This window comes from Neovison vison, chromosome 13, assembly GCF_020171115.1.
Source record: "Neovison vison isolate M4711 chromosome 13, ASM_NN_V1, whole genome shotgun sequence".
Taxonomy (NCBI): Eukaryota; Metazoa; Chordata; class Mammalia; order Carnivora; family Mustelidae; genus Neogale; species Neogale vison.
The window spans coordinates 116786955-116927100 of record NC_058103.1 but is presented as its reverse complement, the minus strand read 5'-3'; the positions used below and the strand labels follow the sequence as shown (position 1 = coordinate 116927100).

Here is a 140146-nt window from a genome sequence, read left to right as displayed (position 1 = left end):
GGCCAAAATTAACAAAACAGGAAACAACATGTGTTGGAGAGGATGTGGAGAAAGGGGAACCCTCTTACACTATTGGTGGGAATGCAAGTTGGTGCAGCCTCTTTGGAGAACAGTGTGGAGATTCCTCAAGAAATTAAAAATAGAGCTTCCCTACTAGCTTTTTTTAAACCGAGATAAAATTGACATAAAACGTTATATGAGTTTCAGTGCACAACATGAGTCAATGCTTATAGACGTTGCAAAATGGTCACCACAGTAAGTCTAGTTAACATCCACCACCATACATAGTTACAATTTTTTTCTTGTGATGAGAACTTTTAAGATCTGTTTTAGCAACTTTTCCTTCCTTCCTTCCTTCCTTCCTTCCTTCCTTCCTTCCTCCTTCCCTTCCTTCTTTCTTTCTAAGATTTGATTTATTTATTTGAAAGAGAGAGAGCACAAGCAGGAGAGGTTCAGACAGAGGGAGAGGGAGAAGCAGGCTCCCTGCAGAGCAGGGACTCCAACGCAGGGCTCGATCCCAGAACCCTGGTATCATGACCAGAGCCAAAGGCAGATGCTTAACCAACCGAGCCACCCAGGCGCCCCTGTTTTTGCAACTTTCAAATATATAATACAGTATAGATAATTATGGTCATCATGCTGTATATTATATCCCAGTGATTTTATCTATTTTAATAGATGGAAGTTTGTACTTCTTAACCCCTTTCATCCATTTCACTCTCCACCCCCCCACTCCCTCTGGAAACCATCAATCTGTCCCCTTTATCTATGAGCTCAGTTTGTTTGATTGTTGGATTTATTTATTTACTTTTTGTCTTAGATTCCACATACAGATGAGATCTGTCAGACTTATTTTACTTAGCATATGCCCTCAAGACTCATCCATATTGTCACAAATGGCAAGAGTCCCTTCTTTCTTATGGCTGAATGATATTCCTGTGTGTGTGTGTGTGTGTGTGTGTGTGTGTCATGTTTTCTTTATCCATTCTTCGTTGATGGACACTTAGGTTGCTTCCGTATCTTGGCTACTGTGAATAATGTTGCAACGGACATGAGGACGCATACATCTTTTCAAGTTAGTGTTTTTGTTTTTGTTGGAAAAATACCTAGAAGAGGAATTGCTGGGTCATATAGGAATTCTATTTTTATTTTTTTGAGGAATCTCCATACTGTTTTCCATAATGGCCTTACCAGTTTACATTCCCACCAACTACACAGTGTGTGCTTTTTTCCCACATGCTCATCAGCATTTCTTATTTCTTCTCCTTTTGATAAAAGCCATTCTGACAGGTGCAAGGTGATATCTCACTGTGTTTTGACTTGCATTTCCCTGATCAGAGATGCTGAGCCTCTTTTCAATATATTTTGGCCATCTGTACATCCTCTTTGGAAAAATGTCTATTTAGACCTTCTGTCCATTTTTACTGTTTCCTTCTATTTTTTGCTATTGAGTTATATGAATTCTTTATATATTTTGGATAGTAACCACTTAACAGATAGATATATGATTTGTAAATATTTTTTTTCAGTAGGCTGCACTTTCATTTTGTTGATTACTTATTTTTGCCGTTCAGAGGATTTTTAGTTTGATGTAGTTCCACTTGCTTATTTTCGGTTCTCTTGCCTTTGCTTTTGAGAACCCAAAATATCATCTCCAAGACCAATGTCACAGAACTAAGGAAAACATAGGAGCCTATGTTTTCTTCTAGGAGTTTTAGGGTTTCGGGTCTTATGTTCAAATCTTTGGTCTAATTTGGTTCAGTTTATTTTTGTATACGGGTTAAGATACTGTTCAGTTTCATTCTTTCGCATTAGTCTGTCCAGTTTTCCCAGCCCCATTTATTGAAGAGACGGTCCTTTCCCCATTGTATGTTCTTGGCTCCTTTGTCTTAAATTAATTGACCATATATGCATGCATTTCTTTCTTTTTAAAAAAGATTTTATTTTATTTATTTTTTAAAAAGATTTTATTTATTTATTTATTTGACAGAAAGAGAGAGAGATCACAAGTAGGAAGAGAGGCAGGCAGAGAGAGAGGGAGAAGCAGGCTCCCCGCTGAGCAGAGAGCCCGATGCAAAGCTCGATCCCAGGACCCTGAGATCACAACCTGAGCTAAAGGCAGATGCTTAACCCACTGAGCCACCCAGGTGTCCTCTCTAAGATTATATTTTTAAGTAATCTCTAAATCCAGTGTGGGGCTTAAACTTCCAACCCTGAGATCAAGAATCACATAGTCTAGGGGCGCCTGGGTGGCTCAGTTGGTTGGACGACTGCCTTCGGCTCGGGTCATGATCCTGGAGTCCCGGGATTGAGTCCCATATCGGGCTCCCAGCTCCGTGGGGAGTCTGCTTCTCCCTCTGACCTTCTCCTCGCTCATGTTCTCTCTCACTGTCTCTCTCTCTCAAATAAATAAATAAAATCTTAAAAAAAAAAAAAAGAATCACATAGGCTAGTGACTGAGCCACCCAGGTGCCCTTCATTGGTTTATTTCTGGGCTCTGTATTCTGTTCCATTTATCTACAGGTCCGTTTTATTTTATTTTATTTATTTTTTAATCATTTTTTTTAAAGATTTCATTTATTTATTCAACAGAGAGAGAGACAGTACAAGCAGGGGGAGTGGCAGGCAGAAGGAGAAGGAGAAGCAGGCTCCCCACCAATCAGGGAGCCCGATGGGGGGCAGTTGTCCGAGGACCCTGGGATCATGACCTGAGCTGAAGGCAAACCACTAATCAACCGACCCACCCAGGCACCCTGTGTGTAAATTTTAATGCAAATACCATACTGTTTTGATTACTATAGCTTTGTAGTGTAGTTTAAAATCAGACAGCATATTAGGTTACATGTTTCTAGGAACTTACCCATTTCTTCCAGGTTCTCTGATTTGTTCGCATATAACTGTTCATAGTTGTCTCTTATGACCCTTTGTATTTCTGTTGTATCAGTTCTAAGTCTCCTCTGATTTTACTGATTTGAGTCTCTTTTTATTCTTGGTGATTCTAGCTAAAAGTTTGTCAGTTTTATGTAGCTTTTCTTTTCTTTCTTTCTCTTTTTTTGAAAAACAAACAAACAAACAAACAAAGAAAAAAGTGAGTGGACAGTCTTCTTTGTAGTACTTACCACAATTACTAATTTTCTGTATTTTCTTAACTTGTATATCGTGTATGTGCATCTGTGTAGTGGTGTGTGTAGATTTCTTTCACTTCGTCTTTGGTGCACCAATCATAGATTTTTTTAAAAGATTTTATTTATTTATTTGACAGACAGAAATCACAAGCAGGCAGATAGGCAGGCAGAGAGAGAGGAGGAAGCAGGCTCCCTGCTGAGCAGAGAACCAGATGCAGTGCGGGTTCGATCCCAGGACCCTGGGATCATGACCTGAGCCGAAGGCAGAGGCTTAACCCACTGAGCCCTCCAGGCGCCCCTCATAGATTTTTTTTTTTTTAAAGATTGTATTTACTTATTTGACAGAGACATTGAGAGAGACAGAGAGCACAAGTTGGGGGAATGGCAAAGGGAGAGGAGAAGCAGGGTTCCTGTTGAGCAGGGAGCTAGGTGCAGGGCTGGATCCCAGGACCCTGGGATCATAACCGGAGCCGAAGTCAGATGCTTAATGACTGAGCCACTCAGGCATCAGTCATCACTCTTTTATTCATTTTTGAATTGTTTGTTTTCTTGTTGATTTGTAGGATTTACTTGTATATTCTGGATATCAATCCCTTATCAGATATATGATTTGCAAATATTTTCTCCTATTCTGTGGCTTATGTTTTCAATCTTTTGATAGTGCCCTTTGATGAGACCTGGGCCTTTTGCAGATAACCCAAGCACTTCCTGGGAGCTTCCGCTCCCCTGGCTGTGCATGAACAAATCAAGGTCTTGTGAGAAGTCAGATGTTTTGAAAATGGAACACGAGGGATTCCCATTCAGCCATCTGGGTTTGGCCATAAGTGTGGGTCACTTCCTTCATATTCCCTACAAGTGTTCAAAGACTTGGGTCAAACAGGAAAGGAGAGAAGAGAGAGCAGTGAACAATGTACCCATCAGTGACTGAGGAAACAAACCTGGGCCTTCTCTTAGGACTCAAGAAACCAGGGTTTACTGATACATGCTACAACATGGATGAACCTTGAAAACATTACACTAAGTGAAGAAACCACTAACAAAAGACCATTTCTTGTATAATTATGTTTGTATGACATGTCCAAAGTAGGCAAATCTATAGAGACAGAAAGTAGTTTTGTAGTTGTCTAGAACTAGTGGGATATGGAACTGGGTTAAGGGGAAATAGGGAGTGATTGCTCACTGGTATGAGCTTTCTTTTCCAGTGGATGAGAAGGTTCTTAAATTGATTATGGTACGGTAGTACAACTCTGTTTTGATATTGTGATTTATAAGAAATATATATTCGGTCGTTCAGATGACCAAACATACATTTTTCATATATATTTGGTCTTTGCCCACAGATCCTGGCTCCTGGCTCCCCTAACCCTTGGAATTTCCTAGGTGTTGAAAATGATGAGGGGATCTTTTGTTATATTAATGAAGGTAATGTTTGGATTGTACTCAGGGGCAGGAGCAGGTTGCCAGGACATCCAACCATGTGATTAGAGTGTTGGGTCAGTCCTATTCCCTAACCTTCAGGGAGGCGAAAAGGGCTGGAGGATCAGTCAGCCAATGGCCAAAGCCTTAGTCAGTCCTGAGTATGCAATGACGCCGCCATCAAATCCCAAAAGGACTGGGATCAAGAGCTTCAGGTGGGTGAACATACAGAAAAGGGGGAGAGTGGGGTGCTTGGAGAGGGCACGGAGGTCCTCTTTTCCCAGACCTCGCCCTGTGTATCTCCTCATTTGGCAATTGATTCATATCTTTTGTCATATCCTTTAATAAACTGGTAAACCTGAGTGTTTCCTTGAGTTTCGTGAGCCACTCTAACAAATTAAAGAACCTAAGGAGGAGGTTGTTGGAACCTCCAATCTGAAATTGGTTGATCAGAAGCACAGGTAACAGCCTGGGGCTTGTGACTGGCAACTGATGTCAGGGGTGACGGGCAATCTTGTAGGACTGAGTTCTTAACCTGTGACGTGTCATACTATATCTGGGTAGGTAGTGTCAGAATTGAGTTGAATTCTTGGACACCCTGTTGGGGTCTGAGAATTGCTTGGTGGTGTGTGTGTGTGTGTGTGTGTGTGTGTGTGTGTATCTCCCCCTGATGTTGAAACGGGGTCCAGGAATGCCCAAAGATCTGTGCATATACTAAAAGCCATTGGAAGGTGAATTGTATGGTTGTGTATTATACCTCCATAAAGCTTTTATTTAAGAAAAAGGAAAAAAAATAAGGGTTGAGGCCCCATAGATGATCCTTACCCCTCCCCCTGCCTTGGCATGCTGGTGCCTTCTTCACTTGGTGGAGAAGCGTGGCCGTGCCTGGACATGCTCACAGTGGGGGTGCTTCATGGTCAGCCCATAGATAGGGGTTAGGTCTACTTTCACACCGGCTGGCACACTGAACTCCAGCCGCTGCAGCAAGATAGCTAGGAAGAGGAAGATCTCCGACTTGGCCATGACCTCTCCTATGCACCGGCGCTTGCCCATGCCGAAGAGTATCACCTTCTCACTCAAGGTCTTATTGATTGCAGTGCCATCAGCGGTAAGGAATCTCTCTGGTCGGAACTTGGATGGATCTCCCCACACCTTTCTGCAAGAGGAACAGAGGAGATGGAATTTCTGGCTGGGGTGGGGGGACACCCTGGGAAGAAAAGCCTGGGGGGAGACTTCTGTGGGTGGCACAAGTGTTAGACTAGATTGAGAGTACTGAGAAGAGAATGGAGAGGAACCAAACTGTACTTTCATGCTTATTTCTTTTACAACGCTCTCTCTAAAACGATTGGTCTTGCAAATGGTGCTTTATCATATCTATTTGTTATTTTAAAGAAATAACACTTCAACTAAAAGAAATTAAAAGAAGGAAAACATGTCCAGCCTACTCAATATAAAGGGGAATCAGCAGTACAACCTGGTTTATGCTTTATTGTTTTCGAGTCATTGTTGACAGCATCCCTTTTCACACTCAGAAGTGCCTCAGTTTGGATGGTAAATTATATGGTCCCCCTACCTACAGGCAGAGTGGGATTTTCCAAAGAGAGGTCCCTGGGCCATTGACATCACAATTGCCTGAGGGATTCCAGTTTGCTTACCAAAGTGGAATCTTGGGGAATGAGGTCCCCTAATCTAACCAACCTTCTGGTCATTTCCTGTGTACAATGTTTGAAAAACACGGACCTATGTTTAAGTACTTACAACAGAGTCTGTATGGCAATTGAGGCCCCATTCCTTTATTTATACCCAGTTCCTAGGGGGACAAAGAGCCTTCCTGTCTGCTGAATCTCATGGAGTTTTCAGTGGGGGAGGTATACTCACGGGTCATGATTGACCTGCCACTGGTTTACAAAGACACAGCGTTCTTTAGGGATGTAGAAGCCTTTCAGTATCGTGTCCCTTGTTGTGCTGAGGAGGGAAGAGGTCTCTGTCAGGATCAGGGCAGGAACACTGGGGCATGTCTCTGGAACCTACTTCTTCTACTAACCGCTCTCCCCAACGCCAATAACTTGTCCACCACAGTCTCCACACTGGGAGGAAGTATCAGGAGCAGAGGAGGGTGAAACTGTCCTCCCCTTCCCTCAGCTCCTGTTCTTCAACTTCAGCAAGTGTCTACAAATTTTCGTTTGTGTCCAGCTGTGCTCTTGGCCATACTTTGGAGCCAAGAAACAGGCAGCCTGGGCTAGCCCTGGGGAGTTCCCACCCGGGCTGAGGAGTCGGGCCTTTTAGTCTGGGAATAACTAGACCAATGTTTGGGTAGAAGTAAATGTTCACTAACTCTCTTGACATTGTTAAAATCCCAGGACACGATCAAGGACAAATGACTGGAAGTCCTACAGTCTATCAGAGAGTGAAGCTGTGCCAGCTGGATGAGTCAAGAAAGCCTGCCAGTGAAGGGCAAGTTTGTGTCAGGATTGACCTTGGGTGAGGATGGGATTCTGGTAGCAGAAGAGGTTAGGAGGCATTCCAGGCAGAAGGTCCAGCATAAGTAAAATTGGAGGTTGACTGTGTCTTGCCAGCCAGGTCCACTGAGGCCAGTATGGCTGGGTTGAGAGTACTTGCAGGGAGGGAATGTGTGCAGAGGTGAAGGAGAACTGAGGTCAGGAGTGTGACTCTCTCCTGACAGCTGGGTGGTTTGATCATGGTTGGACTGCTTAGGGACAGCCTAGAGGCTGAGGGTCTGGTGACACGGCCAGAACGGAGGCCAAGGTCTGAGCCAGGGCCAGGGCTAAGAAGATGGGAGGAAGAAACATGGCGAGGACTATAATGGTGGTAGGGCAGGATAAGCTGGCCTTACCTGTGGGGGATGGTAAAGGGGACGAAGGAGGTGTGTCGGAAGAGCTCCAGGATGAAGGCCTCCAGGTAGGGCAGCTGGAGTCTGTCGGAGAGCCGGGGTTGCCGGGCCCTGCCAATCACTCTGTCTGTGGAACACAGACCAGACAAGGCTTAGGGATGTCCTGACTGCCTCCATGGCGTCAAAGTCCCCTATTACGTGGTACTATGCCTGTTTTATATGTGAGGCCCGCTAACGACCCTGCCTCTAGCACGTTCAAGGCAAGGGTGGGCACCACTGTATGTCCAGGCGTGACTCATAGTAGGCACAAAACAACTACATGTACATGGGAAAAATGACCTGGGGATCCCAAGACTTCTCTTAGCTCATGCATCTCAACCACATACCCAACTCTTCCTGGATCTTTCTCTGTATCTCAGGGTTTGTCACAAGATACATGATGCTCCAGGAGATGGCCGTTGTGATGGTGTCAAATCCTGGCCAGCATGGCACAAGGTGAGGAAGGGAAGAAGACAAGAACAAGAAACCAGCATTTACTAAGCATCCAGAACTTACACACCAGCTGTGGGTTTCTCTGCCCCCTTCCCCCTACATTCTCCAACCCCCATGAGTTTCTTGAGGGTAGAGACCCGGTCTCCTCAACACTAATTTGAATCACTAGTTTCAAGATTAGCTGCTGGCATTACAGGGATCTAGACTTACAGGATAAGAACCCTTTATTGTTGAGGTGGGGAAACTGAGGCCCAGAGGCAGAGAGGGGTTTAGCTGAATTTCCACTGGGAGTTTTTGGGCCCACCTGGACTCGGACCCGGAATATGGGCCAGGGGTCTGTATCCCACACCACCTGCTGTGTGGTTAGCCAATGATCGGATGGACTCAGGGGCCTGGCAAGTCTGTGTGTGGACAGTGGGTACTGGTGGATAGAAAAGGTATGGGTCTGGTTCCTACCGGCCCCAAAAATGTCGTTGATAATGTTGACGATCTTCTCATGGGGGATGTGACCAGCACTAGTTCTGGAGCCCTTCTCATTGTGCTTCAGGAGGGCGCCTGTGATGTCCTGAATGTTGCTCTGTGGGGACACAAGCTTGGGGCATCCTGGCACTTCCAGGTTGGACCTTGCCCTTCCCCCCATGGCTCTCCTACGGGGCCTCCAGGCAGTTAGCTGGGGTTCCAGGGGTAGCTGGTAGCAGCCCTGGGTGCCCTTCCTCCCAATAACCCCGGGGTCAAATTTCAAAGGAGGGCTTTGTAGGGGAGTACTGGGAAGCCAGTGCCACCTGAGCTGCGGATTAGCTTCTGTTTGGGTTCAGATTCCTGCAGAACAAGAGCCTTCTCCTGATAATAGCCCCCCACATTGCAGGTCTCTGCCAGGGCCTCATTCACAGGCAAATATCTTTGGGGCTTTGAACAATCCTGAGAGGGAGGCAGTTGGATGAGGAAATGGAGGCCCCAGAGGGAGAGGCATTGGTCCCAGGTCAAGCAGCTGATCCAATGCATTCCAGAGCCTTCCTGGGCCTTGGTAGCTCCTCAGCTGTGTGCGTACCTGGAGGCTGGGTGAGAGGGGCCACCCCCAGGCCCTGCAGGGTGCCCCCTCACCACCAACACCCTGGGCTCACCTCGTCAAAGTCCTGGTAGTGCTCCTGGACAATATTCTGCAGGAACCGAAAGAACTTCTGGTTGAAGGCCTTGAATTTCTGCAGGGAAGGGTTCGGCAGATACCGGAGAATGGGGAAGAAGTCCACAGGGTTCCCAGAGGAGGCCGTCTCCACAAAGTCATTGGTGCTGCTTATAAGGCTGAGCATCTCCTCACTGCTCTGAGGGAAGCGCTTCCCAAAGCACATGGCACCAATGACACTGGCCACGGAGAAGAGCACCTCGTTGTAGGGGTCAAAGCGCCCCGCCTCTGCCATCCGCTGCTGCAGCCTGCCGAGGAGGGCCTCTGCCTCCTTGCTCACGTGCTCTTCCAGGTAGCAGGTGCACAAGGAAGCCGGGTCTGACGCGATGGAGAAGCTCTTCAGGGCGTTCTGGGCCAGGCGCCTGCGCGCAGCCCACACTGGTCCAGAGTCTGGGTTGAAGGTCATGCTTTGGCCATCAGTAACCAGAGTGAAGCTGTAGAGGTCAGGCCGGCCCTTGAAATCATCCCCCTGTTGCACTAGGGCCTGCCGGATGGTGTCCAGGCCGCTGAGCACCAGCACGGGTGTGGAGCCAATGTGGATTTGCAGCACATCCCCGTATTGCTGGCTCAGCCTCGTCAGCGCCAGGTGTGGGGTCTTCCCCAAGGTCAGCACGTTCCCCAGCAAGGGCCATCCCCATGGCCCTGGGGGACTCTTCAGGCCTTTGGGAACCCGAGGCTGCCAGGCCCTGGCCACCCAGAGTACCAGGCAGAAGACGGCGGAGACCAGGAGCAGCTCTGTAGCTATCGGGGACCAGGCCATCTGTGCTCACTGCTGGAGAAGACGGAGGAGCCAGGCTGAATGTCAAGATGGAGCCTTTCATTCCTTCCTTCATTCACTTGCTCAAGCAATAAGCACTGACATATGTTTGGTGCTTGGCTCCCAGATGGACACCAGAAAGGCTAGGTGACACCCACCATGGGTCCTGTGTCATAGAAGCTCACCCTGAGAGCATTGCAGAATCTGAGGCTTGGAAAAGAATCTCGAAATGCCCAACCTGAGTGTCTGCACTTTGAGTCCTGACCCTCCCCTCTGCCCATCACTGCTGTCTCCAATTCTGAGGCTGGAGGGGAGGCAAATGACACTTCAAAACAGAGACGCACCCTTGCCAGCCCCCAGCTCAGGCTTATCCTGGGTATTATGCCAAAGGGTCCCTGCCAAGGCTGGCTTCCTGCCAATACCTCCTCCTACTCAGGGAACAGGTTGCTACGCCCACCCAGCAACACCAAGGAGGCGAAGGTCCCACCCAGGGCTGATACAAATGACTGGTGATGGCCCCTCTCCCAAGGCCTTCGTTATGACATCCAAGAAGAGCCTCTCCTCCCTAGCTCCTCACAGTCTTAGAGGCTGAGGTTGGGCTGCAGCCAGAGGCATGGCTGCCTTCGTGCCGGGTGGAGACCCTTCCCCATCTCTCCATTTGAGTCACACTAAGGGTTCTTAGAGATGCCCTGTCCAAGCTGCCAACTGAAAAATGGAGAAACAGGTCTGGAGCTGGGCAGGAAGGACTAGAACTCAGACCTCCTACACCTAACCCAGGGTCCCTTCATTCCTCCATCCCCACTGGGCCCCAGGATATACTGGGGAGGGGGGAGGTCCCGGGGACTGGAAAATGAGCCCAAGAAAGGTACCTGTAGAGGCAGGTGCTTGAGATGAGCAGGGTTGTGGAGGCTGGTACAGAGCTTCAGGCTTCGGGGGAGGGGACCTTTTATAAATACCACCCTCTGTCAGATTGGCCTGGCCACCCTGGTCACCTGATATGAAAGTCACCAAATGAAACTGGAAGGGTCAGCCCTTGGCCTTGGGCCATGATCCCTCAGCTCCGCCTACTACCCAGGGCCCAGGGCAGCCCTTCAGTGAGAATTGCTATGTCCCTAGAGAGGAATGCCCAGCTCTTTTCAGGGTCCAAGATCAATAGACATTTCTCTCTAGGGCAGGCAGGGTGCCAGGAGCAAAAGTCTCCTGGGTTGTTCCAGGCTCCTTTTCCACTGTCCCCATGAGGAGAGACCCTGTCCCTGAGCCCTCGGAACAGGCCGGTCCCCTCCTCTCAGGAACGGTGCTCTGTAGGAACCCTCTGGCCACCTGCAAAACCAGGTAGGGAACGGGCATGCTTCGGACACCTCTGAATTTCAGCCCAAGTCCTTAATCTGAAAACAAGAGATGAAAAGTACCCTGCATTCTAGGGTGACCCCCTCAGCCCTCCTTCCTCTTGGTAAGATAGGAAAAGAAACTTAAAATCAAATGAAGAGGGCGCCTGGGTGGCTCAGTTGGTTAACCCACTGCCTATGGCTCAGGTCATGATCCCAGAGTCTTGGGATTGAGTCCTGGGAGTTTGCTTCTCCCTCTGACCCTCTCCCCTCTCATGCTCTCTCTTACTCCCTTTCTCTCAAATAACTAAAATCTTAAAAAAAATCAAATGAAGAATATCCATGCTGTGGTCTGTTCCTCATGACAACTGACTTAGATTCTTCAAAACAGTCACTGTCATTAAAAAATAAAAAGTCCTTGGAGCCTGGTGGCTCAGTTGGTTGGGCGTCTGCCTTCAGCTTAAGTTGTGATCTCGGAGTCCCAGGATCGAGTCCCATGACAGAGCTCCCTGCTCCATGGGGAGCCTGCTTCTCCCTCTGACCCTCCCCCCTTTCGTGTTCTCTCTCTCTCTCTCAAATAAATAAATAAATAAATAAATAAGAAAATCTTAATAAATAAATAAAAAGTAAACAAATAAACAAATAAAAAAAGTCCCTTTCTACAATGAAGAGCCTAGAGACAGAACAACCAAATGCTATATGTAAAATTTTGCTAGACCCTAGACTTTAAGAAAAAATGTTTTAAAGCTGCAAAAGACAATTTTGCTAGACCCTAGACTTCAAGAAAAAAATGTTTTAAAGCTGCAAAAGACATTTTGGCACTTGAACATGGGCAGGGGATTAGAAAATATTATGGAATTAATTAATTAATTAATTTCCTTTAAAAAAAAGATTTAATTTATTTATGTGAGAGAGAGAGAAAGAGAGAGCATGTGCGCAACTGGGGAGAGGGGTAGAGGGAGAGGGAGGAGCAACGACTGAGGGGGGAGAGTTCCATCCCAGGACCTTGGGATCATGACCTGAGCCAAAAGGCAGACACCTAACAGGCTGAGCTACCCAGGCTGTCCTCATGTGAATTTTCTTAGGTGTGAACATAGCATTGCTGTTATGTGGGAGGATGTTGTAGGAAATCTTAGGAGATCAATGTTGTAACATGTAGGGGTAAAGTGTCATGATTTTTGTAATTTACTTTTTTTTCTTTTTTTCTTTATTTATCTGTCAGAGAGAGAGAAAGAGAGGGCACATGACATGGGGAGTGGCAGACAGAGGGAGAAGCAGGCTCCCCACTGAGCAGAGAGCCCACTGCGGGGCTCAATCCCAGGACCCTGGGATCATGACCCAAGCGGAAGGCAGAGACTTAACCGCTGAGCCACCCAGGCATCCCTCTGCAACTTACCTTTAAGCTATTCTGTTTAAAGATGAAATCAGAGAGGAAGACCAACCATAAGAGACTCTTTTTTTTTAAATTAAAGATTTTATTTATTTATTTGACAGACAGACATCACAAGTAGGCAGAGAAGCAGGCAGAGAGAGAGAGGGAAGCAGGCTCCCCGCTGAGCAGAAAGCCCGATGCAGGGCTCGATGCAGGGCTCGATGCGGGGCTCGATCCCAGGATCCTGGGATCATGACCTGAGCTGAAGGCAGAGGCTTAACCCACTGAGCCACCCAGGCGCCCCAAGAGACTCTTAATCATAGGAGACAAACTGGGGGTTGCTGGAGGGGAGGGGGGTGAAGGGGTGGGGGTAACTGGGTGACGGGCATTAAGGAGGGCACATCATGTAATGAGCACTTGGTGTTATATAAGACTGATGAATCACTGAACTCCACCTCTGAAACTAATAGTACACTGTATGTTAATTAATTGAATTTGAATTAAAAATAAATGATTCTGTTTAAAAGTGTATATCCATGTGCGTATGTATAGAGAGAGGAGAGAGAGTAGATACGGCAAATGTCAGCTGTCAAGGTCCTAGGGGAAGGTACACCAGCCAGCGTTCAGTGAAAGTAAAGGAGCTTTAAGGTAGCAAGAGGACTGTTGCTTGGTAAGGAGTTCCATGGTGATTCTCTCTCCTCCCCTGATGAAGGCAGGAGGAACTGTCCATCTCAAGGAGCCAAGTGAGGAGAGGCCAGGAGACCCTATAGCTCTGAGAGGAGGATACCTGCAAAAGGGGAGAATGGTCTCCCCCTCCCAGTCAGGAGTCCAGGTGGGTTGGAGAAGGGGGAGGGGAACTGTTCATTTGCATAAATTTGCATACCCATCACCTACTTTATAGAGCTTGATAGTCATGGGCCCATTGTTTTCAGAGCTTTACAGGTATGATCAAAAAACCTTCTCAGTAATCCTGTAGAATGGAAATTACTACTTTTTTGATATTACAACGGGGCAATAGAAACTCAGAGAAGTTGTGTAGTTTGTTCTAGGTTCCAGATCCCTGTGTTAGAGCTGAGACCCAGACCTTCAGAAGACTACTCTGGACCAGTGCTCTATGCCCCGGTTTGAAAAGCACCCCTGGACTGTGGGGAGGGGCTGACAAGATATGAGTCTCCTGAGAGCCAGGTAGACCAGGTAGGGATAGGACCTAGGACCTCGCTGCAGAGGAGAGGAGATGCCTTCCGGAGTGAGCTGGGGGGAGGGGGCGGGCAAGATGTCAGCCAGGGTCCATCAGGGGACTCTGTGATGTGGAGGACAGCTGGGACTCTAAGACACTTGATGAAAAGCTGTCAGTGGAACATCTGCTACGTAAAGTCATCCTTAACCCAGAGAGAAGATACACAAGGTCAGCCAAATAAAAAGAGATTGGCTTTTCCTTCAGCACCCTCCCCGTTCACTCTCCCTTATGGAGAGGCCAGCAAGGTGGCAGGGGCAGTGAAAGGAAGGAGTACAGAAACAGAGCCAATTCCTCCCCTTCCTATGGAGTCTGGTTGGGTCCGCAGGAGGCTGGGAATGCACCCTAAATTGGATACGAGCAGCCAATTTTGATTTCGATTGGCCTGGGCTCTCTAATTCCGGAAAATGAGAAAGCTGTGGGGTCAAACTGGGCTGAGGTCAAGGGGCAAGGTTGGGAAGTCTGATAGATCTGCAGAGCATGTTTGAAGACCTTGGCTGAGAGAAAGGACAACTATTTCCTGTTTCCAGTAGAGATGCTACTGGGTTCAGCTCTCACAATAAAATGATTGAGGTCGGAGGCTAGGCTAAGCTTTGTTTACAGAAAACGATTTCTCTCTTTCTGTCTGTGTCTCTCTCCCCCAACCTCCTTCCCGCCCTGCCTCCCCCCTTCCTCACCCTCGTCTCTACCTCTGTCTCTTACTCTCTCTCTCTCTCTCTTGCTCTCATTCTTCAATGAACTGAAGTCCTACTTTATTCAGATCTCCTTGGCTTTTGCCTGATGTCTTCTTCAGGATCCCATCAAGAAACACACCACAATATAATGAGTGGTCATGTCTCTTTAAGCTCCCCTTGGCTGTGACATGTCTCAGACTATCTTTGTTTTTGATGACCTTGACAGTTTTCAAGAGTACCTGTCAAGTGTTCTGTAGAATGCCCAGTACAGAATTTGTCTGTTTCTTTCATGATAAAGGTTATTGGGTTATTGGTAGGAAGACCAAGAAATAAAGTGCCATCTTAGTCACATCATGTCAAGGCTGTATATTGTCAGCCTGACTCAGGATGGGTGATGTTGGCCTTGGTCAGCTGGCTGAAGTAGTATTTGTCAAGTTTCTGCATGGGGAGTCACTCCTTCCTCCCCTTTCCTTACTGTGCTCTTTGGAAGCAAGTTGCTGTGAGCAGTCCACACCTATGGAGTGGGGACCCCCAAGGAGGGGGGACTGCTTCCCCTCCTTGAGGATGGAGTATCTATATAAAATATTTGAACTTGTGCATGACAGACTATCTTTATTTTTAATAAAAATATTTAAACTTTTGGGGCACCTGGATGACTCAGATGGTTGAACATCTGCCTTCAGCTCAGGTCATGATCCCAGGGTCCTGGGATCTACCATGTTGGGCTCCCTGCTCAGCAGGGAGTCTGCTTCTCCCTCTCCCTCTCCCTCTGCCTGCCACTCCCCTGCTTGTGCTCTCTCTCTCAAATGAACAAATAAAATCTTTAAACATAAATAAAGAAATAAAACTAATAGATTTAAAAAAAATAAAAATAAAAATCTTAAAACTTTTAATTAAGTTATAAGATCTATTCAGAAAAGTGCAGCTATCATGCACAGCTCGATGAATTTTTACAGATTTAACAAAGCCACATACCTAGCCCTCAGATCAAAACACAGAACATTACCTACACCCTAAACCCTCCCCAAGTGTAACCACAACCTCAATTTCTAATAGTGTAGATGAGTTGTGTCTGTTTCTGGTCTTTAAAGTTTTTTTTATTTATTTATTTGACAGAGCGAGATCACAAGCAGGCAGAGAGGCAGGCAGAGAGAGAGGAGGAAGCAGGCTCCCTGCTGAGCAGAGAGCCCGATGTGGGCCTCGATCCCAGGACCCTGAGATCATGACCTGAGCCGAAGGCAGCGGCTTAACCACTGAGCCACCCAGGCGCCCTGTTTCTGGTCTTTATATAAATGAAATCATGCTGTGTGTACTCTTTTTTTGGTCAAGGAATTTTTTTTTTTTTTTTAAGATTTTACTCACTTTTTTGTTAGAGAGAGAGAGAGAGCCCAAGCAGGGGAGTGGCAGGTAGAGGGAGAAGCAGACTCCCCATGAAGCAAGGACCTCACTGCATTCCCTCCCAGGACCCTGGGATCATGACCGGAGCCAAAGGTAGATGCTCAACCACTGAGCCACTCAGGTGTCCTGGTCATGGAATATTTTTTTAATTAATAGATTTTTAAAGAAGATTTTATTTATTTATTTGAGAGAAGGAAAGAGAGACTGAGACAGATTGAGCATACAGCGGAGGGGCAGAGGGAGAGGGAGAAACAGGCTCCCTGCTGAGCAGATGCAAGGCTCTATCCCAGGACCCCAAGGTCATGACCTGAGCTGAAGTCAGATGCTTAACCAACTGAGCCACCCAGGCACCCCTTCCACATCTATTTGTATGTATTTCTGCTATGTATAGACCCATGAGTAGGCATTCTAGATCAGAGGCTAGACACATATCCAGTGCTAGTAGATTCTACCATAAGATTTTTCAGCGTTCTTGAACCATAGATACACTCACATATGAGGGTCTACGCCTCCCATGCTCACTACCATGGAATATAAATATTTGTATGTATGTATATATACATATATATATTTAAGATTTTATTTATTCATGATGGAGAGAGACAGCAAGAGAGTGAACACAGGACAGGGGAGCTGGAGAGGGAGAAGCAGGCTTCCCACTGAGCAGGGAGCCCAATGCGGGGCTCGATCCCAAGATGCCGGGATCATGACCTGAGCTTAACAACTGAGCCACCCAGGCGCCTTACCATGGAATATTTTTAATATTTTTCATTTTATCCATTCTGGAATTTGTATTGACTACTTTCCTTTTTAAAATCCCTCAATGCTTCCCATAGATTTCAGGATAAAAACCAAACTCCTTTGCTTAGCACCCAAAGGCTTCAGCAGTAGCTCTTGCTCCCCTCTCTGGCTCTGTTTGCCCCTGTGACCCCCCGCACCACCCCCCATCGTCTTCTCCATATGTTGATCCCTTTGCTTGAAACTCAGTCCCCCACCGAGCATTCTCTGGCCTGTCATTCTATACCCTGCTCAACTGCCACCACATGGCTCCTCTGAATATCCACAGACTCCACACTTCCCTCCTTGACAGCACTCTCATGCTGCCTCCCCCTTTGGACTGTGAGCTTAAAGGTCAAGATAGCCTCAAGATAGCCTCTGCTTCTCTTCTTATCTCCAGTTCCTAGCACTGGAACTGGCACACAGCATGAATTCAGAACAAGATTTGTTGAATAAGTTAGCGTGCCCAAGTAAGAATGCTCACCGGCACAAGAGCTTTGTGAAGACTCTGCTTTGGACATTTCCTACGTCAGTTTTATGAAACTTGCAATAGTCCTTACGGTTAAAACTGATTGAGCACTTGCTGTGCCCTAAGCTCTGTGCTGCGTGCTTACGGTGGGCTGTCTCTGTTCTAGCTTTGTAGCAATCCTATCCTGAGGAGAGGATCCCAGGGGAAACAAGCAGGGTGTGGCCAAGGTTAAGGTGAGCGGAAGAGTAAAGGGCACTCCTGGGTCACTCCAAGAATTTATTCAGTGCATACCCCTTGTCGGCTGCTGTTCAGCCCTCGGTAATCGATAGCCCCTTTTCTGTTCCTTGTGGGGTGAGTCCTTTGTGCCTCTCATCACTCCAGTCTCTCTTCTGCCATGGCTCTGCCACAGGGAGCTTCAGTTTTGGGTTGGTCCATTGTCTAACCCAAACTTCAGCCAGGACTGTGGGCTCCTCGACAGCAGAGCATTTGTCTCTGTGCCCAGACCTGGCAGAGAAGGAGGACCTTGGTGGACACAGGTGATTAAATCATTAAATCTAGGGGATCTTGAATCTACGAGATATGGACCTGGAGCATCAGTCCTGGACATCCATCTTATCACCTGTTGCATGTGTCCACCCCGAGACTCCCCTCTCACAGCATCCTCGTCGTGCCCAAATGAAGCATGTCACTTCCCTGCACACACACTTTCCCTCTGATCGTCACCCCAGCCAGAAACCTGGGAATCCTGGAAGTCTCTTTCTTTCTTTCTTTCTTTTTTTTAAAAGACTTTATTTATTTATTTGACAGAGAGAGATCTCAAGTAGATGGAGAGGCAGGCAGAGAGAGAGAGAGGGAAGCAGGCTCCCCCCTGAGCAGAGAGCCCGACATGGGACTTGATCCCAGGACGAGATCATGACCTGAGCCGAAGGCAGCGGCTCAACCCACTGAGCCACCCAGGCACCCCTGGAAGTCTCTTTCTATCATTCACCACCAGCAGCCTTCTCAGGATTCTATGGTTTAAATACCTCTTGGGTCTCACTCCTCTTCATTGCTGTGGCACGGTCTATGGAAGGCTGTCAGAAATGCTTCCCACCTGGACTTTGGCAGGAACCTCCTACTTGATCTCACCACCTGCAGGCCAGTGTTATCTGATAGAGCTTTCTGGGGGGCTAGGAATGTTTTCTGTCTGTGCCATCTGATAGTGTAGTCACAAGCCACCTGCCGCTATTGAACACGTGAAATGTGGTTAGTGCAATTGAGAGCCTAAATTTGAATTCCAGTTAAATTTTCTGAAATATTTTATTTATTTATTTGACAGAGAAAGAGAGAGAGAGAGAGCACAAGCAGGAAGCCTGGTGTGGGACTTGATCCCATGACCCTGGGATTATGACCTGAGCCGAAGGCAGAGGCCTAACCCAGAGCCGCCCAGGAGCCCCCAGAATTAATTTTAAATTGAAGTAGTCACACGTGGCTCCTGGCTGCCCTGTTGACCAGTGCAGTACTTGGCTCCCTCTCCAGCCCACCCCTCCAGTCCCTGCTCCATCCACACTGCCACCGACCTGAACTTGCAGAACTGAACATCTGAGCACATCCTGGGGCACCTGGGTGCCTCAGTCAGTTCAGCGTCCACTTTTGGCTCAGGGCATGGTCTCAGGGTCCTGGGGATCTGGCCCGCATCAGGCTCTCAGCTCAGTAGGAGGTCTGCTTCTCCTTCTGGGCTCTCCCTCTCTTTCTCTCTCTCAAATAAATAAACAAAATAATTTTTAAAAATATTTTATTTATTTATTTGACACAGAGAGAGAGATCACAAGTAGGCAGAGCAGCACACAGAGAGAGAGAGTGAGGGGGAAGCAGACTCCCTGCCGAGCAGAGATCCTGATGTGGGGCTCGATCCCAGGACCCTGGGATCATGACCTGAGTTGAAGGCAGAGGCTTAACCCACTGAGCCGCCCAGACACCCCAACAAAATAATTTTTTTTTTTTAAAGATTTTATTTATTTATTTGAGAGAGAGAGACAGTGAGAGAGAGCATGAGCGAGGAGAAGGTCAGAGAGCGAAGCCGACTCCCCATGGAGCTGGGAGCCTGATGTGGGACTCGATCCCGGGACTCCAGGATCACGCCCTGAGCCGAAGGCAGTCGTCCAACCAACTGAGCCACCCAGGCGTCCCAACAAAATAATTTTTTAAAAAATCTGAGCGTGTCCTGGGGCGCCTGGGTGGCTCAGTGGGTTAAGCCGCTGCCTTCGGCTCAGGTCATGATCTCAGGGTCCTGGGACCGAGTCCCGCATCGGGCTCTCTGCTCGGCAGGGAGCCTGCTTCTTCCTCTCTCTCTTTCTGTCTGCCTCTCTGCCTACTTGTGATCTCTCTCTGTCATATAAATAAATAAAATCTTTAAAAAAAAAAATCTGAGCGTGTCCTATCCCTACTTCAAGTCCTCCAGCAATTTCCTAAAGCATTTGAAACAAAGTTCCAACTCAGTTCAGCATGGAAGCCAGTTCCTGCTCCCTTCTCTCCACATTTCCTGCCAGCCCCTCCCTCTCACACAGCTTTCCCACCAGTCAAAGGAAGCAGCTTCTCATTCCTCCAGCCAGCTTTCACATATGCTGTTCCCTCTGCCTGGAACACCCTACCCTTCTCCCAACCTTCTTCCCCAGCCAAAAAACACCCTCCAGGAAATGTACTGCTTTCAGATTAGGAAAGCTAACTTATATTGTGGTATTGGGATGCGTTAATGACAAAGGATTCCTACCTCTCCAGGAGAGCAAATCCTCCCACACTCAGCCCCGAGTTTGAGGCACCCCGAGCCCTTACTCTGGTTCAGATCCTCCGCTTTGGGGGCATGGCTCTCCCGTGGTACCAACACACCAGCGTCATATTGCTTGGTTTCCTACACCCTCTCTAGACTGGACAACTTGAGGCAAACGGTATTCTCATTCACTCAGTTTTGAGTGCCGTGCCTGTCACTAGCAGATGTTCAGCCATATTCTCTGAGCAAAGATTGTGATGCCAGTCACTGCTTTAGGAGAAAACTTACAGCAGTGAACAAGATAGGCCCTGCCTTCAGGGAGGAGACTGACAACAAGCAGGCAAACAGATGAATGAGATCATTGCTGTCTTACTGAAACTCCTCCTTGTCCTCCAGATCCAACCCCCTTTTTCTCTGTGTACCGAGAGACTGACCTCTGCAGACTGTATCAGTGGGCTCCCCCATCTTCTGGCTCCTTGTTGGGTTGCATCAATGGGGGCACAAACATGAGACACGAAGGTGGGAAGAGAATGAGACTGGGGTACTTTTTCTCCACGGGTCCCAGCAAAGTCACTATGGTAGGCCACAGCTCCTGCCAGGCAGTCCTCCTCTCCTTAGTCTCTCTCTGGGTCTGGGAAACCTCCTTCTTCTTGTAAGTTCCGGCCTAAGAGAGTGAGGACTTCTCTCTGTTACTAATTGTATGGTACCACACTATCCTGTGTTGGTTTCCCCAAACCCTGCCCACACCTTTGTAAATCATCCTTATTAAACTCTCCCCAATGACCCAGTTTGAATGGATCCTGTTTCTTGCGAGGACGCTGAATGATCAGTGGATTCTTTGCAAATCTGTGGTATACCATCCTTGGAAAACTCAGCTTTTTGCCCCAACCTGGTTCCCTCTGATCACAAGATAGCTGCTGCAGTTCCAGTCATCACATTCAGACATGACAAGGGCCAGAGGGATGAGACTGCACCTCTTGCCATGTATCCATTTTCAGAGTGAAGAAGCCTTTCCCAAAAGCTGTCCCAGTTGACCCTGGCTTTCAGAATAGCTTGCCTTGAAGCATTTTTTCATTAAGGGACTTCCCCTGTCCTTCCTATGGCTTTCAGTAAATGACCAAAAATGTGTTCCAGAAAGTATTTGGTCCCAGCTGTAGTCAAATTGGTCTTAGTAAGCAAACAAAAAAACTTTGTCAGCCAAATGTTCTTGGATGTGCTCTCACTGTCTCTGCCAAGGAGATGGTCTCTTTCAGACCTATCGGGGACAGCCTGGCTGCCCCACCAGACACAGACAGGCCACTTGACAAACTTAGGAACTCTATCCCACCTGCCCCACCACTTGCAGACACCCGACGACCATTCCTTATCTTTTAACCTGGAGAATAAAAACTCAAGCAGAATCTCAGTCTCTCTCCACCATACTGCTAGCTCTTGGCTTCTGTTTCCCTGCTGGTCACGAGGCTTTGGTAGGCCTTCTCAGGCTCTTGGGAGCCTCTGTCTTCCAAGCCAGTGGTGCAGACAATGTCTAGGACCCAACACCCTTAGGAAGAGCAGTGCCTTGACTTTCAGTCCCTCCCAGGCTCCTTGGCACCTGCCTCAGTTGGACCTTGTTTCACACACAAAACAACACAAACAGTCCAAAAAACATTCTTCTTTCTTCTTCTTCTTTTTTTTAAATTCTTATTTCTTTCTGAAGGTTTTGATGTGTTGTTATCATTAACTGGGCCTTTTTTTTTTAAAAAAAAGATTTTATTTATTTGAGAGAGAGAGAGATCATGAGCAGGGGGAGAGATAAGAGGAGAAGCAAGCTTCCCGCTTAGTGGGGAGCTCGATGCGGGACTCAGTCCCAGGACCCTGGGATCATGACCTGAGCCAAAGGCAGACACTTAACTGACTGGGCCATCCAGGTGCCCCTTAACCAGTCTTTCTTAACCAGATTCCTATCATGAACCAGATTTCTCCTACATATCATTGGCCAGAATCCTATCATGGATCTGTGTTTAATCCAACCACCAGCAAGGCAACTGAGGCCACAGTGGCTGGTGCAGAGCAGCCAGGACCCACTCCCTCAGGCTGGGGGGTTAGGGTCAGTCTCCTCCAAAGGCACATAGCTCAGGAAAGGAAGGTGGAGGACACTTGCACAAAACAGGGGTGGAGGAGGTGTTAGGAAGAAGAGAACTCAAGGTTGTTGGGGGGAGAATGGCCATCAGGTGCCTACAGGTGGTGGGCAGTTGGGAAAGGGTTCCTCTATTGGTCCAGTGGCCAAACCCTGGCTGGTGGGGCGGCCAGGCTCTGCCCCGATAGGTCGGAATGAGACCACCTCCTTGGCAGAGACAGTGGGAAATCATCCAGCAGCATTTGGCTGACCAGAGCAGAGGACTTGCTTTGATGAGAGGATGAAAACATTCTCTCTCAGCAGATCTCGGTGTTTATATATAAAAGGGCATTTCTTTCTTTCTTTCTTCTTCTTTTTTTTTTTTGATTTGATAGACAGAGATCACAAGTAGGCGGAGAGGCATGCAGAGAGAGAGAGAGGAGGAAACAGGCTGCCCGCTGAGCAGAGAGCCCAATGTGGGGCTGGATCCCAAGACCCTGGGATCATGACCTGAGCCGAAGGCAGAGGTTCAACCCAGGCACCCCTATAAAAGGACATTTCTAACTGGGAATCGGAGCGTTCCCCTGAGCATGCCCAGCACCCTCTTTAGCAGGTCAAACATTTCCCTGCGAGGCTGTTTTCACAATTCCCTGGCTTGGTAAACATTCCTCCAATAGTAAAGGCAACTGCCAACCTGAGTGGAATTAGTCGAATTGGGACATATACTATGGGTCTAAATTAATCCTATCTGTTGCTATTGAAGGAAGAAGAGACAAAGGAAAAAGAAGGTCTGCCTTCGTCTCCATTGCCACTCTCCCTCCCTCCCTAGCTTTCTCTGTGCAGTTTCCCAGGTCTGCCCCTTCCCAGCCATTCCCCACCTATCAAAACATGGAGGTCTCTCGTCCCAATCCTGCAGCACTCCCTCTGTTGAGGGCCACCCCAGAGCCGGCCCTCTGCCAATTATTGTAGGGGACCCAATTGTGGCCCCATTGAAAGGAAGCAGGAGACTTTGAAACAGAAAGAAAGTGAGAACTTCTGGTGACCATAACCATGTGGTTAGCCATGTGGTCTTGTCCAGATGCTGGCCTTGAAGAGAAATGAAGGAGACCTAAGGTAGGATGTCTGATCTGGGCCAGGCTGAGATGAGCTTCTGAAGGTAGGATGGTGCCTGATGTCCTGTCTGCTGGGAACAGAATGATTGACAATCTCTTAAAGAAAGGATCTGGGGTGGGAAGATCCATTTAGCTGACCACCTTGGACTTGGTGCCCTGCCTACAAAGACCCAGAATCTCACTAGGCCTCTGCTATTGAAAACTAGATGTGTTTTCCCATTTGGGGGTGTCACATTTCCTTATGTAACAAATATGCATTTACCATCCACAATGTGCCGGTTTGCTATTGATGAAGCATTGATCAAAACAGACAAGAGGGGTGCCAGAGTGGCTCCATCAGTTAAGAGTCCTACTCTTGATTTTGGCTCAGGTCATGATCTCAGGATTGTGGGATCAAGGCCCTGCACTGGGCTCTGCGCTCAGCCTGGAGTCTGCTTATCCCTCTTTCTCAATTTCTGCACCTCTCCCTGTTCTCTCTCTCTCAAATAAACAAATAAACTCTATCTCTCTCTTCTCTCTCTCCCACTCAAATAAATAAATAAAATTATTTAAGTGAGAGAGAGAAGAGACAGAGAGAGCACACAAAAGCCGGGGAAGTGGCAGGCAGAGGGAGGGAGAGAAGCCTGAAGTTTGTAAGTATACAAATTAAAACTCAAGTTGAGAAGAAAGGTAGAGTGGAGTGGGAGTCAGTGTCTAGTCTTACATAGGATGACTAAGGAAGGTGTATTGAGAAGGTGATATATAAGGAAGTAGACAGGAAGATTTGGGGAGAAATTTTCCAGGGGGAGGGGGAACGGCAAGTGCAAAGGCCCTGAGGTAGAGTTTAGAACTCTGGCCCCTTGCTTCCTGGCCAGGACTCTACCCACCACAGTATCAATCCAGCAAAGCCTCAGGGGCCCCAAAATGGACAGACTCAGTCTTTCCCTCTACTCCTGGACAAGAGTCTGGTGCTACTAGGGTTATGGGAGACATTGCACTTCTCATTGCCAACCGTGCCTCAGTGAACAGTCCACAAGAAAAAGGGGCCCCCGAATCACCAGGCAGAGAAGGAGGGAGGCAGGCAGGAGGTCAGAGGTCCTTGATGTGGAGCTAAACAGCCTATCCTGGGTCAAAGTTCGCATGCCTTTGCGTGAGAAGACCTTTGGCTAGGATTCCCTAGCCATCGATCCATTTGCTACCAGGAACATGGGGACAGTGGGGCAGTGGGGATGGGAGAGGGTTCTGGGCTGAGGGTCTTGGCCCAACCAACAGTGTTTGGTCAGCACTGCTGAAGACTGTGGTGGGCAGGAGGCAGATGGAGAGACAGTAAAACCCACAATAAACCCCTCTCCCATGGTGAGGATGGGAAGCACGCCCCAAACACAGCCTGTGCTGAATCTGGAAATGCTCCAGGAGCTGTGAGAAGGCTGACACCTTGGGGTGGGGGCAGGTAATGGGGTTCTACCAGAGGGTAGACTCAGAAGAGTGTAAGGGGGGCATTCCAGGCTTGAGGAGAGGGCATGGCAATGAAGAGGTAGATTTACCTGCTTAACGGATTATTAATACCTTGCAAAGGCTTAGCTTATCAATCTGTTTCCTCCAGGTTGGTGTTTGTTCTGTGTTAGGGCATGGAGGAAGAAATGACAGGTTGGTTTGAGGTCATAGCAAGGGTCAAATGCCCTAAGAGTTACTATGGAGGAGTACTGGAAACATAGATCAGGAGACATTGAACTAGCTGTGGGCAGGACTTGGGGTGGGGTAAGGGTTTCTCAGAAGAAGTGATGTTTTAGCTGAAATTGACTGATTGATTTATTTAAGATTTTATTTATTTGAGAGAGAGAGCACAAACAGGGGTTAGGAGGAAAGAGCGCAAAGGGTGCAGGGGAAGCAGACTCCCCACTGATTAGGGAGCCCGATACCAGGCTCCATCCCAGGACCTCAAGATCATGAACTGAGCCAGAGGCAGACCCTTAACTGACTGAGCCACCCATGTACCCTATTTATTATTTACTATTTTTGTTTATTTCTTTAAAAGATTTTATTTATTTATTTGACAGAGAGAGATACAGTGAGAGAGGGAACACAAGCAGAGGGAGTGGGAGAGGGAGAAGCAAGCTTCCCGCTGAGCAGGGAGCCCAATGCGGGCTCGATCCCAGGACTCTGGGATCATGACCTGAGCCAAAGGCAGATGCTTAACAACTGAGTCACCCAGGCGCGCCCCTATTTATTTTTTTAATGAAGATTTATTTATTTATTTTAGGGAAAGAGAGAGAGGGAGAGAGAGCAAGGGCATGGGCAGTGGGGAACGAGCAGAAGGAGAGAGCGAATCTCAAGCAGACTCTCCACTCCCTCTCATGACCCTGAGATCATGACTTGAGCCGAAAATGAAGAATTGGATGCTTTAACCCACTGAGCCACCCAGGTGTTCCCTAGATGAGATTTAAAATAGGGGAGATTGGGGCACCTGGGTGGCTCAGTGGGTTAAAGCCTTTGCCTTCGGCTCAGGTCATGATCTCAGGATCCTGGGATTGAGCTCCGTATCAAGCTCTCTGCTCAGCAGGGAGCCTGCTTCCTCTTTTCTCTCTCTCTGCCTGCCTCTCTGCCTACTTGTGATCTCTGTCTGTCAAATAATAAATAAAATCTTTAAAATAAAATAAAATAGGGGAGATTAGCAGTAGAGTTGGTGGGGCTCCTTGCTCAGTGGGAAGCCTGCCCTCCACATATGTGCTCTGTCTTTCTAATAAATAAATAAAAAAAAATAATAAAAAGCGTGACACCTTAAGATTTAAAAAAAAAAAAAAGAGGAAGTAGAGGTGGTCAGGCCTGATAGGTTCTGCCAAAGATTCTGGTTTCCATCTAGATGGGAGCCACTCAAGGGGCATGGTTGTGACAGAATGAGAATTTCGCACTTTTGGAAAGACACCTGTGGATGCCACAGGCTTGAGAAGGTATTGGAGGGAGCAACAGGCAAGTGGGAACCAGGTTTGGAGATTATTTTTACTCTAGGGAGCAATGATAGGATCCCAGGAGAGGGTTCCGAAGATTTGCAGTGGGGTTGGACAGCTGTCAGGGTGGGTAACCTATCCTCTGTGATCTTCCTTGCCTCAGACCCCACAATGTGTCCATCTCACACACAGGAGATGTTTCTCAAGGAAGTGCTCTCTGCACCTGGGGATGGGGGCACTCCATGCTAAGAGAAATCCCCAGTCACAAGACCACTGCCATTTCCAGGGCCCCTGGTACTGTTGCTTCCCTCCTCCTCTGCCAATGACTGCCTTTAGGGGCCTTTGAACTTGCTGTCTCTTCTGCTTCCAGATACCTGTGTGCCTGGGGTCTTGATTCCACACTCTTGCCTCTGCTTACTGTCATTTTCTCAGTGAGGCCTTCTCTAACTACTCTATTATTATTATTATTATTTTAAAGTAGGTTCCAGACCCAACATGGGTTTTGAACTCAGAACCTCCAGATCAGGAGTCCCTCCACCAACTGAGCCAGCCAGGCGCCCCTGACCACCCACCCTATTTTGAATTGCAGTTTTCCCCTGGGGTGATTTCTACCCCTTCTCTCCTGTATTTTTCTCTAAAGCATTTTTCACCCTATGACATTCTCTATCGGCACCCCGTCCCCCCCACCCCGTCCCGCCCCCGTCCCGACCGCAGAGTAAGCTCTATGTGAGCGGGAGTAGGGTCAGTTTTGATCACTTGTGGATCCATCGCCAGCATGCAGAACAGTGCCTGCCACATAGTAGGCATTTGTCCAGTGTTTGAGTGGAGTGGTGAAGGGGCGGGATGAACCTCTATTTGCGGTTGGGCCAGCGGATGGCGGTGTCATTCGCTGGGTCGGGAAGCACGGGCGGGTTGGGCGGGTGAAGTGGTTAGTTGGGGACAGGATGAGCAACACACGCAAATGCGACTTTTCCCTCCTGCGCGTTCTACAGCAGGAGGGCTCGGCACCGGCAGCGTCCAAGGCAGCCAGCCAGGCGATCCGTGTGGCGCTGGGGCTGCGTGTCCTGCCACAGGCGTGGACCACAAATATGACACGCGCAGGCTCCTCCTTGCAGGCAAAAGCCTAGCTCCGCACGCAAGCCGGGGCCCTTTGCACTGCCCCCCCACCCCCCACCAATCGCGCACCCGCCAGGCTTCGCGGTTCCTCTCCCTCCACCCTCACCTCCAGGCTCGCCTAGGGACTGGCGCTTTAAGAGCCCCGCCCCCGACTCCCCACCCCCTTCGCGTGACTGTGCCGGGACCCGAGGTGGGGAGTCAGGCAGCTGGGTGGCTGCGCCAGGCTCCAGGGCCTTCTCACGCGACTGCCGGGCACCGCGCGCAGCCCAGGTGGAGCGGGGATGGGCCGCGTGACCTCTGCCCCCTGGAGGGATGTACCAACAAGTGCACGCTAGCCTGGGGAGGCTTTTGCGCTGGGCGTCCCCCTCCTCGGTCCCTGGGCCCCCGCTTCTCCCCGGTCCCAGGGTCCCCCTCTTCTCGGTCCCCTGGGGCTGGCCGCACAGCCCGCTCGATTTCTCCGCCCCTCCACTAAGCTGGCAGCCCCGGAGTCAAAAGGGAACCTCGAAGGCCTGTGGGTCCCCCCTGGAGGTACCCCCAAAGTGGTCCTAGAGCTAGTGAGGGCCAGTGAGCGCTCAGCGAGGCTGAGTGTTTCCATCTATTCCCGCCTATCTACCGCCTATCTATCGGGGAGCTCAGACTTCGGCCAGTCACCCCGGCTCTGGGGGCTCTTGGGGAATGAAGCCAGCCCTTCGGCGCCTCTGGCCTTCCGGCCCCGGTGACCTCAGGGCTGGGGTCGCCGAGCTTCTCACGCGAGCCCGGACTCAGTAACCCGGGGGAAAGAGGTCATCACAAGGCAGCCCCGCCCCGCCTGCCAGGCCCCCGTCAACTAGTAGCAAGAGGGAGGCACTTGCAAGCCCAGTGTCCTAGGGATGCAAAAATTAGGGTGAGGGGTTACCGCACCCGGGTCTGGAGGGCTTCTCATACAGTGTCTTTGGGCGGTGTGGGGACTTCTTCAAATCCCCACCTCAGGTGGGGTCTGCTGTCCATCGGGACCTTGGAACTGGGGTCTCAAGTATCCCCAGCCGTCACCCCTTTTCCTGCTGGCACTTGGATGAGGAGTCCCCATAGTGAGTTCTTACCTGTCCCTGAGTTCCCCCAACCCAGTCTAACCCCCACTTCCCATCTCCGGTTTCTCCCCCATCCCCTCTATCCTAGAGCAACCCCCTCTTCGGTCCGCCCCTCCCTCTGCCTAGCTCCAGGGGGTGTGGCCAAGCGCTCCAGCTGTTTATAAAGGTGGAAGTGCTTTTCACCCTCATCCTGAAGGTGACAGTTCCTAGGAGCCTTCCCTGATCTTCTTTGGGGTCTCAGGCTTAAGAGACCACTCGTCCCAGCTCACTTCAGTACCTCCTCACAGCCGCAGGTGAGTGTTGGGGACTTCTGGCTTGCCCTTTCCCTCCCAACAGTAAGAAAATTTTGATGCCTCTTAGGTTTTCCTAGGTGGCCACTGACCTGGCACCTCAAAAAAGGAGGCTAAGAGCGTCCTTATTGACCAGGCACTCCACCTCCATAGTGGGAATACTGAGGCCAGGGGAAGAACAGGAATTAGCCAAGGTCCCACAGCTAGTGTCAGAATTCTAGATTTTCCATGGGCTCCCTTCAAGGACTCTGGGATTCAGCCTCCAGTTCCATTCCCACTGACTCTCTGAAAGCCTCTGGGCTTCCCCATCAGGGTCACCTGGGAGGCTGGAATACGTATACCATATACACTGCAGGAGGCAAGAATGATGTGTAGCGCCTTGTTCAAGCTGTGTGAGGAGGGGGCTTCTCCCTGGGTGGACAGGTTGGATGGAGGGGGCAGGTTGGGTTCTTACCTGTTGTACCTTGCCTTATCTAAAAGCTACCCCTGGCAGTCTCAACCCTCCCACCCCCAAGGCCTGGCTTGTAAGACCCAAGATGTGCTGGCCAGAACAAGAGAGGCTGCTCTGAACGGGAGTCTTGGGCACTGCCCAGGGCCCCTCCTTATCCCACTAACTGCCTTCTCTGTCCTGTGCTCTGGGGCAGTCTATGGGAGAGCCTATGGAGAGCTAGACTGTCAGTCCCTGAAAACTTACCAGTCACATCTTTCTTGGCCTCTTACTGTCGTGCTAAGGCTGGAGGTCATCTGGGCACCCCATGTGCCGAAGGGAAACCATATCTCCCAAGACCTGTCCCTACATCACTCAAGGAGTCAGGGCTTGAAGGATCTAGCTCCTCCAAGAGGCCTCCCTAGACAGATGGCTGTATAAAGTAGGACCCAGGCAATCTCCCCATCTTGGGAAGTTCTGTGGGGAAACCAGGATTCAGATGGGGAGGCTCCCAGGTCAGATCTAGGTTTTCTGTTCTCTGAGATCTAACTGAGCCTCCTGAATCAAAGATCATATTCCCACCTCCTCCCCAAGTGATATAACTGCCAGAAAGGCAAAATGACAAGTCCAAGGCCCGTGGACTTGGAATGGGGAAACCTGGAGCTCCTCATCTCCAGTCCGGGACACCTGGCAGGAGCCCCAGTCAGAGGCCCATGTCTTGGAGAGAATACTCAATGAATTTGCACACCCTTTTTAGAACAATCCTAGAGAGAAAGTATTGTCTCCACTTCTGTTAAATTTAGATTGATTCCTAATTTCCCGAATTCCAGTCTAGTGTTTTCTTGCAGCCCTTATCTGGTGGGAGTCTTCCATTTATTCTCTGTTCTTTGGTGACTAGGAAATGGGGGAGGCCCAGACCATTCATTCATTTAGAACTGAGCCCAGTGAAAACCCTGGCCTGGATTTCTGTGACCGGGAGCCTCTTGTAGCTTTTCTCTGGTTGCTTTTAAACCCTGGGTCAGTCTGACTGACAGAGCCTCATGAGGCGGAGTAGTGTGGCTTAGGCAGTGGCCTTGGGGTTCCCTGTCACTTCCCTACCCTGTCCCAGGGTCTGGTCTGGCAGGATTCCCTAGACCCTGAGATGGAGATATAGAAAATGGAGAGTTCTAGGAGAGAATGTGACCACTCTTTAAAGGGAGGTAGCTGTGACAGGAGCTTCGGAACTTCCTAGGGAACTTTCCCTAAGAGGTCTGAGTCCCAGCTCTGTCACTGAGTAGTGGGTGACTTTAGTCAAGTCAATAGCCCCTCTGGAGGTCAATGTCCCCAAATGTGAAATGAGCCAAAGGAGCACATGATCCCTAGTTCTCCTGACGTCCTTGTTTCCCCAAGTGAGGTGGATAGTACTCAAGGGGGTTGGTGGTGACATATGTCGATTATGTGTTTGATAAACATTAGGGGGAAAAAATCAAACCTGTACTTTGACACAGGTTTTTTTGTTTGGGATGATGCTATGTGGGTAGATTTAAAGTTGATTATATTTTATTTTTTTAAGATTTTATTTATTTGTTTGACAGACAGAGATCACAAGTAGGCAGAGAGGCAGGCAGAGAGAGAAGGAAGCAGGCTCCCTGCTAAGCAGAGATCGCTGCGATGTGGGGCTCCATCCCAGGACCCTGGGATCATGACCTGAGCTGATCATGACCGGATCCGAAGGCAGAGGCTTTAACCCACTGAGCCACCCTGATGCCCCTAAAGTTAATTTTAGAAAAGCATAAAATAAATGACAGTACAGGTGCTATATGAGAATCACAGACTGATGTGTAGAAAACCCTTTTTTAAAAAATTTATTTTATTTTATTTTATTTCATTTCACTTTAAGGGGGCTCCACGCTGGGCTTGAACTCACAACCCTGAGATCAAGACCTGAGCTGACATCAAGAGTCCGATGCTTAACTGACTGAGCCACCTAGGAGCCCCAAAGAAAAACCTGTTTTAGATAGGTGCAGCAGTGTTCTGGAATTGGGCACTTTGGGATGGGAGTGTGGATCCAACACTGTGTAACCTTGTGCTAGTTACTTAACCTCTCTGAGCCTCACTGTAGTCTACTTTATAGGCTGTGGCCAGGACTGAATGAATGACTGTGAAATTCTTGGCACATGGCGGCATCTCAACAAACAGCTTCTCCCATCTTCTCCTCCCCTTCATGTCCAGATAGCTGTTCTGAATAGGAAAATTTCTCCTTTCTTTGACCAGCGTGCTGACACTTTAGGACACTGGTTCCTCATATCCCCCCATCTGATATCTTGGTCTTTTTTCCCCACCCTGCCTCTCAGCAGTTATCTGGAGAACTCTACACTGATGATGTCCTCTGTGTCCAGACTCTCCATCCCCATCTCGGCCACAGAGTTTCTTCTGGCCTCTGCCGTCTTCTGCCTAGTGCTCTGGGTGGTCAGGGCCTGGCAGCCTCGGGTTCCTAAAGGCCTGAAGAGTCCACCGGGGCCGTGGGGCTGGCCTCTGCTGGGGAACGTGCTGACCTTGGGGAAGACCCCACACCTGGCACTGACGAGGCTGAGCCAGCGGTACGGGGACGTGTTGCAAATCCACATTGGCTCCACACCCGTGCTGGTGCTCAGTGGCCTGGACACCATCCGGCAGGCCCTGGTGCGGCAGGGGGATGATTTCAAGGGCCGGCCTGACCTCTACAGCTTCACTCTGGTTACTGATGGCCAAAGCATGACCTTCAACCCGGACTCTGGACCAGCGTGGGCTGCCCGCAGGCGCCTGGCCCAGAATGCCCTGAAGAGCTTCTCCACCGCATCAGACCCGGCTTCCTCGTGCACCTGCTACCTGGAAGAGCACGTGAGCAAGGAGGCAGAGGCCCTCCTCGGCAGGCTGCAGCAGCGGATGGCAGAGGCTGGGTGCTTTGAACCCTACCGATATGTAGTGGTATCAGTGGCTAATGTCATCTGTGCCATGTGCTTTGGCAAGCGCTATGACCATGATGACCAAGAGCTACTTAGCTTAGTGAACCTGAGTAATGAGTTTGGGGAGGCGGTTGCCTCTGGGAGCCCCATGGACTTCTTCCCCATCCTTCGTTACTTGCCCAACCCCACCCTGGATTCCTTCAAGGACCTGAATAAGAAGTTCTATAACTTCATGCAAAAGCTGGTCAAGGAACACTACAGAACATTTGAGAAGGTACTGGCTGGGGAGAGGCAGGCGACTATGGGGAGCAGTAGGGTTGGGGTCGGAAGGTCAGAGACAACTGGAGGAGTAGGGGGTTTGGCGGGCTCTCAGGGACTTCACCCTGCGATTTTGAGGCGAGTGGTTGAGTGGACTCCATCCTTGGCAGGGAAATAGAACTTTTCCTTAATTGGCTTTTCTATCCTTCCATTAGACAGCAATATTTACTGAATATCCAGTCTGTGCAGGACCCAAGGCCAGTGGTTGTGGGCAACAGAGAGTTAAAAAGCTGGTCTCCTGGCCTCATAGATGACACCTCTGTCTCTGGGGTCCCTTAAATTGGGGCTGCCTGCATTCCAAGGCAGGAGAGAGCCTTAAAGAGGTACGAGAAGCTGGTCTGGCATCCTTGGGGTAGAGGGGTCACCTCTTGAATGAAGGTGCTAGGGATGTGAGGAACCAGTCCTCATGGAAAGGTAGGCCTGGATTTGGGATCTTGTTCACCTGTGGGCCTTCCCTACCCAGGGCCACATTCGGGATATCACAGACAGCCTGATCGAGCACTGCCAGGAGAAGAGGCTAGATGAAAATGCCAACATCCAGCTGTCTGACGAGAAGATCGTTAACGTTGTCTTGGACCTGTTTGGAGCAGGTATGAGCTACCCCTTCGTGCCTTTCCTATGCCCGGCTGCCCAGACCTGCCAACTGCTTGAGCTTTCCCTTTGTTTTCCACGGGGCAGGATTTGACACGGTCACAACTGCCATCTCCTGGAGCCTCCTGTACCTGGTGACGAACCCCAATGTGCAGAAAAAGATCCAGGAGGAGCTGGGTAGGTGGGGGCTTCCTTTAAAGTACTCAAGGCAAAGGCCTGGCCAGGTTCTGGGCAGCCCCTTCATGCACATAGTCCTTTTATTTTATTTTATTGTAAATATTTTATTTATTTGAGACAGTGAGTAGGAGAGGAGAGCACAAGCTGGGGAGGGAAGGGGGAGAAGGAGAGGGAGAAGCGGGCTCCCTGTTAAGCAGGGAGCCCGATGCGGGGCTCAATCCCAGGACCCCAAGATCATGACCTGAGCCGAAAGAAGATGCTTAGCAGACTGAGCCACCCAGGTGCCCCACATGGTCCTTTATGTTCTGCAGACACAGTAATTGGCAGGGCCCGGCAGCCCCGGCTCTCCGACAGGCCCCAGCTGCCCTATATGGAGGCCTTCATCCTGGAGATATTCCGACACGCTTCCTTCGTCCCCTTCACCATCCCTCATAGGTGAGGCTCCATGGATTGACTGCTGTCCCTCCAGTCCATACACCCCATCAGGGCCAGTGGGAGGGAACAGTGTGGGAGGCAAGGGGATGTCCTTGTGGTCCTGAGCCTAACTGGGCTTCCTTCTTCCCTAGCACCACAAGAGACACAAGCCTCAGTGGCTTTTACATCCCCAAGGGACGTTGTGTCTTCGTGAACCAGTGGAAGATCAACCATGACCAGTAAGTTGAGAGGAGGCAAGGGCAACTCTGCCCTCTCCCGAGCTCCAAACCCTGCTGTCTTCGGGCCACTTGGCCATCCCCTACCCTTCCAGGCTGGGGTTCAACCCACTGGATGCTTCTGAGCCCCTGGACTACCACTTTAGCTGCTTCTCTCTGATTACAGGAAGCTCTGGGGTGACCCGTCTAAGTTCCGACCAGAACGATTTCTCAATCTCGATGGCACCATCAATAAGGCACTGAGTGAGAAGGTGATTCTCTTTGGTATGGGCAAGCGGAAGTGCATCGGTGAGACCATTGCCCGCCTGGAGGTCTTTCTCTTCCTGGCCATCCTGCTGCAGCAGGTGGAATTCAGTGTGCCCCAGGGCACAAGGGTGGACATGACCCCCATCTATGGGCTGACCATGAAGCATGCCCGCTGTGAGCACTTCCAAGTGCGGGTGCGCACTTAGGGGACTGAGAGCCCTGCAGCCTAGACTCTGCCTACCTGGCCTGTCTGGGCAGCCAGGACAGGGGGCTGGCCCAGGTCTGGGGGGTTTTCTAAGCCTCAGCTAGAAACCCACAGATACTGGTCTGGCTGGATTTTGCTGTCTGGGCTGCAGGCAAGGCTGAAGGATCGTGCTTGCCCACCAGCCTGGACTTGCTGCTCTGCGTACTGATCATGGACAGTGGGCACAGCAGGAGCCCCAAAGGAGCAGATGGAGCCTTCTGGAATTGTGCTTGATCCAGGAGGCTTGGTTGGTTTGGGAGATCCTAAGCACCTGGAAAGCTTGAGGGAATGCACTAAAAGGCCGTAAACCCAGTGGCTGGCTGGCTTTCTGTGGGGGTGGATTGGCTGGAGAAACAATTAGAGCAGGCCACACCGGGGCCTGTCCAATCCCTCTGACACTTAGGAGCTGTCACTAATGATGGGAAGAAGCATCTTCAGATCTGCCGAGCGATCTGACCACGGGGTTCTGGGCCACTGTGATGCCTTTTGTGTTCTCCGTGCATCAGCAACAGGGCTGCCTCCCAGCCTTGGAAGGCCCCTGTTCCTGTCCAGGAGGGGCTGGGGACTTGGACATGTCTAAGAGGAGTAGAGAGCAGAGGGAGGGCCCAGATTCAGACACCAGAGACCAGTTCTCTATGCCCTATATAAAAATGCCTTTTAAAAATATTTGTATGCAAGAAGCTTTTTATTTGTCTGCATTTATCATACATAAGAGCTTAAGAACAACTTACTGAGTGCAATAGAGAAAAAGTCTAACCCAAGTATCCAGAAATGTGTAAGAAACACCTACCTAAGCTAAATAAAGATATTATCCAGGACTCCTATTGTGGAAATTTTTTGATTCTTGAGTGAATCCATCCCTCCTCTACCTGCCCAGTGTGAGCCCAGTCTCATGGTGGGTTTTACTCGGGGAGGAAGAAAAGGAAGAGGAGGCGGTGAAGAGGTGACGCCATGGCTCTTGGACACTCAGTGTCCAGCTGGGGCCCAGGACTACCGCCTCACTGCCTTCCTCTAACTGATCACACACTGATGAAGTACATTCTCTAGACCAGGCACTGGGGGATACACAGCAAATAAGACACAATCTTGGCCTTCAGAAGTCTCCCAGACTCATTGGAGGAACCAGCTCCTAAACACATCACCCAATTCATTGTGATGAGGGCTACCAAACAGATGCACGGGAGACGAGGCCCTGAGCTGGGGCTGGGTGGCAGGGAGAGAGAGAGAGAGAGAGAGTAAGGGGATGGTGCAGATCTTGGGGATATCAATGCAGATTCTTCCTCAAAGAATGAGAGGCAGGGGACGCCTGGGTGGCTCAGTCTGTTGAGCTTCTGACTCTTGATTTTTGACTCAAGTCATGGTCTCAGGGCTGTGAGATCGAGCCCTGCCTCAGGCTTTGTGCTCAGTGAGGAGTCTGCTTGAGATTTTCTCTCCCTCTCCTTCTGCCCCTCTCCCCTACTCACATTTTCCCTCTCGCTGTCTAAAATAAATAAATAGATCTTAAAAAAAGAAATGAACAATACTAAACTGCAGTGTCTGGGAATACACACTTGGCAACAACTCTGACAATAAGAAGAAGGAAATGATTACTATCAGGATATAGAGAGTGGTCGCTCTGGTGGGGAGGGAGTGTGTTATAATTGAATTGGCCATGTAAGGGACACCTGGGTGGCTCAGTTGGTTAAGCAGCTGCCTTCGGCTCAGGTCATGATCCCAGCGTCCTGGGATCGAGTCCCACATTGGGCTCCTTGCTCAACAGAGAGCCTGCTTCTCCCTCTGCCTGCCACTCTATCTGCCTGTGCTCACTCTCTCTGACAAATAAATAAATAAAATCTTAAAAAAAAAAAAAGAAATGGCCATGTAGATGGCTTCCAGGATGACTGATAAAGTTCCATTTCTTCTTTTTTTCCCAAAGATTTTATTTACTTATTTGACAGAGACACAACAAGAGAGGGAACACAAGCAGGGGGAGCGGGAGACAGAGAAGCAGGCTTCCTGCCAAGCAGGGAGCATGATGTGGGGCTCGATCCCAAGACCCTGGGATCACAACCCGAGCTGAAGGCAGACACTTAACCCACTAAGCCACCCAGACATTCCCCATCTTTTCCTCTTTCAATTATTTCTACTTTTATACCCATGTAGCTGGAAAAGAGACTTAGTATAATTTCAGTATACTTAGTATTATTACTAAGATACTTAGCATTATTATTCTTAAATTTGCCATGACTTGTTTTATGAACTATCATATGACCTATCTTGGAGAATGTTCCTTGTGCACTTGAATAAAATATGTTTTCAGCTGCTATTGGATGGAATCTCCTGTATATCTGTGACAGGTCTATTTGGCATAAAGTATGGTTCAAGTCCAATGTTTCCTTGTTGATTTTCTCTCTGAATGAAATATCTATTGTTGAAAGTGAGATTTTGAAATCCTTCACTATTATAATATTGCTGCCTACTTTTCCCTTCGGATCTGTTAGTATTTGCTTAATATATATTAGATGTTCTGGTGTTGGGTGACATATATATATAAAATATGTATGTTATATATATATATATGATTATTATTTCTTGTTGATGAACTGACTCCTTTAGCATTATACAGTGACCTTCTTTGTCTTTTGTTAGCATTCTTGGCTTGAAGCCTTGTTTTGTCAAAATACAGCTACCTATGCGATCTTTTGGTTTCCACTTGCATTGAGTATCTTTTTCCATCCTTTTCCTTTGAGCCTCGGTGTGTTCCGAAAACTGAAGTGTTTTTTGTTGTTGTTGTTTTGTTCCTTTTTGTTTTTTGTTTGTTTGTTTTTGGGGAGGAAGGGCCCAGCATGAACTTTGTGACCCCAGGAAAGCAGCTGCTAGGGAGCAGCACCTGGAGCCAAATGGGCTTCTGAGGGCAGGTAGGAGACATGGCCTGGCCTGCTGCGCTTGAAGCCCCGTCTGGATCCCAGTGGCGCTCCTTCCTGTTCACGTGACCTTCACCAAGCGTTGTAAACCGTAAAGATCGGTCTGCGTCAGCAGAGGAGCAACAGGAGGCCTCCACAGAAGAGCTCACTAAGTGTCCGACTTCGTAAGCACGAGGCACCCAGCAGCTCAGTTAAGCCTCATCACGGCTGCGCGCGCAGGGACCGTCCTCACCCCCGTATTCCACTCGAGAAAAACGGAGAACCAAAGATGGTAAATACCACGTCCCGCGTGGTCCGTGGGGGCGGGGGCGTCCATACATTATTTCAAATCCTCCTTTACTTCCAGTCGGGGCACGTCGGTAGCGGCACCTGGGAGAAGGTCAGGTCAGGGCTTAGGTTGGAGAACACGGAACAGCTTCATCCCGCCTCCCTCTCTCGGGCTGAAACACTTGTTCTCACCCCCGCGCTCTTTGTCACGCCCCCTGCCAGCTGGGTAGCTCTGAAGGACGCGGCCGGGGCTGCATTTCCCCTCTGGCCTCCTTCACGCGGAGAGGCCGAGAGGGGGGGGAAGCGTGGGGTCGGGGATGAAGGCAGGGTGCGCGCTCCGTGGAGAAGCGACCTTCGTTTCCCAGCTCATGCTTGAGGCTACATGGGCCTAAAGCCTGGAGGCAACAGAGAGGAAGGACCCGTGGGCCCCGGGGAGGTGAGTGGGGCTGACTTTGCCGGGGTGAAGAGGAGATGGTCTGTCGGGAGGCTCAGTGCGGGGGCTCACATCCGGGGGGCTGTCTGCTTCAGCCAGGACTGCTGGGCCGCCGGGGACCTGGGAGGGAAACCGCACAGGAAGGTGGTAGGTGGGGAGCCTAGGCCCGGCTGCGGACCTTCCAGAAGAGACAGTGCTTCACCTTGAGGAATGTGTAGGCGCTTGCTCCGTATGAAACTAGGGAAGGGCATTCCAGGAAGAGGGAACAGCATGCACAAAAGCTGCGGGCCTCAAACCCTGGCTGTGTTTAGGGAGCTGTGTTTCCAGGTGTGGCCGAGGCCTGGAGGGCCCGGGAGTGGGGTAGCTGCAGATGGGCCTGGAAGAGAGGCGGGGCCAGCTTATGGACACCACAGGCCTAGAGCTGGGCCTTTGGGAGTGAAAATGGACAGCAGGGGACTGGCCTGTTGAGGTATGGGCTTTGGAATGCCCTTGTGTCAGAGACTGTGGAGTTGAATGGGAAGGGGGAGATTCTAGAGGGGGTGGGGGGGAGAGGCAGAAGAAGAGCTAGCAGGAGACTGAAATACAGTTTGAACATTTTTTTTTGTTTTATTTTTTAAAAAGATTTTATTTATTTATTTGACAGAGAGATCACAAGTAGGCAGAGAGGCAGGCGTGGGGGGGTTGGGGGGTGGGAAGCAGGCTCCCCGCTGAGCAGAGAGCCAGATGCAGGGCTCCATCCCAGGACCCTGACATTATGCCCTGAGTGGAAGTCAGAGGCTTAACCCACTAAGCCACCCAGACTGCCCACAGTTTGAACATTTAGCCATTTCCTCCTCCCCTACAGGCAGTGTTAGCTGGATCTTGGTTTTTTATCCCTTCAACCACTTTATGTCTTTGGATTGGAGAATTCATTTCATTTACATTTAAAATAATTTTGGGAGTGCCTGGATGGCTCAGTTGGTTGAATGTGCTCTGGTCCTGGTCCCAGAGTCCTGGGATTGACCCCCACATGGGGCTCAGTGGGGAGCCTGCTTCTCCCTCTCCCTCTGCAGCCCCCACTGCTTGTGCTCTCTCTCTCTCTCTGTCAAATGAATAAATAAAATCTTGAAAAGAAAAATAATAAAATAAAATAATTATTGAGGGGTGCCGTGCCTGACTGGCTCAGTTACTAGAGCATGTGACTCTTAATCTCAGGGTGGTGAGTTCAAGTTCCACCTTTGGCATGGAGGCTACTTAAAAATAAAATAAAATATTTAAAATAATTTTTGATAGGTGAGAACTCACTAATGCCATCTTTTTAATTGGTTTACTGGCTATTCTGTAGTTCCCTTGTGTCTTTCTTCCACTTTCTGCCTTCCTTTGTGAATTGATGGTTTTCCATTGTGGTATGCTTTGACTCCCTTCTCTTCGTCTTCTGTGAATCTACTATAGGTTTTTTTTTAAAAAAGATTTTATTTATTTACTTGACAGAAATCACAAGTAGGCAGAGAGGCAGGCAGAGAGAGAGAGAGGAGAAAGCAGGCTCCCTTCTGAGCAGAGAGCCCGATGTGGGGCTCAATCCCAGGACCCTGAGATCATGACCTGAGCCGAAGGCAGCGGCTTTAACCCACTGAGCCACCCAGGCGCCCCTACTGTAGGTTTTTGCTGTGTGGTTACCACGAGGCTTACATAAAACTTCTTCTAGATATAATTGTCTGTTTTACATGGATAGCAATTTAACTTCCAATGGATATATAAACTCCATTCTTTATGCCCTCCTTTTGTTTTTGATGTCACAATTTACATCTCTTTATATTGTATATCCATTAATAAATTATTATAGCTATAGCTATTGTAATCATTTTGGCCTTTAACCTATTTCTTTGTAAAATTCCTGTATAATTAAATGTAATTAGTGTTATATAGGTTTCAGGTGTTCAATATAGTGATTCAAAAGTTTTATACATTACTCAGGGCTCATCACAATAAGTGTCTGTCCTTTAACCTTTATATTAGAGTTAAGTGGTTAACACATCACCACAGAACAGTATTAGAGGGGTGCCTGGGTGGCTCAGTGGGTTAAGCCTCTGCCTTCAGCTCAGGTCATGATCTCAGGGTCCTGGGATCGAGCCCCACATCAAGCCCTGCATCGAGCCCGGAATCGTGCTCTCTGCTCAGTAGTGAGCCTGCTCCCCCCCCACACCTAATTCTCTGCCTGCCTCTTTGCCTACTTGTGATCTCTGTCTGTCAAATAAATGAATAAAATCTTAAAAAAAAAACCAGAACAGTATTAGATTAGATTGTTAGGAAACACGCCCTTTTTTTTTTTTTAAGATTTTACTTATTTATTTGACAGAGAGAGATCAAAAGTAGGCAGAGAGGCAGGCAGAGAGAGAGAGGGAAGTAGGCTCCCTGCTGAGCAGAGAGCCCGATGTGGGCCTCAATCCCAGGACCCTGAGATCATGACCTGAGCCGAAGGCAGCGGCTTAACTCACTGAGCCACCCAGGCACCCCACTTGTTAGGAAAAATCTTTACCTTGTACAGGGTTTAACTTAAAATAGCTGATGAAATCTATGTTACTTAATATGTTCATCAAATTAATTACATTTTAAGATTAGGAGTTAAAACTTTAAGTACTATTGTCATCCAACATTGTGGTATGACTAAATCTTTACATATATTAAAATAATAATGTCAGTTATCAAAAAATTTAAATATGGTAGGGAAAAAGGGACTTATAGGTAAAGGAATATTATAGGGTAGAATATAAATTTGCTCTGGATATGAAGAAACAAATAATATTCTTTGTCCTCTGTACACTCTACTCAGACAATACAATTATATTTTGCCTCACCTATGTACATACTCTCAATTCTCAAAAGTCTCATTTCTGTTTCCCAGCTGCTGTTCCTATACTCCCTAGCTCTTTTATTTATTTTATTTTTTCCTACATCTTTACTTCAGGAAGGATTTAAATTCTTAATGATCATCGTGCTAACTTTTATTATGTTATTGTTTTAAACATTGCTATTATTATTCTGATTAATGAGGGAGCCAAGATAACATATTTCTTGTTCTTGAGGCCAGTCTGTTCCAACAATTTTTTTGACACTGCCTTTCCAAAATTCAAAGTAATGAATTTTAAATTTGTAAGTCTTTGGGATAGTGGTAGATGGTTATACAACCTTGCTAATGTACTTCATGCCATTTCATTGAACCCTTAAACATGGTTACAACAGTAAATTTCATGTTATATGCATTTTACTACAATTTTTAAAAGAACTAGAGTCTTTTGTACCTAAATTGACTTTGAGATTTCCCAGATGGTCAGTGAAGAACCAGAGATTTGCTGCTGCTTCTCATCGAAGGAGGAATAATAGGTTTTATTTGTTACTTTCTAGATTTTATTTAACTGAAAATGTTGGATAATTCTTTTGTTTTCCAAACCCTGGATGAAAATCAATTAAATCTGACACATCAAAAGAGTTCAGTTTTGATATTAATACAAATATGTTTTAGGGACTGTCTTATATGCATTTTAACTTGAGAATAGGCATGCTTGCGTTCACCGACAACTGGAACAGTAACTGCACAAAGACTGATGAGTAACTTTTCTTTCTGGGCTTAAATATCCATTTCAGTTGGGAACAATCAGAAGAAAAAAGTGTGGTGCGTCGCTGGGTGGGACAGTTGGTTAACTGCCTGACTCTTCATTTCGGCTCAGGTCATGATCTTGGGTCCCGAATTAAGCCCCATGTCAGCTCCACACTCAGTGCAGAGTAGCTTAGGATTCTCGGGCCCTCCCCCCGTGCTTTCTCTCCCTCTTTCCCTCTCTCTTTCTAAAATAAATAATCTTTTTAAAAATTTTTATTTATTTATTTATTTGACAGACAGAGATCACAAGTAGGCAGAGAGGCAGGCAGAGAGAGAGGAGGAAGCAGGCTCCCTGCTCAGCAGTGAGCTTGATTCCAGGACCCTGAATTCATGACCCGAGCCAAAGGCAGAGGCTTAACCCACTGAACCACCCAGGTGCCCCTAATACAAATAATCTTTAAAAAAAAAAAAAAAAAAAGGGAAAACTTTGTGGTATAAGAGGCAGACTGAATGTGTATTATTCTCAAGAAAGCTTTCCACTTTCCTCGTTCCAGTATTGTTGATATTAACATAGATCAGAGCCATTCAGTCTTATCATGCTCAAGTAGATTTGTTTTGTTTTGTTTTTTTTAAGATTTTATTTATTCGGGGCGCCTGGGTGGCTCAGAGCGTTAAGCCTCTGCCTTTGGCCCAGGTCATGATCTCAAGGTCCTGAGATCGAGCCCTGGATCGGGCTCTCTGCTCAGCAAGGAACCTGCTTTCCCCCCTTTCTCTGCCTGCCTCTCTGCCTACTTGTGATCTCTGTCAAATAAATAAATAAAATATTTTAAAAAAAGATTTTATTTTTTCATTTGACAGAGACAGAGAGAGAGATCTCAAGCAGGGGAAGCAGTGGGCAGAGGGAGATGGAGAGAGAGAGGGAGAAGAAGATTCCCTGCTTCTGGGGCTAGATCCCAGGATCCTAGGATCATGACCTGAGCCTAAGGCAGACAATGGACTGAGCCAATCTTTTTTTTATCAGTCAGAGAGAAAGAGACCACCAGTAGGGAGAGCAGGGGGAGCAGTAGGCATAGAGAAAGGGAGCCCAAAGCAGGATCATGACCCAAACCAACCACTTGCCTTCTTCCTTACACTACCAAAAGTTATAGATCAGAAATTGAGTTTTCTAGAAGGAACATCAAAAAGCTTCAACAATGAGGGGCACCTGGGTGGCTCAGTGGGTTAAAGCCTCTGCCTTCTGCTCAGGTCATGATCCTGGGGTCCTGGGATCGAGCCCCGCATCGGGCTCTCTGCTCTGCGGGGAGCCTGCTTCCACCCCTCTCTCTCTCTCTGCCTGCCTCTCTGCCTACATGTGATTTCTCTCTCTCTGTCAAATAAATAAAATCTTTAAAAAAAAAAAAAAAAGAAGCTTCAACAATGAACCATTACGGACACTCACCAGACTATACTAAATGACCAGGCCAGGACCTTTCAGACCTTTTTAGTCTAGAAACAGGGTCTTCATGAAAGTAGACAGCTCCACCCCAAGACTTTTCAATCAAGATCAATATCCGAAAATAAGGCTAGGGATTTACCTTTTAATTCTGCTAAAAGATACATTGTTAACAACTTAAACCTTTCTTTAAAAGGTAAATCTTTTTTTTTTTTTTAAAGATTTTATTTATTTATTTGACAGAGAGAGATCACAAGTAGGCAGAGAGGCAGGCAGAGAGAGAGAGAGGGAAGCAGGCTCCCCGCTGAGCAGAGAGCCCGATGTGGGACTCGATCCCAGGACCCTGAGATCATGACCTGAGCCGAAGGCAGCGGCTTAACTCACTGAGCCACCCAGGCGCCCCTAAAAGGTAAATGTTTTGTGGTGCCTGGGTGGCTCAGTTGTTAAGGGTCTGCCCTCAGTTCAGGTCATGATCCCAGGGTCCTACATTGGGCTCCTTGCTCAGAGGGAAGCCTGCTTTTCCCTCTCCTACTCCCCCTGCTTGTGTTCCTTCTCTCGCCATCTGTCCAATAAAGTCTTTAACCAAAAAAATCACAATGAGATTGCTTCACAGTCAATAGAATAACTATCATAATCATCATCTTAAAAAGGAGGATAAAAAGTGTTGTGAGGGTGCGAAAAATTTCAAACCCTTGTATATTGATAATGGGAATACAAAAAAGCAGCTGAAAGATCCTGGAGCTGCACCCAAGAATCAAACAGCACGCCTCCACTGGATGCAAATTGCAAGAGGTTTATTGATTACACAGGCGCCTGCGGACGCATCAGCCTTTGTGGGCTGAGCATGCCGGGCTAAGTTGGGGAGCAGATTATATAGGGCAAGGTTGGGGTGGCGGGAAGTGAGTTTACAGAAGCAGATGCTTGGTTACAGAAATCTGATTGGTTAACCTAAATCAAGCATTGTTAGGCACTGTAACGGTTTGTTCTGGCGGGAAGCGGTGGCGGGAAGCGATCCTACAGAAGCAGATATGCAAGGTTACAGGAGTCTAATTAATCAATTTGATTCAGGCATGATTGGGCGTTGGGGTCAGGGCGTTCTGGCGGTTCCTTGGGACAGCACTCTGGAAAGTTCCGGTACATTTCGTTTCTCATTTGTCTCTCCTTTGACAAACTGGGTGACCACAGACAATGTGTTGCCATCAGGCTATGGGGACAATAGGTTGCTAAAACAAACCTTACCAAGGAGGAAGGGGGTCTTTCAATAGGTTGCTAAAACAAACCTTACCAAGGAGGAAGGGGGTCTTTCACAGCCACTGTGGAAACAGTTCCTCAATAAGTTAAACATAGAATTATCGTATGACCCCGCATTTGCCCTCCTAGATAGATACCCAAAAGAACTGATAACAGGTGTTCGAACAAAAACTTGTACATAAATGTTCATAGCAGCAATATTTATAGTAGCCAAAAGGAAGAAACAGCTCAAATATCTATCCTATGATAAATAGACAAACAAAATGTGGTTTGTTCACGCCGTGGAATATTATTCAGCCATAAAAAGGGATGAAGTGCTGGTACATATTACAACATGGACGAATCTCAAAAACAATATTCTAATGAAAGAAGATACAAAGTCCCTGTATTGTACTAATCCCATTTAAATGAAATATCCAGAGTCAGCAAATCCTTAGAGACAAAAGGCAGATTAGTAATTGACAGGGGTTGTAGGGAGAAAGGAATGGGGAGCGACTGCTTTATGGGCGAGGCTTCCTTTGAGATGATGAAATGTTCTGGAATTAGTGGAGGTGGTTGCACAACATTGTAAATATGCTAAATGTCACTAGTGATAAATTTTATGTCACATGTATTTTACTTAAATTAAAAAAAATGTTCAGGAGTGCCTGGGTGGCTCAGTCAGTTAAGTGTTTGCCTTTGGCTCAGGTTATGATCCCAGGGGCTGGGATCAAGTCCTGTGTAGGGCTCCTGGCTCAGCAGGGAGTCAGCTTTTCCCTCATCCTCTGCCCGTCCCCCTCTGCTCATGCTCTGTCTCTTGCTTTCTCTCATTCTCAAATAAATAAAGATAAAAACTTAAAAAAAATTTTTTAATGTAAAGAAAAAAAAAACCTCATAAGGAGTGGGACCCTTGTAGAATGTTGAAGTAGCTTAGTTTGGGTCTAAGAACCCAAACTTTTTTTTTGGGTTCTTTTCCCGTGTCTGTTAGAGCCATTTAGAATCTCCATTTCTGTTAGAGCCAATCAAAATTTCCTGCATTCACTCAGTGTAAAATCTATCCGACCTGCTCAAGCATTGCTGAGTCTCTCTGAATGAACACAGGGCTCCCTTGCCTGGCAAGTTTAATTCATTCCTATCTTTCAGCTGGTCTTGGTATCTTATGAATAGGGCCAGTCTCAGCTGTGTGATCCTCAGCAAGTGACTTCAGCTCCTTGGGTCCATGTTTTCCTCAACTGTGAAATGGGGTAATACTTCCTACCTACTCTATGTTGTGTACATGTTGCATATGGTAGGATAAAGTTGGTGAGGGCACAGGAGGAAACAGGAATGAGGCTTGGATGGAGGACATTTGTATTCACAGGTGCCAGAGAGGGGGGTCACCACACACCACACAGGGCTACAAGAGAAGGGCCTTGTTACTTGCTTTGGTCAATAGAAGGAATTGCGGGGTGCCTGGGTGGCTCAGTGGGTTAAGCCTCTGCCTTCGGCTCAGGTCATGATCTCAGGGTCCTAGGATCGAGCCCTGTGGCAAGCTCTCTGCTCAGCAGGGAGCCTGCTTCCCCGCCCTCTACCCCCTAACCCTGGTCTCTGCCTACTTGAGATCTCTTTCTGTCAAATAAATAAATAAATAAAATCTTAAAAAAAAAATAGAAGGAATTGCAAGTGCAAGTGATGGTGTGCTAGTTCTGAGCATCCTACTGTCCTTTCTTAGGCTCTGGACACCACCAAGAGCAAACCCAGGCTAGTCTGCTAGAGAATACAAGACTGTGTGGAACAAAGAGCAGTCAAGGCCACCTTCAACCAGACAGACCCTGGCTAGCCTTCCTTGAGCAAGTCCAGCAAAGATCAGCCACTCCTAGCCCAATCAGCAGAACTATCCAACTAATCCATAAACTAATGAGCTAATACATAAACTAATGACTAATAAATCATTGTTATTTTTTAATATTTAATTTATTTGAGACAGAGAGAGAGAGAGAGAGAGAGAGAACATGAGCGGGGGAGGGGCCAGAGGAAGAAGCAGACTCCTCACTGAGCAGGGAACCCTATCCTGGGGCTTGATCCCAAGACCCCAGGATCATGACCTGAGCCGGAGGCAGGCGCTTAACGGACTGAGCCACCCAAGTGCCCCAAATGGTTGTTAATTTTTTTTTTAAAGATTTTATTTATTTATTTGACAGAGAGAAATCACAAGTAGACGGAGAGGCAAGCAGAGAGAGAGAGAGGGAAGCAGGCTCCCCGCTGAGCAGAGAGCCCGATGCGGGACTCGATCCCAGGACCCTGAGATCATGACCTGAGCCGAAGGCAGCGGCTTAACCCACTGAGCCACCCAGGCGCCTGGTTGTTAATTTTAAACCACTAAATTTGGGGGGGGGGGAGTTTGTTACATAGCAATAAATAACTGATACAGTGTATTAATTTGGTTTCCTTGGTTGAACAAAAAGCTTCTTCATGGCAGGCCTTATTTGTTGCCTCCATCCCAGCTTTTAACGCCAGGGATGAGCACAAGGTTGCCATTCCATACATCCTTGTTGATTTCTTCCCTAATAACTTTCTCTGTTGGTTGGGTGAGTTGGAGCCCCTTATTTTGCTTGTCTAGGTTTACTTCTCTCCTGTTTACACCTCTGTCTGCTTTTCCACAGGCTTGGGTCATGACTAAGTAAAGATGTATATTGCCCTGTTGGGGCTTTTTCCCTGAGCATTTCTTTCTTTCTTTCTTTTCTTTTTTTTTTTAGAGAATGGAGAGGGAGCAGAGAGGGGGAGAGAATCTTCAGCAAGCTCCATGGCCAGTGCGCAGGGCCTCTCCGGGGGCCCGATCTCATGACCCTGAGATCATGACCTGAGAGGAAATCAGGAATCTGATGTTTGGTCAACTGAACCACCCAGGTGTGTGAGTTCCTGAGTGATGCAGGAGGGATGTTAGAGTTTAAGCCAATGGCCAAGAAAGAATTCTTGAGACCTCTTTGGTGAAAAAAGGTGGTTTTATTAAAGCATAGGACAGGACCCATGGGCAGAAAGAGGTGCACTGGGGTCATGAGGAATAGCCTATTATATACTTTGAAGTTGGGAGGGGGTTAAGGATAGCTCAAGCCTCCCAGGTATTTTGGAAATAGGTTTTCAGGATCCTGTGGGGCTAGCTATTGTTAGGAAAAGTTCATTTATCACTATTTAGTAAAAACTCAGTCATGAGACCCTTCAGATGTGTATCAGTGGGTCATATGCTTGGAGGACGATTGCCAAAATGCATCTTGGGGGTTGGAGATAAAGGAAATTTCCAAAGGAATTTTTATGTGTTAAGGTAGACTTACAGGATCCTGGGGATTGGGCCTAAGATTGCCTTTTGCCCTTAGCAAAGTATTAACATCAAAACAGCTGAGTTCCTAGAGGAATGTCATTCTACCCATTTCAGGTGGGCTTCAAGTAGTAGGGAAAATTAATAATTTTTCTTCTGCCTTCATTTCCCAAATCACTGAGCAGACAATCTATTAGACTCAGTCTATTTAAGAAAAATGTAGACTCATGAAATAAGCCATGGAATTCTTGGGTTTATCACAAAATTTGTTTAAAGGCTCTTACCCTGCATGTGAAACTATTCGTTGATTTCCCACTTGGCACTTCTCTTAAAGGGGAAATGTCAGTGATCTGAGGATGTGGTACCCAGGTGAGTGGTAGTAGACAATAAGGCATCATGGAGATATACAACCTGTAGTCATCACCCATTTGGGCTGTGGGGAGCACCCAGAGGTGTCTTGAACTCAATTATTCTGCACCACGAGTTTAACCCTTGACGTATGCTGGGGGAGGACAGCTGGCTTCTAGGTCCCCAGGAGCACAATGAAGCTGAAAGGGAGCTCACCGTCTGGGCCATCTGCCAGAATGACCTAGGAGGTTTTTTTCCATGCAACCCCCTCCCTGCTGACCTCTGAACTTCCACTGGGTCCGGCTCTGTACCCGTGTAGTGAGATCTTCTCTCCTGAGTACTTTAATAGCAGGCTTGCAGGTTCCGGTGAGGAGAATTGCAAACCTGTGCACCCCTGCATAGCCCTTAAGGCTTGCCTGGGAATCTGTGAAGGGAAGCAGGCACTCCTGAAACTGTTTAAAACCCTAAGGCCCAAGCAGGAAGTGCTAAGTCAGCAACACCATTTGAAAAGGCCAACCGGGGCGCCTGGGTGGCTCAGTGGGTTAAGCCGCTGCCTTCGGCTCAGGTCATGATCTCAGGGTCCTGGGATCGAGTCCCACATCGGGCTCTCTGCTCAGCAGGGAGCCTGCTTCCCTCTCTCTCTCTCTGCCTGCCTCTCTGCCTACTTGTGATCTCTGTCTGTCAAGTAAACAAACAAAAAATTAAAACAAAAAAAAAAATAAAAAGCCAACCGTAGGGGCGCATGGGGGACTCAGTGGGTTAAGCCTCTGCCTTCAGCTCAGGTCATGATCTCAGGGTCCTGGGATCAAGTCCCACATTGGGCTCTTGGCTCAGCAGGGAGCCTGATTCCCCCTCTCTGCCGGCTTCTCTGCCTGCTTGTGATCTCTGTCAAATAAATTTAAAAAATCTTAAGAAAAGAAAAGGCCAACTGTAGGGGAGCCTGGGTGGCTCAGTAGTTGGGCATCTGCCTTGTGCTCAGGTCATGGTCCTGGGATCCTGGGATTGAGTCCCCCCCCCCACATTGGGCTCCCTGCTCAGCAGGAAGCCTGCTTCTCCCTCTCCCACTCCCCCGCTTGTGTTCCCTCTCTTGCTGTGTGTTTTTATGTCAAATACATAAATAAAATATTAAAAAAAAAAAAGAAAGGCAAACTGTTGCTGGGTCAGTGGACCTCCAAGGATGCAGGAGGACAAGGGGAGGGAGGACAGGAAGCTGAATGGCTGGAGCTGGGAGCCACATCCTGGGTGAGGGGAGTCTGTGGTCTCAGCTGGGACCTTTGTCTGTTCTCTTCCTGGACATCGTTTCCAAGAGAAAACAAACACACCCTCCCCTGTTACCCAGCACAGTTCTACCTTCCCCTGGTTCTTTATGCTCATTATCTATCCCTGCCTTATTGAAAAAATGAAAGCATTCTTTCATTAGACATCGGGAAAGGGGGCGTCTGGGTGGCTCAGTGGGTTACAGCCTTTGCCTTCAGCTCAGGTCATGATCTCAGGGTCCTGGGATGGAGCCCTGCATGGAGCACACACACACACACCCCCCGCCCCCCGTGCGCAGCATTGGGGCTCTCTGCTAAGCAGGGAGCCTGCTTCCCTTCCTCTCTTTCTGCCTACTTGTGATCTTTAAAATAGAAAAGAAAGAAAAAAAAATAGACATCAGGAAAGGAGCTTGACAGAGAAGGCCAAAGAGAAGGTAAGGATCACAGGGTGTGGCGAAGAGGTGTAGTGGTGGTGTAGTTTTGGAATACAGGTGAGGTTTGGTGGGGTGAAGTCTGGAGCTGATGACCAAGAAAGAATTCTTGATCTGTCTTTGGTGCAAAATGGTGGTTTTATGAAAGCACAGGGACGGGACGCGTGGGCAGAAAGAGCTGCTGCCCCAGGGTGGTGAGGGGTGGCTGGTTTTATACTTGGGAATTGGGGGTGGGTAAGGAAAAAGAATTTTCGTATGCTAAAGAGGACCTACCAGATACTGGAGGCCTTGCTATTGGTCAAGCTAAGGTTGTTTTTCCCTCTAGTAAGACATTAACTTTAAGGCAGTTGGGAGCTTCCTGGAGGAATGTCACGCAGGAGTGGGGGAGGGAGGAGGTTGCTGGGTGTCTGCCTGTGCCTTGTCGTCAGTTAGCCTTCTGCTCCCTCCTCCGCCAGATTCCCTCTTGCTGTTAGCAAAGTATTGATATATTTTTTTTTAAAGATTTTATTTATTTATTTGACAGACAGAGATCACAAGTAGGCAGAGAGGCAGGCAGAGAAAGATCGGGAAACAGGCTCCCTGCTCAGCAGAGAGCCCAATGTGGGGCTCGATCCGAGGACCCTGAGATCATGACCTGAGCCGAAGGCAGGGGCTTAAAACCCACTGAGCCACCCAGGCGCCCCTAGCAAAGTATTGATATTAAGGCAGCTGAGTTCATAGAGGAATGTCACTCGGCCTGTTTCAAGGACCTATCAATGGCCCACGGAAAGTAAGGAAATTTAATAGTTTTTCTTCTGCCTTTGTTTTCCACATCACTAAACTACTTACAGCCCGTTGACAAGTCCCTGAGACAGGCAGAGTCTGACCGTCCTCAAGGAATACACAACCACCTTAAGGTATTTATCAATGGGCTGCAAGTTTGTTTGTTTGTTTTTTTTAAGATTTTATTTATTTATTTGACAGAGCGAGATCACAAGTAGGCAGAGAGGCAGACAGAGAGAGAGGGGGAAGCAGGCTCCCTGCTGAGCAGAGAGCCCGATGCTGGGCTCCATCCCAGGACCCTGGGATCATGACTGGAGCCGAAGGCAGAGGCTTTAACCCATTGAGCCACCCAGGTGCCCCTGGGCTGCAAGTTTTTTTTTTTTTTTTTTAAGAACACAATGAATCGCTTTTATTTCGGTATGCATCCACATCTCAGCATTTAGTGGTCCTGAACAGAAAAGTGGAAAAATGCAGCAATTTGCCAGGAAGTCAAGCCCACCAATTTCGGGGATCTGCTGTGCACACTGAGTTCTTTCTTAATCCCTGCTGAGGACCGTGAGAAGCAGCAGCACCAAAACCAAAGTATGCACCGAATTCAAGGTTCTTTTTTGTTCCAGTTGTCAGATTCCAAACTAGACCCCAGTGGATTGTAAGATGACCACATGAGAGCCCTGTTTAAAACTTCTTCAATTTTTGAAAGCAAAAGCAATTACAGGAAAAGAAAACAATTCATTCAGAGGGATCGTGTGTGCTTACAAGTGTCTTCTGTGGCCTTTCTCCAAGTTTAACCACCAAGCACTTTGAGAGCTGGCAGGTCTGAGTACCCCTGGTGACTGTTCTTTTCACTTTATCAAAACCTGAGCTAAAAAACCACATCAGCTGACGACGGCGGCAGCAGAGGGTGGCAGGGCTGAGGCTGCAAGTTTTAAGGAAATTTAATTTTACCTAAACATCTTTAGCCTTTGTTCTCATCTTGGAAGCAGCCAGTCATAAAAGGCTGTGTGATTCCACTAACCTGTCTTGTAAGAGGTGATTCTATGGAAACCCCCCCACCCCTTTTGCATGGCAGCTGTTTCCCCATTTGCCCCTCCCCCAAGTCCCAGGCAAGCTCTAATTTAATTTCTGTCTCTACATTTATCTGTTCTTCTGTTGATGGACATTAGGTTGTTTCCATTATTTTCTAGTGAAAATAATGCTACTATGATCATTTGTGTACAAAATTTTGTTCCAACACATGTTTTCAGTTCTCTGGGCTATATACCCAGAAGTGGAATTGCTGGGTCATGTGGATAGTCTAACTTTTTGAAGAACTGTCAAAGTGTTTTTTCACATTTTTCACAACTATTTTATGTTCCCATCAGCAAGCTTGAGTACTTTCCTCTCCCATTACTCTCAGGGACTTTTAAAGGAGTCTTCTTTAAAACCCTTCTTTAATTTAAGTTAAAGTTAAAGTAGACTTACAGGATCCTGGTTGGGGATAGGGGTTCAGTCAGGCTAGGATTGCCCTTTGCCCTTAGCAAAGGCTTAAGGTGGGGGTAGTTGAGTCCCTAGAGGAGAGTCACTCTGCCTGTTTTAAGGGCTTGTCAGTAGGTAAGGAAATTTAATAATTTTTCTTCTGCTTCTGTTTCCCACATCAACATGACCCAGAAATTGGTGTCCCCTCTTTATTTCTATTCTTTTGTAAAGTTGTCTTGGGCACGGGAGAGCCACCTAAATCACCAGGACAGCTGCTAATCTTAAGATTTCTGTGTGAGTTTCCTCCTCATTGGTCTAATGTGATCCTCTCCACATCCCTGGTGTCACCTCTTCCGGCCACGAGAACTCCACTGTGAGCCGGCTGAAACCCATAACTGACTGAATTGAAACTCAACTAGGCACCCTTTCCAAGGAAGTTGGCTGTGAAGGCTGCATGTGTTGGAATGTCGCTTAGGCCATGATGTAATTCTATCTTTACTGTTTTCTGTCAGTGTCCTGTAACTACTTAAGCTACAAAACTGGATACTTTCCTCTTGAAAAACTTTTTTTTTTTTAAGTTGAAAACCTTTTCTAGTGTTTTCCATGGGTTAAAAACAGCGGGTTCTTTGTGGCCTTCACTAGCCAAGCTGCGATGCAGCCTTCACAGTAAAGCAAACTCGGTCCATACATCAGCACCCATCATAGAATAGAATGCAATGGTTACGGGTGCCTGGGTGACTCAGTTGTTAAGTGTCTGCCTTCGGCTCAGGTCATGATCCTAGAACCGAGGTCCTAGAACTGAGCCCCACATTGGGCTCCCTGCTTGGCGGGAAACCTGCTTCTCCCTCTCCCACTCCCCCCTGCTGTATTCCCTCTCTCACTGCGTCTCTCTGTGTCAAATAAATAAAAATAAAATCTTAGAATGCAGTGGCGAAGCTGGGGAGCAGGCGGGACGGCAGGGGTAGAGGTGGGCAGGCCTTCATCCTACAGGGCGTTTATGGCAGGTGGTGATCACAGCAGTTTCATTTGAGGGATCCCTTGGGTCACTTTGGCACTAGGAATCTCTGACAAATCCTGCATGTGGGACTCCACCCAGGAGTTGGGAATTGGAGGTCAAGGGTCGGGGGATGGGAGTTGGGTCTGAGTGGTGCACATTGGGGGATGGTTTTCTTGGTAATGGACCTTCTCTCATCAGTCCCCAAGGACACTCCACTGGGATGCCTATTTAACCCACTGGAAACAATTCAGATTACAAAATTTAAGAAGGGTACTGCATGGCCTCAGTAGGATCTAGCAGTTAGGTCTCTTCTGCAGGAAACGGGGCAAATAGATGGAGGTAGCCTAGGTCCTTCCAGACCTTTGGGGTTCTAAATCAGGACCCAGACCTAAATACCTCTTGCAGAATGTGTTTGGTCATAACCAGACTAGTAAACTCCTTCCTGATCTAAACAGGCCTCTTCTGAATAAACCCAGATCGGAGGAAACACAGGCCATCCCTGACAAAGGGGATGCTGCCTCTCATTGTTCTCCTGTTAGATGTAGGGCTTCTCTCTCATTCATTTCCCGGGTTAATGGCTATAATTGGAAACAGCTGTCTGTTAGTTTACCCCAGGATGGGGGCTTTAAGGAATATTCCCGGGGCACCTGGGTGGCTCAGTCAGTTAAGCGTCTGCCTTTGGCTCAGGTCATGATCCCAAGGTCCTGGGACTGAGCCCCATGTCAGGCTCTCTGCCTATCAGGGAGCCTGCTTCTCCCTCTACCTCTGCTGCTCCCCCTGTTTGTGCTCTCCCTCTCTCTAATTAATAAAGAAAATCTTTATTTATTTATTTATTTATTTTTTAGATTTTATTTATTTATTTGACAGAGAGAGATCACAAGTAGGCAGAGAGGCAGGCAGAGAGAGAGAGGAGGAAGCAGGCTCCCCACTGAGCAGAGAGCCCCATCCCAGGACCCTGAGATCATGACCTGAGCCGAAGGCAGCGGCTTAACCCACTGAGCCACCCAGGCGCCCCTAAAATCTTTTTTTTTTTTTTAAAGGAATATTTTCAAGCAGCTGTCAAAACCCTTTGTTCTGGAATAATTCTGTGTTCCCCAGCCAGATGTGGACTGCCTATTCCTTCTTTTTGGCAGGAAAATATGGCATCTGCTCCTCTCTTAAGCTGATCGCCTCTAGAACTCGGAACCCTTTCTCTGCCTCTGGCCATACTTTGCCTCTTCAGTCTCCCTTTTCCCTTCTTGTTTCTGCACCGCCTTGGGTGCAGCCTGTCTAAGTGGCTTCTAGACCGTCCTCAGTGTCTTTGCCACCTTTGGCTCCTCCTCCTCCCAGGAGCAGAGAGCATACTCTGGATTTAACACAGCGCACCTCAATTTCTCCACCAGTATCTCAGGTAAAAATTAACAATGGGGAGCAAACTCACGGCTTTTAAAAGCGAATCCAGGTGGAACAGAGTTCGGTATTTAAACTAATTTAAGTTTTTGGTTTAATTAAGGTAGCCCTGTCTTTTAGAGTTATCAGCATTAAATGTGAAACTTTCATTTTACCAAGAATTGAAGGTCAGATAAGCTTGTGTTATCTCTGTTGCAATTTTATTTTTTTAAAGATTTTATTTATTTGAGAGAGACCGAGCTCAAGTAGGCAGAGTGGCAGGCAGAGGGAGAGGAAATGCAGTCTCCCGGGTGAGCAAAGAGCCCGATGGGCTGCTGGAATGGGGGAGTGGTACTTATTACGTCCCACATCGGCAACTGATCAAGGATGGGGTCCTCTTCACCATCCACTCTCTCCTCTCTAAAGTCCTCCGCTCTTCTTTGGGGATAAGCCCAGGGGTGTAGAGGGAAAGCGGGAACTTTTCATCAGGACTGCGCCAGAGAGTGCAGTCCCCCAGCTCTCTGGGCGGGAGAGTGGGGCAGGACCCCAGCTCCAACCAAACCCCTACCCAACAACAGTAGGCGGGGCTCACAGAATGGACGCCCATGCGCAGTTTAGGAAGGCCGCAGCGCCTGCCCTTGCCACGGACTCCCAACCTCTCAAATTTCCCGGGCGCTCCGCCCCCCAACCGCTCGCCCTGTAGTTGCCAAGGCGTCGCGCCGGAAGTGACCTCATGGCGGTGGCGTGGAGACGCGGGGCGCTTCCGGCCGCCGCTGTGGGGGTGGGTTGTGGAGAAGACCCTCAGCCTCCGGGTCTTCTCCTGTTTCGGGGTGGACTTGGCGAGGTGTGCGGAGGAGGCGGCGGCCAGACGGCGTGGAGGTGGGAGCGAGGCGGCGACTGGGCTGTGGGTGCTTGCGGGAGGGGGCTTCCGGGGTTGCTAGGCGGGTTTGCTTTTAGGCTTCGGGGTTCCAGGCCTTGTAGACTTTTATCAAGGCCGGCGCGAGCTGGGGACCGGGTCCTAGGGGTTGCGTCAGGGGGTATGGTTTGAGGTGGGAGACTGAGGGCAGCAGTTCTAAATGAACCGGGAATCGTGTGAATTCACATGAGTGAGGCATGAGCGGCCTAGGCTCTTGGTTTCGCCTCGTTGATGGCCGCTACAGCTCGCCCACTGTTTGCTCCCTGCCTCAATGTCCTTTTGCACAATGGAATAGGGTGGCATGGAAAACCTCGGGTGCCCCAGCCATGACCGATAGCCTGAGGACGGAGGTGAACTCGGGTCTGAAAGGGAAGGTGGTTGAGAAATTAAGGATACCTGCCAGGGCGCAGCTTCTTGATTATTTTCAGCTGTAGGTTTATGTCTGAGCTTCTCCAAGTGTTCTTTGTGTGCTGTTGATTGAATTTATCAGTAGTTGGCTTGTTGAGCGGTTCAAGTGTTGTGGTGTGCAAGGCGTAGCCCTCGCCTGCTTGGCCAGTTTTCAGTGACTCTCCCAATTCCAGAGCTAGGAGAAATCCTTAACAACTCTCCTATGGTTACTGATGAGAAATCAGAATGGTTTTTGTTCTCTTCCCTAGCCAGTTTAAACTGATTTCAGTCTCCTGTCAAATAGAGGTGTTTCTACCACATCAGAACATAAATGACTGTCTCTGAGCAGGTTAGTATTTCAGCTGGAAACCTCAGGTGGATTCTAGGCTTTTTTTTTTTTTTAAATGATGGCAGATTAGGTGTACGGAGTTCAAAATTCCTGTTGGTTTCTCTGTATGAAATGAAGATGGTTACAAACATAACTTTTTGATTACTGAGAATTTCTTTGGTGGAGCTTCCTTGTGGGGGTGGGGCTGTGGGACTAGCAAAGTGTGATTCAAACTTTTTTTGACCTGGGACCCATGGTTAGGTACATTTACATTATGACTTAATGTGCTCCCAGCATAGGCAGAGTACACACACACAGAGCCCAAAAGTTTACCCTTTCTGCATATGATTCCCTTTGACACTTTGTTTCATTAAAAGAAAAAAAGTTGATTGCAACTCACTAAATTGACTATATGTCTGACTGCTAAAGACCCATAGTTTGAAAAACAATGGACTAGAAAATGTTTAAGATATTTGTAACTCCTGAGATGTTGTAATTAACGCAAAGTGGGAAATGTGTCTTTTCCCTGTCCTTTATAGGCAGAGGAGCAAGGGTACTAGAGTTATAAATTCGGTCAGAACAACAGGACAGGACATTCAAATTGGTATCTCAAAGGAATGTAGTGATAGTGTGTCAGAATTTTAGCAAGGCGTTTGGTAAGTCTTTTTATGAGGACCTGGTGGGTGAGATAGGGGAAGTTGCTAGAGTGGGGTAAAATTAGATGGAATCCTGGTTTTGAGCATCAGTGTCTGGAGGGGTTTGATTTATGGATACAACTTACAGTTGGGATTCTGGTGAGTTGAGGCTGCATCACTTTCTTTATATACAGTATGTATTTAAAGCTTTATCTGGAAAGTGTGCTTCTTAGATTTGTTGCCTTTATGAAGTGAAGAGAGAAAATATCATCTGGTTAATCTCAAGATTTGTCCAGTGCAGTTTAATGAAATGGAAGGGTCATATACGTGTGAAAAATTTCAGTTGGGTCCAAAAAATGCAGTTATACCAGTTAATGAAGGTAGAGATGTGACTTAAGGGCTCGAGTAGAGTCTCAGTCATCTAAATCAGTCACATGGTTAGAGCCGACGTGCCCTACAGTAGTAGATAACATTAGGCGAATGTAGAATCTAGAAGAAAGGAAGGTTGACCCCAGCACTGGCTGACTCCGTCCTGGAGTATTGGGTGTATGTCTGGGTACTCTACAAAAATAAATTAACTTGGGGGTAGAAGTTAAAAAGGATTTGGAATTCGTCAAATTTTCAAAAATAATTTTTGTGTGTGTGTGAAGATACGTTGGAGTTGCTTTGGCATGAATGATTCTTTTTCCCTTGTTACTCGGGTCTTAAAACATTTTTTAGTGTTCAGAACATTAGAAAATCTATGTATCTCTTACACGTTAAGTTGGCATTTGAAATTTTTCATCATGAATTTAAGTAGTTTTAATAGTTTAGGATGTAATTTTCGATGTGTAAATATTGACTTTTAAAAAATAAATACAAAGGGCGCCTTGGTGGCTCAGTTGGTTAAGCGTCTGCCTTTTTCTGCCTTCTTCGACTCAGGTCGTGATCCCAGGGTCCTGGGATGGAGCCCTGTATTGGGCTCCCTGCCTCCCTGCTTCTCCCTTTCCCTCTTCTCCTCCCCCTGCTTGTGCTTGTGCCCTCTTTATCTCTGTCAAGTAAAAAATAAAGTCTCTAGATAAAAAAATAAAAAATACAAAGTTATCTAAATACACAATTTGATATTTTTATTTTATTTTTTAAAGTAGCTCCATACCCAGTTGTGGGGCTTGAACTCACAACCCCCAGATCAAGAGCCAGATGCTCTACTGACTGAGTAAGCCAGGAGCCCCTTGATGTTTTAAAAATGTACAAATAACTTTTTTTTTTTAAAGATTTTATTTATTTATTTGACAGAGATCACAAGTAGGCAGAGAGGCAGGCAGAGAGGGAGAGAGGAGGAAGCAAGCTCCCTTTTGAGCAGAGAGCCCGATAGCGGGGTTCGGTCCCAGGACCCTGGGATCATGACCTGAGCCAAAGGCAGAGGCTTTAACCCTCTGAGCCACCCAGGCGCCCCCAAATAACCTTTTCTATATTAAAAAAAACTCTTCTAAGATATGTATAAATGGTGTATTTACTTGAGTTTTGGATATTAAACCAATCTTATGTTCCTGGAATGAACCCCACTTAGTCATGGTGTATATATTTTTTATATGTTGCTGAATTTAGTTTGCTAAAATTTTGTTAAGGATTTTCATGTCTGTGCTCATGAGGGATGTTGAGGTTTTCTTATGATGTCTTTAGCTTTAGTATCAGAGTGATAGTACCTTCATAACAGTGGTGAAATGTTACTTTCTCTTTTTGTTTCCTGAAAGAGTTTGTGTAGCATTTTTTTATTTTTCTATATGTGTGGTAGAATTTACTAGTGGACTCTTCGGGGCCTGGGCTTTTTTTTTTTTTTTTTAAGATTTTATTTATTTGACAGAGCACAAGTAAGCAGAGTGGCAAGCAGAGCAAGAGAGAAAAGCAGGCTGTCTGCCGAGCAGGGTGCCCGATGCAGGGCTTCATCCCAGAACCCTGGAATCGTGACCCCTGAGGTGAAGGCAGCCGCTTAACCAGCTGAGTCACCCAGGTGCCCTTTTAAAAAAAAGATTTTATTTATTTATTTGACAGACAGGGAACACAAGCAGGGGGAGCAGCAGGCAGAGGGAGAGAGAGAAGCAGGCTCCCTGTGGAGCATGGGGCCTGATGTGGGGCCCAATCCTAGGACCGTGGGATCACGATCTGAGCCGAAGGTAGATGCTCAACCAACTGAGCCATTCAGGAGCCCCATTTAAAAAAAGAAAATTAATTAATTAATTTGAGAGAGAGAAAGTAGATGCATAGGGGAAGGGGCCAAGGGAGAGGGAGAGAGAATATCAGTCCGACTCCTCACTGAGCAGAGAGCTGGAAGGGCCCCATCCCTGGACTCTGAAATCATGACTTGAGCTGAAATCAAGAGCCAGAGGCTTAAATGAGCTACCCAGGCGACCCACTTTTTCTTTGTTTTTTTTTTTTTAAGATTTTATTTATTTGGCAGAGAGAACAAGCAGGGGGAGCAGCAGGCAGAGGCTCCCCGCTGAGCGGGGAGCCCAATGCGGGGCTCGATCCCAGGCCCCTGGGATCATGACCTGATCTGCAGACAGACTCTTAACTGACTGAGCCACCCAGGTACCCCCCGCTTCTTTTTTAAGTTCATTTGTTATTTTTTTTTTTTTTAAAGATTTTATTTATTTATTTGACAGAGAGAGATCACAAGTAGGCAGAGAGGCAGGCAGAGAGAGAGAGGAGGAAGCAGGCTCCCTGCTGAGCAGAGAGCCCGATGCGGGACTCGATCCCAGGACCCCGAGATCATGACCCGAGCCGAAGGCAGCGGCTTAACCCACTGAGCCAACCCCTACACCCAGCATGGGGCTCAAGCTCAGGACCTCGAGATCGAGAGTCATATGCTCTACCCACTGACCCAGCCAGGCACCCCGCTAATTAAGTTTCTCTGCTTGATACAGGTCCATCCAGATTTTCTATTCTTGAGTCATTTTTGGTAATTTGTATTATTCTGGGGATTTGTCTGTTTCATAGTTTTCCTTTTTCTTTTCTTTTTTTATTTTTTAAAGATTCATTTATTTTAGAGAGTGTGAGAGTGCAGGAGTGGGAGAGGGAGAGAGAATCTCAAGTGGACTCCACGCTAGCTCACAACCCCAGCCAAAAGGGAGTCCAGGAGTCCAAGGCTTAACCGACTGAGCCATTGAGGCACTCCAAGTGTGGCTGTGTTCTGATTCACCTTAATTGGTAGTGGGGCCTCTTTGGCCCACGGTCTGTAGTTTTCAGACTCATGTCTGAAAACATACTACTTTAGGAGTAATAAATTTAAGGTTAAAATATTTTATTGATAATCCAATTGTGTGGGCTGTTTAGGTTTATAAAAGAGTAGGGAAATTGATTCCCTTGCTTGCATATCTTCGTGTACCCCTAAAGATGTGTGTGTTTCAGTTGAAGATTGGAACTTCATTTCCAAGATGTAGAGAATTTGTTTTTGTAGTTGCATTTTTGTTGTTTTGTTTGGGTGAGAATGGAGGTGGCCCTCATACTATGATTTTCTAGGGCCTTAACTCAAGTCCCTTATCCAGTCAATATTTCCACTAAAAGGAGACATTTGAAATAAAATTTAATAATAGAATATGTTCTATAATATATATATGATATATATCATCTCTGTTCTCAGAACACATCCTTAATGTGGAAAAAGAGGTAGTTTAGCATTTGAACAAATAGTCCATAATACTCTATGACTTCCTGTGTAATATGGCCAGAATAATGGGTACGTTTGTTCCCCACAAAGACAAATACAGAAATGTTTAACTCTTTATTCTTGATAGCCCCCCAAACTGGAAATAACCCAACTGTCTATCAGCAGTAGGATGAGGGGCGCCTGGGTGGCTCAGTGGGTTAAGCCTCTGCCTTTGGCTTGGGTCATGATCTCAGGGTCCTGGGTTTGAGCCCTGCATTGGGTCAGCAGGGAGCCTGCTCCCCCCAGCTCCCTGCCGCCTCCCTCTCTGCCTACATGTGATCTCTCTCTCAAACAAATAAAATCTTAAAAAACAACCAACAACAGTAGGATGGGTTTATACATTGAAGTATAGTTACAGAATACTATGTAGCCATGAGAAAGAATGAACTATTGCTACATGCAACAACAAGGATGAATTTCACAGGTAAATATTGAGCAAAAGAAGCCAAACATTTAATTAATTTATTTATTAAAAGATTTTATTTATTTATTTGACAGAGATCACAAGTAGGCTCAGAGGCAGGTAGACAGAGAAAGGCAGAAGCAGGCTCCCCGTTGAGCAGAGAGCCCGATGTGGGGCTCCATCCCAGGACCCTGTGATCGTGACCCTGAGCCGAAGGCAGAGGCTTTAACCCACTGAGCCACCCAGGTGCCTCTAAGCCAAACATTTTTTTTTTAAGATTTTATTTATTTATCAGAGAGAGGAAGAGAGCGAGCACAGGCAGGCAGAGTGGCAGCAGAGGCAGAGGGAGAAGCAGGCTCCTTGCTGAGCAAGGAGCCCGATGTGTGACTCGATCCCAGGACGCTGGGATCATGACCTGAGCCGAAGGCAGCTGCTTAACCAACTGAGTCACCCAGGTGTCCCGTAAGCCAAACATTTTAAAAGAAAACCTTTATGATCCCATATACGTGAAGTTCAAAAACTGGGATCGAGCCCCGCATCAGGTGCCCTGCTCAGTGGGGAGTCGCTTCTCCCTCTCCACTCCCCCTGCTAGTGTTCTTCCTCTCGCTGTTTCTCTCTCTTGGTCAAATAAATAAAAAAAAAATCTTTTTTTTTTTTTAAGGATTTAATTTATTTGGCGGAGAGAGACACAGCAAGAGAGGGAACACCAGCAGGGGGAGAGGGAGGAGTAGGCTTCCCGCTGAGCATGGAGCGGAATGTGGGACTTGATCCCAGGACCGTGGGATCATGACCTGAACCGAAGGAAAAAGCTTAACGGCTGAGTCATCCAGGCACCCCCAAATAAATAAAATCTTTTTTAAAAAAATTGTCTTTTGATTTAGGTGGTAGTTATATAGGTGAATTAGTATGCAATAATTCATTCATCTGTACGCTTATAATATGTAGACTTTATAGTATACCTTGATGGAAAGGTAGAATGTGAAAGGCATCAAAGGCTGGTCTCCTTGTGGCTCCTAAATCTCCTGCTTCAGCTGTTGCTCTTCTTTTAACATAAAGGTGTTAGCCCTATAATTGATGAAGGCTCTTTCCTTAGTGTGTTCATCTGATTAGGAACCCAGATGGTGACACTTGTTTTAGATTCACGGTTTTCAGTTAATAGAGGAATTTTCTTTCTTTCTTCTTCTTCTTCTTCTTCTTTTTTTTTTTTTTTAGATTTTGTTTATTTATTTGACAGATATCACAAGTAGGCAAAGAAGCAGGCAGGGAGAGGGGAGGAAGCAGGCTCCCTGCTGAGCAGAGAGCCCAATGAGGGGTTCCATCCCAGGACCCTGGGATCATGACCTGAGCTGAAGGCCGAGTCTTTAACCCACTGAGCCACCGAGGCACCTAATAGAGGAATTTTCTTTATAGAATAAACCTTTTTGATGAGTTTTGAATAATGCATTAATGTTGTATTTTACATAGAGGGAAGTTTGTTACATGTTGAGTACTTTTTTTTTTTTTAAAGATTTTATTTATTTATTTGACAGAGATCACAAGTAGGCAGAGAGAGGAAGGTAAGCAGGCTCCCCGCTGAGCAGAGTGCCCAATGCAGGGCTGGTCCTAGGACCCTGGGATCATGACCTGAGCCTGAGCCGAAGGCTGAGGCTTTAACCCACTCAGCCACCCAGGTGCCCTGAGTAGATACTTTTTAAAAAGTTTCTATTGTAGAACTGGCAATCCACATGTTGAAACTATTAAAAATTCTGCTCAGTTATTAACAGTATAAACCTGGACGTACAACATCAGTGTCTTTTTTTAAATAAAGATTTTATTTACTTATTTGACAGAGATCACAAGTAGGCAGAGAGGCAGCCAGAGAGAGAGAGGGGGAAGCAGGCTCCCTGCTCAGCAGAGAGCCCGATGTGGGACTCGATTCCAGGACCCCAAGATCATGACCTAAGCCGAAGGCAGAGGCACAACCCACTGAGCCACCCAGGCACCCAACATCAGTGTCTTTTTAAATTCTAGTTGACATACAATTTTATATTTGTTTCAGGTGTACAGCACCATGATTTGATAATTCTGTACATCACACTATGCACACCATGATAAGTATATGAACCATCTGTCACTGTACACTGTTACAATATTACTATGATTATCCTTGCTTTAAGATTTTATTTATTTGACAGAAAGAGGGAGAAGCAGGCCCCTGTTGAGCAGGGATCCTGATGTGGGGCTCAATCCCAGGACCCTGGGACCATGACCTGAGCCAAAGGCAGACACTTAACTATTGAGCCACCCAGGCGTCCCCATTGTTACAATATTATTGACTATATTTCCTGTGCTATACTTTTCATTCGTTACTTACTTTGTAAGTGGAATTGTGTACCTCTTAATCACCTTCACTTATTTTGCCTATCCCAACTCCTGCCCCTTTGGCAGCCACCAGTTCTCTGATTCTTTTTCTGTTTGTTATTTGTTTTGTTTTTTTAGATTCTACATGCAAGTGAAGTCATATGATACTTGTCTCTATCAGACTTACTTCATTTAGCAGAATAGCCTCTTGTCACAAATGGCAAGTTCACATGCATTTTGACGGCTGAATAATATTCCAGGGTTTGTGGCGTACATTGCATCTTACATCTTCATCTCTCAGTGTGCACTTAGGTTCATTTCCATTTTTTTTTAAAGATTTTATTTATTTATTTGACAGAGAGAGATCACAAGTAGGCAGAGAGGCAGGCAGAGAGAGAGAGGAGGAAGCAGGCTCCCCACTGAGCAGAGAGCCCGACGCGGAACTCGATCCCAGGACCCTGAGATCATGACCCGAGCCGAAGGCAGCTGCTTAACCCACTGAGCCACCCAGGCACCCAGTTCATTTCCATTTCTTGGCTATTGTAAATAATGCTGGAACAAATATAGGGGTGCATGTGTCTTTCCTTTTTTTAAGTATTTTATTTATTTATTTGGCAGACATTGAGAAAGGGAAGACAAGCAGGGGGAGAGGGAGAAGCAGGCTTCCTAATGAACAGGGAGCCTGTAATGGGGCTGGATCCCAGAACCCTGGGATCATGACCTGAGCAGAAGGCAGATGCTTAACAACTGAGCCACCCAGGTACCCCCCCCTTTTTTTTAAGATTTTATTTATGTATTTTGAGAGAGAGCATGAGCAGGGGAGGGTCAGAGGGAGAAGTATGCTTCCTACTGAGCAGGGATCCTGATGTGGGGCTTGATTCTAGGACCTTGGGACTATGACTTGCTCCAGAGACAGATGCTTAGCTGACTGAGACACTCAGGTGCCCTGCGTATATCTTTTTAAGTTAATGTTTTCATTTCTTTGGGTAAGTATCTTGTAGTGGAGTTATTGGATTGTATAGTATTTATTTTTTTTATCTTTTAATATTTTATTTTTGCATGTGCACATGTGTGCGTGTGAAAAGAACAAATGTGTGTGCACATGAGCATTGGAGAGGGGCAGAGGGATAAGCAGACTCCCCGCTGAGCAGGGAGACTCCATGCTAGGACGCCAGCAGTTGCTTAACCAACTGAGTCACCCAGTCACCCCCTGATTGTAGTTTTGATTTGTATTTCCCTTATATTTTGATTAGTGATGTCTCATGTGTTGGCCATCTGTGTCTTCTTTGGAAAAATGTCTGTTCAGGCCCTTTGGTCATCTTGAATCAGATTATTTGTATTTGTTGTGTAAGTTCTTTATAAATTTTGGATATTAAACCTTTATTGGATATATCATGTGCAGTCATATTTTCCCAGTAGTAAGTTGCCTTTTTCTTTTGTTGGTTTCCTTTCCTGTGCAGAAGCTTTTTATTTTGGTTCAACATAAGTGCCTTTTTTTTTTTTTTTAAGAGAGAGAGAGAAAGCACACACATATGCAGGGAGGGGCAGAGGGAGAGGGACAAGCACACTCCTTGCTGAGCATGGAAGATGTCACAGGGCTCCATCCCAGGACTCTAAGATTGTTACCCAGCCAAAGTCACGCTTAACCAGATGAGCTACCTAGGCACCCTTTATCATTAGTCTTGAAGATACATGTTGAATGAGGAAGAAGTAAAAGTCTTTTTCACATCTGATTAATTTCTGGTATTCAAAAAAATTCTTGTTATTATGGCTTTCTTCATCTATCTAATAAAGGCATCAGAGTAGGATTATGATGGAGTATAAGTGATAGGAAGTGAAATTCATACTTTTGTGATATTAAGTAGACAAAGTCTTGTGAGGACATTGGAAATAAGCCTAAAGTGTATTTTTTGCCTTTTACCATCATCAGTGTTGTGGAAATTGTGTTGTATTGGAAATTTACCTGATTTCCTAATTTCTTATATTGTTAATTGTAGCAGCTGAGTTATGGGTATATGGGGCTCATTATGCTATTCTGTCTACATTTGTATATGTTTGAAATTTTTCAAAAAATTTAAAAAAGAGTCTTGTGATTGAGTCTGCTAATGCATTATTTTCTGTTCTGTCAGCGTAGTTTTCTGATACTGCTTAGTTGGATCACTGGAAAACAACCTGAGTTTTCTCTTTAGGTTTTTGTGTTTCTGATGGGTCATACTCTTCCCCTGACAAGAGTGTTTTTTTATTTTTCCTTCATTAGACTCTATATTTTATGTAGGTATGTTTCTTCTTTTTTTATTATTTATTTTTTTTGAGAGAGAGCAAGTGAGCAGGACCAAGGGTGGGTGTGTGGAGACACCACACTGAGCGCAGAGCCCCCATGTGGAGCTCAGTCTCACTACCACAAGATCATGTCCTGAGCCCAAACCCAGAATCAGGAGCTTAACTGACTGACTCAGGCGCCCCTCATGTAGGTATATTTCTGAATTTGGTATTTGAAACCAGCTTGAAATGCTATTTTTTATTTTTCATGGAGAACACTAAGCAATATTTCATTTTGTACTTAATACTGTATATTTATATTCATGTGCTATCTTCTGACTTCCTTCTGTGTGTAGGGCAGTGTTAGATTCCATATCTTATATAGGATTTTGCATAAAGGGTGTTATGATTTTAGAACCATTTCCAAGAAGGGCCACAACATTTAGATATAAATAGATATAAATAGATCTAGATTTTCAGCGATTAACTTCTGTCAGATTTATTATGTGTAATTCAGTCATTGATTAGATAAATATTTTGAGTTTTTTCTCATTGTAAGCACTCTGTTGGCTGAACAAGACTAGGTTTCTTGCCCTCATGAAGCTTACATTTTAGTGGGGTGATAGAACATAAACCAAAAAGATAATTCATTTAGTGATGGATTTTGAGATCATAACCGAAGGTGAGGTGTTGAAGAGCGATGGGGAGTAGTGACATTAGATTAGGGTAGCCAGGGAAGGCCTCTTTGGGGAATGGTGACATTTTAGATATCATAAAGACAAGATAGAATTAGCTTTTCATAGAGTTTTGTTGTAGCGTCTTTTATTCCTTCTTGTCGTTGAGTAGCATTCTGTTGTATAATACCATGACTTGTTTATCTCTTCTCCTTGTTCCCAGTTTTCCTGCTCTTATGAATAAAGCTGCTGCTTACATTTGTGTACAAGTTCTTTTGTGAATATGTTTTCGTTTTTCTTAGGTAAATCCTAGGGATGAAATTTTGGGTCATAAGCATGTGTTCAATATTAAAAGAAACCTCTAAACTCTTTTCCAGAGTTGTATCATTTTACATGGTCAGCAGTGTAAGGGGGGGTTCCGGTTGCTCCACGTCATCACCCATTTGGTGTAACCTACCAGCCCTTTTTAATTTTAAGCCATTGTAGTGGGTGTAAATGGTATCTTACAGTGTTTTTGCCAACTTAATGGTTTTTTATTGTTGTAAAATACATATAAAAGTTACCATTTTGGGGGCACCTGGGTGGCTCAGTGGGTTAAGCCTCTGCTTTCAGCTCAGGTCATGATCTCAGGGTCCTGGGATCGAGCCCCAAGTTGGGCTTCCTGCCCAGTAGGAAGCCTGCTTCTCCCTCTCCCATTCTCCCTCCTTGTGTTCCCTCTCTCGCTGTGTCTCCCTCTGTCAAATACATAAGTAAAATCTTAAAAAAATATGTTACCATTTTTAGGGGCACCTGGGTGGCTCAGTGGGTTAAGCCTCTGCCTTCAGCTCAGGTCATGATCTCAGGGTCCTGGGATCGAGCCCCACATCGGGCTCTCTGCTCAGCAGGGAGCCTGCTTCTCCCTCTGTCTCTGCTTGCCTCTCTGACTACTTGTGATCTCTGTCTGTCAAATAAATAAATACATCTTTAAAAAAAAAAAGTTAACCATTTTTAAGTGTATAGTTCATGGCATTGAGTCCACTCAAGTTGTTGTGCGACCATCACCACCACCCATCTCTAGAGATTTTTCATGCTCTCCCAAACTGAAATTCTGCACCCATTAAACAATAATTTACCATTCCCTGTTCCCGCAGCTGTGGCAGCCACCTTCTACTCTCCGTCTCTGATTGAATAGTCTCTTGTGATAAGTAGTCTCTTGACTATAGGGACCTCATGCAAGTGGAATCATACACAATTTGTATTTTCGTGTCTGACTTATTTCACTTCTCATAATGTCAGGATTCATCTGTGCTGTAACATATGGTCAGAACTCCTTTTTAAGACTGACTGATATTCCACTGTATGTGTTTACCACATTTTGTTTTTCCATTCAACCATCGTGGACATTGGAGTTGTTGCATTGTGTTTTAGTTTGCATTGCCTTGATAATTAATGATGTTGAGCAGCCCTCCCTGTGTTTATTGGTCATTCAGATAACCTCTTTTGCTCATTTTATTTTTTTTAAATTTTTTAAAAGATTTTATTTATTTGACACACAGAGAGGGGTCATGAGTAGGCAGAGATGCACGCAGCGGGGGAGGGGGAAGCAGGCTCCCAAAGGCAGAGAGGCTTAACCCACTGAGCCACCCAGGCGCCCCGGATATAAATCCTTTATCAGATGTATCAATTGTGAATTTTTTCTTCTTGACTTGCTCAACCCATTTTTTCCCCCTCTTGCTTTGGGGTGATAAGAGGGCAGAAGTTTCTTTTTGCTTCTTGAAGTACTTCACTTGGCTGCCTGGGAGGTAGTCTCCATTGAGGTAATTTTGGGATGTGGCTTGGTAATGTGGAATACCTTCCTAAATATTTTATTACATTACTGTTATTTTGTTATTTATTTATTATTTATTTACTTACTTTTTAGTTGGGGGAGAGGGTCTCGCAGTGGGGGGCTCAGTCTTACAACACTGAGATCATGACCAGAGCTGAAATCAAGGGATGCTTAACTGACTGAGTCACCCAGGTGTCCCCTTGATGAGTAAACCTCTAGATTTTGATGAAATCAAATTCATCAGATCTTTTTCTTTTATGATTAGTACTTATTTGTGTTTTCTCTAAGAAAGCTCTCTCCTCTAAGGCCACTGAGATACTCCAATTTTTGTTTTTGTAGTAGCTTTAGTTTTATCTTTTATGTTTAGTTTGTTTCAAATTGATTTTTTGTATCTGGTGTGGGATAGGAATAGGAGGTTATTTTTCCTCATATGTCTAGTTCTAGCACCATTTTATTTTTAAGATTTTTATTTTTTTTGACAGGGAGACCCAGGGAACAGAGAGAGAGGGAATGCAAGTAGGGGGAATGAGAGAGGGGGAAGCAGGCTTCCCTGCTGAGTAAAGATCCCAATGCTGGGCTCGATCCCAGGACTCTGGGATCATGACCTGAGCCAAAGGCAGCCCATCACCACTGAGTCACCCAGGCACCCTTCTCGCACCATTGGTTGAAAAATACTTGGATTTCTTCATTGATTTATCTTGGTGCTTTGATCAGTAGTCCATGTGGGTCTGTGTCTGGATACTCTTCTGGTCCATGGATCTATTTGCTTATCCTTGCACCAACACCATATTGATTTCTTTCTTTTTTAAGATTTTATTTATTTGTTAGGGCGTGGGTCAGGGAGAGGGACAAGCAGACTGTATTGAGCACAGAGCCCAACTTGGGGCTCAACCTCTTGACACAGAGATCCTGACCTCAGCTAAAACCAAGAGTTAGCTGCCCAGCTTACTGAGTCACCCAGGTGCCCCAACACCTCACTGGTTTCTCTAGCTTTATAGTATATCTTGAAATAAGGTGGTATAAAACATCGTCGCCTTGTTTTATATTTTCATGATTATTTTGGCTAGTCTAAGTATTTTGCATTTCCATATACAGTTTATTTTATTTTATTTTTAAAAAGATTTTATTTATTCATTTGACAGAGATACAGCAAGAGAGGGAACACAAGCAGGGGTAGTGGGAGAGGGAGAAGCAGGTTTCTCCCCAAGCAGGAGCCTGATGTGGGGCTCGATCCCAGAACCCTGGGATCATGACCTGAGCCGAAGGCAGAGGCTTAACCCACTGAGCCACCCAGGTGCCCCTCCAGCTGGGATTTTTACTGATATCTGTGTTTGATCCCTAGATCATTTTGGGGAGAATTGACATTATCTCTTCATTTATTTACATCTTTTAATTCTTCTCTGGGGTCTTTTATAGTTTTCATTATAGCGTTCTGCACATTTTTCATTAGATTTATTCCTAAGTACTTGATGTTTTTAAATACTATTATAAATGATATTTTAAAATGTCATTTTCAGGGCATCTCCATGGCTCAGTTGGTTGGCTTTCTGCCTTCAGCTTCTGTCATGGTCCCTGGGTCCTGGGTTTGAATGTTGCATAGGACTTCCTGCTCGGGATCACAACCTGGGCCAAAGGCAACATTGCACTGGGTAGAACATACAGTACAGTGTTGAATAGAAGTGGAAATGGTGAAAGTGGACATCCTTGCCTTGTCTTAGTCTTGTGGAGTAAAGAAGTCATTATTTCACCATTAATATGATGTTAGCTGGAATTGTTTTGTAGATGACACTACCCTCCCCTTTTTGGTATCACAAGTGGATGTTGAATTTTGTCAGATTATCTTTCTGCATTGTGTGTGTGTGTGTGTGTTTTAAAAGAAACATATTTTTTTTTTAAGATTTTATTTATTCACTTGACAGGCAGAGATCACAAGCAGGCAGAGAGGCAGGCAGAGAGAGGAAGGGAAGCAGGCTCCCCACCAAGCAGAGAGCCTGATGTGGGGCTCGATCCCAGGACCCTGAGACTGTGACCTGAGCCGAAGGCAGAGGCTCCAACCCACTGAGCCACCCAGGAGCCCCTGTTTTTTGTTTCTTGTTTTTTGTTTTTAGATTTTATTTGAGCGAGATGGAGAGTGAGAGAGCATAAGCAGAGGGAGTGGCAGAGGGAGAGGGGGAAGCATACTCCTCACTGAGCAGGGAGCCTGATGTGGGGCTCTATCCCAGGACCCTGGGATCATGACCTGAACAAGGCAGATGCTTAACCGACTGAGCCACTCAGGCTCCCCTATTTATTTATTTATTTAAGATTTTATTTTTAAGTAATCTCCGCACCTAATGTGGGGCTTGAACTCAAAACCCTGAGATTGAGAGTTGCATGCTCTACTGACTGAGCCAGCCAGGCACCCGTATGTTTCCGCATTTATTGATTTTATACATGATTTCCTCATTTATTTTGTTAACGTGGTAGAAGACATTGATTTTATGTATTTATTTATTTATTTATTTGACAGAGACACAGTGAGAGAGGGAACACAAGCAGGGGGAGTGAGAGAGGGAGAAGAAGTAGGCTTCCCGCTAAGCAGGGAGTCCAGTGCAGTGCTCAGTCCCAGCACCCTGGGGTCGTAACCTGAGCCAAAGGCGGACGCTTAGCTACCAAGCCACCCAGGCACCTGGCATGGATTTTTTTGGTTAAACTTTTTATTTGAGATACTTGTAGATTTGTATGCACTTGTAAGGAATAATACAGAAAGATTCCATATACCCATCCTAGTTTTTCTCATTGATAACATCTTCAAAAACTGTAATACAGTGTCCCTACCAAGATGCTGACATTGATGTGGTGCAGATACAGAATATTCCCATTACTATAAGGATCCCTGGTGTTGTCCCTTTTATAGCCATCCTCATTTCCCTCCTGCCTCACACCCTTCCTAAACCCTGGGAACCACTCATCTCCATGTCTGTAGTTTGTAGTTTTAAGAATGTCGACATAGATTGAATCCTGCAGAATGTAACTTTTTAACTTTTTCTCCATGGTATGGAGGTACCAGTTTGTTTAACCATTCACCCCATTGAAGGTCATCTGGGTTTCTAGTTTGGGGCTATTTTTGTGAACTTGACTTCCTTTCTCTGGGATAAATGACCAGTAGTGCAGTTGCTCAGTCATGTAATGGTTGCACGTTCATGTTTTTTGTTTTGTTTTGTTTATAGATGGCTGAATTGTTTACCAAAATGGCCACATCATTTTATAGTCTCATCAGCAGTGTTTGAGGAATCCAGTTTTTCCACTTTGTTTCCAGGACTTGGTGGTGTCACTGTTTGTTTATTTTAGCTATTCTGGCGGGTGTGTAGTGATCTCCACGGGAGGAGTTTTAATTTGCCTTTCCCTAATGGTTAATGATGTTGAACATTTTTTCATGTCCTTGCTTGGTGTCTGTTTGTCTTCTTGTGTTTTTTGACCTTTTTAAAAATTGGATTGTTTGGGTTTTTTTAACTACTGGATTTTGAGAGTTCTTTATACTAGATATTCTTTGTCTTTTTTAGATATGTGGTTTGCAAATATTTTTTCTCAGCCTGTAGTTTTTGTTTTTATCTTCCTACCAGGGTCTTTACAGAACAAAAGTTTTTAGTTTACAAGAACTCCAGTTTGTGTTTTTATTGATTATGCTTTTGGTATCTAAGAATCTTTTGCCTCACCCTAGATCTTGAAGGTTTCTCTTATGTTTTCCCTAAAAGTTTTATTGGTTGACATACCAATAGTCTATAATCATTAGTCTATAATCATTTTTAGTAAATGTGTAAATTATGACACTTAAGTCAAAGTTTATTTTTACTGATGAATATCCATTTGCTCCAACACCATTTGTAAAAGCTGTGTCATCTTTGTTGAATTACTTTTGCACTTTGTCAGAGTCAGTTCAGGGTTTTTTTTTGTGTGGGTCTATTTTTGGGTTTTCTCTTCTATTCCATTGATTTATATATCTGTCCTCCTACCTGTACCGTGTAGTCTTGATTACTATAGCTATAAAATAAGTCTTGAAATTGAATAGACTGATTCCTCCCATTTTCTTGTCAGAATTGATTTAGCTATAAAATAGTTGCATAGTTTGTATGATTTGATGTCTAGGTAAATTTTATCTTTACTATTTATTCTTTAAAGCATTTATAAAATTCAGTGTTCTTTTTATTCACTAATATGCATGCTTCTACTAAAAAAAGTAAAATTTTTTTCAATTCCAGTATAGTTAACATACAGGGTTATACTAGTTTGAGGTATACAATACAACATAGTGATTCATCAATTCTATGCATAGAGCTCATCAAGAGGAGTGTACTCTTGATCCTTCACCTGTGTCACCCATCTCCCACCCACTTCCTATTTGGCAACTGTTTGTTCTCTATAGTTAAGAGTCTATTTTTAATCTGATCTCTTCCCCCCCTCCACTCTGCTTTCCTTGTTTGTTTTGTTTTTTAAATTGCATATATGATTGAAATCATATGGTAATTGTCTTTCTCTGACTGGCTTGTCTTTTTTTTTCTTTAAGATTTTATTTATTTATTAGCAAGAGAGAGCAATGGGGTGGGGAGGGCAGAGCGAGAGGGACAAGCAGACTCCCTGCTGAACAAGGAGCCAGACAGGGGCCTCAGTGTCAGAACTTTGGGATCGTGACCTGAGCTGAAGGCAGACTTAAATATCTAAGCCACCCAGGTGCCCCATGACTGGTTTATTTTGTTTAGCATTATACATTCTAGCTCCATCCATGTTGTTGCAAATGGCATGATTTCGGTTTTTTGTGTGTGTGTGGCCAAGTAATATTCTGTGTGTGTGTGTGTGTGTGTGTGTGTGTGTGTAACCCATACCTACTCTTTGAGTAGTGCAATTACTGTATCATAGATAGGTTAGTTCTGTTTTTAATTTTTTGACGAACCTCCGTGCTGTTTTCCACAGTGGCTACACCAGTTTGCATTCCTGTCAAAAGTTTTACTTTATTTTATTTATTTATCTATTTATTTATTTAAAGATTTTATTTATTTATTTAACAGAGAGAAAGTGCACAGCAGGAGAAGCAGTAGGCAGAGGGAGAGGGAGAAGCAAGCTTGTCTAATAGGGGGGCCCATGCAGGTCTTGATCCCAGGACGCCAGGATCATGACCTGAGCTGAAGGCAGACGCTTAATGACTTAGCCACCCAGGTGCCCCAAAGGTTTTATTTTTTATACTTTACTACTTCAGTTAAGGATGTGACAGAATATGCAGTATTTTTTCTTTTTTCCTTTTTTTTTTTTTATAAGATTTATGTGTTAGGGCACCTGGGTCACTCAGTCATTTAAGCATCTGCTTTTGGCTCAGGTCATGATGATCCCAGAACTGGGATCAAGCCCTGTCTCAGGCTCCCTGCTCAGTGGGGAGTCTGCTTCTCCCTCTCCCTCTCCCTCTGCCCTACCCCCCAGTCATGCGTGCGTGTGCGTGCCTCCCCAAATCTTTAAAATAATAAGAAGATTTATGTATTAGCGTGCATGCACACAGAAAGGGGGGCCAGGCGGGGAGAGATAGAGGAGGAAGGAAAGAATCCCAAGCAGACTGAATGCAGGGTCCTATCTCATGACCCTGGGTTCTATCCCACAATCTGAGCCAAAAATCAAGAGTCAGAAGCCTAATGGACTGAGCCCAGGTGCCCCCAGAATATGTATTATTAAGGTTCAGATCCTGACATAATATTTGCTGAATTTAATGAAAGGTTTTTCTGTTTCTCAAGATTTGCATGACTCCGGGGGTTGGGAGAAGGGGGGTAGGGTTATGGACATTGGGGAGGGTATGTGCTTTGGGGTAAATTGGAAGAGGAGATGAACCATGAGAGACTATGGACTCTGAAAAACAATCTGAGGGGTTTGAAGTGGTGGGGGGGTGGGAGGTTGGGGTACCAGGTGGTGGGTATTATAGAGGGCACAGCTTGCATGGAGCACTGGGTGTGGTGAAAAAATAATGAATACTGTTTTTCTGAAAATAAATAAATTGGAAAAAAAAAAAAAAGATTTGCATGACTCCTTCTCTCTACAGTGGTCTTACATCAGAAACATGGCTACAGATTGGCTGGGCAGTATTGTGTCCATCAACTGCGGAGATAGCCTGGGTGTCTATCAGGGAAGAGTGTCAGCCGTGGATCAGATCAGCCAGACCATTTCTCTCACCCGGCCTTTTCACAATGGAGTGAAGTGCCTCGTGCCAGAAGTCACCTTCAGGTGAGTGTCCTGACTGATTTCTTCAAATCTAGTCTGGTGGTCTGTGGAGCTTGAATCTAGGTCTAGTTGCCGACATTCTTCTCTTGGATAGGGCTGCTTTTCAGTAGTGTCTTGTCAGGGGTGAGATTTTGCAGTCTTAACCTTCATAGTCTAGCTGTTGTTTCAGTATAGACTTTGTGTGGTAATTAGCTTTCAGCTACGAATCAGGGTTTGTGAAACCTTTTTCTTAGCTCTGTCAAGCCCTCAATATTCTTATTTAAATGGGTCAAATTTGGAATAAGCTTTCTGTTTTCTTTGGCTTTTGTTATTTGTGTTTTCTTATATCTAAGGCCTTTACTGATCTTCCCACCCCCCACATTAATGTATCTTTCTTTGTAGATTTGTGTCTTAATTTATCTCTAGAAGCACACTGTCACCAATAGCTGATGTCCTTAGTTACAGGAACATGTGTTTTTTAGTGTTTGTCTGCAGATTTCAAGTTCACTTGTCTTCACATCCCTCTTTTCACCAGTTTGTCACAAAATCTCCATTCTTAGGTTAAAATGGCAACAAAAACAACAACAAAACAGTCAGGCAAGAACTTCCTTGACTTTCTGAACAATACCTTCACTTAATCTTTTCTCTAGGAGTATCCATTCTTAATGTCTTAGCCCTTCTGAAGACTCAGTAGAAGGCATGCCCTCTGTGTTTAGGGCTACCCTTATCCCATATGCTTTATATACTATCCTTTTCTGTCTCCTTTGACACTGTTCTCTCTCTCTTTTGTGTCTTCATTTTCAACCTTCATACCTCATTTTCCTCTTTGCATTCTAACATTCCCAGCCTTCCCCCACAGGTCACACCCTCCTACACACCCACATTCACTTACACACACGCACACCCACACACCTGCCACATCTTGGTGTTTACCATTAGGTGTTGCCCTGTCATTTCCCTTCTCTTTATACCCACAGTTCTTTTCAGAGCAAAACAGTCTGCTTTCATTTCCTTTGTGGCCTCATTCTCTAGTCCTTCCTTAACCCCACAGTTATCTTTCTTCTAACATTATCATCTTTCTGAATGAGCTCTTGCCAAGGTTGCAAATGACCGAATAGGCAAATTCAGTGGCAGTGTTTTAATGCTAACCTTAGTCAGATGCTCCCTAAGTGTTGGAGTGCCCTCTTTAATTTCTCTGTCACCCCTTTGGGTTTTCTTTCCATGTATTCCTCCATTCCTTTACATCCCCCGGCACCAGATTCCTTTTCTTCTACTCACTTTTTAAGATTGGTTTATTCTGGTTTTATTTTTTATTCTTTTCTCAGTCTGTAATCTCCCTAGACCATTTCATGTATACTTCTTACACATTAATGAAACTCCAGATCTTTTTTTTTTTTTTTTTCTTTTTTTGAGAGAGAGAGATCACAAGTAGGCAGAGAGGGGGAAGCAGGCTCCCTGCTGGGCAGAGAGCCTGACTCAGGACTCAATCCCAGGACCCTGAAATCATGACCTGAGCCGAAGGCGGAGGCTTAACCCACTGAGCCACCCAGGCACCCGGCGGAGACTCCAGATCTTTAATTAAGACCCATTATCTGAACTCCAGACACTTACTTTGTCTATTGGCCATTTCCAGGTGGATATCCCAGAAAATATCTTAGATTTAAGAATTTCAAAGCTTAGGGGCGCCTGGGTGGCTCAGTGGGTTGAGCCTCTGCCTTCGGCTCGGGTCATGATCTCAGGGTCCTGGGATCGAGCCCCACATCAGGCTCTCTGCTCAGCAGGAAGCCTGCTTCCTCCCCCTCTCTCTGCCTGCTTCTCTGCCTACTTGTGATCTCTGTCAAATAAATAAAAACCTTTAAAAAAAAAAAATTTCAAAGCTGAGCTCATTATATCACCTGCAGGTTTCTTCTTCCAAAGGTCTGCCCTTAATTGGTGGCTAATGACAGCTTTCCAAATTAGAAGCTTAGAATCATTATAAATCCTTCTTTCTTTTTGTTCATCATATTCATTTAGTCACCAAACCCTATGGATTCCAAATGTCTCTTGGGTTCATCCTCTCCTCTCCCTTTGCACGTCACTTGTCCTGTTCATCTTCTCTTATTTCTCGCCTGGTCTCCTATTGGGTGCTTTTCCCTCTAGTTTTTCCACCTTTTCTATAGTCACCAGAAAAATTCAATGTGATTATGATCTAGTCCCTGATTACCTCCACAGCCTTACCTCTTGGTGGCTTTCCACAAGCATCTTTCCCGTTAGTAACAACATGATGTTGGCACTTTCTCAGGTGCGCCGCATTTTCTCAGTCTCTGAGCCTTGGTCTGTGATAGGCACCCACCCCCCATACTGCTGGGCCAGCTCTTATTTTCCTTCCCTGCTCAGGCTTTGTTTAAATGTCTCATCGATTTCTGCCAGAGTAGCATACATATTTTGCTTTTGGGCTCTTTGGCCCCCTATACACACCTAAATACACACAGTATTTAACACTTTTGATTGTCTACTTGTTTTTTCCACTGACCAGACTGTTCGTTTTGGGCATGTGTTGGTTTTCGTCTCTGTCTATTCCATTCCTAGCACAGGGCAGACCATATGGTAAGTGCTGTATATACACTTATTGAATGACAAAGTGAGTGAATGAATGAAAAAATCTATTAGGCATTCTGAAAATCTAAGATGCTGGTGATAGTTTTGTGATTAATAATAGGTCTCTTTAAAGGCCAGTGCTGTCACTTGACTGTTGTTGCTGAGCCTTGTCTTTAAGTAGTCTACTACTTTTCCTCACTTTTGCCTCTGATAATTCACTGGAATAGGAGCCCTGGATTAAGAGGTACAGATTTCCAGTTATAAGTAAGTCATAGGAATGTAAAGTATGGCATATAAAATAACTTTATGTGGTGACAGATGGTCACTAGACTTACTGTGGTGATTATTTCATGGTATATGTAAATATCAGATCATTATGTTGTACACCTGGAACTAATGCAATATTGTATATCAGCTATACTTCAGTTAGGAAAAAAACAAAAAACCACAGGTCTGCAAAAGTGTAGCTGGTTGCTGTTGATCCCAGTTTCATAATTTTTATTACCGTTAGACTTTGTGTGTGTGTGTGTGTGTGTGTGTGTTTTACATTGCCTGTATTATTTTTTAACGTGGTAAGGTAGCCACAACATAAAATTTACCATTTTAACCACTTTTCAGTGTACATTTCAGTGGCATTAAGTACATTCACATAATGGGCAACCATTACCACTCTCCATCTCGAGAACTTTTCCATCCTCACACACTGAAACTTGATACCCTATAAACTAACTACAGTCCCCCTTCCTCTAGCCCAAATAACCACCTTTTTACTTTCTTTCACTATGAATTTGATGGTTCTAGATATCTCATATAAGTGGGATCATTTAATCACTGTCCTTTTGTGATGGCTTATTTTACTTAGAAATAGTGTCTTCAAGGTTCATCCATATGGTAGCATGTGTCAAAATTTCCCTCCTTTTAAAGGCTGAGTAAATATTTTACTGTGTGTTTGTACCGTATTTTGTTTAGCCATTCATCTTATGGGGGGACTTGGGTTTGTTGGTTATTACAGCCTTTTGGTTATTGTGAAGTATGTTCTTACGAGTATTGGTTGTGACACCATTACAGTTTTGAGACTTGGATTCTTTTGTGTATTTCAGGGCAGGTGACATTACGGAATTAAAAATTCTGGAGATACCAGGTCCTGGAGAAAACCAACATTTTGGAGACCTTCATCAGACAGAATTAGGCCATTCTGGTGTTGGGTACCAAGTGGGTATCAATCAGAATGGCACGGGCAAGCTGGTGAAGAAGCCAGCCTCTTCCAGCAGTGCCCCTCAGAATATCCCTAAGAGGACAGACGTGAAGAGTCAGGATGTTGCCATTTCCCCACAGCAGCAACAGTGCTCAAAGAGCTATGTGGACAGGCACACGGAGTCCCTGAGTCAGTCCAAAAGTTTCCGCCGTCGGCACAACTCTTGTAAGTTGAATCAAGTTGATGTATCTTCTTAATCTTGTGTTTTAGGCCTATAAGCTCTTATCCACTGCTGTTCTTTAAAGAAATTCTTTATTACCCTCATAAAAAAGGATGCTTGCAGAGCTTCACAAAAATACAGCATGATCAACTTCATGCAGGGCTAGTCCCTCAGGATATTAAGGGAAAGAAAATAAGCTGTTAGCGACTCACATCAGCTCGTTGCTCTCTCCCTCCACTTAACTTCCTTCAAGAAAAGCCAGTGACCTGCCTGGAGTTCACATAGACAGAAGTCATTATTAACTTCAATCTGGTAACTGATGGAAGTAGTGATGTTTGAGTTGAGCACGTGGGTGTTCCAGGGCATTTTTGAATAACTTGTGATTTGGTTTCCATCCTTAAGAAGACAGGAAGTGGGGCGCCTGAGTGGCTCAGTGGGTTGAGCCTCTGCCTTTGGCTTGGGTCATGGTCTCAGGGTCCTGGGATCGAGCCCCACATTGGGTTCTCTGCTCAGCAGGGAGCCTGCTTCCCCCCTCTCTCTGCCTACTTGTGATTCCTCTCTCTCTGTCAAATAAATAAATAATCCTTTAAAAAAAAAAAAAAAGGAAGGGATTGGCCTATGCCTCTCTGTGATCAGACAGTTTCTAACAGACTACAGTTTTTTGAATTTGCTGTATTCCCTGTCCTTACTGACACATCAAGGAGGAAATGCACAGGTGTATTCATGGCCCAGTTTTGTTTGGCACTCACAAATTGTTGAATGCCATTCAATCACTATGGAACCATAGGTAATTCACTAGAATGTAGTTTGCTCTTTAGCATATTCAGTTTTGTTATGTGTAATGTTATAAAAAGTGAAGTATAGGGGGACCTGGGTGGCTCAGTCCTTAAGTGTCTGCCTTTGGCTCGGGTCATGATCCCGGGGTCCTGGGATCGAGCCCCGCATCAGGCTCCCTGCTTGGCAGGAAGCCTACTTCTCCCCCTCCCACTGCCCCTGCTTGTGTTCCCTTTCTCACTTTGTCTTTCTCTGTCAAATAAATAAATAAAATCTTAAAAAAAAAAAAAAAAAAAGTGAAGTTTAACATTCACCAAAATCTGTATGGTCTCTGTCTTAGGGGTCAACAGTTTCAAGTTTTGAAGATGCCTTGATTTTGTGAACAAGCTATTGAAATATTGGAAATTAAGGGGCGCCTGGGTGGCTCAGTGGGTTAAAGCCTCTGGCTTCGGTTCAGGTCATGATCTCAGGGTACTGGGGATTGAGCCCCACATCAGGCTCTTTGCTCAGCGGGAAGCCTGCTTTCCTTCCTCTTTCTCTGCCTACTTGTGATCTTTGTGTCAAATAAAAATCTTAAACTTTTGGAAATTAAAAAAAAATTATTTCTGGACATTTTCCTTCATTGCTTAGGTAGGTAACTGTCTGAATCGGGGCACCTAGGTGGCTCATCAGTTACGTGACTGCAGTTGGCCCAGGTCATGATCCTGGGGTCCTAGGATCAAGCTCCGCATTGGGCTCCCCACCCAGTGGGGAATCTGCCTCTCCCTTTCCCCCTCCCTGCTGCTTTTGCATGTGCTCTCTCGCTCTCTCAAATGACTATAATCTTAAAAAAAAAAAAAAACTGTCTAAATTGACAATAATTGAAAACCTGAGAGTGAAATTGAATTGTTACTTTGGTATCCTTGGAAAAACCCGTAGAATGCTTGGGTAGAAAATTTGTTCTTTCCATTTCAACTTTAACCCTCACTACTTCGCTTTATTCTCCCTTTCTAATTTTTAAAAAATGTTTATTTATTTATTTTAGAGAGTGAGCTTGCCTGTGCCTGTGTGTGCAGGATGAGAGGAAGGAGGAACCAGAGGGAGAGGGAGAGAATCTTTTTTTTTTTGTAATTTTATTTTTTTCAATGTTCCAAGATTCATTGTTTATGTACCACACCCAGTCCTCCATGCAACACTTGCACTCCATAATACCCACCACCAGGCTCACCCAACCCCCCACCCCCTCCCCTACAAAACCCTCAGTTTGTTTCTCAGAGTCCACAGTCTCTTATATTTCGTCAGAGAGGGAGAGAATCTTAAGCAGGCTTCATGCCCAGAATTTGGACTCTGAGATCATGACCTGACCTGAACAGAAACCAAGAGGCGGGTGCTCAACTGACTGAGCCACGTAGGTGCCCCTACTCTCGTTTTAAAAAGCTCTTTTTCTTAGGGCGCCTGAGTGGCTCAGTGGGTTAAAGCCTCTGCCTTCGGCTCAGGTCATGATCTCAGGGTCCTGGGATTGAGTCCCGCTTCGGGCTCTCTGCTCAGCGGCTCAGCCTGCCTCTCTGCCTATTGTGATCTCTATCTGATAAATAAATAAAATCTTTCTAAAAAAAAAAAAAAACCAACTCTTTCTTTACCAAAAACATGGACTTGTTTGTTTAAAGTTCAAATATTCAAGCAATTTATAGTCTCATGTGCTTGGAGACAACCTTCATTAGCAGTTTTTTCCTAAATATTTTTTCCTCCTGTTATTAACATCTTACATTACTAAGGTAGATTTGTTATAATTAATGAACCAATGTTGATATATTATTATTAATTAAAATCAGTATTTCATTCTCATTACCTGTTCTCATCATAGACTTCTGTCCCGCACACCCCCTTATCTTTAGTAGTCAATCTCCTCTTGCTTCTGACGGTTCTCAGACTCTGATTAGTTTTGGTGACCTAGACTATTTTGATGAGTACTGGTCAGGTATTTTGTAGAGTATCCCTCCATTGGTATTTGGTGTTTTTCTCATGATTAGATTGGGTTATGTGTTTGGGGGAGGAAGACCAAGGTGATAAGTTATTTTCATCACATCGTATTAAGGGCATGTGATATCAGTATGGTTTATGACTTGATGTTGACCTTGATATCTGGGCTGAGGGAATGTGTGTGTCAAATTTCTACTCTGTAGAGGTTTTCCCACCCCCTTCCATATTGAAAGGATGTCTGTGTGTGCAGTCCATACCTAAGGAGTGGAAAGATATGCAGCGTATCTGCATAAATTATTCGGAATTCTTTTACGTCAGAGATTTGTCTCTTCTCCCCTGTTGACTCAGTTAAGTATTTTTTATCAGTAAGGACTCATAGTTATCGTCTACCTTGGGTTATAATTCATCACTGCTTTATTTTAGTGCTGAAATTGTTTGTTTTCACAACTGGTAGCTGTTTTAGTTAGCTCCTGTGTTCCTTTGACATTCCCCCATTCTTGTGGTGGGGGGGCCCTACTACTTCTCTACTTTCTGGCAGTACAAGATGCTCCAGGTTTATCTTCTTTATTTCCTACCCTACCCTAGAATGTATGTGCTGCCGAAGCGAGCACCCTACCCTACCCTAGAATAAACCATGTCTCCAGGGAGCCCTGTTTCTTTTATTGGAGAATGGTATTACAAGCCACTGTCTGGGTGCTAGATGTGCTCATTGCTACTGGGTGTTGCCTTTTGGCTGACAGAGCAAGGAAACAGGTATCTGTATACATGTATAGGTGTGTATCTATTATTTTCTATATGACTTTCTGTACTATATTAAGTTAATGTGAGTTCATACAGTTGTGTCCAACTCTAACCCATTACCATGTCGCCTCATTCTAGCTGCCTCCTTTTTTTATGTGTAACTTCTCACTCTAACAATGAGAGACCTGTCTCCTACTATCTGCCATCCATTGGCTTAAATGATTCCATTCTGCATGGTTATAGCACTATCAGAGTTAATAACCTGCACCCACACTCCCTTCATTGACTTTTTTGTACATTTGTAGCAGATTGTTTTGTCCCCTTCTGCCGTCTGTCTTGGGATCCTCCCACCTCCTCAATGGTATTTTAAAAATTTGCATACACTAAGGCTAATTCTTTTATAAAGATTTTATTTATTTGAGAGGGAAAGTGAGAGAGAAAGAGAGCATCAGCTGGGGGAGGAGGAGAGGGAGAAGCAGACTCTGCACTGAGTAGGGAGCCTGAGGCAGGGATTGCATTTAACCAGCTGAGCCACCCAGGTGCCCCATGGGCTTATTCTTTGTGCTCTTAAGTTCTTTGGGTTTTAACAAATACAGTGCCTTGTATCCATCATTACAATATTATACAGGATCCCTTTTTCACCATTTCAGTCCTTCCCCTTTATCCTCCACGACCTTTCCCCCACCTCAGCAACTGCTGATCCTTTCACCATTTCTCCAGTTTTGCCTTTTCCAGAATATCACATAATTAAAATGCAGTACGTAGCTTTTTGAGACAGGCTTCTTTCACTTAATGTGTGTTTAAGATTCATTCATGTTTTTTTGTGGCTGGATAGCTCATTTCCTTTTAGTGCTGAACAATATTCCACTGTATGGATGTGTCAGAGTTTGCCTATCCATTTATCTATCAAAGGGCATCTTAGTTGCTTCTAGCTTTTGGTGATTATGAATAAAACTGATATAAACATTTGTGTGTGGGTTTTGTGTGGACTTAAGTTTTCAGATCAGTTGGGTAAATACCTAGGAGTATGATTGCTGGATGTTATAGTAAGAGTGTCTTTCTAATTTTTCCTCCCTTACCAACAATTATACCAACTCTCTTGAAAGAGTGCAGTTAAGTTCAAAACAATTTATTTGATTTTTACTAAGTCACTGGTAAAAAAGTGGGATCACTCTCAAAAGCATTCCCTGGTAGATGTTTCTTCTGCTTTTGCTGGTTGGTGTTCAAGTGCACATAAATAAGGTAAAGAGGTCATGGCACTAAAATGTTATTGTATTCAGAGAACTTCTTTTGAATCCAGGTTAGTGTGGAAAATGTCTGTGGCCTGGGAATCTGATGATGAGATGTGGCTCAGAATTGGTTTATGTTGGAAGGTAGAGTTGCCTTTATTTGTTCAGTGAACCCTGAGTTCACTTAGTAGACTGGTCTGCCAGAGACTTTGCATTTTATGTGGCATTTTAAGGATTCCAAGAAAATAGAGTGGTTTTTTCCCACTGTAGTTGTGATGTAGATTATCAGTGTTTTTCTCATCAATGAATGAAGAAATGGAGGTTAAATATTTTTCTCATTAGAGATATGTAAGTAGAATTTTCTCTGGTCTATGTGCATTGATACTGAGACTAGTAGATTGATAAAGTATAGGAATATAATAATCTCTCTGGTTTTTAGTGTTCTTTCAAGGTTAATGATGAGTTGTAGAGGATTTGTTGGTTCTGGTTACCTGATCCAACATTGATAGATTTAGCACAAGCAGATTTTAATCTCTTCTTTAGGTTGTGTGTATATGTGGGGTGGTTATGGAGGATAGTTCCTGTGACTTTGGCCATTGAACTGACCACTGAGAGTATTTGTCATGTAGCTGAATGGAACATGAGTGCTGGGGAGTAGAGGGAAAACCATTTGAGACCAGCTAAGGATACAGGTCTGTGTATAGTGTGTTCAGTGTAACAGGGACCGCACCATCTGAGGTTAGAAAGTTTTTATGGTCCTACTGAGGTCCTACTGTGACTTAACCTCCTTGGGTGTGCTTCATCCAACAGGCTTGAAAACCCTGGTGCTGCTGCTGGAGCCCAAGAAGTTGACTGATTACTAAGGCCTGGAATTTGGGGAATTGAAAAGAAGGTCCCAGATGCTCTCAGTCACTTCCTCGTGAAGCCTGTTGAGTCTGACATTAAAAGATTTGCAGTTTGACCTTCAGGTGCCCTTTAGCGTGCTAACTGCAGGACAAAGTTCCCCTTCACAATATGTGTGTGACAAAAACCAATAAATAAGTGGCAGTGAGGGTTACACAACAATGGGTTTGTTGTTAAGTTATCCTGGCCAGAGGGCTTTTGTGCCAGAGGCTGGCAGCAAAATGGCACAGGAAGGCGGCCAGCCTCTAGTCTTAACACATATTTGGCCCTTGTAATTGAAAGGTAAAGAAATCTGCAAAGCACTGTTTATCTTTTCCAAGGGAAGTGCTTTTCTCTCTTAGTAGCCAGAGGCCATTTTAAATACAGAGCCAAGACCTTTGGGCTGAGTAACCCAAGTATCCAGACCACTTATTCACCCAGAACTTCGTAATATTTGTATTCACTGTGAGCAAGAGGAAGAATAGGAAGACAACTAAGCATATTGGCCTGCCTTTCGTTTACTTTATTTTGTCTTTTTCTTGCTGACCTACGATTTCCTCTTGGAGGTTTTTTTCCACTGTCTGCTTTCCGGACAGTATTTGGAACATGGCTGGTCCTTAGTGTATATTTGTCAAACGAGTGAATGTAAGGTCTGTCTTGAGACAGAGCATGAGGAAAAATACCTGTTACTTTCTAAAGGCACAACTCTGGTTTGGTTGGAAGTGGTGTTTGTAGAGCCTTTAGGCTGAGCCAAAAATGGCTTCCTGTTTTGCTGCTTTTACCCTGCCTTCTCTTAAATTGGTTAATTGCTTATTTTCATCTGTTGTTGTGATAGATCCGGGATAGTTCATTGTCACTTCCTAGTGGGCACAGCTAAACTCCTTTCCTCGGAAGCCCCTGCCTTATTCTCCCTCTTTTGTATTACTGTTGACAACTTCGTCTTCCTAACCTTTTCAGTCGCTCATAGTTTTGATAGATCCCTTTCTTTCCCATAGTTAATCTCAAGATGGCTTTTCTTTTGTGACTTCTTTAGACTCCTAACTTTTGTTGTTTTTTGGTGGTGTTTTTGGTTTGTGTGTTTGTGTGTGTGTGTGTTGATATAGCTGTTTCTATTCAGAGATTTGTGTATTTATGGTGGGCTAGGCATAGAATTGGGTGACAGTCTGAATGACATGGTTCTGCCCTCTGCTGGCTTACGGTGTCCTTGGGGAGTTAGAGTAAGAACACAGATAACTGCAGAACAAAGTAGGTGGTATAAGGCAAGTGCCAGCTGAAAGGCACCTGCACCGCTGCAGGCAGTCCAGTGGGGATGATCTTTCAGCTGCAGTGATCAGCGTGGTATGTTTGGGCTGAGTCTGTAACAATAGGAGTGAGAAATAGCTTAAAAACTCAGCAGTAGGGGGGCGCCTGGGTGGCTCAGTGGGTTAAGCCTCTGCCTTCGGCTCAGGTCATGGTCTCAGGGTCCTGGGATCGAGCCCCACGTCGGGCTCTCTGCTCAGCGGGGAGCTTGCTTCCCTGTCTCTCTCTCTGCCTGCTTCTCTGCCTACTTGTGATTTCTCTATCAAATAAATAAAAAGGAAAAAAAATTAAAAATAAAAAAAACCTCAGCAGTAGGGATGGTGTAGATCAATAGGGTATAACCTATAAAAAATCATATAAAAAGATATTTGGAGAAATCTTTCATGAAACAGAACTAAGCTCTTTTTTTTTTTTTAAAGATTTTATTTATTTATCAGAGAGAGAGAGGGGGAGAGAGCTAGCACAGGCAGACGGAATGGCAGGCAGAGGCAGAGGAAGAAGCAGGCTCCCTGCTGAGCAAGGAGCTCGATGTGGGACTTGATCCCACGGCGCTGGGATCATGACCTGAGCCGAAGGCAGCTGCTTAACCAACTGAGCCACCCAGGCGTTCCCCAGAACTAAGCTCTTAAGCAAGAAAGCAAGGTATAAAATTTTATAAGATGGATGCATATTGGGGCACCTGGGTGGCTCAGTGGGTTAAAGCCTCTGCCTTCAGCTCAGGTCATGATCTCAGGGTCCTGGGATCGAGCCCTGAGTCGGGCTTTCTGCTCAACAGGGAGCCTGCTTCCCTCTCTCTGCCTGCCTCTCTGTCTACTTGTGATCTCTCTCTCTGCCAAATAAATAAATAAAATCTTTAAAAAAAAAAAAAGATGGATGCATATTTTTGACTAAAAGGAAACATGTCAAAATGTTAAGTGAGTATCTGGAATTTTCTATATATTTTATGCATTACTGTGAACATTTGTTAACAAAAAGTTATTTTTAAAAATTTTTTTAAAAAGGATTTTATTTATTTATTTGACAGAGAAATCACAAGTAGGCAGAGAGGCAGGCAAAGAGAGAGGGGGAAGCAGGCTTCCCTCTGAGCAGAGAGCCTGACGTGACGCGGGTCTCGTCTCGATCCCAGGACCCTGAGACCATGACCTGAACTGAAGGTAGAGGCTTAACCCATTGAGCCATCCGGGCGCCCCCAAAAAGTTATTTTTAAAAAAGGAATGCTTGTTTCCTGTTCCTTTTGAATTCCTTTTTAGCCTTGTGCTATACTGAAGAAGTTTTTGCCTTTACCTTATGTGCTCATTTTCTAGACGTGATCGTCTGTTCGTTCTTTTAACTTTTCCCTGGGTCTATCAGAGTTTTGTGGTTTCCCTACTTGTTTCCACAATTGTGTGGAATTTGGAATCTGACAGCTCAGAGTTCAAAACCTAACTCAGACATTATCAGTTTGGAGCATCCTTAGTTTCTTCATTTGTAGAATGCTGATTTTAATCGGGTTGTTTGGAAGACAGACTGAGAAAATGTGTCTATCAAAGCTTAAGATGGTGCCAGGTACATAGGCTCTGGAAGATGACAAGTGGAGTGAGTCCTTAGTGTCTTCCTCTGCTCTTGGCTAGTAAAGGGAGACAGTAATAACCATCTTAACTATTTTCTCGCCTTTCTAATACCTTAACGATACTTTAAAGTGTAACAATGAAGTCCGCTTTGGGAAAAAGCTCGTAGTAAATGTTCATGTACAAGTGGATTATATCAGGGTGCTCTGATTTAGTAATAGAAACCCTACTTCATGGCTCAGATAACAGAGAAATTATGTCATAGGTGAAGTCCAGAGTTGGGACGTTTCCAGGGATAGTATAATCAGGCCTTCAGTCTTGTTTCTCTGAAGCTCTCCTCTGTGTGTTGGCTTTGTTCTCAGACTGAAACTAGCTGGGTCCAGCAGTTCTGTGTGTCTCATCCAGATTCTTTAGAAGGAGAGAAGACACTGTCTCTTCCAGGGTGTCCTCTTTAGCAGGGCTTCTTAACCTCAGTACTTTTGGCATTTGGGGCCAGATAATTGTTGTGGGAGACTGTCCTATGCAGTTGTTGAATCTTTATCAGCATCCATGGACTCTACCTTCTAGATGCCAGGAGCACTCCCCAACCACCACCAGTTGTCATAACCAAAAATGTCTCTAGACATTGTCAGATATCCCATGGGGGTAATATTGCCCCTGATCGAGAATCAGAAGTTCTTTAGGAGTGAGTAAACCTTTATCGGAAACTGCTGGGATGCCTGGGTGGCTCAGTCAGTGAAGTGTCTGCGTTCAGCTCAGGTCATGATCGCAGGGCCCTGGGACCCAGCGCCCCATCGGGCTCCCTGCTCAGTGGGGAATCTGCTTCTCCCTTCCCATTGCTTGCGCGCTCGCTCGCTCTCTCTCTGACATAGTAAGTAAAATCTTAAAAAACAAAAAAAAAACAAAAAAAAAACAACCTGCTGCAAGAGCTGCCCTTTGCCCTTCCCCCAATCCTGTCTACTTGACCAGTATTCTTCTCGTGCCCATGCTTAAATCAGTTGTTGGCATGAGCACCACATGATTGATTCAGAAACTAATCCATTCCTTCACCTTAGAGGAGGCATTGTATCTATCTGAACAAAAATGGGTTTTGTTCTGAGGGTAGAGAGGTATGGATGTTGGGTAGACAACAGCAGGGTCTGCTTACAGGGCAAAACTCTAAAATTGCTTATCTGTGGCAAGGGCCTACTGAAAGTACATGGTGGAAGATGTGAGCAGTTTGACTGTCGGGTTTGCAGAAGTGATTGGGGGTGATCGTGAGGGGGGTTGAGTGTAACAGGAGAGGACTGGGGTCACATATTGTTCACCATTGACTCTCTGGCACTTAGCACAGATCCTGGTGGACAGCAGATGCTTAATGAACATTTTTGAACAAATAAAGAAAAATGCTGATCAGAATTTTTTCCGAAGTGAAATTTGCGCCCCCATTAATTAATTAATTAATTAGCCAGACTGCGAGAGAGGGAACACAAGCAGGGGGAGTGGGAGAGAGAGAAACAGGTTTCCTGCTGAGCAGGGAGCCCAATGTGGGGCTTAGTCCTAGGACTCTAGGACTAAGGTCAGGATCGTGACCTGAGCTGAAGGGAGATGCTTAATGACCTAGCCACCTAGGTGCCCTGTGAAATGTGTTTTGGATCCAGTAAGCAGTAGTATGATTATAGGTGCAGTTCGCGGAAATGAAGATACTTATGGAAACCCCCCCCCCCATTTGTGTCTTTCAGATAAACTATATTCAGCTTCAGACAAATTATGCTTTGGCCTATATGTGTGTTAAAATAAGCAATAAGTGGGGGCATCTGGGTGGCTCAGTTGGTTAAGTTGCTGTTTTGGGCTCAGGTCATGATTCCAGGGTCCTGGGATTGAGCCCCGCATCAGGGTCCCTGCTCAGGAGAGAGCCTGCTTCTCCTCCTCCCTCTGCCTGCTGCTCTGCCTACTTGCGCTCTTTCTCTCTCTGTCAAATAAATAAATAAAATCTTTAAAAAATATAAGCATGAAATATTTGACTCATAATATTATTTCATTAGGTTTCTTGTGCTTCCTCTTTTAAAACTAAACATTCCTGTGACATTGACAACTCTTAAGTGGCTCTTCAATTTATTGTTTTCTGTCATACATACATACATACATATTATATGTATATATCAGATACAAGACACAAAAGGACAAATTAAAAAAGACTAGATAAACTCGGAGTAAACCTTTACAGTGATATTGGTTTAAATTTGGCTCAGTCGTTCAAAATGTTTTGCTTATTAAAAAATTAATATTTAGTTAGAACAGTGAATAGCTGTGAGTCATTGACTTTTTTGGGGGTGATGGGAGGTGATGGATAGGTTTATTACTGTGATTGCGGGCATGGTATAGCAAGTGTTTGAATATGTCCAAACTTCTAAAATTGTATACATGAAGTATGTGTAGGTTTTTGTATACTGATTATACTTCAGTAAAGCTGTAAAAATAAAAATCAGTGCTGCACTTCTGAGCAGTTCAAGCCTGGCTACATCTTTTCTTGGTTCCCAGGGATGAATCCAGAGCTGCAGTAGACTCTTTGTGTTTCTTTAGTATTTTCCCCTTTGACTAATTTTGTGTTTGTCTTCATTCTTGGTTTGTTTATAGCTAAGCTGTTCCCCCTCATTGGTAGCAGCGGTGATTAGGGGTTTGCCTTTATGGTTTGATCACTTGACCTCTGTTAGGGGATTAATGTTTTCTAGATACCTACTTTGTTGAATTAGAGACTGTTAACAGAGAATTAGGTTAGTCTTTTTTCAATCTTTTCTGTTTGTCTATTTGTCTGCTTTGAGTTCCAGTCAATTAAGACTTCCAGCCACACTGGGAGAAGATGGGCTCTTTAACGTCTAGACTGGTCTGTGTTTACTCTTGGCCCATGTCTGAGACTTTAGAATTGGAGCTATAAGTGCTATTTCTCTGTATGTCTGTCTGTCTGTAATTCAGAAAGTTCTTGACCTTTACAAATTAAAAAGGATTAAATAACAATTTTGAAGTAATATTTTATTAATGGTTCAGAACTTTTTTGCTCATTAAACATTAACATTTGGTTAGAAGAGTAATTAGCTCTGAGTCATTAATTTTTTAGATCTTGATATACCACTAAAGAAAATAGTAACCATGCTAGTTATTTCAGACCAAATTTAATAGAATTGGTTAAGTAGGTGTCAGAAGACCAAAGAAGCAAAAGGAGACATTGAGGGAGAAGAAGCTGGGAAGAGGTTGCTGTTCTCAGAACGTGGATGTTCAGAGAACGGGCTTCCCAGAGCCACTGGTGGTTCTTCAGGGAGTTACAGTGAAGCTTGTTCTGTCTACACCAGCTGAAAAGAAAAACTGGAGTCTGGAACCAGCTGGCAGGGCAGTGCTGATGCAGATAGCAAGCAAACAAAGAGGAAGTCCCTTCTCATTCCTCCTTCCTTTCTCCTTCCATTCTCTTCAGGTAACTACTGCTGGTAGTGGAAGCTAACCGGCAGCCAGCTAAGGAAAGAGTAGTTTTAGAGTTCCAGCCTGGCACTGTGAAGATTGAGTGTAGAGTTGAAAGACACTAGTTTAGGGACACTTGGGTGGCTCAGTCGGTTAGGTTTCCAACTCTTGATTGGGGCTCAGGTCATGCTCTCAGGGTTGAGCTCCCCACATTGGGCTCTGCATTCAGCTGAGAGTCTGATTGTCCCTCTCACCGTTCCTCCCCCAGCCTGTGCTCATGCACTGTCTCTCAAATAAAATCTTAACAAAAGACAGTAGTTGAGTGACACTATTATTATTCTTACTAATTATTATTGAAACAGAGGTTCAAAGAACTGATCCTGGGCTCAGTTAATTAAAAAATTTAAAATTTTGTTGCCTGAAGAGTCATTAGCTGAAAAAAAAAGAAACTTATAGTAACCAAAAAGAGTACTTCTGAGAGGCATGATGGAGAGCAGGGTGAGCGAACTTCTGTAAAAGGTCAGATAAACACTTTAGGTGGTAAAAGCAGGTCGTAAGTTCTCTGTCTTAAGTACTTTTTGTTGCTTTTGTAGCACAGAGGTAGCCTTAGACAATATGTAAACAAATGAGTGTGGCTGTTCCAGTAAAACTTACCTACAGAAGCAGGCAGTGAACTGGATTTGGCAGAGTCGAAATAGTTCGTAGAGTCTTGATGTACAATATTCACTTACTGTGAGGTTGGTCAGTGATAGGCCGTATGCATTCATGTTTGGAATAACCTTAATACTTTTTAATTTGGGAGACCATCTTCTTTAGATCTGATGAATTTTTTAAGAACTTCATCCTGGCTAAAGAATGCCTGTAAGAGGAATAGGGGAAGTGTTAGCTGTGCCATGCGCTTGTTCAGTTGTGATTGCATTATTAGTATTATTTGTAATTATTATTAGTATGAATTTGTAGCTACTGAGCATAATAAGCGGCTTAGAAAGATTCCTATAATACTGTTTCTTTATAGGAATCTTTCTAAGCCGCTTATTATGCTCTAGTAGCTACAAATTCATACAGTTGCACAACAGTGTGCCTGTACTTACTGCTGCTGGGCTTCTTGTTATATATATTTTACCATGATGAAAAAGAATTGACGTTACGTCTACTTGAATGGACATCATTCTTTCCTCTGATACTTTGAATACTGGCAGTGATCAACTGGCATGAAACCTCATAAGGGTGCCAGTTTCTGTCCATACATTAAATTCATAAATCTTAATTTTCCTACTCTTTTTAGTTAAAAACTAAAGAGAAGTCAGTGTCTTTTCCCCTGCATCCCAGTGGATCATGTTTTACACTCCTGGGTTTGCACACACCCACTGGAGAGAGACCACTGGGCTAGAGACTTTTTTTTTTTTTTTTTTTTAAAGATTTTATTTAGTTATTTGACAGAAATCACAAGTAGATGGAGAGGCAGGCAGAGAGAGAGAGAGGGAAGCAGGCTCCCTGCTGAGAGAGAGCCCGATGCGGGACTCGATCTCAGGACCCTGAGATCATGACCCGAACCGAAGGCAGCGGCCTAACCCACTGAGCCACCCAGGCGCCCCTAGAGACTGTTTTTTATTTTTTATTTTTATTTTTATTTTTTTTAAAGATTTTATTTATTTATTTGACAGAGAGAAATCACAAGCAGACAGAGAGAGAGAGAGAGGAGGAAGCAGGCTCCCTGCTGAGCAGAGAGCCCGATGTGGGACTCGATCCCAGGACCCTGAGATCATGACCTGAGCCGAAGGCAGCGGCTTAACCCACTGAGCCACCCAGGCGCCCTAGAGACTGTTTTTTAATAAGATGCCTTGATTTTGTATTGAGGTTGTTCCTCTCCCTGCTTATATTGCTGATGGTTTTATCCTGACCTATGTTTTCCTGCCTGTTCTCCCATTCCTAATTCAGTTCTGCTTTCTCATCCACATTTCTATGATACTTGATATAAAGTTACAGTATAATTCTTACCACGTTGTATTTCAGTTACTAGCTGTTATAGCTCTCCTCCTTCCTTTTTGAGTAGCATGTCTTTGTTTATACAGCGTATTCCTAGCACCTAGCTGTGGCACACAGCATGCTTTCACTAAATGTTTTTGTCAGATTTTTGGAACTAGAACTTAACCCAGATTTTGACGAGCTTGTCATTGTTTCTTAATTCAGGCTATTTCTGGTGGCTCAGCTAGATTTTCCTCTACTTCATAATTTTGGCCAGCCTTAGTTTTTTTCAGAGGTCTAAATCTCATCTTCTAGCTCAGCCCTTTTCCATACCAATATTTGACATTAGGGAGACTTGGATGCAAGTTCTATTTATGTGGTATACATCTTTCTTTTTTACTTTCTTTCTTTCTTCCTTTCTTTTCTTCTTTTTTTTTAAGATTTTATTTATTTGACAGAGCACAAGCAGCGGGAACAGCAGGCAGAGGGAGAAGCAGACTCCCTGCCTGAGCAGAGAGCCCAATGTGGGACTCGATCCCAGGACCCTGGGATCTTGACCTGAGCCAAAGGCAGATGTTTAACCAGCTAAGCCACCCAGGTGCCCAGTACACATCTTTCAGAATAGTTATTGTAATTAATTTTGTCAATGTTGATGAATTTGTTAAATATATATTGACTGCTCACTATGTGCTAGGAACTGTGCTGGGGATACAACAGTGAGTATTTTACATACAAGGAGATTGAAAGGTTGAATGACAGGTGTAAGATAATGTGGTAATGAGAACTGCAGCTAGATCCTAGGTCTCCTGGCTGGTCTATAGGGCAGAAGGGAGTTGCTGTGAGAAGCTACTGTAGTGTAGTTGGAATGATGTGAGTGTTGGGGGTGAGGGGGTTTCCTTGTGATCATTCTAACCTCTAACCTTAATAATTGAGGAGCTCAGTCTTTCAAAAGGAAGCACATTACATTTATTTAAACCATATTTGAGGTTCCATTTGGCCTATCAATAACCTGGTCTAACCTTTCAGGGTAGTCATATTAGGTCAGAGCATAAACTCAGTTCAGGGTTCCCTGGGAATGGATGGTTTGTAGAGTTTTGTGGGGGGTTCTGTCTTGGCTGCCAGAAGACCCGTTAACTGATGTGTGGTGGCCATGTGGAGGGTAGCTGCTTTTGGTGCTGGTGTGCATATTGGTGTGGTCATGACAGAATCAGGTCAGTGTGGTCCTTGTCATATTTGATGGTTCAGAAATTGCTTACCGACAAGTGTTAAGTTCTGAGAAGAGAGATCACATGAACTAAGAGATCTAAAAACAGGTTTATAAATCAAAATACCAACTTAACAGTGATAGATGTATGCTTGGCTCAAGATCTGGAATCTCTTTAAACAGAGATTGTCTCCAGCTGGTGTCTAGGCTGAGATCAAATTAAAAATCAGAAGGTTGCTTGCTTGGTAAGCAGAGAATTAGGAGTCAGTTGAGTATTCTCTTCCTTTGAGCTTCAGGTTATGAGGAGTTGGCCTTATTTTACATCAAGGGGGTGGGTATTTCTCTGTTCACTGCTGCTGGACAGTTAAGATCAAAACATCCAGACCTGTGGGAAGCTGCTGTACTCTTGCCCTTCCACTTTTTTGTTACTCAGTTGCCAAAAAAGCCTCTGTCATTTCTAATTTCCTTATGAAGGATAGAACTGGTAAGATTTCCAGGAGTTGTACTTATTTTATCTTCACCGTTACTTGGTTAATATATGAAATCTATTATTCCCTGAGATTTGTGGTAGTTTGTGCTACTTAATATGATCTAGGAATAGCCTACCTTTCTCATCTTCACTTTGATTCCTTTAACACTCTCCATAAAAGACTAATGTATTTTCCATTTCTACTGAGTGCTCCCTGTGGGCACATTTACCTTAGTCCCTGTCTTTTCTCTAGGGTCATCTAGTAGCAGACACCCAAATCAGGCAACTCCAAAGAAAAGTGGCTTAAAGAATGGCCAAATGAAGAATAAAGATGACGAGTGCTTCGGGGATGATATCGAAGAGATCCCAGACACAGATTTTGATTTTGAAGGGAATCTGGCCCTTTTTGACAAGGCAGCTGTGTTCGAGGAGATTGATACCTATGAGAGGAGAAGCGGTACCCGTTCCCGGGGCATCCCAAATGAAAGGCCAACTCGGTACCGCCATGATGAGAACATCCTGGAGTCAGAGCCCATTGTCTATCGGCGGATCACAGTGCCCCACAACGTGAGCAAGGAGTTCTGCACGGGTGAGTTGCACCAGCCTATCTCACTGGTTCTCTCTTTCTGTTATGCTTGAAAGAGAATGACCTAAATTCTGAATCGGAGTGTTGCGGTAGGAATTCACTAAACTCACTAAAGTGGCTTTGTGGTTGGCTATTATTATTGTCTCTTGGGAATGTGGTTACTGTGGCATCCTAGCTACCACAGGGATGTGGGGGTGTGGCGTAGGGGGCTGATTTCATGTCTGTTTATATCCCATATCTGACAGGTTCTGGTCTGCTCTTTATTTAGTGTGTCGTGATTAGCAATGAAAGACAGAGGAGCCATCTGTCTAGAGTCACATAATCAGATCCTTGGCTTTTCACTGTGGCTTGCCTGTTACAACCTGTACATTTCACCAGAAGTTTCCAGTTGTTTGTTGAGGTTAAAAACAGTCAGAGATGGACGGTTGAAACCACTGGCTAAAATTGGGGTTTCCATAAATTGTTTACTACAGTGTCCTCATTTCCTCCTATCCCTGGTCAGAGAGGGTTTGGCTAGTCCCATTTCTCACGTAACAAAGTAGTGCCTTGGTATTTCCGTTGGCCATTGTATAGGATAGTCTAGTCTATTACCTCAGTGGTTTTTAAGCTTCTTTTTTTAACATTAGGATCTTTTCTTCAAACATGGCATTAGAGGGGCACCTGGGTGGCTAGATCAATGAAGCATCTGCCTTGGGCTCAGGTCATGATCCCAGTGTCCTGGGATGGAGTCCTGCCTTGGGCTCCCTGCTCAGTGGGGAGTCTCCTTCTCTCTCTGACCCTCCCCCCTCTCATACGTACTCTTTTCTCTCACACTCTCTCACTCTGTCTCTCAAATAAATAAAATCTTAAAAAACAAAAATCCATGCACAAAAAAAAGACATGGCATTAGAGGCAGATAAAACCAGCTGTGGGGGGCAGGCGTCTGGGTGGCTCAGTGGGTTAAAGCCTCTGCCTTCGGCTCAGGTCATGATCCCAGGGTCCTGGGATCGAGCCCCGCATCTGGCTTTCTGCTCAGCAGGGAACCTGCCTCCCTTCCTCTCTCTCTGCCTGCCTCTCTGCCTACTTGTGATCTCTGTCTGTCAAATAAATAAATAAAATCTTAAAAAACAAACAGCCATGGGAGAGGTGGTCTGCCTCATCCCTGTCCTTTCCCACTAAACCACATTATTACCTGAGCTGCTTCAAATAGTTTGAAAACTATTCTTATTGAACGATCTTAAAGAGCTGAAGGAGGAATCATAATCATTTTAATTAAGTAGAAAGGAACTAAGTACAATATTCGTTTTGGTTTGAGGGTTTGAATATAGGGGTATAAATTTAGAACAGTAGTAGCAGTTATAGAAAGTGTTATGGAGATGGCTTAATTACATTTGGAAGAAAATCAGATATGGTGTGGCTTTTTTGTAGATAGCAGTAAGGCTGTTCTGTATTTAGTTTGCTGAATATAGAAGTTTGCACGTGCTTTCCATGTGGAAAAAAAATAAGACTGTCAGGCTAAGAGTACCAAATTATTTTTCCATCGTTCACTGGGGGACTCGTGGGGATACCTCTTTACCAAAGTAGTTTCCCTAAGTGGCACTGACAGTGTGACTTCCTCTGATTTTTACCACCTGTGTGTAGGCAAACAGCCCTACTCAGAGTCAGGCTTCGTTCAGTTCCCAGGTGTTCAGCTTTTCAGAGGCATCCATCGTCCAGCAGGTCTGGTAGCACACTCAGTTCCTGTCATTCATTTGCCCTACTGTTCCCCTCTTTTACTATACTCATTTGCAAAATAAGCTGCTTCTGTGGGACCTCTTGAGCTGAGGTGGTCCAGTATGCAGCAGGTCGTTTCCCTGAAATTCCTCAACTTGGGGAGATACAGCCTGCCTTGGACGTGGCTACAGGGAAGGAGAGAGAAGAGAAGAGCAGACTCAAGAAAGAGTCTCAGATCTAAAAGAGCCCAAGAAAACATTGCTAAAGTAGACAAAGGGGAGGGTGGGAATTTTTTCCCGCTACACACTCCTCCTCCCCAACTTGATTTTCACACCTTGTTTATTTTAACAACAGAAGTAAAAAGTCCCCTTCTCTCGCATGAAACCATTTTTCCAGAATTCGCCATTAATAAGCTTACAGCAGACGCATGAGCTGGTCCTCAGCCAAGCATTCAGGTATGGCGGCTTGTGTGCTTGTGACCAGTTGCACTTCATTGAGGCATGACGGGATGGGAGGTCCTGCAGCTTCATGCCATCTGGTTTTCCTCTTTGTCCGCAGAAGTGGTAGGAGTGCAAATGAAGCCCCTTTTCCAAGCAGGGTCTGTGTTGGAAATAGAGCACGTAAGCCATTGCCTTGCTGAGTAACTTCTCCTACATCAAGTTTTTGTCTCTGCTCCAGCAACAAGACACAAGTCTCAAAGTCGGTTTCTACTCTTACCCAGAGAGTGTCTGGCTGGGGACACTTTTCCACTTGGGTCTTCTATGCAGATGTTACAGTCAGAGTAAGGCGAACTATCTAGAATACGTGGGGAAACAACCTATGACCATCAAATGTTAGTGTTAGGTTACTCGATCACTTAGTATGATTTTTCTCATTCTGCAGATGAGGACATTGAAGCCCAGAGAGATAATGACTCTCACAAACCTTCTTTATCACATTTCCTTCCACTTTTGGAAGGTGGCTAAGTTGAGGAGGAGAAAGGACGTAGGATCAGAGGAGAAGGATAGTGTAATGGCACAACAGACCACAGTCGTTTCTCTTTAGTGTCCTCAGAAATGGACCAGTTTAGATCAGCAGTTGTGGAGGCTAGCTTGGATAGCTTCCCAGCTAGCTTTTTTGGCATTCATGTCCTAGAACCCCAAAACCTTATTTTCTCCTAATCCCCAGGGTAGCAAAAGAACAACATGTTTACTACCCATGTGGTGTGATGGCTTGGGTCTCAGGATTCTGACAGCTTGCTGCTGCTATCCAGCACGTCAACTGCATGCTAAGTGGTGTTAGCAGTTTCTAAGCCAATATGCTGTAATTGCTCACACTCCTCTTGGCAGTACTCTACCAACTCTGTGTGTGTGTGTGTGTGTGTGTGTTATGGGGGTAGTGTTATAAAAGGTCTGTTGATTGGGAAAACACATTCAGGAAGCAACTAAATTCAGCTTTGTTTAACCCAAATCTTTTCTCTCTGGAAAGCCTTTTTGAGTCCTTTGACAGTGCTGCTGTCTCCAACAATTGTGGATTGTCAGACATTCCTCCAGCTTGGATTTAGCCTGCTGAATAATATCCAGTGGTCACATACTTGTTTATTAAGTTTGGTAAAATGTGAGATGTGTGTGAGCACTCCATTCAGTGGGTAAGAGCTTCTCAAAGAACACTGCTTAGGAGAGCGGTAAGGCTTCAAAGAAGTATCTTTGTTCAACATTCATATTTTTCTAAAACAAATAGGTTAGTCTAAATACTGTTGCTTATTTTGTGTAAGTCACTCTAAGATCTTGTATTTGTTATTCAGGTGTATTAGGAAGGGGCGCCTGGGTGACTCACTTAAGCATCTGAGTCTTGATTTTGGCTCTGATCTTAGGATTGAGCCCTACATGGTGCTCCATGCTCAGCGGGGCATCTGCTTGAGGACCCCACCCACCCCCTGCCATGTGCATGTGCTCACGTGCACTCTCTCTCAAATAAATACATTATATTTTTTAATCTTAAAAAGATGTATTAGGAAGCAGCATATATGTACCATATATGCCTGGAGTCCAGTGAGTGTGGACATTAATTGTACTAAATGTTGAGAGGCAGAAGAGGTCCTGAAGGCTGGACTGATCAGGAACGGTTTCACAAAGGGAGCAGGACAGAAGCCTTGAAGCATGTGCAGGGTTTCACCAGAGAGGAAGAGGGAATATGTGGATAGGCTGGTAGGTGCTGGTGAATAGTGAGAGTAAAGGGCCTTGTGGGAAATTGGCCATTGGCTGGTTTGGCCAGGTCAGAGAGTGTTTGTGTGGAGGAGTAGCAGGAATTAAATAAGCCTTGGACCACAGGAACACAGAGCCTTATGTGTGTACGTTATCCTTGTCCTGTGCCATAGGGAACAACTGAAGAATTCTGAAAATGACATGATCCCAATCTCATTTAGGAAGACTTAGAGACTTTTTTTTTTTTTTTTAAATAAAGATTCGATCTATCTATTTGACAGAAAGAGAAAAAAACACAAGCAAGGGGAGTGGCAGGCAGAGGGAGAGAGAAGCAGCCTGATGAGGGCTTGATCCCGGGATCCTGGGATCACGACCTGAGCCAAAGGCAGACACTTAACTGACTGAGCTACCCAAGTGCCCCAGGAAGATTTAGAGTCTCTCTCTCTCTCTCTCTCTTTTTTAAATTAACATATAATGTATTATTTACTTCAGGGGTACAGGTCTGTGAATCATCAGACTTACACAGTTCACAGTGCTCACCATATCACAGACCCTCCGCTATGTCCGTAATCCAGCCACCCTGTCCCTCCCTGCCCCAGATTTAGAGTCTTGAGGAAGACTGGTCTCATGATAGATTTCAGGGTGGAATGAGAGGAGAGAGACCGGAGTAGGAAGACTAGGTTCATGACGTAACTAATGTGCCAGAGGTTTGGACTGCTGAATGGAAAGGAAGAAAAGGTGTTGAAAGAAATGACAAAGGGAATTGATAGTTGAGAGCAGTTGGAAAAGGGTTGAGTGAGTGGAGGACTCAAGGGCATTGAACCTGTGGGGCAGGAAGAATGGCAGTGAGAGTCTGGTTGTCATTAGGTTGCCTGAGTCTGCAGCAGGCCAAGTCTGCATGGTTTTGTGATTTCCCTCCTGTGGTGCTCTGCGGTTGAGCTCGGAGAAAGCAAATAGTAGAGGTACCACACTGAGAGAGAGGTCAGAGAGCTATTAAAAGGTTCAGTGAGGAAGCTTCTGTAGAATCAAAGAATGGAGTTATATAGCCAAATGAGGGCTACTGAGCCTGTTTCCTTATCGGTAAAGTGGGATAAAATTGTAAACTAAATGAGATCATGTGGAAAAGCAGCTAGTGCAATGCCCAGTTTATGATTGTTAGTCAGTTTTTGAGTTCAAATATGAATTGCAGAGGTGGCCTCAGTAAGGTTATTTCAAAGCATCTACATTTGTAAAATTTCTGTTGTGTGTGAGGTAGCATTCTAGATCCTCTGGATAAGTCCTTGTCATCCCAGGGGCCTTACAGAGGAGCCAAATGTTACAGAGTAATTTTACAGAGTACTCTGTAACTAAATTATAGCAGTGTGTGCAGGGTTTGGAGGTGGCAGCAAGGGGATGGTGGGAGCCTGGTTCGGGAGAAGCAACATTATTACGATCAGTGTCATAGCATTGAAAGTTCATTGGGTATTTACTGTGTCACAGGCACCATTCTAAGCACTTCACGTTTGTCACAGTTTTCATGGTGTATCTATGAGATTGCACTGTTCTCCCCATTTTGTTATTATCCCTGTTTTGTTGGCATTAAGTGATCCAGTAAGCCTTTCAAACCAGGAGTGACTTTAAAAAGTGTCTCAAATTGTTCGTTTCCTGAATGCTAATAAATTCTTCTTAGGTAAATTTATTCAAGAATCCTTCCTATTGGGTTGAATTCTTATTTAACTTTTGCCATTTGTGTTCCACTCTGTAGCCTCCTTCTGCCTCCAAGTGTTCAAAAGCCCAGATGGGAGGCAGCGGGGTGCTGTTGATGTAGACAGTGAGTGGCTGCGGTTGTCCCATTTGCTTTGCCCAAAGGCTGTTCTTTTGCCCCCATACTGTCTGCCTGCTGAGATTTGGGGAGCAGCAAGTATATGAGGAGGATGAGCTGAGGTAGAGTTGCTGTTTACTGTCTTGCAAAAGGATCAAGTCTGGGTTTGAGTGAGGCACTCTGGCCTGAGCTCCCTTTGAGTCTGGCATCACTTAAACATGCCTGTTACTCTTGGTAAGAGCAGTCATGGTTCCTTCTCTGGGGGGAGTTGCTGGTGAAGCCACGGTTGGTTTATTCCTGCTGCTTTATGGCTTCCCTCTTTACTCTTCCCACCTTGGCTAGCTAAAGTTTTGAACTTCAGTGGGGATGTGTCTTGCCCTCAGGACAAGCTTGACCTTCACTCACTTTTGAGGCTGGCAGTTGTCTTCCACAGCTAGTGTTCCATTTCTGCCTCTGAACTCTGGCTGCCTTCTTTTGCTTCTTGTCAAGAGTCCCTTAAGAAATATTCACATGCTTTTAAGACCAGCTTTGTTCGTATCTCTTGAAGAACAGATAATCAGGAAATCTGATTTGGGTTTGTATGTATGTTCAACAGGAATTCAAGAAAGAAATAAATCTTTGAGTTTAGAAGTGGCCATTGAAGAATTTTACCCTCAGGTGGTGAGACCTCCTTCAGCAATCATGGTCCTGAGAGCCACAGGGATGCATTGGGAGGTAAATTCTAGGAGATGGTCTGGATCAGAACATCTGCCCTGTCACTCTTGTGCTGGAGCAGGTTCTGATGTAACTTTTCACGGAACAGAGGTAATGAACCAAGTTTCTGAAATGGTGTCTGCAGGCAAAATTCCTTGACAGTGACCTGGTTGATTTTAGGAACTTCAGGTTCTAAGCAGTTCTCCCAGTGCCAGGAGTTGAGGGAGTAGACAGTCCCTTTAATGTGGTGTCCTTTGGAGTTTCTGGGCCTGGATAATCAGATGGATACTTGTAGACCTGAAGGGCTTGGTTGAACTCATTGGTAGTCTTAAGAGGGTTTAGGTCTACATTGTTAAGACAGGTGTCTTGGGGGGTGCGCCTGGGTGGCTCAGTGGGTTAAGCCTCTGCTTTCAGCTCAGGGTCCTAGGATCAAGCCCCGCATCGGGCTCTCAGCTTGGTGGGGAGTCTGCTTCCCCCCCTCTCTCTCTGCCTGCCTTTCTGCCTACTTGTGATCTCTGTCTGTCAAATAAATAAATAAAATCTTAAAAAAAATTTTTTTTAATTCAAATTAAGGGGGGGGGGATGTGGAGCCTTGGTACTTTATGGCCTGACACCTGAGAGAGAGAGAGAGAGTGTTTTCTTTTTAAAGAGAGGACACTCAAAGGTCAGAGTAAAGGGCAGAGGGAGGAGAATTTCAGCAGGCTCCTTGCTTGGGCTCAGTGCTGCTGAACCCGATGCAGGGCTCAATCTCATGACCATGAGGTCATGACCTGAGCCGAAATCAAGAATCAGACACTTAATTGTCTGAGCCACCCAGCTGCTGCCTCCCCCACCTGAGTTTTTGATAAAATTCTAAATGGGACCACTTTGCCCTTATGTATCATCTTGCCATTTCAGAACCACAGGTGTCTAGCCAGGGTGAGGATGAGGAAAGAGTTTGATTTCAGTGGACGCACCATCCTCCTTCAATTGGACACACTGCAGCTAAGTCAGTCAGCACAACATCTCCTCCGCCGCCGTACCCCCCCCCCACCCCCGCCAGTTCCGGCAGTGTTCTTGCCTCTTTGCATTCTTGTTTCTTTCAGTGCAGTCGCCATTGTAAAGCTTTGCAGCCACCTTTACCTTTTCCTTCTCATATAAATTCATGCCACATGCAGAGACTCACTTGGATGTGTCGGGAGCTTTGGAAGCTTGGCCTACCCTCTGTCCTCCTAAACTGGACCTTTTGAGGCTTGTGTAGAGTTCCTAGCAGGGGAGCGCAGCTTCTTGTGTACCCTTTACGGAAGAACAGTCCTCCTCTCTTGGGGACGGTTTCCTCTTTGACCAGCAGAGGCTTTAGGAGGGACACCCACGGAATGGTGAAAGAGGAAGGCGACACCCACTTAGCCAGTCAGATCAGCCGAATGAACCCTGGTGATCAATGGCGTGGCAAATGCCACAGCCAGATTGCCCTGACCTCCTTTTTTTCTAATTTCATAGCAAACATAGTGATTCCTTCTGTAGCAGCCCTGGCAAGGAGTTTCCTTTATCCTCTGTTCATTCTGGCTTGGGGCTTTCTAACTCCTTACTTGGTCACCATTGAAATGCTTATGATTTTTTGTCTACGGCCATACCACCCTGAACGCGCCCGATCTCGTCTGAAATGCTTATGATTTTTTAGTTTCTCCTGCTACCCTATGGGTTTCCTATGTCCCTTGACATCAGTTCTACCTAGCCTTTCTCTCTTCGTTTTCTAGCCCAGTCAGCATAGCCTTCACGTCAGCCTCCGGGTTCCAGCAGGGAATTTGCATCTGCGCAGTCACCCAGATTCTAGCCTGTGGAACTTTGTTCATTGTTCCTCCCACCCCCACCTGGAGGGCTCTCTCCCCCTCCTGTCCTTCTGACTACAGTCCTGGCTGCCTTTCCAGGCACGGTTCAGTTTGAGAATTTGAACATTGCCTCGAGCTCCTGGGGATAACAGTTTACTGTGTGTATTTTCTGGTATTTGCACATTTATATTTTCTGTTTTCAGCTAGATTGTAATACTGTGGGAAACAGGGTTGGTTTTTGTTTGTTTTTTTTTTTTTTTTAAAGATTTTATTTATTTGATGGAGAGAGACATAGAGAAGGAACACAAGCAGGGCGAGTGGGAGAGGGAGAAGCAGGCTTCCCAACAAGCGGGAGCCCAGTGAGGGGCTCGATCCCAGGATCCTGGGATATGACCTGAGACGAAGGTAGATGCTTAATGACTGAGCCACCCAGACACACCCCCCCCCACTTTTTTTATATTGAAGACAATTTTACACTTTAAGTTGTTAGAATAATATAATGAATACCATGCACTCTCCATTTAGATTCATCTATTAATATTTTGCCACATTTACTTTTAAATACAGACACACAGGAGCACACCTGAGCCACCTGAGGGTTCATTGCTCTCGTCACGTTCCTGTACAGTCCGCAGGGTGTTGCTTTTACAGGCACGCAGTGAGTCTGCCCTCAGGAGACGTACAGCTAGCACCAAGTGTTACCTAACACACACTCCGTATCCTTGGCTCTCCGGTTGTCCCAGCTGTGTCCTTTATAGCTGTATTTTTATTTGACAGTTGTGCATCACATCGAATGAGATGTAGTCGAGACACAGCTGTCTCTTTTTTGTTTCCTTTAACCAGGAGAGTTCCCACAACTTCTCTCATCTCTTGTGACAGATTTATGAAGAGTCTAGGCCAGTTGATTTGCAGAATGCGCCTTAGTTTTATTTACTGATTGTTCCTTTTGATTCGTGTGATTTATGTTCCAGGTGATTCATGTTAAACATGTTTCCCAAGATGTTGGGGGGGGGGTCTGTCTGTCTCAGGGTATCACATCATAAAAATATACAGTGTCGTTTTGTCTCACCATTGGGGCCGGGTCAATCACTGGGTTTCTCCTTTGTAAAGATACTTCTTCCCTTCATAATTAGTAAGTCTTCTTGTCAGCAGGTCCTTCACCCCTTGAGTCCACAGCTTGTTCCAGTGGAGGTTAACCTGAAGGAATAAAGTTCATGGTGGGCAGGGGTTTGTCTAGTTGTAACGAATAGGGAAAGAAAAGGTGAGGAAGCATTCTGAAACCTCTCCCTCACCTTTACCTTTAGAGGTTACAGCAGGCCTTTTACCCAGCAGCAGAATGGACCATGCTGAGGCAGTTTTATCAGTTTCCTTCCCACTCATTCACTAATTGCACCCGTATTTCTGTAGACCGCCCAGGCCCTTTGCTAACACTGAAGGCACCGTGAAGAACAGGTAGAGCCGTGAACAAGACAGACATGGTCGCTGCCTTTGTGGAGTTTGCAGTCTGGCAAAGTAGATAGTCCAAAAAGAAAAACAGTTATTTACAAGTTGTGTTCAGTACAGTGAAGAAAGTTAGCAGCGTGCTGAGACTGAGGGGTATTTAAGAAGAGGGACAGAAGAAGGAGGGACCAGCCATGAGTGTGGGTAGAGCACTGGAAGAGAGAAGAGAGTCCCAGGAGAGGGGATGTGCTTTCTGAGGCCAGCAGGGACTTGGAGTGTTTAGGAACCAGAAGGCAGTCAAGGTCCCTTAGAGCATGGTGGGATTTGGGGTTCAAGGTAAAGGGGGTGAAGTAAACAGGGGCCAGATCATGGGGGCCTTGTAGGCCCTAATAAAGAGTATTGAGTATTTAGGCTTCTTGTAACAAATCCTTCTTTCAGAGATAGACTTGACACCAAATTTCATTTGTGTAGATCTGAGGATATGAATTGGGATCTGATTAACCTCAGGGTATCAGTGTGTTTAACTATAGGGAGCAAACTGGTGGTTACCAAGGGGCAGTTGTGGGGGGAGGGTGAAGTAGGTGATGGAGGTTAAGGAGGGCACTGGTCCTGATAAGCACCAGGTGATTAAAATTAAAAACTTAAAAAAAAAAAGTGTGATATCTCCCTGCAATGGTGTGATCCTCCACAGAATAGAATTGGAATTCATAGCCCTAGAGAACTCAACATGCGCTCCTTGAGGCATTGAGCCTTCAGTGAGCTATGCTCCTTGTTGGTAAGACATGGGGAGCGCACAGCCTTTCTAACTAAAGGGCCATGTCTGTGTGAGGATTGAGTTTAGATCTGAGCTGATGCTTTGTTGTGGGAGTCTTTTTTTTTTTTTTTTTAATTTGACACAGAGAGGGGCAGAGACAGAGAGGGAACACAAGCAGGGGGAGTGGGAGAGGGAGAAGCAGGTTTCCCGCTGAGCAGGGAGCCTGATTGGGGGCGGGGGGCTGGATACTAGGACCATGGGATCATGACCTGAGCTGAAGGCAGATGCTTAACAACTGAGCCCACCCAGGCGCCCCAAATTCCATTGTGGGAGTCTTGTCACACAACCAAAAGGCTGGGAGGTTTAAGGGACAGGGAGGGATATACACACAGAGGCTGCCAGAGAAGGTTTGAACATAGTGCTGCTTGAGGGTGTGAGAATGTGTATAAATGTCCATACGAGAGGTGGAGTCCTTAAGTTGTATGTGCTAGAAGGAGCCGTGTGGCAGTGAGAAAGATTTAGAGAAGCTGAAGCCGCAGCAGGCACTGTGGTGGCTGGCCTGTGAGCTTGCCAGGCCTGCTGTGGAGTGTGCTGGGTGGGGAGGAGTTTCCCTCCCAGCCCATACAGAGTGTGCTTAAGCTGTTTTCCTGGATACCCTGAGGTTAATCAGATCCCAAGATGTGCTCTGCTTGTCACGAACTGACTGGAATTCTATCTCCCTTTCTTGTTCCACCGACAGCTGTAAAATACATATTGAGAGAAACCCTACCGACTGATTTTACTGCCTTGGTTCCAGAACAATAAAGATCTACCTTCCAGCTCAAACATAATTGAACTTGGCTCATGTTCAAGCTTTGGCAATGTTATTGTTTGCCATTTACACGCTATGTTCTTGGTTCCCTTCCTTTGGAGTTTATTTTATCCCCTCTGCCTGTTTCTGATAAGCAGTCTGACTGGTGGAACTTTGTGTGTAAATGTTGAAAAGGAACATTTTGTGGTGCTTGCACATTCCTTCCAGAGAAACTGAGTAGGTGCAGCGGAGTCCTGTAGCTGGCAGGCTGGGAAGAAAGGGTGCAGCCTTGTCTTGCCTTAGGCTTTAGAGTGTGCGGGTTTATCAGCGTGCCCCTGCCACCAGTGAGGGGCTGGTGACGGATACCCAGCTCCCAGATGTAGCAGCCAGCCAGCCAGGGTGTGGGTTCTGCTCTCCTCTCCCTGTACTTGAGTTTTGTACCCTTCAGGACTGTGAGGAGAAAGGTAGCAGAAAACGCTCAGCCTGCCTCCAGAGAGCTGTCCGAATTGGGGGGGGGGGTGCCTGTACCTACAGCACAAGATGTAGACCCACAAAGAATGCTTGCTCTGTAGGGTGGTGTGCTCAGGACTCCCTGCCTGGATCTGTTTCAGATTCAACAGAAAGCAGATAAATGGGTGAAGAAATGCACAGGGTCAAGGGAACACGCTCTCTTGCGTGACTCTGCAGGGAAAGAGGGTTTGGAAGTAGGCATGACTTGTCTGACAGGTTTAGGGTTGTTAGTGGCTTAGGACTCCTGAGAATTCCTTTGGCCTTTTCACACTGCTATCAGTGATTCCTAATTAGTTCTGATGATATGTGCGTGTCTGGAGCAAGCCATAAAAATGGCTGTTTGAATCAGCTGTTGACATGCAAGGTCAGGCTGCAGCCTCCAGCAGTTGGCGCCTAGGACTGGTATTTCAGAAAGAGCGAGGAGACCTTGCTCCTGATGGCACTGTTTGTGCCAGGGTGGGACTAGGACTCTGGTAGGTAGAAGGCTTCAGTTAATCAACAAGATAGTGTTAATTTTGATGTGTAGACGTTTTTTATTGTCATTATTACAGTAAGTCATTATTTCGCCTTCCTTTGAGAGGATGTATACCTTGGTGTTTTCGGTTCAGTCTTTGTGCTCGGATTTCTGTTGTTCAGATGTACCACCATAGCCTTGTTCTGTGTGGTTTTAAGAGTCTGTGTAGGCGGGACTGGATATCTGATAGAACTTCAAGAAATTATTCCTGAAATGATAAAGGAGGAAGACAAGTTTTTCTAATGGACAATTTACCCATTATCTAGGATAAATGAGGAACTTCTGAAAACTGCCAAAGAGTCAGGCCAGACCAGAAATCGCACCAGGTTTGCATCATTTATGTGTTTGAGGACTTGATGAGAGCTCACCTCTGTTGATAAATGTAGTTGAAGCAAGTTGAGGAGATGGGGGCCAAAGGAGTAAAAGGTTTACTTCCCTGCTCAGAGGAGTGTACAGTCCAGTATAGATGAAGACACAGGATCTGAGAAGGTGTCGGATCCAGCCTGACAAAACCCGTTAGGTGCGGTCCCACGAAGGCTTGCTGATTGGAGTCTGTGTGCGTTGGTCTGTCAGCCAGTGAGGCCAGGTGGGGCTCGTGTGTGAAGGTCTCTCTCGGGGCCAGTCCAGTGGCTTCTGGTATTTGTAAGATGGCATTGGTTGTCAAGACGAGCTGCTCGTTACAGATCACAATTCTTTACTTTGGTGTTTATTTCCTGTCCTGGTTTTCTGGCCCTGGAATGGCCCCGGTGTGTTGGTGCTGATGTGTATGAGACTCTTGCCTGTGTCCCAGCTGCTGCAGACTTTGGCCTTACGAAACCAAGTATTTTCCACGCTGTACTTTCAGCGACTGGCTCTCCCTAACCTTTACAGAGTTCCTTTCTCTATGACAAATAAAATATTCAAGATTCTTCTGAGCAAGCTGCTTTCCATGTGCTCTTGTCCTGAGGTTTGAGTATTAGGTTACATTCACCCCAGATGTGGGAAGAAAATGATAAATTATTTGAGAAAACAAGTTGCTAATTAAATTTTTTAAGCGAAGAGGAAGGGCTGAGTAGAAGAGAAGAGGAAGAAGAGGAAGTGGGGAGCAGACGGGATCAACAAGTCAGCCAGCCAGGACCTGAGGGTCAGGAGGCTTAGTCAGCGTCTGTTCCTCTTGTGGGGAAGGAGGAGGAGTCTGCTGCTGAGGACGGTGCCACTGCCAGGGATGTCATTTCCCCCACTGTGGGAAAAGCATGGTCTCTTGTGACATGGCCCACAAGTTGCTGTTCCATGCTGTGCCAGCCCTTTCTCTGTAATAACCAAATAGATCTTGGTAGATCTGTTCGGATTTGGAACTGTTAGGAGAGTAGCACCTGGGTGGCTCAGTCGGTTAAGTGACTTCGTACAGCTCAGGGCATGATCCCAGGGTCCTGGGATTGAGCCGTGTGTTGGGCTCCCTGCTCAGCGGGATTCTGTTCATCCCTTTCCCTCTGCCCCCTACCCCACTCCTCCTCGTGGGTACCTGCACTCATGCGCTCTCTCTCATAAAGAAAACCTGAAAGAATAAAGTGCTCAGAGAGCTTAAGCTAGCTCCTGCTCTTTGGTAATGGGCACAAGTGTTACTTCCCAGCTGCTACTGTGGAGGGCTCCATGGTACACCTCCATCCCACCATAGGCAGCTAGGCCAGGGGAGGGCTAGTCTTAGAGTCTTGGCTGTCACAGAATCCTGGATCGAGTATGTCCATTTGTTGGTATGGTTTCCTGTCATCTCTTTCCCTTTCTCTCTCCATCTCCTTTTGAACTGCAGACTCTGGCCTGGTTGTCCCAAGTGTTTCCTATGAACTGCACAAAAAGCTCTTGTCTGTGGCTGAGAAGCACGGGTTGACTCTGGAGCGGAGACTGGAGATGACAGGAGTGTGCGCCAGCCAGATGGCCCTGACCCTGCTTGGAGGACCCAACAGGTAAACGCCTCTGGACTGGGCGGGGGCTGCCAGTGGGGAGGTGCTGCCCTGCCCAGGCGCCACCGCGTCCCCACCAGAGGAGTCTGTCAGTGTGAAGTCCCTTCCCAGGGTGCTCTGAGGGTGTTGTTTGCCCCTCTTACCCCCTCCCGGAAGTCCTCATTCTTCTCTAGGCAGGCTGCCCTTTGACCCTTTCTTTCCTGGTAACAGCTGGCTTTGACACTCTTGCTGGCTCCCAGAGGCCTGCCTTCTAAGAGCCTTCAGAGACTCAGCCTTTGGCACTTGTCCTTCACTCAGAGGGGCTGGGATACAGATTAGCCCAAGTTCCATACCTGAGCACTGTTAGAACCACCCTGACAACTGGGTTGGGAGAGCTGGAGGTCGGTGCCTTCCTACCTTCCTTCTGGGCCTCTGTGTCAAGAGCAGTGCTTAATTTTATTTGTGGTCACTTACTGGTATCGTGTGCCAGTCCGTGTGCTAGAACTAGGCACACAAAGAAGAGTAGAATACTGCGCCTGCCCTCTGGAAGGCTAGTGAGGTGTCCGGAAGGTACACCGTGGCAGGAGAGGAAGCAGGATCGCCCAGGAGGCCGCAGCAGCATCCACACAGAGTCCTGCGGGGGCTGAGGGGGCATTAACAGGCCAGCAGACAGGGCGGGGAGTCCAGGTCTGGGGAGTAGCCTGCGCTGAGGGCGGACAGAACGGAGAGCGTGGTCGTGGCTGGGATCTGTGACGTCCTGTGGGGCTGGGAAGCTGCGCAGTAGGGAGCAGAGCTGCCAATGGGATTTCAGAAACAGCCTTGTGGGGGCAGGATGTGAATGTCCTCACCCCATCACAGTGCCCTCTAGCCAGCTTCTTGGGGCCAGCTGTCCGTGGGCCTGGCTTTTCTCGCCGCTTCTGACCTCTCCAAAGGGCCAACTCCTGCAGCCCCTTTGAGAAGGGTTGCCACAGCTAGTAATCTTCCTCATGTGTGTCCAGCCCCATGCAGTTCTCGCTGTGCTCACAGCCGTGTTCAGTTTGAGCCTCGTGGCTGAAACTGAAGGTGAATAGTAGCCTGATGTTTGAGGATGAGCCCGCTGAGGCTCCGAGAGCGGAAAGGCGTGCCCAACTTGGTGCCGCCGCTATGTGGTGGAGCCAGGTCTCCCGTCCAGACAGGCGTGTTTCCAGTGTCTGGTCCCTGCCCCTTGCTGTCGGCTGTGTGATGCCAGGGTCTGCGTCCTCCGATGGCAGTGCCTCTGTGAGGGCAGGAGTCTTCAGGAGCAGCCGTGGGTCAGGCAGCTGCCACGACGCAGCAGTGTCTGTGTGAGGGGAGAGGCGCTCACCGTATCTTCCTTCAGATGCACACGTAGTGGGGGAAATGAGTGGTTTGGTATATATGCAGAGTACATTGCTAAACGCCCCCAAATTTACTTGGAGCATAGGAGCATAGGGACAGCATCTGTCATCTGCCTCCTTTCGGGAGACTAGTAGGTGATTGTCACTGCTAAGGAGGTACCTAAGCCCGTTTGTTGCTGTCCATCTCCCCCTGCCTTCTGCCCCTGAGGCAAGCCATACTGCCTGTGAGTTGGGAACAGCTCCATAGTCAGTCCAGACCTCCTGTGGCTCAGCTTTGAATGACAGGAGCTGGAAGTGACTTCCATCAGGACACGGGTAGCCAAGGGAGCTGCCGGCGTAGGAGCCCAGGAAGGCCTGCCTGCTGCCTCCTCCGTGACCTGCGATGTAACGTGACAGTCTTGTTCTGAGTGCTGTGCGTGCATGGACACACAGCATCCTGTGGAAAAGGTCTTGTTTGTATCTGGTGTTGCCCTTATTCCACTTATTGGTGGCTCAGTGAGGAGCACTTGGCCTGGCACCGGATTGAGGACGATTTAGAACGGCCCTGTTTGCTGCTGCTGTTGAGTTTCTTAGGAGCTGAGCCAGAGTAACCCTGGAAGAGGTGAGGCTTGACTTGGATTCTAGAGAAAGGGTGGGTCAGAGTTTGCCAAGCGAAGGGCTTTCTGCGCAGGGGACCTCACCTGAGGAGAAGCAAGGAAGAGCCTTTCAGAAACAGTTCCGTGTTTCTGGTCGGAGAGCCATGTTCCGGCAACAGTGTTGTATGGCTCAAGATGTGGGTGAGCTGCCTTGTGAGAGGACCCACTAAATGAAGTGACACCGGGGTGTGGGACCATGGGAATGCCACGCTGTAGCCCTGGGGTGCGTGGCTTTTCACCTCCTCTGGGACCCGGGACTGTCAAGAACTCAGCACTCATCTGGTTTAGGGTGGGAGGGATTGGCAGGTCTGCAGCTGCTAATACTTACTTGCCTTCTGTTCTAGGTTGAATCCCAAAAATGTTCACCAGAGGCCCACAGTGGCCCTGCTGTGTGGCCCCCATGTGAAAGGGGCTCAGGGGATCAGCTGTGGAAGGCACCTGGCTAACCATGATGTCCAGGTCATTCTCTTCCTGCCCAACTTTGTCAAGATGCTGGAGTCCATCACCAACGAGCTATCTCTCTTCAGCAAGACCCAAGGCCAACAAGTATCTAACCTCAAAGGTGAGCACTCGCCTAGGGCAGACCTGCGCCCTCCTCCTGTAGTTGGATGGTCCGGTGCTGCCGCCCAGTGGCGACAGGTGGAACATCACAGATGTAAGGCGTGCTCTGCCTGCTGGAGTCTTTGTACACAGAGGAAATACTTTGGTTGTTGACTTGGTTACTTCTCACCCCTTCACTGTTCTCCCTCTCTGATTACTCAGATGGAGATCTGGGGGCCCACTTTTTCACTTTACAAACGTTTACAGAACAGGCACCACTGCTGACACTGAGGATGTGGCAGTAGATTTTTTTTTTGATCCGTACTTCCATGGAGCTTACACTCTATTTAGGACAGAGAAGAGACAGATAAGTAACATTTCTGTTAGGCCAGTTGGTGGGGTTATGAGACAAAGGAGGGAAGGGAGCTAGAGAGGGTCGGAGGGTTGCGTTAGGGAGGTGCAGGTGGTAAAGTGCCTGTGGGTCGCTGTATGGGTTTGACTTTCACACTCGCTGTGATGGAGAGTCACTGGAGGAACAAGCAAAGGAAGCAGAGGCCAGCTCAGATTCCTAATGATCCCCTGGCTGCTGCTTGGGAGTAAACTAGAGATTTACAAAGAGAAGTGTTAAGAGGCTGTTGTGCTGGGGCGCCTGGGTGACTCAGTGGGTTAAGCCTCTGCCTTCAGCTTGGGTCATGATCTCAGGGTCCTAGGATTGAGTCCCGTGTTGGGCTCTCTACTTGGCGGGGAGCCCACTTCACCCTCTCTCTCTGCCTGCCTCTCTGCGTACTTGTGATATCTCTCTCTGTCAAATAAATAAAATCTTAAAAAAAAAAAGGCTGTTGCACGAAACCAGAAGGAAATGTTGGTGGCTGAGACAGTGATAGTGGTAGAAAGGGTAAAGGGGGGTTAGGTTTTTTGTGTTTTAAGATTTTATTTACTTATTTGACAGACAGAGGTCACAAGCAGGCAGAGAGGCAGGCAGAGAGAGTGACGTGGGGAAGCAGGCTCCCCGCCGAGCAGAGAGCCCCATGCAGGGCTCGATCCCAGGACTCTGAGATCATGACCTGAGCTGAAGACAGAGGCTTAACCCATTGAGCCACCCAGGTGCCCCAGGGAGTTAGTTTTGGAGCTAGAGGCTGCAGAGTGGATATAAGGGATGTGACAGGGAAAGGTTAAGAACAACTCCAGGGTGTTTGGCCTGAGTGACCAGAAGGATGAAGGTGCCATCCTGAGCTGGGAAGACTTGTGGGAGGAGGTTTGGGGAGGAAGGTGCCTGTTGAATATGCAGGTAGAAATGTTGACTGATGCAGATGAGTCTGCAGGTAGGGGAAGGGGTCTGGTCTGGGTGCTGAGGGTGTAGGTGGGAAGGAGCCCTAATAAACCTGAATAAGCTATCTTCTAGGAAGAGGTAGGGAAGTTGTTAAGTCTAAGTTCTTTTAGAAGTCAGGGAGTTGATGGGGCGCCTGGGCGGCTCAGTGGGTTAAAGCCTCTGCCTTCGGCTTGGGTCATGATCTCAGGGTCCTGGGATCGAGCCCCACATCGGGCTTTCTGCTCAGTGAGGGGCCTGCTTCCTGCTCTCTCTGCCTGCCTCTCTGCCTACTTGTGATCTCTCTCTCTCTCTCTTTCTCTGTCAAATAAATAAATAAATAAGTCTTAAAAACAAAAAACAAAAAACCAAGAAGTCAGGGAGTTGAGAGAGCAGCTCAGGAGACAGGGTGGGAGAAGCAGGGGAGCCTGGCACCTGGAAGGCAAGTGAAGAGGGAGGTGTGGTATGGTCAGCTCTGCCAGCAAGCCACTCTGAGTTAGGCTCAGATGAAGGCTGAGAATCGACCACTAGATCTGTGTGGGGGCCCTGTGATGATCTCAACCAGAGCAGTTTCAGTGGCGATGTATGGGGGCACGGTACAAAGTGATTAGAGTGGGTTTTAGTGAGAGCAGGGGAGAAGAGAGAAGAAATACGAAGGAAGCGTCTTGCCAGGGGTCAGATGGCAAGTTGGGGCCAGATCCTGGGCCAGAACCTCAGGCTCCTGTGTACGTGTAGAAGGTAAGACTCCATTCTTACTCTTGAGAGCCTACTGGCCCCCAGCAACACCTCATCATGGTGGTCAGATCTAAGTACGAAAGCCCTGAGTCCCTAATTGAGAACTAGCATTACTGGAGCCAGGAAACAGGCCTGTTCTGGGTTCCCCTGCTTGAGATCTGTAACATGATGCTCTGTTTTAGGTAATTCTTCCTCTGGCTACCTAAAAGCCTTCCAATTTCAACTCCAGGAGCCACGTCTGAGGATGCTGACCTTGAATTTGGTCTGGATTCTCCTATTCTCAAGTTACTTTCTTAGACTGGTCAAGGCTTACGTAGTTGTTGAGACATCTGTTCTTCTGCTGTCCCAGAGGCTTGGTTTGAGCAGAAAAACTTTATATTTAAAGTGTGTGAAGAAGTGATCAGTATCCTCTCCATCCTTCAGACTGGGCTGTAAGGAGAGCCTATTTTATGAGATAGACGTGGGGCAGGATGCAGCAAGGCCAGGCTGGCTCAGGTCGGGTGAGGAGGCTAGCCCAAGGTTCTGGCCAGCTTGCTGTTCGGCTAGTCATACTTGGCAGTCAGCCCGTTTCTGCTAGGGTGTGGGCAGAGCTCCCTGTGAGGGCTAACTCAGCGGCAGTCAGCTCCCCCTTCTCAGATCTCCTAGTGTGTACCCCGTGTGTTAGTTGGATGTGTCTGCTGTCCCCAGAGACAGCCTGTACGGCCCGCAGCACAGGGCTTCAGCCTGGGAGACTCCATGAGGACACTGGCCATTGGGCTGACATGCCCTTTGTCTCTGGTGCCCAGCCCAGCCTGGCCTTGGAAGTCCTGGGGCTGGTCCCGCCTTGAGAAAGCCAGCCTATGGTGAGGCCACAGAGTGGTGTCAGAACAAGAGCCCCCCTTGGGACCATCTGGGTCCTAGTCCCCACCTGGGCTGCTCTCTCCTTATAGTGATTCCTATGTGGTGCTCTTCCCATCTGCAGATCTGCCCTCTAGTCCTGTGGACCTGGTGATCAACTGCCTGGACTGCCCCGAGAATGCCTTCCTGCGGGACCAGCCCTGGTACAAGGCAGCCGTGGCCTGGGCCAACCGGAACCGGGCGCCGGTGCTCAGCATTGACCCTCCCGTGCATGAAGGCGAACAGGGTATTGACGCCAAGTGGTCGCTGGCTCTGGGCCTGCCTCTGCCCCTGGGGGAGCGCGCGGGCCGCGTCTACTTGTGCGACATCGGCCTCCCCCAGCAGGTATTCCAGGAGGTAGGAATCAGCTACCACTCACCCTTTGGCTGCAAGTTTGTCATTCCATTACACTCTGCCTAGAGGGACTCTGGGTGAGTTGGACTCTGCAGTCCCCCGCTGCTCTGGACACACTGAACTTGACAACGAACGCCTTAAGGATGTGAAGCTTCATGGACCTTCAGTTTTTTCACTTTTGGATTTGTTACTTCTGTGAGAGAACAGATCATATTTAAAAATGACCTGTCACCTGCCGGTAGCCAGGGAAGGCTTTCCCACTGGGTGTCCTGGGTGGGCAGCAGGCCAAGTGGCTCTAGGCATCTCTACACTTGGCCCCCTGTGTGGCTGGGTGGGGCTTTGTTTACAGACTTAGGCAGCTCACAGACTGTGTTTCAGGTTTACAGTCACTGGGGCCTGGGCAAGCACCTTGCGGGGTGGGGCGGGTCCTGTTTGGGGGCCTGTACTTGCTTTGGCTCCGTGTCCTCTGCTCCCCCCTCCCCAGCCCTTCTGATCATGTTGAACTGGCTGTGCTGCAGCCGCCCGCCAGAGGGCAGACTCGCACTCTGTTCCTTGCCAGAGCTCTGAGGAGGCCTTCCCAGAGCCCCGCCACAAGTTGGTTTGGGGGCTTTTGACCCTTTCTTCTGAGCTGATGCAAACTGTTTGCTGGGATTTTTCTCAAGGGTCCTTCTTCCTTTCCACTCCATCATTCTGAGAGGCAGGGAAGGGGGTGGCATCAGGATGGTTTTACTGTATGGGGATTTTATACTGTTTTTCTGTTTTCAGCACAGGTAGTACAGGTCATGTTACTGTAGAACCACAGTGCCCATCTTGCCAGCAGTGCCCCCCGCTCCATACCCTCTCTAGCTGGGGCCGGAGCCCTCAGGGTGCAGCTTTAATGTTCAGTATTGGGAAGGTCCCTGAGGGAGCCTGGTGCTGAGCCAGAAGAGGTTCCCTGGTGCTTCTGTCTTAGGCCACTACCACCCTGTTCCTGCCTCCTTGCCTGCCCATGTACCCTCCTTTTTTTCTGTCCCTGCCCCATCTTCCAGCCCAAACAGTCCTCGGCAGCTGTCATCCCCAGAGCAGGGCGCATGTCCCTCCCCTGTCTGGGCTCCACCCCAGTTCTTACAGTCTGGGCTTTGAACCCTTTATGGTTGTCCACTCGAGTAGGCTTGGGGCCAGCGCCCTATCTCAAAAGATGCCAAAATGAGGCTAGTTCTAGAAGAGCTAGCTGGCAGGGCTCAGCCACAGGAACATGCTGCTGCTCAGATCCTAAGGCGGGAAAGCCCTCGGACCTCACAGGCTTAGGCCTTGGAGGCTGCTTTCAGAGCAGGAGCCATGCCTTGGAGTCCTTCACAGGGACTCTTCCAAAAAGTTCATGCTTTAAAGCCTTTTTCAGGCCTTCAGGCTTAGCTTCTGCTCTCTGCCCACCCACTCTGGTTAAGGGGGTGAGTGTGATGGCTTGCAAGGGATCATGGACACAGGACAGGCCCTGCTGCCATGGGTTTCAGGCTATCACTTTTCTTATAGGAACATAGCCAGGAGCAGATGAGGCGAGGCAGAGGGCTGGTCCCTCCTTTTCTCCCATCCTCCCTGAAGGTCTGATCGTCTCCAGCAGTGGGAGGAGGCCAGAGGCCCAGGGCCTTGTGTGTATCCTCCCTGAGCCTCTGCTCACTCAGGGCTGTAGTCTGAGGAGCAGTGCTGGGTCATAGGCATTTTAGTAAGCAACCACTGCATAGTTTCTGGGTACCTGCCTGGCCACGCAGTAAAGCCCCCCCCCCAGTTGGGTACGGTAGGGGAGCAGCTTTAGGAGCCCTGGCGCCACAGACTGCTGGCTTGGGTGAGCTGCAGCAGCCCTGGGTTTGAGGGCTTTGTGGAGGGGCACTGGGAGCTTGTGCCTGAGCCTGGCTTCTCCCCGCAGGGGGCTCTGGAGCAGCTTCCTGCCCTCAGCATGGGCCTTCCCCGGTGGTATTCACATCAGCATGATTCCTCTGCCTTCAGCTCCTTCCAGAGGCATCCTGTCCCCAGGGGGCCCCAGTCAGGGGGTCAGGACTGTCACTCATGCAGCTCTTGGGGAACCAAAAACCAGCACTTAAAATAAAGCTGAATGACAGAGTCCTGGGCTCTGTGGTAAATCGCTCTGTAGGCTGCAGTGAGGTACCCCCCCACCCCGCCCCAGGAGCCCAGCAGGGTCTGCTCAGTTGCCCACCTGCAGTCAGGTGGTTGGGCAGGCATGGCCTGAAGTGGCAGGTGGTGATGGGGCCAGAGGCAGAGGTCAGATCAGCTGCTGACCGGCCAGAGATTCCATGGGTGCTGAGGGAAACTGTTGCCTTCCAGCAGGCCTGCCACCTTCGGGCTCTTCTCCGTGGCCCAGAGGGACACACGGCTTCTGTCTGGTCACTGGCTAGCCCTTCCGTGCCAGCCCAGTTCACACTTAGCTCTCCACAAGCTGAACTGCTAAGAAAGTCTTTATTAATAAGGTGGGAAGGGAAGGCAAGGAGCCTGGAGACGGACACACTGGTACCAGGGGTTACAAACAGTAAGAAACACTTTATTATAACTTTACAACATATAAATAGCTTGGGTCAAATCTGTGCTTTCTGGCAGCTGGGCATCATCCAGTCTTGTCCCCTGCAGGCTCCGGCCTTCCTTCACATTGCACTGTTCGCTGGGTGGCTCTGGCCCTGGGGCCCGGTGGTGGAGGGTGGAGAGAAAGCCGGGCAGCCACATCCCGCTGTCCAGCTCCCGGAGGGGGGGCCCCGCCTGTCATCTGCTTGGGTTGCGGCTGGTGTGGAAGGACCGCTCCTCAGGGGTCAGGCCGGCAAAGAAGGGGTGCAGCAGGGCCTCCGCCAGTGTGATGCGCTGGGCAGGGTCGAATTCTAACATCTTCCTCATCAGGTCAAACAGCTGCACGTGCTCCAAGGCGTCCTCGAGCATGTAGCTCTGCTCAGGGACACAAGGTGCCGCAGTGTGACGGCGGGGCTGGGGGGCCACCGCGGGTCCCCGGGCCTCTGGGAGGCCTTGCTGCAGGGCTCGAGGAGCCAGTGCTTGCCCCCCGGAGGACCACTTCTGCCCTCCTGGACCGCGAGCGGCTCTGCTCCTTGCATGCCCGCGTAGAGCTTTTGGCTCTGAGTGTCTCGCTGGCTTGGTGCCTCTGCCCCTGCATGCAACGTCCCGACAGGTGGGCAGTGTCCCCTCTGTAGAATTCACTGGTCCGGGCACCAGATGCCGTCGACAGAGGATTTCAGGCCATGTCTACATCTTCCCTCCCCCTCACCTCAGTCCTGCCTAGTTCTTCCCAAAACTGAGAGAAGAGGAGCACCGGAGGCAGCAAGGTCTCTGACATCGGGCTCTTCTGGTGCTCCCCCATTACATCCATGGCCACCCTGTGGGGGAGGGGCGGGGCTAAGGGCCCCTCGGGGGGCGGTTGGCAAGCAGCCCCACGGCCCGCACCCAGCAGCCTTGGGTGTGGCCTCCCACAGAGCCGGAGCGAGGAGGCAGCCTGTAGCTGCCTGGCCGGTCTCTGCTGTGTGTCTGCCCAGTGCCTGGGGCCTCCTTGGCATGAGCCGAGCTGGGGGAAGCCAGAAACTGACCTTCAGAGGTTTGCAGTTCTCCTTCACATACCGGCCATCAGAGCTGTTCTCATCCCAAACCAGGCCCCCTTTGTAGAAATATTTCTGTTTCCTGGAAGTGAAGGAAAGAAGGGGTCAAGCCTGGGGTTAGGGGAGACATGGCAGTCTGGAGAATGACCGCAGAGCCACCGGGGATGCTAACTGGCCCAGTGCAGCAGGGGAGGAATGTCTGGGCGAGTGTCTGCCAGCTCAGAGTGCGGTACGGGAGGGAAGGCCGCTAGGAGCCTGGGGGAGCCAGGGTGTCCCGGGAGACTGGCTTGTGACCCAAGGCCAAGATGGGAAAGGCCCCCATGGCCACCCCTGAAGGTGTCCCCAGGGCTGCTTACCTGGTACGGTGGATCATGTGTGAGGGGATGGGCCCTAGGATCTTCTCCATCATCACCAAATGTTCTCGGTTTTCGTGGGTCTATTGGAAGGTCAGGGATAGAGCAAGCAGGAGTCAGTACCAGCCTCTGCCCCCTCAAAAAAATAAGGGACCCAAAAAGATGGGCAGGTGCTTTCCTTGCCCCAAGAGATGTGAACCCACCAGGTGAATAGTAATCCCGGCCTCTGACATGGTGGCAGCCTGCCAGACCGTTCTCTCAAGGTCAAGTTCACTCTCCTTAGCCTTTCAGGTGGATTTAACCATCACCGCACACCTCTCCAATGACTTCCTCACTCCTTCCAAAACATGCCCCATTGCAGCCCCTCTCTGCCCCCTCCTCCCTCAGGCTGTGCTCCTGCCTCAAATGCTCACTCCTCTTGCTATGGTCCTCCGCGCTGAGGCCAAGTACGAGAATCCCTGGGCGCTCCACTCCTCGACCTCAGGAGCCTGAGTGTTCCAGCGTGCTGACGTGGGGTGGTCACAGGGCTCTCCCACGCCAGCCCCTGCAGCCTGCCCAAGGAGCAGTGCTCAGGCGAGCCCCGTGATGCAGGAGGCCTTACCTGGAAGAGTGTGAAACCCCGGTAGTACTCGAAGAGAATGCAGCCAATGCTCCAGACATCGCAGGGCTGTGCCCAGCCCAGCTCTGAAAACCAACATGGGAGGAGACTGTGACACTCAGCCCCCTGCTCCCAGCCCAGATGTCAAAGGACAGCTGCCACTGTGGTGGGCAGGACCTTAGCCCAAACCCCAACAGAAGGCCCCTTCTCAGGTAAGGCCAAGTGAGCCGCCACAGGGACATCGGCCCCTGGGGGCAGGCACATCCCCGCCCCTAGTCCTCCCCTCCCAACAATGGTCCTCTTTATCAGGGGCTGGGGGCTAGCCAGTCACTCACCAAGGATCACCTCAGGTGGACGGTAGTGACGGGTGGCCACAATGGTCGTGTGGTGCTCGTGGTCAAAGGTGGCACTGCCGAAGTCAGCCACTCGGATGCTGGTGTTCTTCACTGCCTTCTCCTCACAGCTCTGAGGCAAGGAGGGCGTGCAGGTCAGGAGCCTGCAGGCAGGTCCCAGTGGGTGACCTACCACAGAGCACGGCCTTGCCCTCTCCCGACCCCTACCTTGTGCTCATTGTAGAGAGTTTCAAACTCTGAATTCACAAACAAGATGTTCTCTGGCTTCAAGTCTGTGTGGGTCAGTTGGTTTTCATGTAGAACTGGGGAAGCAGGAAACAACCTTGAGAACCCTGGCTGCTTCTCGGACCCCACTGCCGGTGCGAGACGAGACTGCAACCCCACAGCTGGTCTCTCGGCCACCCTCCTCCCCCCAGCCTCTGCAGGGGGCACAGCGGACTCTGCCTCCATGCTGGCTCCCCTCTTGAGTGCTCGGTGCTTGGGACCGTGGCCAGTTCCGATACTTCACAAGGGGGCGGGGACACTCTTCCCAACCAGTATAGAAAACCTCCCTCCTCCTCCTCAGCCGGTTTCTGGCCGAGGCTGCAGCATCAGCCTGGGGGCTCCTTCTCCCCAGCACCAGCTGCATGGTTTGCAGGCCAGGGACAAGATGAACACGCAGGTCCCCTCACTCAGGAGTCACAAAGAATGTTAAGTTGGCACCGAGTGAACAATGAATAACCACAGGGCCGCCCCTGAAACAACCTGAGGCCGGCCCTACCTCTTCCCATCCCTCAGCCTGGGAAGAGACCTCTACCTTCTCCTTCCAGCTCCTGTCCCATCAATGCTGGCACCCAGTTAGCACCTTCTGACTCCACGCTCCCAGCTGGTGGTCAAGACCCGGCCCGTAGGGTGACCCACCTCTCTCCAGCCTGGGCCCTGCTTCCTCAGAGGGAGTTTCAGCACATGCCGGGGTCTGGGGCCCCCGGGCCTCCCCGCCCCCCCACCATCTGTGTAGACCCGAACAGCCTAGATCTAGGCTCCTCCCTAAGGAGCCTTTGTCCTGTGTGGACCACCATGCCCTATGGTGCAGGGCACCTCTGAAAGCCCCACACCACCAAAAGCAGCTCTGAGAGGCCGGCGGGCAGATGGGAAGGGTGGTCAGACGAAGGGCGTCTGTGCGGGCAGTGCCTGGGGCTGGAATCCACAGTCAGGCTTCAGCCTTCCCATCCTCCGTAGGATGGCAAGAGGGACAGGGGGAAGATCTTTCTTCCTGAGTGCCTGTGGCATAGGTGGGCTCAGGGGCCCCCTGGAGGGAAAATAAGCCTCTCCTTCCTCCCCAACAGTCCTCCCTGAAGGCCTTTCAGCCAAAGGGGACCCAGTGCCTCTGGGGCCGGGCATGATGGTTGGTAGTGCACTGGTGTGAGCGGGGGAGCAGGAGGCCACCAGGCGCGGGCATGGACACTTACATCGGAGGGCGTGGCAGAGCTGGTAGGCCATGTGCCGCACGTGCGGCAGGGGGTAAGGCTGGAAGTTATTCTCCTTCAGGAACTCAAAGGTGTTCTTGCCTAGGAGCTCAAAGGCGATGCACATGTGCCCATGGAAGTTGAACCAGTCGGACATCAAGACACACAGGCTGGAGGAGAAGATGCGGGGGGGTGGGGGCTCAGTTTCTGCCGGTCCCCACCCCCAGGCCACTGGGTCACCCATGGCCATAAAGAAAAACCCTCAATTACAAAGAGCATGTCTCCCATCAGAGACCACCCTGATCAGCTCAGGGCAAGGACTAAACTTCCTACTGCCACAGGGAAAGTTCTGGTACAAGGCATCCTGCCCTGTCTACTTAAGACATGGCCATAATCCCTGCACCTCGGAAAGAGATGGAATTGTGCCTGCCGTTCTCCAGCTCCCTTAACTGAGCTTCCCGAGTCTGCGGGGCTCAGCACCGGGCTGGAGGAAATGTTCAGTGTGGGTGCATCGGGGTGGCTCGACTTCGGAGCCCTCCGACTGTGTAAGCGCTGCAGCAGCTGAGGGGCTGCATCTGGTCTAACCCCCGCTGTGACCCACGAGGCCCTCACTTATGGAAGCGGGCCCAGGAGGCCGCCTCAGAGCACAGAACCCTTGGGGTGGAGCCTGCACTGCGACCCCAGGGCCCCTCCAGCGGGACTCACAGGGCCTGGGCGCGCTGCTCTGCACGCCAACTGGGTGACGGGCCATGGCTCCGCCGGGGGTCCGGGCAACTGCAGCCGGAGCAGACACCGTCCCCACCGAAAGCTTCCCTCTCGTTCCCTGAGACACTCACAACTTGTTCTCTTTGTCCTTCTCCTTGATTTTTTTGAGAACGTTGATTTCTAGCCGGGCGGCCTCCCGGTACTTGCCCACGTTGCGAATGATCTTCAGGGCCACCTGAGACTTCCCTCTGGGAGCCAGGAAAGAAGCAGAGGTTCTCAGAAGTGCCCTAGCCCTTCCCTGCCCCCCGCCCTCCACCCCAATCTCGCAGCTCCTGGCAAACTGTGCTCAGGACTCCAGGAACAGGACCTGCTTCAGAGGGCGCAGACGCCTGGCCTCTATCCTGTCCCCAGGCAACGCCCCCCCCACCCCGCCCTGCCAGCTCCCGTGGCATCTGTGAGTTAGTGCATCAGGACCAGCCTGGACTTTGCTGATGCCAGCCGCTGCTAGCTCCCCAGACAGCAGGCAAAGGAGTAGAGGCCCAGCCTGCCGGCCGGCACCAACACCAGCTCCCTCAGGAACCTGACCTGCAGGCCAGCCAGCCCTGACCCTGGCCAGGCCATCCCAGCTAGAACCTTCCTACAGCACCTCCTGACCTTCCTAAAGCACATCTCCAGGTCTGGGCAAATGGCTCCACCTGGGGTGGGGGTTCCAGGATGAGACAAAGCTCTGGCAAGAGGGTAAGGGTGCCAGCAGTAGGGTCTTCTCGCTGGGCGTTCCTGGGTTGCTCCCTTTACTACACTCCCTCTAGCCGCCTGCCAACCAACCAGCCACAGCGTTTCTCGGAGACCCCCGAGTGCTAGGAGGCCTCTTCAGGGTCTAGTAAGGATTTGAAGAATCCCATCCCTGCTCTGTGCTTTCCATCCGCCAGCCCCGCCCCACAGCCTGCCTGTAGGATGCCCACAGAGCAGGGACCACGCTGAGGTTCGAATACCAGGCCCAGTGGCCAGCGGGAAGGGCCAGCCAGACTTCAGAAGCCCGGGGGGGAACGGGAGTGAGATGGCACTGGCCCACAAGAATGTGGCATCTTCTGGAAAATAACCTGTTTTTCTCTCCCTATCCCACTTTCCCAGATTTTCAGGGCAGAGAAAGACCTCAGAGGAAAGGCTGCTCACTCCAGGCTCCTAGGGCAGGATCCCTCAGTGGCATTCTCACCTTCCGCAGAGAGCTCTCAGCTCCCGCAGGCAGCCACGGCCTGGGCTGGATGGCGCTGGGGATCAGGCCCTTCCTTTGGCCGAAGTCAATTTACCCCCCTCATTACCACCCTGCTGGCCAACTACCTTTGGATCCCCTAAAAGTCCCCCAGGCATTGTGGCTGCCCCTTAGTGATTTCAGAGACTCATTTCCCCTCCACCTACTCGGGGTGGGGGGTGGGGGGGTATGGCCCAGACAGCTTAGCTGCCCCCACGTGTCACAGCTCGCCGGTCTGCCTCCCACCTTCAGGTCCCAATATGATCTACATGTCCGTCCCTATGCCCACCAGCCCCAGCCCTAACCTCGGGGGCCACACTGGGTCTGAGGGGTGTTTAGTATATGTGCTGCCGAAGCGAGCACCTGAGGGGTGTTTAAATGGGAGCTGGGAGCCCAGGAAGATTTCCTGTCAGTCACTGTCACTACCTTAACCAGCTGGATGGCTAGGTCTAACTGTCCTTTCTGAGTGCCCAGTACCATGGTGGCCCGGTGCCAGGGGAGCATGGGTCCTATCTCTTCACCCCGAGCACAGTGGGAAGGTCATGATGGGCAGCACATGGCTCAGTGGGACAGGAGAGACAGGGCACCTGGTAGCTAAGGCATCAGACCAATGAGAATACCCTCAGAGGAGAGGCAGCGGGCTCCCGGGAGGTGGCCTCCCAGCCTAAGGCAGAGGGGCACAAGTTCTGGTCTGCTAGAATGGCGAGGGAACAGAAGTGTTTCACTGCACAGCCTGGAAGGCAGCAGGGATCCCAGAAGCCCCCAAACACACACCAGAGGAGCCCCGTTCTACCTGCATGCACCCAGAGGGACGCGCAGTCCAGCCTGGCCATGTGGGAGAGGGCAGCAGCCAGCAGGGTGAGAGAGCCTGAGCCTGGTTCCTCTCAACCCAGCCATGCACTGTGTTTAGGGGGTCCAAAGGGAGTTGGCCAGCAGGGTGGGCAGCGGGGTGGCCAACCTCTCAGACAGACCTCCCAAGCCAGGGAGGGGTTGTTCAGGCTGGGCTCTGCAGTATTCCCAACCCGCCTCCCAGCCCCAACCTGACAAAAGATGGCAGGAAGCGGGCCCAAACCACAGAAGGGCCAGGGCCTTGGCCATGTGCCGACAGCCACCACCAAGTCCTGGGGCCAAAGGGCCACCAGAGCTGCACCCCTCGCCAGCCAGCAGTTCGTGGGCAGGGAGGCCACCTGGCTGTGGAACCCCGGGACGGCTCCCTATCTCAGGGGATCAGCAGAAGCTCAGCACTTGCAGGCCGGCCCCCTGCCATGAGCCCGCTCGGACGCCCTCCGCCCACCGCGCAGAGCCGCTCACCGGGCGTGGTCCAAGCACTCCACCACCTTGCCGAACGTGCCTTCGCCCAAGTTCCCCACGATCTCATCTAGGAGAGAAAAGAAGCAGGGCATGAGGGCCTGCAGGGCAGAGAGCCGGCAGCTCCTGCAAGTTCACAGCATTCAAATTCTCAAAAACAAAAAAGGTTTCTCTCTCACGGCTACACTCTTAAAAACAGAAGTTGCTAGCGTCTGCGTCATTCAGGCAATTACTGGTGGCCCCGCTAAGGCGCCACGCGCACTAGAGGCCCCTCCGGGCAGGAGAGGTCTCGTCTAACAGGGGGGAGGAAGTAGAGAGGTAAAGTTTTACGAAAGGTGGCTGTACATCGCTCCTGGAGCCAATCGCCGGTCCGACACACCAGGTGGCCCTCCTTGTCATCTTCCACACTCCGGCTGCTGCGCTTACTGCTCTGTTGGCTTCTCTGCATGCACCGCCCCCCGAAACGCCATCCGACCCATCGCATGGTAGGCGGTTCCGATTGACAGATTGAGGTGTCAGTCAAAGGCAGAGGTGGAGACGGTGAGGAGCCGGCGGGTTGGTTGGTTGGATTTTCCAGATCCCAGCATTTCATAAGGCACACAGCATATATAACGATAGGGATATTGCAAGGGACACGTCAAGACACAAACTGACTTCAAAAACAGAAAAGTAAAAACAGCTACAGGTATGTAAGGAAAACTCGGACATTATCTAAGAGAAGGGCGCCGCCAGCGCTCAGAAAGACCACCAAGCCTCTGCTGCCAAGGGGCTGGGCCGCGCTGAAAGCCACAGCCCTGACTCCCTTCGCCACCGCGCGTCCCCCTCCCGGGCCCTCCCGAGACGGCCCCTGCTGCTGAAGCCGTGCTGAGGACGGCGCAAGAAGGCGGCCAGCTCAGCGCACGGCCGGTCGTGTGGAATGGCCAGAGGCCACTCCGGCCTGAGCGGCAGGACGCCCGGCCCACCCCTGCCTGCCTCTCTGCGCACACGCAGCCCTGCATGGGCCCGACAGCTGCCACTCAGAGCCACGCCTGCCACCTGCCCCTAGACGGCATCCGCGGCCAGATGTCACGTCACCACCACAAATGGCCTGTTGCCGGCGGCCCTCGTGCCGCCCGCCTTGAGCAGGGAAGGAGCCCGGGATCCGCTGGGCCAGGCAGCCTCCTACCACGACGGCCCCCGCGGGCCCCACGCCAGCTCCTGCCCTGGCCTTGGTGCCCAGGCTCTCACAGCCTCATGACGACAGAGGGCACCAGAAAGAGAAGAAGCAGAGCCCCAGCCCTGCACTGCCATCCTACAGCAGTGTGTGGCTGCAGGCACAGAGGCCACCAGGCCGTGCTCGGTGGTCGCGGTCAACCCTCAACCTGTGGCCACTCAAGGAAGTCGCAGGAAAGCTGAGCAGAAGAGATGCCTGGCCCCTGCACTGGGTCCGCCACTAATCCTCAGGGGCCTCCTGGCCGGCGGGAGGGAAGAGGGATGGGGAGGAGAAGAGAAGACAGCAGGTCCCCGACACGCGCACGAGGGGCCCGAGTACCGCGTGGGCTCCAGGCCTTGGCCGAGATCGAGATCGCCTCCATCCGTGCCAACACCACGGCCAGGGCCTGCACCTGGCGCCTGGCCAGCAAGCAGAAGAGGCCTGGGCCTCAGGCCTTTCTGCCATTCGTCCATGCGCCCCATCACATGGGCAGCCTGTCCCCTCATCTTGACTGCCCCTCCCAGGAAGAGGCGAGGCTGCAGAGGGCCCGGCTGGAGATCAAGGTCAGAGGGGCCGCTCCCGGTCTGAGCTGACGGACAGACCTCCCCTACCCGTGGGCACTCCGGCCTCCGGGCCTCTGGGGAGGGCTGCGGACCTGAGAGACCGGGCCACGCGTCGCCAGAGCACACACCAGCAGCCCTATCAAGTTCCCTAAATGTCCCCGGCCACGCACATCACGTGGCCCGGAGCAGCGCGGAGACACAGACAGGTCGGGGTGGGGGGCGGCTATCGCTGGAGCCAGAGCCCCTCTCGCCACCAGCACAGTGGCCCGAAGATGGAGGGGCCAGGTCTCTGGCTCGGCCCTGCACCTGGACCAGACAACACAGACACACACACAGGCACACACACCCAGTACGCGGGCGCAGGGCTGGCGGTACTCACCCAGACCCGCCAGCCTGAGAGAAGGCTAGAAAGCCACAGGGCCCTGAGGCCCCAGCCAGCACACCCCGGCCACCACTCACCGAGGAGGCACTGCTACAAGACCTGGTGCGGCGTTTGTGGCAGTGGTGGGCATGCTTGCGGGGCCGGTATGGCTCCCTGTCCCGCGACCGCCGCCGGTGGTGGGAACGCGAAGACCCGTAGCAGTCCTCCCCGAAGGACGGGCTCCGCTCTTCACACCGGTACGTGTCGCTGTCCCGACGCTCCCGGTACCTCCTCTGGTAGGGCAGGCGGTCATGGCTGCCGGGAGGGGGCGAGGACACCAGTAAGATGGGGCACTTCCTCCCACTAGCCCGGTTTTGCTTCTGGGCAAAAGGCGTGTGGCGAGGTCCCCACAAAAAGCTCATGGGGCGGCCTGCTGGAGCAGAGGCATCCAGATGGGGGTGGGACGCATGTGCCCGAAGTCCCACCTCCAGAACCCGGGCTGCTGGCAGCACCCCTCCAGGACAGGAGGCAAAGCACGGGGGAAGGTGAGCAGGGTGAAGGGCCTTGGAGGGTCCTATCACCCCAAGACTCCCTGTGGCTGCTAACACGGGATGAGGAGTCAACCTCCGGAAAGGACAGAGGCTGTGTTATGAATCCCACTGAGGGAGGCTCAGAAGTCAGCAGGGGAGATGCTGGCCCAGAAATGGGGAACCAGTCTGGAGAAGGAAGACTCAAGGACAGAGAAAGGGGCAGCAGGATGGCAGTGAACACGGAGGCCCGGGAACACAGCTGAGATTCGGGGGGGCAGAGGCGGCAGGCCCTGAAGGAGCCCAGGGCCGCCCCAAGCCTCCACACTGTCTCCCCAGCCCTGCCCAGGGATGGAGCCCGTTCCTCCCACCTAGCCCCCTGTCACCTTCTGGACCGAGATCTCCGGGGCGGAGGCTCCCTTCGAGACGGGTACCGCAGTCTCCCTTCATGCTCCCGACTGTAAGACCTCCTCCTCTTCCATCGGTAGCTCAGGTACGGGTCTGGCTCAGGGGAGCGGTATCGCTTACAGTGATGCATCTAGGCCACGGGAAAGGGAGCCCCGCTCAGTGGGGAGCCAGGTAGCCAGTCACCTCTGGCACTCGGGCCCCAGGGCTGCTCGGGGCGCCCAGGCGCTCCTGAAGAAGAGGCCCATTGTTGTGTTTGGGGGCAGCCCCTCCCAGGGGTTTATGAAGCAAAAAAGAGCTCTGAGGTCACACTAGTCCAACAGCACACAACGGGCAACACCCTTCTGTGCCAATGAACAAACAAACAGCTGCCTCCCCAGCCCAGCATCGCGGGGCCTGGGGACCTGAGCGCTCAGGTCACCCGGTGAGCCAGCACAGGGGCAGCAACAGAATGGGTTGGGGGGGGGCGCTGGTGAGCACCATCCCAGAAAACCAAGGCCAAGGAGAGAGGAGAGCCTCCTGGCCACCATCCCCTCCTGTCTGTGGGCTTCTATGAAGTGACTGGCCTATCAACCAGAGACCCAAGGGCTGTTGGCAGGGAACAAACACACAAGAGCAAAGGGTGAAAGCCCTCAAGTTTGAGGCCAGGTTGCCTGACTGAGGCCCTGAACTGGAACCCACTCAAGGGCGCAAAGGCCACACCTCCGTATCAGGGGCCATGGGCAGAAACGAGACCAGCCTTTAGAGAAGGAGGTGCACAGGGCCTTACAAACATTCCCTAGCCGATCCGACGGGCCAACCAAACAAACCTGGGGGTCTGTAAAGCCCCTGCTGCTCCATACTCTGTCTCAGCACCAATAAACTGACGCCAGCCGCCTCAGGGCAGCGAGTCTCTCACCAAGACACCCGGGGCACCCTCCGACCACCTGCAGTGCCACGCCAGGCAGCGCCTCGCCGCCAACTGTACCACCGCTGCCCCCTATGCTAGATCTCCTGCTAGATCTGCTAGATCCTACCTCGAAGTTCCAGTCCCCTCTCCTATGCTCATCTCGGGAGAAGCCGGAGGACCAAGTGTCTGGCAGCTGGTGTGCTTGGAAAGGCCTGCCCAAAGGGCCCTCCCTCACCGTGCCTGTTTGGCAGGGACCTAAAATCCACCACAGGAAACCGCCAGGCTGGATCAGACACGAGCTGAGGAAGAAGGCTATGTGAGGCCAGCTCCCGGTTCCACCCACACCCAGAACCCGGACACTGCCTCCGCTGGAAGGCTGGGCCAGGGATCATGGCCAGCCTTCCTCCCAACCCTTTACTTGGCTTTCTCCAGCCTTCAGTGGTCAGTGCTGGGCTCGCCTTACTCAGCACATTTGGACAAACCCACCGAGGCTGCCCCAGCTCACGAGAAGGGTCCATCAGGAGAGCAGAGTGAACCAGCTCCTGTGGACGGGCAGGGCAGCCGGGCCTATCTGACTAAACCCCTGGAAAACCTGAGAAATCCTCTGTTCCGGATCTCCCCACCAGCAGGTTTCTCCCCATATCTACCTTGAAGCCCAGGCCCCAGCAACCCTCGGAGGTAAACACCATGTAAAATCACCAACTGCTCCTCGAGAGCTTAAACTGCTGTTCTGTTTTGACGATCAGCTGACTAATGAATGTTTCACGGTTTTCCTGCAATTACTCGGGTCAGGTGCCTGAGTTATGGAATGAAGGCAGTATGTCACATCTCCCTAAGTGACAGCGAAGATGCTCTGGTGGCCAGGCAGGCAAAGCTCCAGAGTTGGACGACGTGGTCTGGTCCACACCAGGCCAACTCCTCCAGGGACCAGGAGGGTTCCCATACCCCCTGCCCCCCCACTGTACTCGAGCGGGCGGAGCAGAGGTTCAGAGTAGACAGATGTTGAGTCCCAACACTGCCACTTCTAGCTGTGTGTCTTCAGGCAAGTTATTAAACTACTCTGACCTTCAACTTCCTCTTGCAACAAGGGAATAATAATCTTATAAGGCTCTGTGAGGATTTAATTATGCCACTCCTTTAATAATGCCCAGCACACGCCTTTGGGTCATTTCATTAACAAGGTTAAAAAGATTCCAGGTAACACCTCTGGGTCTAAGTTAGGACACAAAGTATATTTTATAAATCCCTTCCAAGGGGTGGGGGTGAGAGCCCTGGGTAGAAAATCCCAAACTAATTCCCAGTGCTCCACTTACTGGCCTCATGACTCTAAGGCCGCCATACCTGAAAATTGCAAAAAACACCCTCCAGCCAACTTGGCAATGGAGATGACAAGGATGAGAGTTACAGAGTACCACGCAAGGTAATCAGAGAGGAGATAACCTCTGCTTCAACACTTTCTAGACAGGGGAAATATGGGGAATACCAGATGTTCCTCATTATCTTCCCAGCCAGGGCTCTAGATCCCATTTCTCACCAATGATCTCTGAAGCTCTGAGACCCCAGCAAATAGGTTATTTAAGGAAGCTAAGGGTCACAATTACGTTCAAGAAGGCTCTGCTCTTACACAGTGAAGAAAGAGATAATGTAGAGGAAACCAGGCCAAGGATGCCAGCTTTTCTGTGCAGGGGCCTAGTCGGCTTCTCATCTGCAGCTCCTGGCCAGAGAACTGGGTTGACAAGAAGAGCAGCCAGCCAGGTCAGCATCTGCACTACCGGATCTCAGCCACTCCAGAGCCCCGTGGTTATTTTTGGCTGACGCGGCCCCACCGCTGCAACCTCAAACCTGCCACCTTACAAGCCGCCACCACCGGGTGAAACGCTCCTCCTTTTCAAGGGCATGGAGGAGGGAAGCTGGAAGGCCGCCAACTCCGCCTCGACGGGGGCCTGGCTCAGGCAACTCCCACTCCAGCTCCACACCAGGGCACCCGCACCCGGAACTAAAGCACACAGACTCCCCCGGACCAAGGAACAGCTCCGGCATTTGTAGTGTCAGCTTGACTCGGCCCCTCCCCCGGGCTGGAGAGGCTCCATCATCACAACAAAACAGGCTGGAGGCCTGCGGCCCTCGCTCGCGTCCCTTCCTGACGCGCCTTGGGTCTCAGAGATCCAAGCCCCTTCCCCCATAACCGCCGCCAGCGGCGGCGAGGGGCTACCCGGGGGACAGGCGGATGGCCAGCCTGAGCCAGAATCAAACTTCAGGCCGCGCGTGGAGGAGGAGTCTGTAGGCCTCGAGCAGAGGGTATGGGAGGAGTCTAAAGGCCCCTCCAGGCTCTCCCAGGTAAGACCCCGACCCCACTCCGCGGGAGGTGCAGGGCTGAATCTGGATCCCTGCAGGGGCCTCAGCCGCCGCTCAGACTCCGACAGCGGGGTATCGAGAGGTCGGGGTCGGCGGTGACCGCCCCTCCGGGGGAGAAGCGGCGGGTCAGGGGTGAGAGGTCGGGGCCGCGACCAGAGGCGGGCCGAGGGAGAGAAAGAAAGAGACTAGACCGAAACGGAACCGAAAGCCCGGAGACCCGCACCCACTGCGCCCGCCCCTCCGACTCACCCCCCGCCGCTGCCGCCGCCGCCGCCGCCGTGGGCCTGGGCCCACACTCACCGTCTCCCAGGATCCGGCTGCGGCTAGGCCCCACTCCCCACTCCGAGCGCCTCTTCCGCTTCCGGCTCCGGCCTCCGCCCGCGGCGGCCCCGCCCCTCGCGTGACGCAGCCGTCGCCAGTCCCTGCTCGACCGGCTCGGTGGCCTGGCCGCTCTAGCCCCCGACTCGAAGGCTCTGGAGGACCCACCTTCGTCGCTCCGGTCCGGGCGGCAGCAGTGGAGACAGGTTCCGGGAGGGCAGAGGGGACGTCCCCGGCCGCGGCCCGCCCCCGCCGTATCGCGCCGCACGTAGGCCTCAAGACTCGACGGGGGTGCAGGCCCAAACCGCGGGAGCCCGGAGGTGGACCCCCGACCAGGCCGGGGGACCCTGCCTGCTCTGCAGACCCGACCCCGCCCATGCCCGCCAACCCCTTCCTGCTCGCGGAGGGGCGGGCATTGTTTCGCTTTTGCCTCAGTGAAAACCGGGCGGGCCTTGAGCGTCCCCTTGGCCCCGGGACCCCGGAGGGCGCCAAAGATGACGGAAGCTAGAGTCGCTAGGCTCGGGAAGGCGGGCGCCACTCCCGGTTTCGGGGAAGACGCAAATGAGACGTAACTCTCTGTGTGGGTTTCTATTAAAGATCTGCGACACGTCCCCGTTCCCGTGTGCGTCCAGAACGGTTTCGGGGAAGATACCCAAGAGCCATGTCGGCGGGTTTCTGGAGGGACGTGGTCTGGGGGCAAGGATGTCCCCTTTTCCCTGAGCAGCGCCGGACGCAGACCAGCACTGTGTCTCAGTTCATGAACCCCAGCCTCTCGCGGTCAGGCCGCGCGGACCATTCCTCCCAGCCTCGACGCCCTTTTTGCCGAGGCTGCGCGGGTGGGATCGCCGGGGCCCGTCCCGCCCCTGGCCCGGGGGGGGATAACGAGACCCCACTTTCCACAGGAGAAAGCCAAGGTCGGTCCTTTGCGGGAACCTCAGGGATTGTGAGCGTCCACGCCCCACGGCTCTCGCTGGTACCACCAGGCTACGCGGCCGGGAGCTGGAGGCCTGGGCACCCTCCCGGGACCGCTCAGTGGGGGGCGGGCCGCCCACTCCCCCAATGAGGGCTGGGCACGCCCCCGACGCGAAAAAATGTCCTCTCCCCGCCCCGGCTGGCGCGCTGCGGGCGCATCCGCTCCCTCCGGATTTGTGGCGATTCCCTCGGTCTTTGGTCTCTGGCTCTCGCTTAAACCGAGGTCCGACGGCGTGGCCTGAGCGGGGTGCTTAGTACCCCCGCCCCCCAGTTCTCTGTTAGCTCCACCACGCCACCCGAAGTAACCAAGCGAAGCTAAGGCAACACGGAGGCTTTCTATGCTAATACGGCCTCAAGAATGGATCCCGGTCCCCTCCCAACCAAATGCTCCCGCGCCCCAAACAAATTCAGAAGGCGCTTCCAGTGTGCTGTGGGTGACCGAGAGCCCGGCTGTCCCCGCCTCTCGGTCCCCCTCCCTTAGGACCCTGTCTCCGGGGCTAGAGGTAATGAGTTGCCATTCTTGGCCCGGGGCGCCGTCCGTGGCCTGTGGCCACGGCCTGCATTAGCCTGGTTTCATCTCGGGGTTTCACCCACACAGACAAGATGAAAGGTGTCTCCCCCCACTTCACCCCAAGCGTCATGGCTCCTAGAAGCCAGGACTGCATGGGCAGCTGAGGGTGGAGGAGCTCGGGGAGGCTCCTGTCTTCTAGCCCTGCACTGGGCGCCGGGCTCGGAGGGGGGAAGTCAGGCGCATCTTCCCACATCCGGAACCCAGGAGTCCCTGCCTCCGGCTAAGGAAGCCGCTCTCCTTCTCTGAAATGGGGCAGGAGCCATCTCCCAGCCCCCTCTCCAAAAGCAGTTCCATAGCTGTCCGGTGCCTCAGATTCTACCATTAGAGCTTCCTTCTTCTGTCTTTTTTGTTCCTGAAAGAACTCACACCTAGAAGAAAAAGAAGCAGAGTATCAGATAGGCACTTGGAAAAATATCTAACCCGAGGTCAGGTACAGGTAACCCCCCCCACACACACACACCCTCCTATCTCATTACCGCCACTGCTGGAAGGCTGTAACTTTGGCAGCTCTTAGCTGGGGAGTTCAAGCGGTGAGCCACCTTCAGAGGACCCTTGCTCCACACCCCCAGCCCCTTGGGACCCACCATTTTCCCCAGGTCTCCACCCTCATATCCACCAAGCCTTTGCTGTGCGGGCTGAGAACTGCAACACAGTTCCAGGGCACCAGGGAAATGCCCCTGCCCCGTGCCCTGCTCCCAGCCACCTGAGACCCACGGCAGCTCCCGTCCCTCTTGATCTCCCTTTTGGCCTGCTGGGCTCCTGGCTCAGCTCGATGCCTTCTCTAGACCCCAGGTCCTCTGATCCCCTCCTTGTCCTGCTGTCCTTGCTCTCTCTAGTCTGCCACATCCATCTTTGGCTTCTCTGGGGCACCTAATTCATCTTTGAGCTTCAGCTCCAGGGGCAGGTTAGCCTTCCTGGGCGCTCCAAAGGAGAACCGGACTCCCTGCCCCTGTGCTCCTGCAGCATTGGGGGCTGCCCCTTCCTCTGCACAGGCTCTGTGAATTCAACATCTGGCTGGTGCCACTACCCACTCCCGCAGACCAGCGAGCAGACCAGGAGCCCTCCTACACCCAAGTTAGGTAGAGTCTGGGTTCTCAGTAAGCGCTGGGAGTGGTCTGTGGGGAGGACTTGTTTTTAATGGGAAGACTGAGTACCCAGCCAGAGTGGAGTTGTGGTGGCTGCGCCAGGGCGTGGGAGATGGGGGCAGCAGACCATCATCATAGACCCTCTTGGAGAGGCCTTGCATGGTGGTGAAATGTGGAGAGAGAAGCTCAGAAGTGGCTGCAAGAATGTGAGCCTGGAGTCCAGAGAGGAGAGCATCAAGGTGTCTACAGGGAGAGGGCTGGTGGGTGGTAGTGCCATCCTGAGCTGGGAACGGGTCTGGGAATGTGAGGAGTGAACAAGTCAGTTAGGGGTCCGGGGGAGCTCAGCCCAGTAGCTCAGTAGGTATCTTCTCCTTGTGCCCACACAGAGTTGGGGCAGGGTGCCTGGTGCCCAGGTGCGTGGGTGGGAAGACAGTGGTAGGATTCTGAGGCTCAGTCCCTGGAGGTTAAGTGGGTGGGGCCTAGGGCTTAGGTCCCCCATCTTCCAGCTAAAGCTATGGAAGCCAAAGGGGAACTGAAGCAGTAACTTGGTTTAAGGGTTTCTGACTTCTTACACTGGAACTAATCTACAGTGTCCCCCAAATGTTCCCCTGTCCCCTGCAATTTCCAGACTCCCATACTGGGTAGGGGAGCAGCAGGGGTTGGGGAGTGTGGGCCCAGTTTGCAGTGGGCCCCCTTCATGACCTGGGGCAACTGACATCCCCTTCAGGCTTCTGTGCCCCCTCCTGAAGCCGGGGAGGGCCAGGTGAGCTTGGCTGTTCAGCAGGTGGCTGGGCCAGGGTCAGCACCGAAGCTCATGGAAGCTGTTGGAACTGAGAACTGTTCAGCGGGGTTGGGGCAGACGTTTATCTGAAATCTGAATCACCAGGGAAGATCCTGAGCCAGGGTGTTGTCGGGTTTGTGCAGGCTCAGTGCCAGGGCCTCAGTTTCCCTATCTGAAGAGGGGCCTTGGAAGCTGGTGCCCTAGCTCCAGGGTCTCCCATCTGTCCCGCTCTCAGGAACTGCACTGTGCAGGAGCTCCATGGACCTGCCTCCCCTCCTGCCCCCACCGCACTCCTGTCACTTTTGGCCACTGGACTGTGCCTGCTCACTGAGCGCCACCGGAGGGTGCAGGTGAGTGTGGGAAAGGTGGGCATGGCAGCTCCTGAGGCCCAGGCTGAAGCCTGGCTCCTCTTTCCTAGCAGGTGCTCAGAGAGAGCCCTGGAGTAAGTTGGGAGGCCCTCAGAGAAGGCCCTGTGTGGGTACAGCTAGCAGAGAGCTGGGAGCACTGGGCCAAGCTGGCTGGCCACCTGCGGGCATCACTGGAGGCTGTGTGAAGCGAGCACAGGTGTTGCGGAGGCAGGGATGTGAGCTGGGACTCTGCAGGGCCCTGGGCAACCTCCTCATGCAGGAGCAGAAAGTGAGGGTTGTGAGGGTTAGGGTCCCATCATCCTCTCCCTGATCCTCCTTGATTATCTGTAGCCTCAGGGAGGTCCCCTAAGCTAGCAAAGTCCTCTTCCCAGAGTGAGAGGTCCAGAAGGCTCGGGGCTGGTGCTCACATCTGGGGTCATGTTCTCGGGAAGGCTTGTCAAGGTCTGGGGCATCCAAGGAGGACAGATGGGAAGTGGGTCCCCAACAAGGCTGCTGTGCTTTAGTGTCAACTCTGTGAATGGCGCCCTCTGCAGGTGCACAGGGCATTGCTTGGTGTGGCTAGAGGCAATGATTGGAGGCAAAGGAAGGGCCTGGGTCCCTGTGGCTCCCTAGGGAGAGTCAGAGGGAGGGAGGGGCTGGTTTTAGCTCAGCAGAAAGAGGAGTTTCCTTCAAGGGCCATTTGCCCCTGGTGAAAGCTGCAGTCCCCAGGGAGAGAGGAAGGCGATGGTTCAGGCAAGCTGAGGGTTCTAGGGGAGGTATCCAGCACCCCGTCCCATGTGAGGATGTGGCAGGCACAGCCACCCTGTGATGGTACCTGAGCCTTTAGTGACCTGGGGGTCTCAGCCCACAGCTGCCCCTCCTAGAGCTTCTGCTCCTTATAGTGCCTGGGGTGACTCTGGGGACTCACCTGACAGCCTGTCTGCTCCTGCCTGACAGCTGTCATTCCACGACAGTGTCCTTGGTCCTCCTGCTGGGGCTCTAAAGCCATCAGCAACTGGTATGTCCTAGGTCCAGCTGGAGGTGGAGGGTGACACATCTGGAGCACGTAGTGGTAATAGTTGGGCACCCCCTGGGAGCTGCATCCCTTGTGCACAAGCCAGGACATGGGTCGGTGCTGGGCTGGCAGGTGGGCCCCTGGTGGGCTTATCGCAGTGGGTGGGAGCCAGCAGGACCTGGTGGAGTCAGCCTGCTTTATCAGAATCTACAGGCACTGCTGTGCTAGGGGCAGGGACGGCCCTCTCCAGGGGCTCAGCACTGCCTTCGGCCCTCCCTGCAGCAGAAGGAATGCTTTCTGGCCCACCTGGAGCAGGAGGGGGACCAGCCGCAGGGGTCCCAGGGACAGCAGTGGAGGAGGCCAGACCAGGATGCAGAAGACAAACCAGGGTGCCAGTCATGCAGGAGGGGCCTAGTGGCAAGAGGTCCAGCAGGATTCTGCTGTTGCAGATGGAAGTAGAAAAGGCCAGCTGTGTTTGGACCAGAGGAGCCAACAGCCCCTTGGCCTAGAGCCTCCTCTAAGTGGGTGCATGGGCAGGGCCCCGAAGACTGGCCCTGCCTTTACTTCATTCTCTGGTCTTCATTCTTGGAGTAGCAGCTGGGGAGGGAGGGAGAGGCATGCAAAGATTTCTGTGCAGTCCAGAGAGGGACAACCCCACCCCCATCATTCGGGAAGAACCTGCCATTACCCAGCCAACTCCCCTCCTGGTTCAGATGGGAAAACAAAGCCCGGAGGGTGGGGAGGAACTCATTCGGGTCAAAACAGTGTGGTCTGGAGGCTGTGAGGAGACCCTGGGATCCTGGACTGAGGGGACCTGCAGGAGATGCTGGTGTCAGGCCTGCAGGGGTGGGGTGGGGACAGGGCCCAGGCACTTCGGGGCCCTGGTGGAGTCAACCCCTGCCCAGGTTCAGGACACAATCTTCCCGCAGAGCAGCTGTTGAAGCTTGCCCCGGGGGCCCGAGACAGCTGGCAGTCAGCCGCACAGGGTATCCAGGGCGCCAACTGAGCCAACCTGTGTCCACCTGTAGCAGGGGGCAGAGAAGCATGGGAGTCTGGGCCCTGTCCTTGGGGGATTCCAAAGTCAGGGGAGGGACTCTAGGGACAGCATGGAAAAGAGAGTGTCCAGGAGGGACAGGCTGGAGCAGGGCCTTGACACAGTACTACTCTAGCACGCACCACTCACATCCCAGAAAGACAGTGCCCTTCAGTAATGTGTGTCTTGGTACTGTCCAGCCTTAAACCATCTGGTCCAGAACCAAAGCCTGGAGTTCAGAGAAGCCTCTAGGGGCTGGGTTCAGAGAAGGCCTTCTAGAAGAGCCCCACAGCCCCGGTGGATGCTAAGCCATGACTGGGTGGAGTGGGAGGTCTTCACAGGTGAACAGGAGACTCAGAAGAGCTAGGCCGAAGTGCCAGTGACCAGGGGTCTGCTCACAGCAGCCATTCTGGCCGCCTCGAGGACAGCAGGAGACAGAGGGCCCTGGGCAGGCCCCGGAGGCAGAGCACCACGGCCACGTGTGGGCAGGGCGGTGTGGCTAGCAGTGCTGGGGGTGGCCCCTGGCCAGGAGACCCGGCAAGTGGCTGCTCAGGCCACCGCCCCAAGATCGTCCAAGCTGGAGTGGGTGTCCTGCTCCCCACTGGGTGAGATGACCCTGTAGGCAGGTGGGCCAGCCTCTGTCTCCAGCTGCAACAATACTGAGCCCCAAATCCCAAACCATGTGGCCAAAACCAGCCTCCCTTCCCCCAGGTATCAACACTCCTGCTTGTCCCATTCTGGCTCTTTTTGGGGGAGCGTGTGGGAAATCTTTCAGTTCCAACAAGTCCTGTCTCTGCCACACGTGGCCAAGACCCTGCTGCTGACCCAGACCAGGCTGGAGGGCAGGGGGCAGGGAGGCAAGATGACCTTCACTGCAGGGCTCAAGTCAGGAGGCTTGGGAGTGGGAGTGCCCAGGACAGACGCTGTGTGTGTAGGGGCCCCGGAGGAGGCGTCTCTGCCCCAGTCCCCTTCCCAGCCAGTGAGACACAGTGAGGACATCTCTGCAACTTGTAAAGAAACCATTAAAATCTTTCATGAGTGTTCTATAGTTCCTCAAGTATAGATCCTTTACCTCTTTAGTTAGGTTTATTCCCAGGTTTCTTATGGTTCTTGGTGCTATAGTAAATGGAATCGATTCTCTAATTTCCCTTTCTGTATTTTCATTGTTAGTGTATAAGAAAGCCACTGATTTCTGCACATTGACTTTGTATCCTGCCACGCTGCTGAATTGCTGTATGAGTTCTAGTAGTTTGGGGGTGGAGTCTTTTGGGTTTTCCATATAAAGAATCATGTCATCTGCGAAGAGAGAGAGTTTGACTTCTTCATTACCAATTTGGATACCTTTTATTTCTCTCTGTTGTCTGATTGCTGTTGCTAGGACTTCTAATACTATGTTGAACAAGAGTGGTGAAAGTGGGCATCCTTGTCTTGTTCCTGATCTCAACGGGAAGGCTGCAAGCTTTTTCCCATTGAGGATGATATTTGCTGTGGGTCTTTCATAGATAGATTTGATGAGGTTCAGGAATGTTCCCTCTATCCCTATACTTTGAAGCGTTTTAATCAGGAACGGATGTTGGATTTTGTCAAATGCTTTTTCTGCATCAATTGAGAGGACCATGTGGTTCTTCTCTCTTCTCATATTAATTTGTTGTATCACATTGATTGATTTACGAATGTTGAACCATCCTTGTAGCCCAGGGATGAATCCCACCTGATCATGGTGGATAATCTTTTTAATGTGTTGTTGGATCCTGTTGGCTAGGATCTTGTTGAGAATCTTAGCATCCATATTCATCAGTGATATTGGTCTGAAATTCTCCTTTTTGGTATGGTCCTTGCCTGGTTTGGGGATCAGGGTAATGCTGGCTTCATAGAAAGAGTCTGGAAGTTTTCCTTCTGCTTCAATTTTTTGAAACAGCTTCAGGAGAATAGGTGTTATTTCTTCTTGGAAGGTTTGGTAGAATTCCCCAGGGAATCCGTCAGGTCCTGGGCTCTTGTTTTTTGGGAGATTTCTGATCACTGCTTCAATCTCGTTATTAGATATCGGTCTATTCAGGTTGTCGATTTCTTCCTGGTTCAATTTTGGTAGTTTATATTTTTCCAGGAATGCATCCATTTCATCTAGGTTGCTAAGCTTATTGGCATATAACTGTTCGTAATAACTTCTGATGATTGTTTCTACTTCCTTGGTGTTAGTTGTGATCTCTCCCTTTTCATTCATAATTTTATGAATTTGGGATTTCTCTCTTTTCTTTCGGATTAGTGTAGCCAGTGGCTTATCGATCTTATTGATTCTTTCAAAAAACCAGCTTCTAGTTTCATTGATACGTTCTACTGTATCTCTGGTTTCTCCCTCATTGATCTCAGCTCTAATCTTGATGATTTCCCTTCTTATGTGTGGAGTTGGTTTGATTTGTTGTTGATCCTCCAGTTCTTTAAGGTGTAGAGACAGCTGGTGTGTTCTGGATTTTTCAATTTTTTTGAGCAAGGCTTGGATGGCTATATATTTTCCCCTTAGGACCGCCTTTGCTGTATCCCATAGGTTTTGGAGAAGACACAAAAAGATGGAAGACCATTCCATGCTCTTGGATCGGAAGAATAAACATTGTTAAAATGTCTATACTGCCTAGAGCAATCTATACTTTCAATGCCATTCCGATCAAAATTCCACCGGCATTCTTCAAAGAGCTGAAGCAAATAATCCTAAAATTTGTATGGAATCAGAAGAGACCCCGAATCGCTAAGGAAATGTTGAAAAACAAAAATAAAGCTGGCGGCATCACCTTACCTGATTTCAAGCTTTATTACAAAGCTGTGATCACCAAGACAGCATGGTACTGGCATAAAAACAGACACATAGACCAGTGGAACAGAGTAGAGAGCCCTGATATGGACCCTCAACTCTATGGTCAATTAATCTTCGACAAAACAGGAAAAAATATACAGTGGAAAAAAGACAATCTCTTCAATAAATGGTGCTGGGAAAACTGGACAGCTATATGTAGAAGAATGAAACTCGACCATTCTCTTACACCGTACACAAAGATCAACCCAAAATGGATAAAAGACCTCAACGTGAGACAGGAATCTATCAGAATCTTAGAGGAGAACACAGGCAGTAATCTCTTCGACATCAGCCACAGCAACTTCTTTCAAGATACGTCTCCAAAGGCAAAGGAAACAAAAGCGAATAAACTTCTGGGACTTCATCAAAATCAAAAGCTTCTGCACAGCAAAGGAAACAGTCAAAAAAACAAAGAAGCAACCCACGGAATGGGAGAAGATATTTGCAAATGACAGTACAGACAAAAGGTTGATATCCAGGATCTATAATGAACTCCTCAAACTCAACCCACACGAAACAGACAAACACATCAAAAAATGGGCAGAAGATATGAACAGACACTACTCCAATCAAGAAATACAAATGGCTATCAGACACATGAAAAAATGCTCATCATCATTAGCCCTCAGGGAGATTCAAATTAAAACCACATTGAGATATCACCTTACACCAGTTAGAATGGCCAAAATTAACAAAACAGGAAACAACATGTGTTGGAGAGGATGTGGAGAAAGGGGAACCCTCTTACACTGTTGGTGGGAATGCAAGTTGGTGCAGCCTCTTTGGAGAACAGTGTGGAGATTCCTCAAGAAATTAAAAATAGAGCTTCCCTACGACCCTGCAATTGCACTCCTGGGTATTTACCCCAAAGATACAGATGTCGTGAAAAGAAGGGCCATCTGTACCCCAATGTTTATAGCAGCAATGGCCACAGTCGCCAAACTATGGAAAGAACCAAGATGCCCTTCAACGGATGAATGGATAAGGAAGATGTGGTCCATATACACTATGGAGTATTATGCCTCCATCAGAAAGGACGAATATCCAACTTTTGTAGCAACATGGACGGGACTGGAAGAGATTATGCTGAGTGAAATCAGTCAAGCAGAGAGAGTCAATTATCATATGGTTTCACTCATTTGTGGAGCATAACCAATAGCATGGAGGACAAGGGGTGTTAGAGAGTAGTAGGGAATCTGGGTAAATTGGAAGGGGAGGTGAACCATGAGAGACTATGGACTCTGAAAAACAGTCTGAGGGGTTTGAAGTGGCGGGGGGGTGGGAGGTTGGGGTACCAGGTGGTGGGTATTATAGAGGGCACAGCTTGCATGGAGCACTGGGTGTGGTGAAAAAATAATGAATACTGTTTTTCTGAAAATAAATAAATTGGGGGAAAAAAAAAAAAAGAAACCATTAAAATCTCCCCAGCTGGGGGCCCTCTGTCTGCCTTCCCGTCCCTTCCCACAGGCCCCTCCTCCTCGCTCTCTTCCCCATTGCCCAGGCCTCCCTACTGCCGGTGAGCTAGTCTCTTCCTGCTTGTAGGATGCCCGCTAGCTTTATCCTACACTTCCTCCCCTTCTCCTGCAGCTTCCTTGTTCTGTTCTACCCAGCCACCTACTCATCCAACATCGTCCTCATCGTCCGTCCATCTGTCCGTCCATCCATCCATCTTTTGTTCACTGAACATCCACTTCTGGCCTCTTCTGTGCACAGGAGAACCGAAGTCAGATCAGACCACTCCTTGTCCCCCAAAGCTTGTGGTTTGGGTCTGCACAATCATCAAGTGAGCAATTACAGTTTAATATGCCTGCTCAGGGGACAGGCATTGTGGGAGTTGGGGGAATGTGCTGCAGATGGGTAAGTCCTCCATATCAAGGGGATTTCTGAGCCTCTGAACCATCAAGGAAGGATGAACAGGCATCCTC

At 48.3% G+C, this 140146-nt stretch overlaps 4 protein-coding genes and 1 long non-coding RNA gene across 9 annotated transcripts; 3 read left to right on the top strand and 2 right to left on the bottom strand.

The window, feature by feature from the left end:
• Positions 1–5285: 5285 nt before the first annotated feature.
• On the bottom strand, positions 5286–18651 carry LOC122893016 (cytochrome P450 1A2-like). Of its 2 annotated transcripts, XM_044229778.1 has the most exons (8): positions 18636–18651; positions 10830–10853; positions 9006–9805; positions 8341–8461; positions 7779–7868; positions 7396–7519; positions 6420–6506; positions 5400–5697 (listed from the first exon to the last, which is right to left on the bottom strand). In XM_044229778.1, the coding sequence occupies exons 1-8, from the start codon at positions 18649–18651 to the stop codon at positions 5400–5402; spliced, it is 1560 nt and encodes a 519-aa protein (XP_044085713.1). The 2 variants fall into 2 exon arrangements, with proteins under 2 accessions (XP_044085714.1, XP_044085713.1); XM_044229779.1 differs by lacking the exons at positions 10830–10853; positions 18636–18651 and adding an exon at positions 10691–10741 and having other exon boundaries at positions 5286–5697; positions 9006–9836.
• Positions 18652–28296: 9645 nt separating this feature from the next.
• On the top strand, positions 28297–34815 carry LOC122893452 (cytochrome P450 1A1). 2 transcript variants are annotated; one of them, XM_044230450.1, is made up of 7 exons: positions 28297–28423; positions 31184–32045; positions 32553–32679; positions 32768–32857; positions 33169–33292; positions 33424–33510; positions 33674–34815. In XM_044230450.1, the coding sequence occupies exons 2-7, from the start codon at positions 31206–31208 to the stop codon at positions 33957–33959; spliced, it is 1554 nt and encodes a 517-aa protein (XP_044086385.1). In that variant the 5' UTR covers positions 28297–28423; positions 31184–31205; the 3' UTR covers positions 33960–34815. The 2 variants fall into 2 exon arrangements, with proteins under 2 accessions (XP_044086385.1, XP_044086384.1); XM_044230449.1 differs by having other exon boundaries at positions 31181–32045.
• A 19682-nt stretch (positions 34816–54497) lies between these two features.
• EDC3 (enhancer of mRNA decapping 3) lies at positions 54498–115460 on the top strand. Its single transcript, XM_044230592.1, has 7 exons — positions 54498–54624; positions 73235–73416; positions 77070–77389; positions 93136–93471; positions 107440–107593; positions 109904–110121; positions 113102–115460. The coding sequence occupies exons 2-7, from the start codon at positions 73253–73255 to the stop codon at positions 113434–113436; spliced, it is 1527 nt and encodes a 508-aa protein (XP_044086527.1). The 5' UTR covers positions 54498–54624; positions 73235–73252; the 3' UTR covers positions 113437–115460.
• Positions 115461–115879: 419 nt separating this feature from the next.
• Positions 115880–129636, bottom strand: CLK3 (CDC like kinase 3). Of its 3 annotated transcripts, XM_044230593.1 has the most exons (13): positions 129555–129636; positions 125992–126143; positions 125177–125393; positions 123308–123404; positions 122966–123032; positions 120537–120653; positions 119704–119870; positions 118463–118557; positions 118238–118367; positions 117906–117988; positions 117308–117387; positions 116943–117033; positions 115880–116292 (listed from the first exon to the last, which is right to left on the bottom strand). In XM_044230593.1, the coding sequence occupies exons 2-13, from the start codon at positions 126141–126143 to the stop codon at positions 116116–116118; spliced, it is 1473 nt and encodes a 490-aa protein (XP_044086528.1). In that variant the 5' UTR covers positions 129555–129636; the 3' UTR covers positions 115880–116115. The 3 variants fall into 3 exon arrangements, with proteins under 3 accessions (XP_044086528.1, XP_044086530.1, XP_044086529.1); XM_044230595.1 differs by lacking the exon at positions 129555–129636 and having other exon boundaries at positions 123308–123600; positions 125145–125393; XM_044230594.1 differs by lacking the exons at positions 123308–123404; positions 125177–125393; positions 125992–126143 and having other exon boundaries at positions 129555–129601.
• Positions 128946–137953, top strand: LOC122893536. The gene is made up of 3 exons (XR_006381643.1): positions 128946–129236; positions 133217–133331; positions 137919–137953. It is a non-coding gene; the product is annotated as an uncharacterized LOC122893536 (long non-coding RNA).
• Positions 137954–140146: the final 2193 nt, after the last annotated feature.

Excerpts from the sequence above, each read along its gene's own strand:
- EDC3 (XM_044230592.1), top strand. The coding sequence starts at position 73,253 with ATGGCTACAGATTGGCTGGGCAGTATTGTGTCCATCAACTGCGGAGAT. Across the intron at positions 107,594-109,903 it reads CTGCTTGGAGGACCCAACAG|GTTGAATCCCAAAAATGTTC; the intron begins GTAAACGCCTCT and ends CTTCTGTTCTAG. Across the intron at positions 110,122-113,101 it reads ACAAGTATCTAACCTCAAAG|ATCTGCCCTCTAGTCCTGTG; the intron begins GTGAGCACTCGC and ends TCCCATCTGCAG.
- CLK3 (XM_044230595.1), bottom strand. The coding sequence starts at position 126,143 with ATGCATCACTGTAAGCGATACCGCTCCCCTGAGCCAGACCCGTACCTG. Across the intron at positions 120,654-122,965 it reads GAGTGCTTGGACCACGCCCG|AGGGAAGTCTCAGGTGGCCC; the intron begins GTGAGCGGCTCT and ends CCTGGCTCCCAG. Across the intron at positions 119,871-120,536 it reads AAGGACAAAGAGAACAAGTT|CCTGTGTGTCTTGATGTCCG; the intron begins GTGAGTGTCTCA and ends CTTCTCCTCCAG.
- LOC122893452 (XM_044230450.1), top strand. The coding sequence starts at position 31,206 with ATGATGTCCTCTGTGTCCAGACTCTCCATCCCCATCTCGGCCACAGAG. Across the intron at positions 32,046-32,552 it reads ACTACAGAACATTTGAGAAG|GGCCACATTCGGGATATCAC; the intron begins GTACTGGCTGGG and ends TTCCCTACCCAG. Across the intron at positions 32,680-32,767 it reads CTTGGACCTGTTTGGAGCAG|GATTTGACACGGTCACAACT; the intron begins GTATGAGCTACC and ends TCCACGGGGCAG.
- LOC122893016 (XM_044229778.1), bottom strand. Across the intron at positions 8,462-9,005 it reads ACTACCAGGACTTTGACGAG|AGCAACATTCAGGACATCAC; the intron begins GTGAGCCCAGGG and ends GTGTCCCCACAG. Across the intron at positions 7,869-8,340 it reads CAACGACATTTTTGGGGCCG|GATTTGACACCATCACAACG; the intron begins GTAGGAACCAGA and ends CATGCTGGCCAG.